General features: G+C 38.8%; 5 protein-coding genes and 1 long non-coding RNA gene across 9 annotated transcripts in view; 3 read left to right on the forward strand and 3 right to left on the reverse strand.

The window, feature by feature from the left end:
• Positions 1–5150: 5150 nt before the first annotated feature.
• Positions 5151–51825, reverse strand: DDX58 (DExD/H-box helicase 58). Of its 4 annotated transcripts, XM_042913443.1 has the most exons (19): positions 51038–51825; positions 44715–44956; positions 36296–36430; positions 31950–32131; positions 30404–30551; positions 29201–29323; positions 28002–28103; positions 27426–27579; positions 26632–26890; positions 24483–24645; positions 22640–22759; positions 18924–19081; positions 17805–17940; positions 16704–16852; positions 14441–14531; positions 11683–11853; positions 10326–10477; positions 7112–7255; positions 5151–5492 (listed from the first exon to the last, which is right to left on the reverse strand). In XM_042913443.1, exons 2-19 carry the CDS (start codon positions 44818–44820, stop codon positions 5196–5198), a joined length of 2790 nt encoding a protein of 929 aa, XP_042769377.1. In that variant the 5' UTR covers positions 44821–44956; positions 51038–51825; the 3' UTR covers positions 5151–5195. The 4 variants fall into 4 exon arrangements, with proteins under 4 accessions (XP_042769377.1, XP_042769380.1, XP_042769379.1 ...); XM_042913446.1 differs by lacking the exon at positions 29201–29323; XM_042913445.1 differs by lacking the exon at positions 44715–44956 and having other exon boundaries at positions 51038–51822.
• Positions 51826–54783: 2958 nt separating this feature from the next.
• On the reverse strand, positions 54784–65547 carry TOPORS (TOP1 binding arginine/serine rich protein, E3 ubiquitin ligase). The gene is made up of 3 exons (XM_042912091.1): positions 65514–65547; positions 64472–64938; positions 54784–58333 (listed from the first exon to the last, which is right to left on the reverse strand). Exons 1-3 carry the CDS (start codon positions 65545–65547, stop codon positions 55403–55405), a joined length of 3432 nt encoding a protein of 1143 aa, XP_042768025.1. The 3' UTR covers positions 54784–55402.
• On the forward strand, positions 64813–66803 carry SMIM27 (small integral membrane protein 27). The gene is made up of 3 exons (XM_042913449.1): positions 64813–65555; positions 65997–66245; positions 66587–66803. Exons 2-3 carry the CDS (start codon positions 66201–66203, stop codon positions 66707–66709), a joined length of 168 nt encoding a protein of 55 aa, XP_042769383.1. The 5' UTR covers positions 64813–65555; positions 65997–66200; the 3' UTR covers positions 66710–66803.
• A 444-nt stretch (positions 66804–67247) lies between these two features.
• NDUFB6 (NADH:ubiquinone oxidoreductase subunit B6) lies at positions 67248–79493 on the reverse strand. The gene is made up of 4 exons (XM_042913448.1): positions 79184–79493; positions 76993–77085; positions 70817–70861; positions 67248–67425 (listed from the first exon to the last, which is right to left on the reverse strand). Exons 1-4 carry the CDS (start codon positions 79361–79363, stop codon positions 67357–67359), a joined length of 387 nt encoding a protein of 128 aa, XP_042769382.1. The 5' UTR covers positions 79364–79493; the 3' UTR covers positions 67248–67356.
• A 28183-nt stretch (positions 79494–107676) lies between these two features.
• On the forward strand, positions 107677–140342 carry LOC122205613. Its single transcript, XR_006196168.1, has 4 exons — positions 107677–107750; positions 117270–117409; positions 118325–118397; positions 140091–140342. It is a non-coding gene; the product is annotated as an uncharacterized LOC122205613 (long non-coding RNA).
• Positions 140343–143587: 3245 nt separating this feature from the next.
• LOC122204567 (60S ribosomal protein L26-like) overlaps positions 143588–144179 on the forward strand; it is a 1385-nt gene continuing 793 nt past the window's right edge. The window contains exon 1 of the mRNA XM_042912092.1: positions 143588–143640. Coding sequence (XP_042768026.1) covers positions 143588–143640 — 53 coding nt within the window. The remainder of the gene's footprint in view (positions 143641–144179) is intronic.

Consider the following 144179-nt stretch of genomic DNA (forward strand, 5'->3'; position numbering starts at 1 on the left):
GTCCTTATTGTCATTGACGTCATTTTGGGGCACATGTCTCAGCTGCCGTAACAAAATATCATAGACTGGGTGGCTCAGACATCAACAATGTATTTTCTCCTTCCTGGAGGCTACAAGTTAAGATCAAGTTTCCAGCCACTTCATTTCCTGGTCAGAGCTTTCTGTCTTAATGCATGTGTGAGCAGACAGAGAAAGAGCTGGCTCTCTGTTGTCTTTTAAAGATACTGATTTTATCAGATCAGGGTCCCAACCCCTGGACCTCATTTAACCTTAATCACTTCCTCAGAGGTCCCTTTTCCAAAAAGACACACTGGGAGTTAGGGCTTCAACATAGGAATTTTGGGGTGGGGGACAAAAGACATTCAGTCCATAACAGGGCACCTTATAGCTCACAAGTTAGTCTCCTTCTAATGAATTTTAAATCTCAAGTCCAGCATGCAGGGAATGTGGCCAGGCCATCGGAACACCCGGGATCAAGTCCCGTCTCTACCTCTTCCAAGATAAGGGACAAGACAGGTTATTGAGCATCCCTGCCTCTGAGGTCCTGGGACCTAGTTTGTGCTAAGAAAAAATTACAGACATAACCTTGTTGTATAAAAAAAAAGCCTGGGACCTTCAAATAAGGATCAGTCCTAACATAAAAACACAAAGAAAGGCTGAGAAAACAGACCTCACTGCCTCAGCTCTCCATGACTGAGCTCCTGGGGAGCTGTGTGGCTCCCCGAATCCAGTGGCTATGCAGAGACAGATTCTTGTGGCTATGACTTCCAGAACGGGGTCCCTTCACTTCCAGACTCCTCTGCCTCCAAACACACCCTCTAGCCTGTTCATTAATAAAACGTCTTGCCCCGTGTCCCAATCTTGGCCACAACCGGATGGAACAAGTAAACTTCTCTGGCCTAGTTTCTCAAGAAGGCATCAGTCTCCCTGCCAACTGCACGTATGCTGCCCTTGCTGGTCCCAGGCCTCCCGCCTCTCCACAGGAGTCTCATCTCCTTTGTTCTCACAGCTTTCCAAATCCATCACGCCTGCTGCCTGCTAGGAAACCGTGAGTTCTTTGGTGTGCACCCTGAGGTAACAGACTGATCCAATGCAGCAAGTAAGCACGTGTGTCTTTGGCTCTGAGGCAGCCTTTAGTACGTGGAGGGAAAGCTAGGGGAAGGGTGCATTAGTCACAGCTCTTACTGGCTAAGAAGCACAACTCAAACTGGCTAAGCAAAAATATTAGTCAATGGTAATAATAATTGGCTCATAGAACCTGAAGAACAGAGGTGGCCACGGCCCTAGGCTTGATTGGATCTGGTGGCTCAAACCCAGGTTCCCTCCTTATCCTCTCCCTCACTTCTTACCTTCCGTCTTCACTGGCCGCCTTCTTCAGGGCTGCTCCATGTGCAGGGGATGTGGTCGCTAGCAGCTCTGGGCTGGCAGTTACTAGTTTATGAACTTAGAGATTTATCTGCCAGTATTTTTTAGGCTGAAATTGGGAGTTTTCCAAGTCGCCAAAATGGAGAACAGTATTTGTGGCCCCGTTTCCCGTTCAAGGTTATGTGAGGACAGTGTGGTACCCGGCAGGGTTATGCAGGAGCAACGGAGAATCACTTCTGGAAAAGAGAAACTGAGGTTCCATGGCTGCATTCTGAGGAAGCTGTAAAGTGTCATGACCACAAACAGAATTTAGCACCCGAGTAGTTTTTGTTCACCTGGACAGCCTAATTATCATGAACAAAGATTATATAATTATAGCTGATAGTTTTAATAGTTTTAATAATTTGTATCCCAAGAACTGAGGCCTATGCATTAAGTACAGATTTGCTGCGTGAAACCATATAGTTTTATTACATAGGGTAATAAAAGAGTTACTGGCTATGATCCTGAAATTAACATTCCAACTTGGCTCTGGTTGTTTAGTCCACGTCCGGGCTGGATACCTGCTGTTGTGCTTCTGCAGGACGTTAACGGTGTCCCATGAACAACAGGCTTCCAGGGTCAGTGTATTTGGGAACCGCTGGGTTAAGTGGGTCTTGTTAGCACAGAACCGACACAATGACACAATGACCATGTAGGCTGTAAATCACTCACTGGAGGGGCAGGCTGGCAGCAGACCGTACAGGAGCCCATCTGCTCACAGGCTATTTTCTTCAGAGCGTCTCACAGCGTGTGTGTTCCACAGGACGTGCTGGAGGAAATGCTGACCTGATGGTTTGTCTCTTTAAATTCAAGTAACAATATCAGTTTTAAGGACAGGAACTGGAGTTTACAGCCCTTGATACACAATCAGGCATTTGAAGAAAAACCCATCACAGTGTCAGCACCGGCAGGGGCCAACGAGAAACCAGGTCCTGTGGGTGCATAGCGGATTGTGTCTGAACCACCTGATGAACTTCAGGAAGTGCATGTGGCTGGACGCCCTGCTGGAACGCCCTAATGGAAGTGGGGCATATATACCCCTGAAAAAGACTCCCCGATGGGTTCTGGCAGCCAGCCTTTGACCTAGAAATCCAATGACCTGCATTTAGCCATCAGTCAAGAGTTTGCAATTCTTAAAACCCTAAACTGCCAGGTTTTTTCCATTCAGTAAATAGTAACTGAGGACCTAACTCTGTTTCAGGCTCTATGCCTGGCCCTGGCTTGACTTGGTGCAAAAGTCCTGTAAGGAAATCCTAGGTTTTTTGTTTTGCCTTCAGTCTGCCTTCTGTTGGCTGAAGAGAGGATAACTCACCTTTATCCAAACTGAACCATGTAGATACTTGAAAGAACTTTTCTCAAATAAATCTCCAATAGGTGTTTTCAACATCCTATTAAAGTTCTTAAACAACAGCATCCAAAAAAGGCAATCACATATCAAAAGAGGTACTTGTGAGATTGTGATTTATATAAGAAATGTGTATTTGGCTTTCCTCCCCATTTCTGGCACTGAGCTCCTAAAAGCTTTGGCATTCCCTAAGTGACAAGCAACATCCCTAAGTGACATCTTGTGATGTTAATGACGTGACTTTTGGACCACACCTAAGGATGGGGGCTGGTTGCCAGGACAACCAACTCTCTTGAGATTAGAGAGCTAGAACTCTCAGTCTCACCTCCTGACCACTGGGTAGGGGAGCTGGAGGTTGAATCAATCACCATTGGCCAATAATTTGATCAGTCATGCTCATACAATAAAGCCTCCCTAAAAAAACCAAATAATTTTGTTTGGAGAGCTTCTAGTTGGTGAACAGGTAGAGAGTTGGAGAGGGCATGGGAAGTCCCTGCCCTTTCCCATACCCTGCACTATGCATGTCTTCCATCTGGCGGTTCCTGAGTTATATCCGTTTCTGATAAACTGGTAATTTAGAAAGTACAATGTTTGTCAGTTTTGTGAGTCACTGTAACAGATTAATCAAATTCAAGGAGGAGGTCATTGGGACCCCTGATCTATAGCCTGTCAGTCAGAGACACAGGTGATTACCTGGACTGGCAATGATGCCAGAAGTGGGAAGGGGCGGGGCAGGCTTCTAGGACTGAGAACCCTTGACCTGTGGGATCTGAAGCTATCTTCCAGCTTGACAGTGTCAGAACTGGGTTGATTTGCAGGGTACTCGGCCAGTGTCAGACAATTACTTGTTGGCATGGGAAAATAAAACTCAAGCAGGTTGGCTTAAGTAATCCATTTTTATTGTGTCTAAGAATATTACTGAGAGTAACCATTACCATACAACTCCTATATATATATCATGTACTTTTCATACATTATTTGTTAAAAACTCCACTAACCCTTCCAGGTAGGTGTATTATCCTTGTTTTACAGATGAAAGAAATTAAGCCAAAGAGGAGTTATGTAACTGGCAAGTTTGCTGACTCTTGGCCAGCACAACTGCTTACCAGATCAAATGGAGAATGAGGTGGCTGAAGCATGTTATCCCATTGAACTTCAGGGTTGATTTGGGTGGTCTCTTGGACACCAAATAGCCTTCAGATATAAACAGGTGCTACATGAAAAGGGTTATATAATCACAGATGTTGAACATATTATTAGCATTTTGTGATGTTTGAAGGTTTGTTTAAGCCATTTATGGTCCTGGTGAATTACAAACAACTAATCTGAATCTGTTTTAGAGAATACTTAAGTTATTACAGAGCCTACCCTGCCTTGAACACAAAATACCGTGGCCTACATGGAAACAGCAAAACTCAGGCAGTTGTGCCCATGTCTGGAAAACCGCAAACAACTCTCAGGGCATCAGCCAACCTTGTTTAATGACACAAGAATGCCACTTGAATACATAGTCTGATTTTTTAAGTGGATAGGACAGCCAAATTTATCTCCTCAGTTTCATCCAAGGAACCTGAGAACAGAGTCCAAAGTGTGGACCATCAACTATTATTACAAAATGGCTTGAGATGACTATTCAAAGGGAACAACAGCACGGGTTAAGGAAACAAATTAATAGGGCAAGATGTACAATAAACTATAAAAACAGAAATCAATTTCTCAAGAAGTACTGTATCCTCTACATAATCCCATTACTAAAAGTTGTCCTACAGAATTTTAAGATTACATGCCACACACTGGTACATAGAAAATATGAGTAACTACTATATCTATGTATATGAATATTTATCGAACCCTTAGAATTATCAGCATTTAAGAGATCAGCATAGAGGAATCAACAGCATAGACTGGGACAGAGCTAACAGAAATAGGAGCCAAGAGGGGGTTCCAGGAAAGGAGTACTCAACAGGGCCAAAAGCAGCAAAGAGATCAAAGAGAGAGAAGCCCTAAGAAGTGCCCGATGGATTGGGCACTGGTATTAACAAGAACAATGTCAGTAGATTAAGGGCAAGAGTCAGTTTACAGTAGTAGGTTAAGGAAAGAAAGGGAAGTATGGAAAAAACTTTGAACATTTCTTTCTTTCCTTCCTTCCTTTCATTCATTCATTCATTCATTCATTCTAATGTGTACCCAGTGGCTACTGGATATTCATTGGGGGTCAGTTGCAAGAGGAAGGATAGGAAAAGAAGTTAAGGCTTTTTAATTTTTCCCAAGTACTTAAGAGCTTTATTGGCCTACAGAAAGCCATAAACATTTAGTTCAATACAAGCCTTGGGCAAATACCTTCACAATGGTACAAGCAATCCATGATTGTACCCACTGGGGCTAATTTCTTCAGTCAGGGTCGGTCATCCATCCCCTGTAGCTAAAGAATGAGGCACCCAGGTCATTTGGACATTTCCTTAGCATCAAATGGTATCTTCTCAAAATGAAAGTCCTTCCACTTTGCATATAGTTTCTGAGCTCCAGTTGCAATATCCTCCACCACAAAACTTTCTATTTTTATAACTGGAATCTCAAATATCTTATACTTCACATGGATTCCCCAGTCATGGCTGCAGTTTGGTCTGGCACAGAAGATCTTTGCTCTCTTCTCAAAATATCCAAAGCTCTTTGGTTTGGGGTGTAGTTTACTCACAAAGCACTTCCTGAAAGCATCTCCAACCACAGTGTAATGGCATTCCTATGGATGAAGGGATTGAATAACAACATTAAAACCAGTACAAAACCGTGATTTAAAAAAGCTCCACCCTAATCTGAGATGAAGAGCATGTAGGATCCCACTCATTTTACAGATGGGGTAAGAAGGAAATACGCATTCACTGAAGGCCAGACCAGAATCCACGCGGCCTGACTCCCAGTTACACGGGTGGAGATGAGGGTGGGGGTCAGGGTACAAGTGAAGTGATAGGGGCCATCTCATGAAGAGGAGGACTAAGAAGTTTCCAGGGAACTGAGCTTCTGAAAATAGATACCCTTTATTGATTCAGAAACAAAAGGGAGTATTTATTGAAGATCTCCAAAGACTGAATTCACCTGGCAGGCAAAATCCAAAGGATACAGAGAAGAGCAAAGGGTCAATGTGGATCTGAAGGGGGCTGGGGACTAAAGGGTTCAGAGGCTCTGCCTGTAGTCAACTTTAGAGTAAACCTCAGAAAGGCCACACTGTACAGAACAAATGCAGACCCCAACACACCAGCCCCTCGGGAAAAGTCATAAAGCACCATTTCAACAGAAAAATCACTCAAATTGGAGCTGAAAGGACCTTTTATAGCTAAAGAAGCAGACTCCTAAAGGCATGGGAACTTGCTACTATCACCCCTAATATGCTTCTTGCTCAGAGGGACTGATTAGAGACTTCAGCTTTCTGAAGCCCAAAGAGAACCCTGAAAACTCATCATCTGAACAAGCCTCCCCTTTATCAGCAGCAATGGAGTTCTATCCAACTTTTGTCTTTAGACATTTTTGTATCCAAAGTTTTATCCAAAAGTATTAGGGAAAAAAAATTCAGAAGACTAACCTGTTTTTTAAAATGAGATATTTTGTTTTCGTTATAAAAGTGATTTTATCCCAAAAAGAAAGTTTAGAAAACATAAAATAGTAGAAAATATCACAGAATTTCACTGCAAAATAGTAATGCCTTTTAGATATTTCCCCTAGTCTTTTTTTCTATACAAAGTTAAATTTATTTTTTTGTTGTTGGTAGTGATGGTGGTATTATTGCTATTATGTCACACTGCTATAGTCCTAGCATATTTCCAATTTTGTATCCTTGTTATTTTTCCCACTTCATTAGTTTGTAAGAAGTTTTTCATTATACATAAGCTTCATGATCATTTTGTTTAATAAACTTTACTTCGGAATTATTTTAGATTTACAGAAAAATTTCCAAGATTATCCAGAAGATTCCTGTAGACCCTTCACCCAGCTTCCCTGAATTCTCACACCCCATAGTACATTTGTCAAAACTAAGAAATTAGGATTGGAACATTACTATTAACTACAGATTTTACTACTTTTTATAATAATACTCTTTATCTGCTCTAGGATCGAATCCAAGATACCCCATTCATTTAGCATAACCATTTTTAATGGCTATGTAATATTTAGTTAAGTGGCTTCTTTTTCTTCTTTATTGTTAAGGATTTCCTATTAAAACGTGTTTAGCTTTTTAAAAATACATTGACCATGGTCATGAAAACAATAAAAATAATAATGTCTGACTATAAATATCTCACCAAGAGTAAGCTTTAATTAGTGCTAAAAAATGACCCAGTGCTCTTTGTTAAAAAGGCTGCTTACCTCCACCACTCTGATATCAACAGTGTAACATGCAAAGGCTTTGCACTTTCTGCAGAGCAGTTTTTTATTTTCCTTATCAGGTACAGGTTCTACTTTTCCTTGCCTATCCCTGATGACTTTTTCTTGAATCTGTATCTGGAGAACCTACATGCAAAAAAACACACGCAAAAAACAAACAAACAAAAACCCCACATCATCAGTGTAATTTGTGTACAACTAGGAGGTATATATATACACATATACGTGTATGTAATCATTCATTTATATACAACTTCCATGAACATACAGTACCTGACTTTATTAAAAAAAAAAATCCCATAGATTATTTTAATGGTTCTCCTAATTCTTTGTTAGTCAGTGTTTAACTGTGACCTCCAATTAGTCTTTTAATTTTTTCATCAAAGATGCTCATAAAATACTAAGGATGTCCATAAAATAGTCATCTGAACCATGCTTTCTACTTTAGTGGTTGGCAAAATTTTTTAAATCCCTCACAAATAAACATATGATATATACTGTTTCAGGCATGACTACACCCACTTCTAGGGCAGAGACCCATTAAATGGAACAGCAGGCAGAAGAGTCCCCATCATCTAAAAAAATTTTTTTCTCTCCTCTTCCAACCATAGGAGAGTATTGTTGAATTACAGTAAAGTTAAATGTATATATAGTATGTCTGCATTCTATTTCAAACCTCAGGACATGGCTAAGTATAACTAAGAACCTGGACATGATGGAGAAAATAAACCTAAGAAGATTCCAAAGGTTGAAGAGAGGATGGCAGGCAGCTAGGAAACACATGGTAGAACAACATGGTGGTGACTCCCTGGGTTTTCTTTTCACCTCATATATCCAGACTTGGGGCTGAAGAAACAAGCAAGCAGAAATGCCTACGGGCACAAGTAAAAAATATCTCAACAGAAGCCTACTCTTTCTAGCCAAAGGACCTGGAAAGGCACAGCCTAGCAAGCCAAAAAACTTTCAGACATTAACTGTTCTACTCCAAACATCACAGAATAACTAACTACGGCCTAGGGGCGCACCTGGGTGGCACAGTCGGTTAAGTGTCCGACTCTTGATCTTGGCTCAGGTCATGATCTCACAGTTCGTGAGTTTGGGCCCTGCATTGGGCTTTGCGTGCTGTGCTGATGGCGCGAGGCCTGCTTGGGATTCCCTCTTTCCTCTCCGCCCTTCCCCAACTTGTGCACGCACACTCTCTCTCTCTCAAAAATAAATAAAAAAAATTTTTTTAAGTTTATTTATTTTTGACACAGAGAGAGTGTGAGTAGGGGAGGGGCAGAGAGAGAGGAGATGACACAGAATCCCAACTAGGCTCCAGGCTCAGAGTTGTCAGCACACAGCCTGACACGGGGCTCAAACTCATGAACCATGAGATCATGACCTGAGCCAGAATCAGACACTGACTGAGCCACCCAAGTGCCCCTAAATATATATATATATGAAAATAACTAACCTATTTTTAGGGTGGCCTCACCCCTACCCATGCCAGCAAAGACTGAGTGGGGCACCAAAATTTCCACTTGCAGAGCTGTAATGAAGAACCTTGACACTCTCACCCCATGGTGTCAGAGAAGGCCAAGAGGGGAGCCATGACTTTCAGCCCTGCCAAATGGTAGACCCCCTTGCCTGTGATGTCAGGGAGACCCTGTGGGGAGCCAGAACTCCCACAGACACCCCCAAAAAAATTACCAGCTACCAACAGGTCCCGGCCACACTTGTCCCAAACTCCCTCTCATCCTTTACCATTTCTGCCTGTTCTCTATGGCTGTGAGGGGAATCCCAAATGTGATTCAACAGTCTAACTCAACATGTTGATACTTAACCTGTTTTGTTCTCATCCCACTCCTGTCCTGGCATACTGACTACAAAAGAATGTCTGTGTCTGGCCCAGCCTCCATCTCCCCTGGAAGATTTTTACTCTATTTCTTCTGCCACAAAGGAATCTAAGCAGCTTGTCACCCAATGGAAGAGACAAAAATTAGGACATGGGGATGAAAGCTATTATGGTTTTAAAACTTTTATTGCCAACATTCCCATATGCTACAAAATGGGAAGGTGGCGCAGTGAAAAGCCCTTATCTTCAGTAAAATTCAGAAGAAAAATTAAGAGGAACTAAAAAATTTCCCTGCCATTCTCAATGAAACTGTGGAAGAAGTATTTTTAAATATTTTAGTCTCTAAGCTTTAGGAAGACATTTTTTAAAAAATGAGGAAACATTAACAAAGTTAAGATTTTATGTCCTAAAATAAGTGTTAGACCACTACTTAAAACTTTCTTGATAAAAGAGATTATAACTTTTTAAAAATATGGACATTATGGAGTCAGTCTACTGAAATGTAAGGTTCATCTTTGTGAAGGTCAAGTCTACCTCCCATATGCCTCTGTCCATAACAACTCTCGTTTTTTGAGCACTTACTTTGTACCAGGCACTGTGCTGAGTGATGCACATACCCCATTTTATCCCCCAAACTGCCCTGTGAATTAAATACCATTACTTTCCTAACTTTATGAATGTGGAGACCGATGACTTAAGAGACAGAGTTAATGCCTGAGGTCACATATCGCCTAAGTGGCAGCGATTCTGGGATCAAAGTCTCCACAAGGGGTCTAGAGAAAGTGTGGGGGTGCACGTACATGCATGCATGTGTGTGTGCATGTGCATATGTTTCCTGATTTTCCCCAATCTGGTTCCATGCTTCTGGGTTATAAAGGAAATTACAATCAAATGAAGGTTACTACCAAGAGGCTGAACTGAACAGATAATGCCACTCCAAAGTGCACATTACTATCCACAGCCACAACAGGCATTTTACCACGTGCATAGTGCACTGGGAGCTCTTCTCAGAAGACTCCAGATATCAGAGAGAGGGGCCTGAGGAAAAGACAGGGGAGGGCAGGGTCCTGCCTGTTATGATGTAGTCCTCAAGATGAGCTCCCAACTTAAGGGTCGTTCTAACTCAGTTTGTCCTTTCTAACTAAAAACCAAACTTCAAGTATCAACACTAATAATTTGTATTTTAATCTCACTGAGACTTAAATCAGAATGACTCCGATGTTCACTGCAGGACAAAATTTTAAGCATAAACTTATTGTTCTAATGCAACACTCAGAGCAATATGATAAAAGGTACCAACTATGCTCATATTTTATTACAGTCAGATTCTGAAAGAGTAACACAGATTAAAAGACTTACCTTTTCTTTAAATACTGCTTCATTCCATGTCTGAAGCATTGAAATGGAGTCATTCATCATTTTTTCTTTGTATATATTTATTTTTTCTTTTTCAATTACAGCAGCATTACTAGTCAGAAGGAAGCACTTGCTACCTCTCGCTCTTCCTCTGCCTATCAGAAAACAAATATTTGGTGCCTTGGACTTAAAACCCTGGTAAATCTGAGAATAAGTCAACAAAAGGGTATTCTTAAAATTCAAATTTGGTTCACTGAACTCCACTTTCACAGGAAAGGTGAGCTGTTAGAGCATGGGCTCCAATGCAGGTATATACCTGAATATTAAACTACATGTTAAACTAAGAGCCCACACTAGACTGGCTTCCTTGGGGTCCCCATGGTGCAGGGTGATTAGAAGCCATGTTATCAGAGACACTGCCTTGAAGACAATCCAGTATGAACCCACAGGATGACATTGTGAGCGAGCACTCTAAGACAAATAACACATCCTCCCTCAAAGCCTTCAGGGAAATGGGAAAATAGATATGTTCACAGTCATCAGAATATGGATGGCAATAATAAGTGCTATAAGGAAGATCACTGTAAAGGACTATGTGCATTCCAAAAACTATTGCCAGCTGGGGGAATTAGAGACAGGTGATACGGAATCAGGGGAAGAGGTTAAGAGGTAAAATGAAGATTATCAGTAGCAGTACATGAGCACTTTCTTCAACAACGAGACAATGATGAAGTCAGGCTGGCAGAAGTGGATAATGAATAAAGGCGAAGAACGGGAAATAGGTCGGAAAGATAAATTGGTCCTGGATTTTGACCTTTTTAACATCATGTAAATTGGGACCTATTAGAGTTCCTATGCAGGGGAGTAATATGCCCAAAGCTGTTTTTCAGGAAGTAAAGTGGCTGTTGTTATGGAAATTGAAAAAAGAAAGAGGCTACTTAGGAGATCACCTAGTTGAGGTAAGACAGAAAAATCCCATGGAGTTTTTCTTCTAGAATACAGGGATCCATCAGTACCACAAGCACCACCATGAGAGGTCCACATGTTGGCTATACATGTACAGTCCAAGTGGGAATTCTGTTTCCATAAATGTCAGTCAATGTAGGTCAATTAAACAGTACTCATTGTGCACAAGAATCAAAATGGGATATATATTAGTGGGCAAAATTGTACTCCCCAATCCTGATCAAGTAAGTCACTGTTAGGGCCAATGATATCAAAGTCCACTGTGCCAAACAAGGGTCAGTAAAAGAGGCCAGAAGCACAATGACTGGTCGAACGTAAGTTTGTAAATGACAGACACACTCACAAATCAGACAAGCTGGCAGTCACTTAGTAATGGCATCAAAGCTCTTCTTACCTCTAGTTTGGATCATTTTGATGACATTGCCCACATACTCATACAGGATGACCAAATTGCACTCAGCAATGTCAATGCCTTCATCAGCAACTGAAGTCGCGATCAGAATCTTTTTATCTCCATTAGTTCTGAATGCATCCAATGCACACTTCTGTGCTGGGAGTGTCATCCCTGCATCAGAGTCAAAGGGCATTTTAGAAGTCACCAAAAGAGGGAACTTTACCCTTGAAAAATAGCCATTAATGATGGAATGCTCACTACATGGTCAAATACTAAAGTAAGTGCTTTATATCCATGATGTCAAAACAACCCTAGGCACTAGGGCCTATTCTTATCCTTGTTTTAGAGGACATAATGGTGGTGTTTAACAATTTGGACTCTGCCACAAGACTGCCTGAGTTCAAATCCTAGCTGGGGGACTAACTAGCTGTGTGAGATAACAGTCATGTTATCTCAAAACAAATACTGATTTTTTTTTTGGGGGGGGGGGGTGGGGAATTATCAACAACTAATCATAATGCCTTTGAATGTGTCCAGGACTTTACAGCTGAAAAAACAGTTTCACAACTACTTATTCACTGGAACTTCACAAAGCCCTTTTTGGTTGATGTGGAAAGTGTTCTAACTCCCCTTTACAGATGAAGACCTTAAGACTTTGGAAGTCTGATAAACTGACAGCCTAGTTAGTGGCAGAACCAGGCCTGAATTTAAGTCTGAGACCCTAAGAGTGTGCAGTTCTCAGTCATGGATATACTATGAAGAAAAAGAATTTCAATGGTCTCCACCTCTGAGTTAATAGAATTCATAAAAGTTGGCAGCCAAAATCTGCAGATATATTTTAAGGCCAAAACGTTCACCCATTTCTTCCTCAAACATTTACTCAGCAATTATAGTTTGTCAGCTAAAAATATAATGGTTAAAAGGTCCATTTTTACCTATAAGGATCTCATAGAAGAAGAATATAAATAGGAAGCTATAATTCAATGTGATGAGCAGTGAAATGGAGGCAGAGTGGATCTAAGGGATGGGAAGGAGAGACACCTCAACTTGTCTTAGGAGGTTGGGGAAGGCCACTTGGATAAGCACAATGACTGGTACAGAGTACCATTTCCAAACAAATGTGGATGGACGGATGATGGATAAATAGATGATGGATGGATAAATGAATAAACAAGAAAATATTTTGAGTGCCTATTTGTGAAGAAATAACAAAGTTTGAAAATCAACTCATGTAGGAGTCAAATTGCAGAGAACTTTAAATTCCAAGTGCCATAATTTGGCATTGGACTTCATTTGGTAAGCTAAATTTTCAAAATCTGCATTTACTTTTCAGATTCATGAAGTTTAAACTTTGTATAAGTGCAAGAGTGATGAGTGAGGACTGACAGGATGGGGACTGCTTATTATAAACAAAACTAAACAGGAGGAAGGAAGTGAAGACCAGTCCCTGCTGGTCACTGAGGGGTGGGGAGCACAGCTGCAAGAATGTCACGTGGGGGCTGGTCACACTAGATCTTCTTGGATAATAACAGAGGCATCCTTTCATGCTTTAACCACCCCAGCTAGATATCAGGATTGTCTGCTTGAGCTTTTTCTTTTTCTTTTTTTTTAAGTTTATTTAATTATTTTGAGAGAGAGCAAAGAAGTGAGCAGGGGAGGGTCAGAGAGAGGAAGAGAGAATCCCAAGCAGTATCCACGCTGTCAGCACAGAGCTCGACTCGGGGCTCAAACTCACGCAATGTGAGATCATGACCTGAGCCGAAATCAAGAGTCAGACGCTCAACTGGCTGAGCTACCCAGGTGCCCCTGACCTTTTTTTTTTTTATTGTAAAATATATAATACACATAAAAGCATCAATAGTTTAAAAAACAATAAAATAAAAACAGAACATTTCTATTTCCAGCTGATCTTAATCTACTGGTTGAGAATTGGAGAAAAAGAGTGACATGCTCAAACAATATTATAAAAAACAACTGGTTTTTCCCACCGGATATATGGGAAGAAGCAATGTTTACAAGTTTTTGGCATTTGAGCATTGTGATGGCTTTCTGATGTGTCAACTTGGCTAGGCTGAACTATAGTACCTAGTAACAGATCTAGGTGTTTTTGTAAGGGGAATTAGCAGATGTAATTAAAGTCCCTAATCAGGGGTGCCTGGGTGGCTCAGTCAGTTAAGTGTCTGACTTCGGCTCAGGTCATGATCTCGCAGTCTGTGAGTTCGAGCCCCACGTCGGGCTCTGTGCTGACAGCTCAGAGCCTGGACCCTGCTTCGGATTCTGTGTCTCCTTCTCTCTCTGCTCCTCCCCTGCTCTTGCTCTGTCTCTCTCTCTCTCAAAAAATAAATAAACATTAAAAAAAAAAAGTTCCTAATCACTTGACATTTAAGTTGTGAAAGACGTTTCATCCTTGGTTGGCCTGACCCACAATCAGCCCTTTGAAAGAGGACTTCGGCATCAGTCCCTGAGCTCAGAGACTCGAAATAGTTCATGCCTGTGGAGGTCAGGCCTGCTCCTGACCACCTGCTCTATGGATTTCAGACTTCCTTTGCCAGTCCAACTATGTATGCTAACTCCCAAATGCCTATGAACATATGTGTTTCACACATAAACAACACATATATGTATATATGTATGTGTGTACAACCTCCTACTGGTTTTACTTCTCCAGACTGATATAAGTATTAGAAAAGAATTTGAATATATTATAAATATTCTTATATATATAGTATACTAACTCTAATTCATTATATATAAGTACCTGTGTTCTGATTTGTTTTGCCCCGTCCAGTCAATATGCCAGGTTTTAGAAAGCTGAGTTCAGAATTTTCTTCAATCCATTTCTTCAAAGCCTGAAAATCAAAAGCAATTATCAGTTGGACACTATTTGTATAAAATCTGTATTAATACTGAAATACTGCAAGAAGAAAAAAAAAACCTTTAAGTTAGTGAACAGTTTTCTGACAAACCTGAGAATAAATGCTTTTTGGCACTGAATTCTATGCAATAATTAACTGTAGTGGTTAAGACCTTTGTGATCTGACACAAAATATACACAAAAAAATATCTCTAAGATATTTTTTAAATGAAGAAAAGCAATGCTCAGAATAGTGAATGTGTAGAACTAATAGTGAATTTAGCAAGATCTCAGGACATAAGATCAATATACAGAAGTCAGTTGTATTTCTGTTCACCAGCAACAAGCAACTAAGTATAATACAACAGCATTAAAAAACTGACACTTAGGTGTAAGTCTAACAAAACACGTGCAGAATCTATATGTGAAAACAATGAAACAGTGATAAAAGAAACCAAAGATGTGGTAGGTAGCCCGTCAGATGGTTCCCAATGATCTCTAGCCCTGGTCTTCAGATCCTTGTGTAATCCCCTCGAGTATGAACTGAACTCACTGACGTGCTTCTAATGAATAAAAACATGGCAGACATGATCACTTCCAAGTTGATCTTATAAAATGATTACGACTTCCACATTAGGCTCACTCTCTCAGTCTCTCTCCGATCACTCACTCTAGAGGAGGCCTGCTGTCATTCTCGGAGGCAACCCTGTGAAAAGGCCCACATGAGTGAGCTCAGAAGCACAGATTCTGAGGCCCGCTGGTAGCCATGTAGGCTAAGGTTGGAAGTTGAGCCTCTCAAGTAAAGCCTTAAGATGACTACAGCCTTGGGAGAGCCTGAGCCGGAAACATCCAGTTGAGTGGTTTCTAGACTCCTGATCCATAGGTATTATAAGATAATAGATGTTTGTTACTACCAGTCACTAAGTTTTGAGGTAATTTTTTATCAGCAATAATACAGATACTAATACAGAAGCCCTATATAAACGAAGAAAGAGAGATAATATGGTCATGGATTCGAAGACTCCATATTTTTAAGATGTTACTTCTCCCCAATTTTATCTGTTGATTCAATGCAATCCCATTCAAAATTCCAGCAGATTTTTTCATACATGTGAATGAGCTTATTCTAAAATATAAATGGAAAAGCAAAGGAAGATAGCTAAAACAATTCCAAAAAAAGGAAAAAAGTTGGAGGACTCACACTATATAAAGCTAATCAAGACAGTATGGGATGGGTTAAAGGATAGATGGATATAGATGAATGGAACAGAATCAAGAATCCAGAATAGACCTATATAAATACAGTCAACTGATTTTTTTTTAAGTTACAAAGGCAATTCAATGGAAAAAGGACGATCTTTCAACATATAGAGCTGCAATAATTAGCTATCCACATAAAAAAAGAAAAAAAGCATCTCAACCCATAACTCAAAATAGATTGTAGACCTAAATGTAAAATGCAGAACTATAAACCTTCGAGAAGATAACAAAGAAAATCTTTGTGATCTTGGGTAAACAAAGAGTTCTTATGTACAATACCAAAAGCACAAGCCACAAAAAGAAAAAATTGATAAACTAGGCTTTGTAAAAAGTTAAAAGTTTCAATCTATGAAAGATACTGTTAAGAGAATTAAAAGACCAAAAGAAAATATATACAAATCACATTTCTCACAGAGGACTTTTTTGTCAGAATATACTTTAAAAACTTTCACTCAACAATAATATGTTAACAACCCAATCAGATCCTATTTTAAAATGGGCAAAAGATGTGCAGAGACACTTCACCAAAGAAGATATATGGATGTCTAATCAGTTTATGGAGAAACGTTCAACTGCATTAGTTGAGATGCAAATATAGTAAAATGAACATTTACTCTAGGAAGATACCACTACATGCCCAGAGCATGGTTATGGTTTTTTAAATTGACCAAAAATTTTTAAAAAATATGAAGTCCTTGCTCTACAGGTACCAAGACTTACTAGAAACTATTGGTCAAAACAGTGAGGTATTAATATAAGGATAAACAAAGAGATAATCAGAACAGAATAGCCCAGAAACAGCCCACACATATACAGGTGCCTGATTACAGAGCAGTGAGGAAAGGACAATCTTTTCAATAAAATGGTGCTAGGTCGATGTGTAATCCACAAGAAGAAAGAAGCTTACATCCACAAGTGCTCTGGTTTTCACAAAGAGGATGGTTCTACTCTCTGGGTTTAAGTGGTACTCCTCTTGCAAGATGAAGCAGAGATCTTTGAGTTTTGGGTTCTCATTGCTGGGATCCATAGAAACGCTTTCCAGTTTCTGCAGCTTTTCTGCAAAAGGGGAACATTCTATAAATGGCTTACAAATTCTAGAATTTAGAACACACTGTGACCATTAGCTAGAGTTCAAGTAGTTAATCTCTCAATCCTTGACCAGAATTTTAAGAGCAATAACCACTGCTTTAATGTAACATTAAATGTAGCAATAAATGCATATTTATTTTTGCCCCAGAGAGCTGGTTGCCCAATGTTTAGCAGCACACAACTGAGCTACACATATGTATACTAAATACTTTCCTATAAGCCAAAATAAGAGAGAGGGAGAAGGACTTACTTTTCATTTAAAATTTTCCTATATTTTTCTAAATATGAGAGCAGTAGGATTATGGGCGATTTTGGTTTTCTTCTGTATAGAAGTACATACAAATTATAGTATGCTGATTACCACTGAACACTTTTTTTAATTTTTAAACCTTTGTAAAATTACTAAAAGTTAAACCAAAAAAAAATGCTACTACCTATTATAATTTCTATGGGATGTATACTTCGCAAATCCTATTTTACTTCTTTTTTTTTTAAACTTTTTTTTAATGTTTATTTATTTTTGAGACAGAGAGAGACAGAGCATGAATGGGGGAGGGTCAGAGAGAGGGAGACACAGAATCTGAAGCAGGCTCCAGGCTCTGAGCTGTCAGCACAGAGCCCGACACGGGGCTCGAACTCACGGACCGTGAGATCATGACCTGAGCCGAAGTCAGACGCTTGACCGACTGAGCCACCCAGGCGCCCCCTATTTTACTTCTTAACAAGAAGAACTAATGTTAAGCAACGGATTTTTTTCCTTAAGTACCACATTTCACTGATGATTCATAGTCCTATCTACATAAGATCTTCTTGATCAACTCCCTGAGCATCACTGCACACTAAATATAATGCAACGTAAGTATGCTGCCACTGGAGTCACCAGGTTCCAACGGCTTCCTCCTCTAGAAACACCACCCACCTTCGAATCTCCGAGTGAGATCTTGCTCAATCTCATCAAATCCTGCCGCTCGGACGTTGGTGAAGAAGTCTTTCAAGTAATCCAGAGCATCTTTCATTCGCGCATGCTCATTGATAATGAGGGCATCATTATATTTCTGTTGAAAATGAAAACTGGGTTTCAGTGTGTCTCCAATGCCTAATGCATTCACTGTACTAAAATTCAATTAGCTGTACTTAGCGTGAGTAGGGGAGGGGCAAAATAAACTTTTCTCAAATCTATTCCAACTTAGTTTTTTAAGATGAATGGCTCCAATGGAACTGCAATAAAACCTTTGAACCAAATATTGTTTTAAAATCTGAATTAGCTAGAATCATACATTAATTAGGATCATTTTGAATTTAGAATTCCACCTTGGAAGAGAGAGAGGAAATTACAAGAAAAATCCATGTCAAAGATTAAAGAACAAGAGCAAATCAATTTCCACATCAACTTGCCTCATGATTCAGACATTCGACTTAATCTCTTCATACATCCAAAGCCATCACTGAATTGCAACTGCACCTGTTCAGAATGATGGTGCTGACCACCTACACCAAATATTCAACTAAATTCTTTAAATTCCAAAAATGCATACAGACTGAGTGCATTTTTAAATACTTTCAATGGCATGATGAGCAGAGGTGATGGTTGTTTCTCAACTTCTTGGTTAACCAGTAAGCAACCAAAGACTCTGGATTTCTGAGCCTGTGGCTTTGCCAAAGGTAAGAAAACATATGCTCAAGATAAGGTAGCAGGAGTCACCTAATGAACTTTCAAGATGACTGTCACCAATCACATATCTACAATAATGGTCATCATCCCCCAATTTCTTTCAATCATGTCAATCATAGCAATGCTAGAGGCATGGCATAGAATCCCAGCCTTTGTTTCCATCCTGTTTCTACTAGTGTTAAGTTTCAGTAGGCAGAGAAGATGCTAAATGGGGTAACTTTAAAGTTTGCTTCATAGGAACCTTTTGGAAAGTTCCTAAGTGAGCTCTTGAAACAGGGTGAAAAGTTGATGTTCTCTCAGCTACCAGAGCAAAGCTCCCAGTTAGGTGCTAAAACTAAAATACACTTTTGCAAAGAAGCCACATACCCGCAAATGGGAAGTGTACAAAAACAGTGCTTTACAAATCCTGCTCTCTTCATCTTTGTCAGGCAACTGAAACACCGTGCATGCTTTCTGAACAGTAACGATCCATTGTTCATATTTCTGCGTTCCAAATTCCCTATTTTGAATTTGAGATATACCTTCTGGAAGAAGAAAAAGGTTTTCATTATGCCATATGATCAGCCATTTAAAGTTCTAAGCATGCCTCACCCTCTAATTTTCTTTTTTTTATTAAAAATGTATTTTAAGTTTTTTAAAATGTTTATTTATTTTTGAGAGAGAGAGAGCATGAGTAGGGGAGGGGCAGAGAGCGAGGGACACACAGAATCTGAAGCAGGCTCCAGGCTATGAGCTGTCAGCACAGAGCCCTACACAGGGCTTGAACTCACGAACCACGAGATTATGACCTGAGCCAAAGTTGGACACTTAACCAACTGAGCCACCCAGGTGCCCCCCCACCTAATTTTTTTCTTACTCTCTGTAAACAGAATATTCCTCCTGAAATAGTTTTCAGCAGCAGTATATCTGTGTTTGCATATGATTGCTTACTGAATACTCTCTGCACCAAGAAATCAAAGTACTCCTTATTTCATTTTCACAAATCTGTAAGGTAGAGGTTACATTTTACAGGTGAGGAAACCAAAGCTCAGAAAAGCAAAGTAGTTTATCCAAAGTGACATAGCTAGTACATGGGGGAGTGCAGGAATGCAAATCCTGGTGTGTCTGATACCCAAATCTTACCAGCTTTGTGAGCTAACAACCAAAGCAGCCCAGAAGTAAAACAATGGACATGAAGATATCTAACTTTGCTTTTAAAAATGAAGTAGTGAATAAAAATAAAAATGAGCTTCATCAGGAGGATATTTAAAAGCAGGAGAGAAAGAACTCAACACAGTCTATTCTGCCTTGCTGTAAACTGAAGCCATCTGATCTCCACAGCATCACTCACAGGGCTGAGCAAAGAGCTTGTCATGGATGCTTCTGTATGTGTGCATCTCCTAAGCTATGCCTCATCTCAGTTGCTTGGTCTAAGCATTGAGCATATGCTGTGGTCCAGGCTTGGTGCAGGGTCCTGGGGGTAAAAGCATGTAGAAGACCGAAGCCTGATCTCAAGTGGCTCAGTCTGTGAGTTATTCTGGGATTGAATCTCCAGGTCTCCCTGTTAAGAGCACAGTATAATAAAACTCACAGGCAAGAGCTATATTTCTGGGTTAAATTGCTCCTCTCACCGTTTCATGTTTAACAGGAGGAACAAAGGAGGCTACTCAGACAAGTAGCACTGACATGCTTCTTTCCCAGCCCCAACTATAAACAAGGTGGCCAGATGAATTAACAAGTATTTCTTGAACACGGGTGGATGTGAAAATGAGTTAAGCAATGGGGAAATGAACTGCTGATAGGATATGGACTGGGGAAAAGGTGGAGGTAGAGAATTAGAGGTGGGAGGAATAAGAAGGTAGAAATCCATGTCTCTCTGCCCTTCTGCTACTTCCCCAGTTTAATCACATCATAGTGTTCCTGGATAATGTGACAGCCTCTTAACTCGTCTCCCTACTTCTTGCTTTGTTCCCTCCAATCCACTGCCCACTCAGCAGCTAGAGTGGGTTCGCAAAACTGCAGATGAGACACTATGCTACCCCAATGCTTAAAAGGCTTTAGGGGATTTCTCTGGCCAGATCCTACCCGGCTCCCAGGATCCTCTGTGATCTAGTCTCTGACTACTTCTAATTCTTTTTTTTTTTTTTTTTTAATTTTTAAAAATATTTATTTATTTTTGAGATAGACAGAGTGTGAGCAGGGGAGGGGCAGAGACAGAGGGAGACAGAATCTGAAGCAGGCCCCAGGCTCTGAGCTGTCAGCACAGAACCTGACACGGGACTCGAACTCACAAACTGTGAGACCATGAGCTGAGCTGAGGTCAGACACTTAACCGACTGAGCCACCCAGGCACCCCTGCCTGTTTCTGATTCTTATCTCCAGCAGTTGACAAGACTAATGGAAATCCACATACTTAGTCCACTTTCCTGGCTGTTGCACACACTGTTTCCTCTGCCTGAAACACACCTTACCACCACCACCCACCTACCCCTATCCTGTTGTTTTATTATTACTTATCTAATTTTGGCCTTACACATTACACTGGAAATACCACAAGGGTAGGAGCTGTATCTCAGGGTCCATGCTATATTCCCATCACCTGGCATATGGCCTAGGACCAGGTGAATGATGAGTGAATGAGCATGTTCGAGGAACTGCTAAATCAAAGGATTCAAGTATGGAAGGAGTGTCAGATAAAACTGGAAAGATAAGTAGAACCAGAGTGTGCAGGCAGGGATCAAACTGGCAGGTCAGAGGCTTAGAGGGCTTTGCTTGTAAGGCAGAGAGATTCAAGCAGGATACTGACACGATCAAACTGGTATTTCAGAAAGACCAACCAGGTAATGGCGGGTTGAATGGAGAAATGAGTAGGGGTGGGTAAGCCAGCCAGCCAGCTGTGAGATTAAGTCCTAAAGCAAGCTGTGAAAGAAAAAGAGAAGAGAAAAAAAAGTAAAGTAAGTGTGAAAAAGGTGAACTCACAAATTCAGCATCTCCAGAGCTGCTCCTAGTGGTGGAAGCAGCACTACCCACCGGTGTACCTACAAGTGCACAAGCCAGAAGCCCAGTGGAAGTCACCCCCACTCCCATCCGAAGCCAGCTGGCCATGAAATCTGAATACTTCCTGTTTGCAGGGCTCTGCACAAGCCTCCTCCCTCTACCAACCTGTCTTGACTGCCTCTGTTTGGCCCTCTTTGTTCACTGGTATCCTTATCACCTCATCCATCAGTTTAAAATCTTCAGGTGCTTTGCACTGCTTTTTGGAGAAAGTCAAACTCAGTCCTACCAAGTCTTTCCCTGTCTGGCCCCTGCCTCTTTCTACTCACTCCTTTCTACTACTCATGTATTACGAGCACCATGAGATGCTTGCAGTTCCTGAAACATTCTCTTCCTTCAATGCCTGACACCTTTTCAATCTCACTTGTCTCTTTCTTAACTTGGCCTCAAGCTTCAAGATTGTCTCAGGCATCATCCCATCCCAGAAAGCTTTCCCTGCAGCCCACTCTAGGCCAAAGTTCCCAACGTGCTCCCACGGCACCCAGTGTGTACCTCTGCCCTGCTGTGTGGAAGCCCCCTGCATCTGATTCTCATTATTTGACTGTGAATTCCCCAAGGTTGGGACTATGTCTTTAACCTTGTTATTCCCATTAGCTAGCACAATGAATATCTGGTGAATGAATGAAAGAACAAAAGAGAAGAAGAGAACTTGGGTGACTTTGTGAGAAAGTCTCAGAAGAACAAAGAATCAAAGGTCACCTCCTGTTTCAATCTGATCCATCAGGGAAATGGTGGTTTCATATAAATAGGGAATTTATATTTTCATATAAGTAGGAAGAACAGAAAGCTAATTGCAGAGATTAAGAAAGTCATGAATTGATTGAAATATGGTATTTTTCAGGTATGTAAGTCAACACAGATTTACTTTGGATTAAAAAAAAATGAGACTAAAGAAGGAATTTTAAGGTTCCTCAATAACCTATAATCAAGAAGGCTAACCTCTTGATATAGTCTTGACACTGTCTGAACTGAAGAGATGCAAAAAGACACTAGGGAATAATACATGGCTATTCCTAAGTGGAGAGAACGCAAAATGAGATTTATCTCACCTAGAGTTATGGTACCGATTTCGTCAAAGATACTCTTTGCCAGACTCTCTGTTTCCCTCATCAGCTGAGAGATGATGCATTTAAATCTGTCAGTGGTCCGTGATTCCACTTTCCTGAAAACTAGAGCCATCAGAGTAAAGTGAGTATTTTTCAGGAAGAACACATCATACTTCAAAGTAGGCATCTGCACACCTTTCTCTGCCTCTGTTATTTCTTCTGTAAGACCTAAGGCCCCAAGCTCACAGGCAGGTAGTCTAAATCATATATCAAATCTTCAGAAACCTTGCAATAGCTCCCTAATGCTTAATGCACAGATTCTAACATCTTCATTTTTCATGGTCTGGGTCTAATCTGACTTCTCACTCTGGTTTTCTTATTACTCAACTCTACTTTGACAAGGCTGGTATCAATCTTATCTCTGCAAATACAACACTTTTTCAGTCTCTCTTCTTTGATCTTCTCCTTTCCCACCCAACCCTCAGAAGTGTTCACATTGTTCCTAAAATTCATTATTGCATTGTTTCAGCAGAAACTTATTCCCTGCCTACCATATGCCATGTTCTGGTGATAAACAGTTGAAAGGAACACACTCTGTGGTCCAGAGAGGTCTGTGTTCTTAGGGGAGAAATATGTGTAGCCAAATAACCACAGTAAAGTGCTATAACAATAACTATGTGCAAGGTATCATGGAGCACAAGAAAAAGAATCTCTAACCCTTCCAAAGGAGGAAATGTTGTCGGGTAAATAGGGGAAGAGGAAAGGAGAAAGCACACGATGCACTTGAGGAGCCCAGAGGAATGTGACAAGGTTGGGCTTATGGGAGGGGGAGGAGATGAAGCACAGAGGGCAGAGGGACTGGATTTTAAAGAAATTTGTACCTGATACTAAAAAGTTTAGATTAGGTGCCTTCCCTAAAATCCTTACAGGCAGCTCCCAGAAGGGAACTTAACTGCCCCTCTCTGGCTATCTCATGTCTGTTTGTTCTGCCTTATACAGTCATACACTATCCCCAAAGCAAAGAGAAAGGTATATATGTCTCCACTTCCTCTCTTCCTTGTTGGGTCAGTATAGCATTGTAATTTAATAAACATTTGCTACTCAAATCTTTTTTAAAAAATCAAATACTGATCTGCTGAGGAAAAATACAATGAATTCAGATTAATTTCCTTTCAACCCAAATCATCACATCCATACTCAAATAATAAATGACCACACAGTCTCCTCCTCAGGCATGCAACACAGGGAAGGGCTGAGCCCAGCTCTTAGCCATTTACATGCTGTGATTTTAATTTTTAAAACAAAATTTTTTTAACGTTTATTCATTTTTTGATAGAGAGAGACAGAGCGTGAATGGGACAGGGGCAGAGAGGGAGGGAGACACAGAATTAAAAGCAAGCTCCAGGCTCTGAGCTGTCAGCACAGAGCCTGATGCGGGGCTCGAACTCACAGACTGTGAGATCATGACCTAAGCTGAAGTTGGATGCTTAACCAACTGAGCCACCCAGGCGCCCCTACATGCTGTGATTTTTCTCATCACGCCTCATTGTTAGTATCTTTATAAGAACTTTATCAAAAACACAAAACCAAAAAAAAAAAGAATTTTATCAAACTGAAGAATAAGAATGTTTGTTTTAGGACAGTCCCCTCCTGAGGTTTGTCCACTGCCTGGGGATACAGCTCAGCTAAGGAGACAGCTGTGAAATGTAATTATTTCCCAAGTTTGGGGTGAAATATTTTCCACTAAACGGAAAAGGTAAAAACTCAGTATTCATCCAAATAGCTCTGAACTAAGAAACGCGGAGGTAACAAAGTCCTAAAGGGCACGCTATGGGATTCCACTTACACTTTTGGGGCTTATAAACAATTTCTTCCAGTTCCTCCAAGTTGTCTTTGACTGTTGCTATCACTGATGTGTCAAGAGAAGCACACAGTCTGCAGATATATTCCACGGCTTCTGCTGTGCTTTTGGCATCCCCAATGCCAACCGAGGCAGTCAGCCCAATGACCTGTGAGGAGCATTGCAAATCATCAGATGCCTGGGAAACTGCATGCCATTTCCACAATCCTGCATACAACTCTTTCCTGTTAAAGTCAGGTTTTATTTTTTGTTTTGTTTTGTTTTTACTAATTTCCCATAAAGAGCAAGAACAGTATTTATTTTTTCTGATATTTTCCATGACATTGCAAATGGAAAGGTCCCCATTAGGCAAAGCACTGAATAAATGCAAAAGTCGGAACTCATCCGATGAACATGAATCAGCAAAGAAACCAAGAGTGGAAACCCTTTCAAGGAAGGACTTCTCTTCTCTACTCTTGTGTCCCCCATAATGTGTAGAACAACATACTGAAAGGAAAGGGACTAAAATCAGACACAATTCCATTCTAAACTCAACCATGTCACACTGGCTGCATGTCCCTGAACAATGCAGGGACACATGTCAGCTGTCTCTAAAAGTTGGGAAACAACAGCTATTTAAAATGGTAGTTGTGTGAATTCAGTAACAAGATTTATAAAAAAATTAGCTTAATGGTCACCTAACAATTTAAGTTCTATTTGAATAGCCACTCAGTAAATACTGAATAACTGACTCATTAGCAAGAAATCTAGTTAACCACCAATTTTTTTCTAGAAGAAGCTTTAAGAAATGTGATTGCTGGGGGCACCTAGATGGCTCAGTCGGTTGGGTATCTGACTGGGGTTCAGGTCATGATCTCACTGCTGTTGAGTTCAAGCCCCGCATCGGGCTCTGTGCTGACAGCTCAGAGCCTGGAGCCTGCTTCAGATTCTATGTCTGTCTGTCTGTCTGTCTGTCTCTCACTCTCTGTCTCTCTCTCCCCCTCTCTCTCGACCCCTCCCCTGGTCTCTCTCTCAAAAGTGAATAAACATTAAACAATAAATTTTAAAAAATGTGATTGCTACTGAATTTTGTCTATGGGTACATGCTGAATTTCTCTTAACCTGTGCTTCCTAAAGAGGTAGTTATTAGGGCTAGAGAACTTTATATGATGTGACACTAGTATACCATGCTATAAATTCATGGTTTCCAACCTTATCTGGATCCTCAGTGTAACCAAGCAATTCCCATTTCAAATCCTTTCCATGCACCCCGAGCTCCCTCCTCCATTCCCATCTTGATTATTCCCAGCAAATAATCTCTCTGCCTCTCCTACATTTAAGAGAAAAGAGAGATTAAATGCCAGGGATTCCCCACCTTTCCTGTCCCCATCTATGAACTACTCTCTGTCTTGACTCCTTTCACACCCTCACCTCTGATGACACCAAAAATGGTGTCCCATCTACCCTCCTGGACTAATGCATATATCTGCCTACTTACCCCATACCCTCTGGTCTCCCCTGACATCCTGTTCTATAAATCATTCCCTCTATCCCCATTCTGCCTCACCTACTGCTATTTACTACTTCACATTCTATACTCAAACAATATTGAAGAGTTTCACAATTCTTGACTCTCGGGCACACCATGCTCTCTCATACCTCTGTGCCTTTGGACACATAGCAGACTTTCCTGAAGACCATCAAGCTATCTAATTTGTACCTTCTTGTTAGCTTTTGCCTAACTTCTTTTGGGTGTTGCCTTACTTTCACAGCACATGAGTTTTCACTCCTGTTCTGACTACAGCTTGTACCCATCTCCATAGTGTGCCATCGCCATACATTATGACATAATTTTTACATGTTTGGCTCCCCATGAAATTAAACTGTTTGAGAGCAAGGACTATGTCTTTTTATATTTGTATCCCCAGTGCCTAGCACAATGGATAACACAGGGCCGGGGGGGGGGGGGGGGGGGGCTGAGGCATGTTTGTTAAGTGAATAAATGAACCAATCAAACAATCAAAATTAATCAATGGGCTATACAATCTGGACTTAGCACCTGAAAAGAACATCCTTAATTTGGTCATAAGAGTAAGTAAATAGGATTTAGCAAGGTTATAGCTCTTCTGAGGAATCCACCTGAATCTGGAGATACCTGAGGCAGTGGGTCTGAAGATCCTCCAAGTTTCTGATCTAGATAATTAAACATGATCATATTATAAGGATGGTGTTTACCAGTATTGTGACATTCATCAAATATCATCAAAGTAAAGACAGAGAGTGATGGAATAGTCCCATTTTTAAGACTATTCACAAGAATCTGTGGAGTTAAAATGATGATGTCATTGTTCTCAACAATCTGTTTCACTGAGACATTCTCAGACGTTGCTCCAGAAACACCTGCAACTTTGTACCTGGGAAATGACAGAAATTCCCTATTACCAACCACAATGTGAATGAGGAACCACAAAGATATAAAACACTAGAGCAGAGCATCAACTGATTAAGCTCTCCTAATTCCAAAAGGAATCTGGAGACAAGTGCTTAGCACAGAGCCTTACACATAGTAAATGATCAACAAATGCAAGCTAGTTATAATTGTTGCTAGCATGTATTAATTCTTTCAAGTCATTAAGAAAGAAAATACTACTTAAAGAGTAATGTTAAATAAGCTATGAAATCATTAAAAAATTAAATGTGCCATTTAAATGTAAAATTTATCTCAGGTCATTTACTCACTCTGTAAGAGCTAGCCAAAGGAGTTTAGGATTTCAAGTGTACCTAACAAAATGGACTTGAATCCATGAAAAATGAATTGTATATAGATTATATAAAGGCTCAATCTACTATCAATTTTTGAATCATGGCTTTCCAAAAACTAAACAAAGCTAAAAACACACCAGTTACATGAAACTAGAGGAGAAAAACAAGACCAACTGTTATACCTACCCAAGTCTTTCAAAATAGTTTGAGAACACAGATTTCTGCTGTTCATACACTGGGAGTTGAACAGCAAAAAAGACAACCTTCCCCTTTTGTCCTTGCGGAAATTTTTTCAGATGATGCTCACATATAAGAAGTGAAACAAAGGTTTTTCCACAACCTTTTAACATAAAAAGAAAAAGAAAACGTGTAACTAATAGTATACTAAAATATTTCTGTAGAAAGGTAATTACTGTTGGCTCCCCTCAAACCACTGCACTGATTGGTAAACTGAGAATGTGGATGGGTTAACTGCAGCAGAATTTACACCAGGACATGAAAATATCAAGTTACTTCCTAGGTAACATGCAAATAAATAGTCAAGGCATAAAGCAAGCTAAAAAGGGGGGCATTTTTTTTTCTTCTTCAAGTTCCTTAAAATACCTGGAGACTCCATTACTGGGACAGTCTTCTCAAAAGACATATGGAGCAAGGAAAATATTGACACTTGCCCATTTTGTCCCAGTATTCAATAAATGAAAAAAAAAAAAAAAAGGAAGCAAACACAGAAACAAACCACGTAAGCAGTGGCAATCAACTTACCAGTAGGAGCACATATTATTGTGTTTTTTCCTTCCTTAGCAGGCAAAGCAAGCTCTAGTTGGTAATTTCTTGGCTTCACTGGGGTGTAAATATGAGAGACTTCTGTAACACAAAAGGAACAAAATTTCCAAATAGTTACTGCTCTAAGGAATCAAAGAAATAGCTATCTATCATCAAATAGACAGGAATTATGACTTTGCAAGAAGGGCCTCATTTGAGAAAATTTAGAATCCTTGCCTCTTGCTAACCATTCTAGCTTCTCCATTGACGTGAAGTACAGAATCCTCTATCAATGACAAAGTGCCAATGGCGAGAGTTTTGTTTTGTTTTTTTCTTTAAAGCCACAAAGCTTTCTTTCTTAAACAATCTCAAAATCTAGTAAGGAGAAAACTAAAGCAAGAATGGCCTAATTCAGAGCAAGCAGATGGCCACTGGTTAAAGGAAATGCTATATGGAACAAAACAACAAATCCCTCCAAGGTCTCTGAAAAGCAACAAACTGTAAACATTGAATTCCCAAAGCAATTTCATACTGATGAGCAATCATGCTTTATTATTCTGCAGGCTTTCACATAGTATCTTCTCTCAACAGAACAAGAAGTTCCAAGGAATAACCAGAGGCTTTTTCTCACTAACAGATAAGCATATAGAATGTTACTGCCAGAAAAGATCTTAGAAATTATCTATTGACTCCAACCTATTTTAAAGAAAATGAAGATTTCTAAAAGGCTAAGGACCTTTACATACCAGAAAAATTTAAAGCAACTTACATTTGTTGATTTTATTCAGAAATGACAAAAAAAAACTGGTATCACTTGGTTGCAAAAGTAATCTGTAAATTTTCTTCTTACAGTAGCGTTAGCCCCAAATCACACTTTTCTTCTAACACTAGTCAATATTAATCAGAATTTCTTCCCTGGGGTGCCTGGGTGGTTCAGTCGGTTAAGCGTCCAACTTCACTTCAGGTCATGATCTCCCAGTTTGTGAGTTCGAGCCCCACATCAGGCTCACTGCTGTCAGTGGAGAGCCGGCTTCGGATCCTCTGTCCCCCTCTCTCTGCCCCTCCCCATCTTGCACTCTCCCAAAAATGAAAATTAAAAAAAAAAAAAAAAAAAAGACTATGGCTTTTGGCACTGGAAGACATGTCCCTACACCAAATACCTAAAGAACACCATTATGGAAAAGAACAATGCTGGGTACCTGAAGATGGACATGAATTCTGACTAAGATTCTGGCATTCAGATTCTTCCTTGTAGAAAATCTGTATGTCAGAAGTTTCCATTTCATCATCCTCAAGAACTTTCACGTCAATATTCTTTGCACCTGTATGAGACCAAAAAACACCTCAGAATCTTCATCTGATCTGATTATTGTCTTGACAGCACAAGTCCTACAAAGAGGTCATAATAGTAAAATTTTCAACTTCTGTTAAGATTTTGCACAACCACTTGCTTCACCTTCTAAAACAATTAAAAGAATCTTTTAGAGTTTGATGTCTCAATTTGGAGTCTGAACTCCAAAGTCATTTAGGACTTTATTATTCAAAGTGTAGAACATGGGCCAGCAACTTCCAGAGCTTGTTGGGAATGCAGGCTCTCGAGTCCCTACTAAATCAGAATGTGCACTTTAACAAAATCCCCAGAAGATTCTCATGCACACTAGAGAAGCAACATTTAGCAAGTATTTATGTCTTCCATTCTTGACCTAACCCAAGAAATCAGATGTGTATTTATATAGACATTTTCCAGAACAACTTGTGATTTAAAGAAACCTAGGAAAAGCGAAGACCAGACACTCAGATGGTTTAGAAAACTCAGACTTTGAAACAATGCTCTGAGAAGATGTTAGCTTCAGGAAACCAAATGATGGTTTCATCACAACACAGATATTTCATCACAACACACTCTTTTCTTCAGTCCTGTTCTGGCTTAGTTCCTGATGGCTCCCAGGCAAGACAACCAGGCTATGTGTATTATGATTCTTACTCTGAAAAGGGGGCAAGTCTTGGTGTTCAAACCTTTCATTCTTATAATTTTAAAGCTATTTCTCTGATAATTTAAACCCAGAGAGTGAGTTCAGACTCTGCCTTCCCCAAATCCTTTGGACCAGATGGGCTAATTCTGGATGAGAGCAGTTTGCCCTGGTCCATTTTAGGGGTTAGACACAACCAAATTACTTCTGCAGGGAAGTAGCCACTTACCTCCCAGAACTCAACTCACTGCTGCTCTCTCTCTCTCTCTCTCTCTCTCTTGAGATGTAGCCATGGGTCTCTGAAGGGCAAAATGCCTCTGACAGTGAGTGAGAAATGTAGGAATGAAAGAGGCCCTAAGTAGAACCACGAGAAAGATGGAGCATGTTTTCAGATCCTCCTACCCTTCAGAGCTCTTCCCTGGAATATCCTACCTTTGTCCACAGTCCACAGTTCACTGAACTTGCTCTCTTCTTTGTCCAAAGCAAGTTTCAAAGTTTTGGGCCAGTTTTCCTTGTCCGATCTGAGAAAGCATTCAACCATTTTCTCTGCACCTGCCATCAGCCCCTTGTTGGAACAAACCTAAGCAAGACAACTGAAGTTAATCAATCATTTCAAAAGTTTTCCTTTTATGGAAAGGAAATCTGAAGAAACATCAATTCAAGCACTAATTTAAAAACCATTGTATAATATGGTTCAGTAGGTCTGATTCATGACCATTTTTGCCCCATCCAACATAGTGCCTTTTAAGACACCCTTTCCTTTGTCCTTGTCTTTACACGTGGCATCACTAGGTCAAGCCAGGTGTTCTCACCTCCTTGGAGACCTTGTATCTATCAGCAGCAGCAATGTTAGGAAACAATCCATTTGACAACCATTCAAAATAAGGGTACACTAGCATAAAGAGATATTTGGAAGAATATAACAGAATATTAACAAATGGTTTTTTCAGGGTAATGGGACCTATATGATTTTTATTATTAATTGTTACTAAAATGTATTGAGCATCTATGATTATGTGCTAGGCATATATAAGCATATATATATATATAATATGTATATATATAATATATATAATATAAATATATATAAATATATATAATTATAATATAAATGTATATACAATATAGATATATATAAATATATAATATATAATATAAATATATATACAATATATAATATATATATAATAAAAAATATTTTACAAAATATAAAATATATATATATAATCTCATTTAATCCTTATAAAAGTATCATGCTAATAAGATACTATCATTATTTCCATTTTATACATAAAAAAAGAGGTTTAGAGAAAATAAGCAACTTGCCTAAGATCACACCACAAGTAGATGGTTGAACTAGGATTCTAACAAAATTTGTGTCCAAAGCCTGAACACTTAACCACTAGACTCTATAGGTTTTCTTTTTATTTGCTAAACTGTTCAAATTTAAAGTTGCATAAAATATTATTCGCAAAAATAATAATTTTAACTGAATAGGACAAACCTGAAAAACCTGTGACATTAAAAATTATTCAGTTCACGGGGCGCCTGGGTGGCTCAGTCGGTTGGGCGTCCGACTTCGGCTCAGGTCACGATCTCACGGTCCGTGAGTTCGAGCCCCGCGTCGGGCTCTGGGCTGATGGCTCAGAGCCTGGAGCCTGCTTCCCATTCTGTGTCTCCCTCTCTCTCTGCCCCTCCCCCGTTCATGCTGTGTCTCTCTCTGTCTCAAAAATAAATAAAACGTTAAAAAAAAATTAAAAAAAAAAAAAATTATTCAGTTCACCACTAAAAATACTATTTTAGGTAATTATGCCTTAGAATTGAGGACTTTTGTGGATTTCAGTGATCTTTCTTGGGTCTAAATCAGTGGAGAAAACAGAATACATTTCCCATGTTCAAATTACTTCCCCAAAATTCAGTATTTAATACTAAATTAATTCGAATTAATTAATTATATTAAATATAGTAATTAAATTACCTGCATAATTTCTTCACATTCCTGACTAATTAAACATTTAGATACTTCAGGAAGGATATCTTTTGGATTAACTGTAGTTTTAAATTCTGGTTGTAAACGCTTTAACAGTGACCTATACTCCTCCAACCTTTCAATGGTTTGGAAATCCCAACTTTCAATGGCTTCATAAAGTCCAGAATAACCTGAAAAGAAGAAAATAGGGGCTTTTATGAAACCAACTAAAAGATATTTGAAGATTAACATCATACAATCATGTTTGAATGTACAATGAGAGAACCCAAAAGGTATCTGTGAACCACCTGAATAATTAATGATCTTTCAAAAAGAAAACTCAATATTCATTTTAGGCACCCAACATTTTAGGTCCTCCAACATTTATTATCTCTTAGGAGAAAGTGCTAAGGATAATGTGAAGTCTCACATTTGGTCTTAGTATAAAATCTCCCTTCCACAGTGTGCCGCGGATCTCACCTACAATCTCTGTATCTTCTAAGGAGTCAAAACATCATACAATCATTATCTTCCCAGTGCACAGTAGCAAAGTGGGCAAAAAGAAACTTAAGTCTTAATTCCTGCCCCTAAGGAACTTAAGCTTCTACATTACTCCAAGAAAAGAAAATATTAAGTATAAAGGGAAATTTGAGGGAGGAAAAACATCTCCAACTGTAGTAACCTAGGAATGCTTCAATCTAAGGTTCTCAAACAGAATCACCAGGCCTCACACTCTAAAGCCCACATTCTCTTTATTTGGAAGAACCTTGCAACAAAATGAACACTTGGGAACCCACTATCCAATTTAACAACTAGAGTTTCCTAAGACTTTTGTGGGGGTGTACTTCTTTTTACCCCTCCCTTCCCCTCCCTGCAAAGAGACTACCATCCTGTATTTGATGTAACACTCCCTTCATTTTTTTTGAATAGTTGCCTAGCATACGTTTAACTCCTTAATGTATGTTTAGTTTGGCTTGTTTGGAACTTCATAATTATATCCTACTAAATGTAATTTTCACTGCTTTTTAAAAAGTTTAATATTACATTTCTAAGCTTCACCTGTGTTGTCATGTGTAGCTGTGTTCATACATTTTCACTGAGGTATAATGGGCCAAGTGTCAATATTGTAGAATTTATTTATCTATTTTCTTCCTGAAAGACATTGGGGTTGCTTCCAGTTTTGGTTGGTTGGTTGGTTGGTTGGTTTTGTTATTACAAGTGTTCTACCACCATTCTTATATGTGTATTCTGGAATCTATGTGTGAGTTTTTCTAGGGCACATACTTAAGAGTGAAACTCTTGAATAGAGGGATACAAGAGAGTTGACCCATACAAGATGATGCCAAATTGTTTTTCAAAATATTTGTATTAATTTATACTCTGTATAGGGACATTTAAGATTTCCCATGATTAAATATCCTCTCCAAGTCTTAACTTTGTTGGACTTCCTAAATTTTGCTATCTAGTAGTTAATAAAATGCTATCCTAATTCACAATTCCCTAATTGCTATTGGGCTGAGAATCTTTTTTTTTTTTTAATTTTTTTTTTAACGTTTATTTATTTTTGAGACAGAGAGAGACACAGCATGAACGGGGGAGGGGCAGAGAGAGAGGGAAACACAGAATCGGAAGTAGGCTCCAGGCTCTGAGCCATCAGCCCAGAGCCCGACGCGGGGCTCGAACTCGCGGAGCGCGAGATTGTGACCTGAACCGAAGTCGGACGCTCAACCGACTGAGCCACCCAGGCGCCCTGAGAATCTTTTATGTTTATTAACCTTTTCTACTTCCTATTCTTTGTAATGTTGGTTCACACTTTTGCCCTGTGGATGTTTTCTTTCTTTTTACAATTTTAAAGCCTTTTTAACACATTCTAGATATTAATCTAGAATCTATTAATCTCATCTATTAATCCTCTCCAGTTTGTGATTTGTTTTTTCACTTTCTTTAGTGTTGTGATAAAGAGATGTTTTTAATTTAATGTAATCAGATTTGTCAATTTGTCTTTTATGGATAATGCTTTAATGTATCGTTTCATAAATCCTGCTATACCCCAAGGTCATAAATTATTATTCTATATTCTTTTCTACAATTGTTAAATTTTTGCCTTTTGGAATTAAGTCTTTAATTCTGGTGAATTCATTTTGTGTGTATGTGCGAATGGAATGAGCTAAGGAATACAAATTTGTTTTACATGGGTATGTAAGTTAGGGTTTATTTGGTTTTTAACATCATTCTGTCTATAATGGCACACTGCAATTTATTAAAAGTCCCTCCATTCCTAATGGTCCTCCCTTTCAAGTGGTCTCAAATATATCAGGTTTTCATAAATATAGGAATTTAATTGAAGGCTCTCTATTCTATTTCATTGGTCAGTTGGTCAATGCCAGGATCAACGTTAAGCTGTCTCAATGCCTATGGCTCTAAAATAAATCTTGTTATCTAGAAGAGGAAACCCCAGCCTATTTAAGTCTTCTTCAGGAATGTCCTATTCTTAGATCATAATTCTTCCATTTACATTTTAGAATCATTTAGAAATTTGTCAAGTGCATGAAAAAGCATGTAATATTTTTACTAAAGTTGTATTGAATATAACACTTGATTTTAGTCAAAAGGCTGAGAAGGAATAACAATTGTACTGAATATAAATATCAATGTTGAGAGAGCTGATATTTTTATGGTATCAAGTCTTCCTCTCAATGTGCATGGGTATATATCTCCACTTTAATAGGACTTCTTTAATATCTTTCAATAACACTTTATCATTTTCTCCATTCAGACCTTACACAACTTTTGCTAGGTTTTTTTCCTAAATACATTACAACTTTTGTGACTATTGTAAGTGGTATCCATTTTGGACTACATTTTCTATTTGCTTCTGGTGCGTAGAAATGCAACCAATTTTTATGCTTTATTTTTATTTCAGTAAAATTATCATAATGTTAAATTAGTTTCAGGTGCACAACATAGTGATTCAACAATTCTATACATTACTCACTCAGTGCTTATCACAGTAAGTGTACTCTCGATCCCCTTTATCTGTTTCACCCACCTCCCCATAACCACTTCCCCTCTAGCAACAACCAGTTTGTTCTCTATATCTAGGAGTCTATTTTTTATCTTTTTCTTTGTTTTCTTTCTTAAATTCCCCCTATGAGTGAAATCATATGCTATTTGTCTTTCTCTGCCTGACTTACTCCACTTAGCATTACACCCTATAGATCCATACATGTTGCAAATGGCAAGATTTCATTCTTTTTTATGGCTGAGTAATATTCCATAGTATATATACTACATCTTTACCCATTCATCTATGAATGGACACTTGCTTCCATATCTTGGCTATTGTAAATAATGCTGCAATTAACATAGTGGTGCATATATCCCTTTGAATTAGTGTTTTTGTTTTCTTTGGGTAAATACTTAGTAGTGGAATCATAGGATCATACAGTAATTCTATTTTTAATGTTTGGGATACCTCCATACTGTTTTCCACAGTGGCTGAACCAGTTTGCATTCCCACTAACAGTGCACAAGGGTCCTTTTTTCTCCATATCTTCACCAATAATTATTATTTCTTGTGTTTTTTATTTTGGCCAATCTGACAGATGTGAGGGACTATCTCATTGTGGTCTGATTTGCATTTCTCTGATAATGAGTGATGTTAAGCATCTTTCCATGTGTCTGTTGGCCATCTGGCTATCTTTGGAAAAATGTCTACTCACATCTGCTGCCCACTTTTTAACTGAATTGTTTGGGGGTTTTGGTGTTGAGTTATAGAAGTTCTTCATATATTTTGGATATTAACCTCTTATTGGATATGTCATTTGCAAGTAACTTCTCCCATTCAGTAGGTTGTTTTCTTGTTTTGTTGATGGTTTCCTTTGCTGTGTAAAAAAAAGCTTTTTATTTGTAGTAGTCCTAATAGTTTAATTTTGCTTTTATTTCCCTTGCCAAAGGAGACAAATCTAGAAAAATGTTTCTGTGGCTGATGTCAAAGAAATTACTTCCTATGTTTTCTTCTAGGAATTTTCTGCTTTTGGGTCTTGCATTTAAGTTTTTAATCCAATTTGGGTTTATTTTTGTGTATGGTGCAAAAATGCAACTAATTTTTGTATTTTCATCTTATACCTAATATACTTGCCCAATAATAAACTCTCCCAATAATCACTCTGTAGCTCCCTGTGGATATTTCAGGTAGGCAATTATATTATCTGGCTGAAAATAATCCCTTACATTGCCTCAGATTAAGAAACAGGAAGTACATGGGGATAGCTCAAAATTAATAGTATTTCACTTTTACAGCATTTTGAAACAGTCAAGTAACATACTCTGATTTGTAAGAATAATGAACTAACCTGCATGAGCAAGGGCATCCAAAAAGCCACGGAACCAGCCTTCTTCCTGGAGCTCCAATAGGAACTTAAGAAAAAGTGAGGCAGCCTCCATCGTGCCCTTATTGTTTTTCTCAGCCCGAATATACTGCACCTCATCTATAAACAGAAGCGAGAGTGACTCATCAAACTGCAGAATCACTAATCACTGGAAGAAAAACCTGCAAAGGGTTGTCAGACCTAATCAAATGGGGATGGTGATTTTAACAAATCACAGCAATGGAAGGCAAGAAGGCAGCAAACCCTCTGTTCAGGCAGAGTATGGCCATTCTTCACCAACTAAGCCCACCTACCCATCCTCTCCAGAAACTTCTTCTAGTTTGGTATGGAAGTCTGGGAACATGCTCTAAAGCAATCCCTTAAAAAGGGAGTTTCCTAACAATCTCTGAGAAAGCATCCCCACAATAAAGAAGTCATTATAGCACTGGATTAGATGGAAGAACAAAGTCTTCTTCCAACATTTTGATAATCTCTTGTTCAAAAGTCTGAATTAACTGTAGGACTAAAAGCGTGTGAGGATAGGACCACTCCATGGCATCTTTAATTACACTGGACTCAGAAAGAGTTAGAAATGGAGTGATGTTTTCATGGTCCTCTTTCTAGGCTTTTGCTTGAATGGCATGAAATATGGCACACAAGAGAAGCTAAACAGAAACACAATGAGACCAGGTAGAAAACTATCCACCCAACTGCTGGTGGTCTTGCTAACTTGACACACTAACTCCATGTCTGGGGTGGTGACCAAATGGTTGCCTTCAAATGACCTGACACTTGATAGTGTCCCTTTTTTTCCCCCTATTGTCAGTGGAATGTAAATTCCAAGAAGTAAACCAGTTGCCTGACTGGTTAACCACTGTATCCTCAGAGATTAAAAGAGGACCCAGCACATAATAGACACTGAATGAATGAAGAAAGGAAGGGATAGCCTCCTTCTCTGCCAAGGTCTCTGTCTTGGAACAGTAAAGTTAACACTTTCAATGTGCAAAATTCAATGGTTTTTAGAGTTGTGGAGCCATCTCTATCTAATTTTAGTACACTCTGACTAGTAAAAAGAAATCTTGTACCAGCCACTCCCATCTCCCTTCCCCTTAACCCCTTGGTAACCACTAATCTACTTGGGTCTCTACAGATTTGCCTACTTTGGAGATTTCATATGAATGAAATCATACAATATGTGGTCTTTGTAAGTGGGTTCTTCCACTTAAGCATAACGTTTTCAAGATTCATTCATGCTGTAGCTTGTATCATTCATTCCTTTTTATTGCCGAATAATATACTATTGTATGGATACACCACCTGTTGTCCATCCATTCATCAGTTAATGAGCATTTAGGTTGTTTCCACGTTTTGGCTATTCTGAATAACAATGCAATGAACAGTCATGTACAAGTGTTTACATACACATATGTATTCATTTCTCTTGAGTTTATACCTATGTGTGAGATTGCTGGGTCATATGGTAACTCCATTTAACAGTGTAAGGAATTATCAAACTGCTCTCCAAAGGAGCTATACGTTTTACATTCCCACCAGAAATTTATGAGGATTCCAATTTTTTAACACATCCTTGCCAACACTTCTGTTTTTTAGTTTATCTATCCATACTAGTTTTCTGTGGCTGCAATAACAAATTAGCATTAACTGGTGGCCTTCAAACAATAGAAACTTATTCTCTTACAGTTCTAGAGACCAAAAGTCTGAAATCAAGATGCTGGCAGGAGCACACTTCCTCTGAAGGCTCTAAGGGACAATACATCCCACTTCCCTTCCAGCTCCTAGCATTCCGTGGTTTGTGGCCACATCAAATCTTTGCCTCTTTCTTCATGTTATTCTCCCCTCTGTTTGTCTGTCTTGTGGCCACATCACTCCAATCTCTGCCTCTATCTTCACATGACATTCTCTTTGTCTCTCAGTATTTTCACATGGCTATCTTCTTATGAAGACACCAACCACATTGATTAGGATCCCACCCTACACCAGCACGTCCTCAACCTTAACTGATTACCTCTATAAAGATCCTATTTCCAAGTAAGTTCACATTCTGAGGTAGTGGAGGTTAAGACTTCAACGTATCTTTTTTAGGGACAACACAATCTTGTTGCCTACCCCAACTTCCCTGGGCACACAACTGTACCCTATCCTTTGGGATAGTTAATCTTGTTCTTAGACTCTATCCTTAGAGGTGGGTTCTTACTCCCAGGCCTCCTTGCCCTTCATTCTTTCCTTAGACATTCCACCAGCCACAACTGGCCTCTCCCGCATGAAGGTCCAGATAAGTCCCAGTCACAGCTGAAACCTTCCCAGGGAAACTGTCTTGCTGCATCCTGGGCAGGTTAGCTTCACTCTGCACAAGGTCAGGTCCATCCTGCTGCTACCTAGTCCTGATATCTCCTGCTTCCTCAAAAGCACTGGGAGTTCAATGCAGGGAAAATTCTATTTTTGGTACTTTCCTACTACCTTTGCCATCCTGGCCACTCTGTGATGCCATAGCCAGCTTCTCAAGGTAGAATTTCTTGATCTCTTTTCTGTGCTTTCTTGGTCTCTTTACATGCCTCTGACTAGAGCACTGGCACTGCATAGTACACAGTAACTGTCTGAGTGTCTATCTTTTCCCATTGACAGTGATCATGGACATGTTGTATCCATTTTTGTCTTCATCTTTGTATTCTAATCATCAACAAAGCGTCTGGCTCATGTATGGTCCAGAAAATGTTACTGAAGGAATGGGTAAATACTCAGAATACTGCTCACGGAGGGCCCCTCCAAGATAAGGGTTAGCCTTCTACTCCAAAGGGATATTGCAAAAAAACTTGTAGCCCACAACCTAGTCTGCCTTGAAACATCCTGGACAACCAGTAAATAAGTAAAGCCCCGCAGCACCCTAGTGACCATGTAAGCTCTCCAGAAGAAACATGGCTTCAATTCTCCTTTCCCAAGATTCAACTAGTGTACAATATCCAACATGTGGAGACAAAGATTATGGTAAAAGAGATATTGGATATTGCTGGTGTAATTTAAACATATTGGTGTATTTATGTGTGCATGGGGAATGAATTTTTGGGCGTAAGGAGAGTGTGGATAAGCTCCCACTTCTAGGTGGGAAAAATGAGGCAGAAAGTTTATATTCAGCTACAACACTCATGTCTCAGCTCCCTAACTGAATCCTGATCGAGTATACTTGTCACAATTAAGGTTAACCAATAGAATTCAGAGATTCCAAAGCATCCAAGAAAAAAAAATAGGGGATAGAGAAACTTTATCAATCTAACGGAAAACTGAAAAAGATGAGAAGAAAGAAAAAAAGTTTATGGATACATGTGCACATTATAAAGTATAAAGAAATGAACAGGAAAAATATAAACCAACCAAATGGTATCAGTTGCCCTTGGTAAGAAGCTGGAAACGAAACTTCTATTGTTTCTTTAACATTCAAAAATAAGACAATACTATAGCATTCTGCAGCTAGCTTTTTCTATTTCCCGTTTCGTACTTTGTGATTACACTATAACTATAAATTAAAACCACTATATATATTAAAAACTATGCTGTCTATGTGCTCCCAAAGCACACTATGGTTTTCCATCAGAGTACTTACCACATTTCATCATTTATGGTGTACTTAGTTAGCAACCTGCCTTCGCATACACACTCTTATTTCTGTTAGGTCAGGATCATTTCTATCACACTCACCACTGATTTTTCAGTTCCTAGCATGATGCTTCCTATTAGATAATACGTGTAGTAAGTGTGTAAATTCTCTCCAATGCTAGCATATTGCCTAACATATGAGTTGTTCATTGAATGGACACATGAGTGCAAGAAAGAATGGGATTCACAATAGTTTGTTAGTGTTCCATTCATTCCAAGATTTCTAGAAGAGATTCTTGCAGGGGCTTATATTCTTCAGAGGCCCAAGCAACTCTGTGGCTCATTAGAATGTTACTTTGTTACTTCTCCCTGAGCACAACTAGAAAGCAGAAGCCCACTTTTGTTAATGGTATTCTTTCACTCCTCACTCCACAACCCTTGGTTTTACAGAGAAATTAGCCTTCAAATTACCTGTCTGCTTTCAGGTAATCTCCCAAAACTGCCTCACATCAGGAAAGATATTTCAGCAGTTGGAGCCTGAAAAGGAGTTGCCAGATCCCTTCTCTCATCTCAACTCCTTCTAGGCACCACCTCCCTTTTCCTCTTTTCTTAAAGCCTCTGCTCATCTCCAGCACAGGGCACTTGGGATTCAAATTTACAATATGGCATTCATCCGTCATCATGTGTCTCAAAAGCTAGACAGAAACACCTGAATTGAAGCCTGCAGCCATTCAGTCCAGAGAGTCTTGCTCCTCTCAAGCTTCCAGTCATTGCAAATAAGACACAGCAAGAGTAAGGGTCAATTACCTTGGAGCTCTCATAGCATTTTGTAATCATTAGTGTACATCTGTCCTCACCAGTCTCCCACCCCCAAAATCTTGAGCTGTATAGTATTTTAAAGAAGGGCCTAAATCTTATTCTTTAATCTCGATGTTGGTACAAAGCTGAAGACACATTAGACATAGCCATTAAAGGAAATACATGAAGTGGACAATGATTGGTTTATCCAGCTTTGAACCTGACTAGACATGCACCCCTACACAAGTCATAGCACTTCTCTGGGACTCAGTTCCCCACCTGAACTTCCAAAGGCTCCTCCTAGCAATTTCTAGTCTAAAATGTGATGGCAATTTAAGAAGCAAAACAGATGAACCTAGGACAAGGGAAGGAAAAATAAGATAAAAACAGAGAAGAAGGCAAACCGTAAGAGACTCTTAAATACAGAGACCAAACTGAGGGTTGCTGGAGGGGTGTTGGGTGGGAGGCTGGGCTAAATCAGTGATGGGCATTAATGAGGGCACTTGTTGGGATGAGCACTGGGTGTTATATGTAAGTGAATCATCAAATTCTACTCCTGAAAATACATTGCAATCCAGGCCTATCTCAAGAAACAAGAAAAATCCCAAATACAAAATCTAACAGCACACCTAAAGGAAATAGAAGCAGAACAGCAAAGGCAGCCTAAACCCAGCAGAAGAAGAGAAATAATAAAGATCAGAGCAGAAATAAACAATATAGAATCTAAAAAAACTGTAGAGCAGATCAACGAAACCAAGAGTTGGTTTTTTGAAAAAATTAACAAAATTGACAAACCTCTAGCCAGGCTTCTCAAAAAGAAAAGGGAGATGACCCAAATAGATAAAATCATGAATGAAAATGGAATTATTACAACCAATCCCTCAGAGATACAAACAATTATCAGGGAATACTATGAAAAATTATATGCCAACAAATTGGACAACCTGGAAGAAATGGACAAATTCCTAAACACCCACACTCTTCCAAAACTCAATCAGGAGGAAATAGAAAGCTTGAACAGACCCATAACCAGCGAAGAAATTGAATCGGTTATCAAAAATCTCCCAACAAATAAGAGTCCAGGACCAGATGGCTTCCCAGGGGAGTTCTACCAGACGTTTAAAGCAGAGATAATACCTATCCTTCTCAAGCTATTCCAAGAAATAGAAAGGGAAGGAAAACTTCCAGACTCATTCTATGAAGCCAGTATTACTTTGATTCCTAAACCAGACAGAGACCCAGTAAAAAAAGAGAACTACAGGCCAATATCCCTGATGAATATGGATGCAAAAAATCTCAATAAGATACTAGCAAATCGAATTCAACAGCATATAAAAAGAATTATTCACCATGATCAAGTGGGATTCATTCCTGGGATGCAGGGCTGGTTCAACATTCGCAAATCAATCAACATGATACATCACATTAACAAAAAAAAAAGAGAAGAACCATATGATCCTGTCAATCGATGCAGAAAAGGCCTTTGACAAAATCCAGCACCCTTTCTTAATAAAAACCCTTGAGAAAGTCGGGATAGAAGGAACATACTTAAAGATCATAAAAGCCATTTATGAAAAGCCCACAGCTAACATCATCCTCAACGGGGAAAAACTGAGAGCTTTTTCCCTGAGATCAGGAACACGACAGGGATGCCCACTCTCACCGCTGTTGTTTAACATAGTGCTGGAAGTTCTAGCTTCAGCAATCAGACAACAAAAGGAAATCAAAGGCATCAAAATTGGCAAAGATGAGGTCAAGCTTTCACTTTTTGCAGATGACATGATATTATACATGGAAAATCCGATAGACTCCACCAAAAGTCTGCTAGAACTGATACATGAATTCAGCAAAGTTGCAGGATACAAAATCAATGTGCAGAAATCAGTTGCATTCTTATACACTAACAATGAAGCAACAGAGACAAATAAAGAAACTGATCCCATTCACAATTGCACCAAGAAGCATAAAATACCTAGGAATAAATCTAACCAAAGATGTAAAAGATCTGTACGCTGAAAACTATAGAAAGCTTATGAAGGTAATTGAAGAAGATATAAAGAAATGGAAAGACATTCCCTGCTCATGGATTGGAAGAATAAATATTGTCAAAATGTCAATACTACCCAAAGCTATCTACACATTCAATGCAATCCCAATCAAAACTGCACCAGCATTCTTCTCGAAACTAGAACAAGCAATCCTAAAATTCATATGGAACCACAAAAGGCCCCGAATAGCCAAAGTAATTTTGAAGAAGAAGACCAAAGCAGGAGGCATCACAATCCCAGACTTTAGCCTCTACTACAAAGCTGTCATCATCAAGACAGCATGGTATTGGCACAAAAACAGACACATAGACCAATGGAATAGAATAGAAACCCCAGAACTAGACCCACAAACGTATGGCCAACTCATCTTTGACAAAGCAGGAAAGAACATCCAATGGAAAAAAGACAGTCTCTTTAACAAATGGTGCTGGGAGAACTGGACAGCAACATGCAGAAGGTTGAAACTAGACCACTTTCTCACACCATTCACAAAAATAAACTCAAAATGGATAAAGGACCTGAATGTGAGACAGGAAACCATCAAAACCTTAGAGGAGAAAGCAGGAAAAGACCTCTCTGACCTCAGCCGTAGCAATCTCTTACTCGACACATCCCCAAAGGCAAGGGAATTAAAAGCAAAAGTGAATTACTGGGACCTTATGAAGATAAAAAGCTTCTGCACAGCAAAGGAAACAACCAACAAAACGAAAAGGCAACCAACGGAATGGGAAAAGATATTTGCAAATGACATATCGGACAAAGGGCTAATATCCAAAATCTATAAAGAGCTCACCAAACTCCACCCCCGAAAAACAAATAACCCAGTGGAGAAATGGGCAGAAAACATGAATAGACACTTCTCTAAAGAAGACATCCGGATGGCCAACAGGGACATGAAAAGATGTTCAACGTCGCTCCTTATCAGGGAAATACAAATCAAAACCACACTCCGATATCACCTCACGCCAGTCAGAGTGGCCAAAATGAACAAATCAGGAGACTATAGATGCTGGAGAGGATGTGGAGAAACGGGAACCCTCTTGCACTGTTGGTGGGAATGCAAATTGGTGCAGCCGCTCTGGAAAGCAGTGTGGAGGTTCCTCAGAAAATTAAAAATAGACCTACCCTATGACCCAGCAATAGCACTGCTAGGAATTTATCCAAGGGATACAGGAGTACTGATGCATAGGGACACTTGTACCCCAATGTTTATAGCAGCACTCTCAACAATAGCCAAATTATGGAAGGAGCCTAAATGTCCATCAACTGATGAATGGATAAAGAAATTGTGGTTTATATACACAATGGAATACTACGTGGCAATGAGAAAAAAGGAAATATGGCCTTTTGTAGCAACGTGGATGGAACTGGAGAGTGTGATGCTAAGTGAAATAAGCCATACAGAGAAAGACAGATCCCATATGGTTTCACTCTTATGTGGATCCTGAGAAACGTAACAGAAACCCATGGGGGAGGGGAAGGAAAAAAAAAAAAAAAAAAGAGGTTAGAGTGGGAGAGAGCCAAAGCATAAGAGACTGTTAAAAACTGAGAACAAACTGAGGGTTGATGGGGGGTGGGAGGGAGGGTAGGGTGGGTGATGGGTATTGAGGAGGGCACCTTTTGGGATGAGCACTGGGTGTTGTATGGAAACCAATTTGCCAGTAAATTTCATATATTAAAAAAATAAATAAACATTAAAAAAAAATAAAAAATAAAAAAATATAAAAAAAAATTCTACTCCTGAAATCATTAGTGCACTATGTTAACTTAGATTTTAATAAAATTTAAAAAATAAAATAATTTTTAAAAATGCTTTAGGGATCTTGCCTCAACACCCGAGTTCCTAGCAGGCTACTTGTATTGATTAAAAGAAAGGAAAAAGCACGGGAAAAACAAGTCCTAAACTGTTTCCTTGCTTCAAGGGACTCGGGCCGCTGGGGACCACTCACCGTCCTTAAACCAGGGCGACATGTAGCTCAGGATATAGGTAGGGTCCAGAATCTTGATGACATAGTCCTGGAAGGCGCGCAGATTCCTCCTCTCCTCCGCCGTCATCCCGGTGGCTCAGCTCCCCGCGAGGTCCTACCTCACCGGTGCCCCACTCCCTTTAAAGCCCAGCGGCCGGCCAGGAGGGATTTTCTGAGAGGGTGTACTGGCCCAGCGGAGAGGCGGAGACGCCGGGGAACCTAAACTGCAGAAGGGAAATGGAAACCGAAACCACAACTAGCGGCGAACGGGTCAGGGCTTGGCGGCTCGCGGAAGCTGGGCTGCCCCAGGTCCCCGCCTCCCTGACCGCATTTTCCTGACGTTAGCCAACCTGCAAGCGCTCGCTCGCCCAGAGGGACGGAGGAGGATCCCTGGGAACTTTTTTTTTTTTTTTTCATTTTGCTTTTATAGCAGTAAAGTTTAGATTCAATAAATGCACAGATTTTAAATGTATGATTCACTGAGTTTTGGAAAATGTGTATGAGTGTTAACTGCTTCCCCCAGGTTGTGTAGGTCCTACCTGCGTGTTTAACCTAACAGGTATCTCCCACCTGTTTCCCAAACTGTATGTACTATTTTGCATTCCCACCAGTAGAGTCAGAGAGCTCCAGTGGCTACACATGGGTCAATTTGCCATCTTGGTCAATGTGAAATAGTGTATTATTGTAGTTTTAACTCCTCAAATAGTTAATGATGTGAGCACATTTGCATGTACCTGTTGGCCATTTACATATCTTCCTTTGTGAGGCATTTGTTTCCATCCTTTGCCTGATTGGGTTTTCTTTGTATTATGAACTTATAAGTTATTTATTCTAGATATAAGCCCATTGTCAAATATATGTACTTCAAATATTTTCTCCTAGTCTGTGACTTACCATTTCATTTTCTTAAAGGTGTCTTTCAAGCAAATGTGAAATATTAAGAAAGCAAATAGAGTCATGAGATAGAAAATAAAGGAGATCGAAAAAAACTGTTTTAATGCAGTGGTAGGTCTTTCTAGGTAGGTCACACTTCAGCTGAGTCCTTAAGAATGAGAAGGAATGAATTATTCAAAAAAATAGGAAGGGGGGGAATTCCATACAAAGGGACAGAAAGCACAAATGAGTCAAAGAGAAAAAGTGATTTGTATCAGGAATTTCTTGAACAAGGGATAAATGGCATGGAGTGTTACTGAATTGGTGAAAGGGCCTTGTAAGGCAAAGAATAAAGTACAATGGGAACACATTGCAGGATTTTAAGCAAGGAGTAACATAATTTGATGACATTTTTTTAAAAGACTTTCTCTCTGGCTCCTATGTGGAATGGGTAGATCGATGGGAGCTGACTCAAGAGAGGATGAGAGCAAAAATGAGGACAGTGGCAATGCAGAGTATAAGAAATGAAAAGTTCCAGATATACTTTAGACATAGGATTGAGTGAAGGAAGTGGGAAAGGAAGAGGGGAAAAAAAATCAAGGCTACATTCCAGGCATTGGCTTGAGCAACTAGGAGAATGGTAGCACCAAGACTAAAATGAAGAAGACAGGTTTAAAACGTATCGTATTCTACCGTGAAAGAAAGATGTTAGGTAACAACAAGTTCAGGAAGGAGAAATAAAGCAAGATAAGGGAATAAACAGTAATGAGGGCTGCTTATATTAGATGAGTGACTCAAGGAAGACCTAAGTGAAGTGAGATAGCATGCCATTTGGGTGAAGAGCATTCTAAAACAAAGTGCAAAGAGAAAAAACAAACAACAACAAAAAAAAAAACCACATAGTACAAACAAACAGGGGTGAACCAGGTCTGCAAAAGAAAAGAAGGGGAGAAGAGTCACTAGAATAAAGTGGGCTGGGGAAAGAGAGGAGAGAGGTGGCCAAGACAGTTCACATACAGCCTGACAGACCACAATGACTTTGGTTTTGATTTTTTTAAGTTTATTTATTTGGGGAGAGAGAGCACAAGCAGGGGAAGGGCTGAGAGAGGAGGAGAAAGAGAATCCCAAGCAAGCTCCAAGCTGTCAGCGAGGCTTGATCCCACAAACTGCGAGATCACAACCTAAGCTGAAACCAAGAGTTGGATGCTCAGCCAACTGAATCACCCAGACACCCCAGTTTGGGTTTTGATTTTAAATATGATGCAGAACCATTGCAGGATTTGTTAAAAACAAGACCTGTTTTTAAAGGCTCACTGTGGTTGACTGGAAGAAAACAAGCTGCAGGGAGACAGGTGGAAGCCTACTGACCAGGTAAGAAGCTGGCACCAGCACTAGTCCAAGTGAGAGATCATGGCATCCTGGATTAGGAGCAAAGCTGTGGAAGTGGTAAAGTGTGGCCATGAACTGAATGTGGGATATGTGAGAAACAAGTCAAGGAAAATTCCTCTTTAGCCTGAGCAGCTGCGTGAATGGGGGTGCCATCTATTAGAATGGGACGTTGGAAGACAGCAAGGCTTGTAGGAGGAAATCAAGAACATACTCGCTTGCTGATGAGAATGATCCACAGGCAGTGCTTCTCAAACACGAATGCACAAGAATCACTCACAGGTCTTATTAAAGTACTGATTCTGACCTAGTAAGTCTGAGATTCTGCATTTCTAAGAAGCTGACACTGGTGATGCTGATATTGCTGGTCCACAGACCTCGTTCTGAGTAGCAAAGTAACTAAGTAACATGTAGCTAAGGAACTAAAAAGCAGGAGATACAGGAAAAAAGAGGATAATTTAAAAAATCAAAATTCCTGTTAAAGTGAGGTAAGTGAAATCCACAGCACGTGCAGAGGGTGTATGTCCCAGAACAGTGGTTCTCCAACTGTGGTCTGCCAGCCAGTAACATCAGAACCACCTGGAAACCTGTTAGAAAAGCAAATTCTTGGCATCCCAGACATTTTGAAGGTGTGGGCCCCAGCAATATGTTTTAACAAACCTTCCACATGCTACAGATGCACACATAAGTGTGAGGACTAAAAGCCTAGACGAAGAGGGCTTTCTCCATTGAGTGGAGCAAACCTGGATGCTATGGTAGGTTGGATGCAAAAGTTACAATTCTTCACTTTTCCCAATACTTATACCTCTTACAATGTAACTTTGTAGCTCCTCCCATCAATACTGGTCTCTTTTCCTTCCCCTACAATCAGTTTGGTCTTAGGACTTACTATAGGGAGAAAAAAAAAAAAAAAAAAGAGGAAATGATGATGTCAATTCTGAGCCCAGGTCTTGAGACTCCACACTTCTCTCTCTCTCAGACCCCTGTGACCACCAGGTAAACAAGCTCAGGCTAATGTGCTGGAAGATGACTACACAGAGTCCAATAATCCCAGATGAGGCCATCCTGGATCAGCAGGCCACCCAGTTGGCTGAGGACAGACGAACAAACCAGTCAAGACCAAATGGGTGGGCAATGTCTCTACTAACATGCTAGAGGGGTATTGTTTTGGTGAGCAGATAGGGTTTGTGTTTGCCTAAACCTGGCACTGGTCAGAACTGCCCAGCCACTATGGAAAGCCTGCGGTAGAGACAAGTGGAAGGTTTGAGAAAGTAAAAGGTGTGAACTATACCCATTATACCAATGAGCAAGAACACTAAAGAAACTTGTCCACTTGGGATTGTGTTCTTATGGTGACACCAACCTGAAGTTCCTAATTTCCTTCAAAAACACTCAGGAGGATGCATGTAGGCACAACCGAAGAGCTGGGTTCATCCAGATGGAGGTCTTGCTAGGTAACAGGTTAGCAAACTATTGCAGGACAGATTTGGCATGTGACTTGTTTTTAAAGAGGCCACAAGCTGAAAATTGTTTTAACATCTTCAAAGAGTTACAAAAAAAAAAAAAAAAAAAAAGACTATACAACATAGAGTACATCTGGCCCTTCACAGGAAAAAGTTGCTCACCCCTAAACTAAGTGAACGAAGACAGAAGGGCTAGAAAGAGGTTATTGTAAGGGAATGATTTAAACATAATCCAGAAAATCATAGCTGAGCATGAAGGGAAGTATAGAGAAGGAGGGCGATGGGTAGAGTAAGGTCAAAAGATTATACTTCCTAGTCCTGTATTCTAAAAATGGTATTAGATATCTTTGGAGGTGGCCTAATCTGCCCCACCCAGAACAGAATTCCCTGATTCAATGACCACATGAAGGTAACTCCCAAGACCTTAAAAATAAAATTAACCTCTTGGAAATTCTGTTTATACCCTACTGCATGCAGGGCACTGCCTCTGATACAAGATATACAACATAAAATTGAAGAGACAAGTATATGGGACTACGGGTACATATACTTCTTGGTCTCTTTTGAAAACCTTTTCTTCTTTTGCCAGCCTCCTTAATGTTGTATTCTCTAGAATTTTCACTTATGCCTGCTTTGTTTTTCTACTCTCTGAGAGAACTCATCCACTTCTACAACCTCTCTAGTACACCCACCCTAGTTTCCCAGTAACTCCTAAATCACCTCCCTAGTCCCCATCTCTCCTCCAAGATTCACACTCCTATTTCCAGGTACCCACTGGAAATCTTCATCTGTCCAGATGTCCCCCAGGGTGTCCCAAAAGAATTTTCTGTGATGATGGAAATGTTCTCTACCTATATTGGCCAATATGGCAGCCATGAGCCTCACTAAACACCACTTAAAATTCAGTTCCTCAGTTTTACTAGCCACATTTCAAGTGATCAATACCCACATGTGCCTAGTAGCTACTATATTGGACAGTGCAGCTCTAGGCTGCTCAGTCTCAAACTGAACTCATTGTCTTCCCCAACTATCCCTATTCCTCTATCTCCTAATTCTCACACGGGGTGGTGGGGAGGGGGGCGGAAATCTCATCATACCAGACTTTTCCCTCTCCTTACAGCCCATCCTCATGTACATGGTACCCAAATTTTGTCTAATCTACCTCAGAAATTGATTGAATCCAGCCTCTCCACTGAATCCCTGTTGTTTTTCTAAAGGCCCTTCTGACTTCTGGTTTGAGCTATTGAAAAGAGCTCCTTAAGCAGTCTTTCATCGAGGTTTTCCCACTCCAAACGTTCTTCTACATTACTGCTAGTTGTTTGAAAACAAATCTAATCGTTCCATTCCCACCTTCTTTAACATTTCTGTTGGTTCCACCCTATTCATTGTTACACCTCTAGCATTTAGCATAGACTCAGACCATATGTACTCAGCATTTGGTGAATAAATGAATTTTACAGACATAAGTCCAAAGAGGTATCCTTGTGCTTGAGAATGGTTTACCTATTTAAAGTGCAGATGGTCATGCAGAGAAACAAATACTAGAGATCTAATTCTGCCCCCTTGTGTCTGTACAAAAGCATATCATCTAATGCTTTACAGGGATGAATTTATGGACTCAGACCTTGGCCTAACTCAACTTCCATTTTCCTTGCCTCTTGCTTTTCTCAGGCACAGATCCAATGGATTTACCATTCCCCCACGTGCAGGTAAAGTGAGAATTTCCTAATTTTCACATTTTAACAACCAATCTTACTGTACTTTTTTAAATGGCCCTTTCGCACTTAATGTTTTCTAATACCTAAGTGATTCAGGTATTGACTAAAAACTCAGAATGAGGAAATAACTATTTACCAAGTTTTCATTATCTTCTTTGTACACATGCCAGCTGCTCTAGTGGAACTCAAGCATAGTTTAAAGTACAAGATATAATATCCATGACACAACTACCATTTCCTTCTCCATCCTTGATCTTCTGCCATCACCCACAGTATCTTCCATGTAAAGGATACTTCCAGCCACATTGATCACCACCCTCAGTTCCAATCACCTTCACCTCTACCTCCACCCATTCTAGTTACTTCCAAACATCCCTAGCATTAGGCACTGTCTAAAATACTTTTTGTCTTATTCCTTCCTCCACTTATCTACTTGAACCTCACTGGAAAACAAATTCTTTGTTATCTCCCTGTTCTTTACATATAATGGTGACCTAGCTTCACCTTTCCTACACAGCCCAGAAGCCAGAATGCATCAATTCAACTATACTCACCAATATCTCAACTCCCTTGCCTCCCTTTTACTAGTCACATTCAGAACTTCAACCATGAACCATCTATTTATTCACTCACCAAACACATACTATACAACAGCATTTTCTCATTCCTCTTCTCAAGTCCAATCTTACTCACGACCCATATTTCTCAGAAGTTGGCATTACTTCCTACTTCATGGAGAGAGGCTTTACAAGTGTTAACCTCATCTCAGTGCATCTTGCTCATGAGTATTTCTTTGTGCATTACCTCCTTCTGTCATTTCACAGTAAGACTTGCCTCTGCTTCTACCCATTACCAATTCACTTACCTGTGCTGTGCTCTGCCATTCAGGAACTCTGCTCCATCAGTTACCTCTCCTTTACTTTTTTTTCCTATTCCAGGGTCTCCTTTTCAGAAAGCTTGTCTTCCCTCTATCCTAAATTACAAAACAAACAAACAAACAAAAACCTCTCTTGGGGCCCCTGGGTGGCTTGGTCAGTTAAGCGTCCAACTCTTGGGTTTTGGCTCAGGTGGTCTCATTGTTTCATCAGTTTGACCCCTGCAACGGGATTCTCTCTCCCCCCTCTGCCCCTCCCCTGCTCATGCTCTCTCAAAATAAATAATAAACTTAAAAAACACCTCACCTTTGTTTTTATACCCCTCACACACTTGCTTCTGAGCATGGGATCAAGAGCAGTTAACCATGTATCTCAGACTAAGATCCTTATCTCAACAGGCCCAGGATTATAAATGGGAACACAATACTTCTAGTGACTGGTTCTTTCTCACAAAGTGGCTTTAATAGTTACTGCATGTTCGCCTGTGACTTTTTTTCCTTTTGCCAAGTATATGTGGCTGAAAACTCTAACACACTCATACAGGTAACCTAGCAGGCCTACAGAGGCAATTTTATTAACGTTTTGAAATTATTTTAAACCTACAGAAATACAAAAATAGTTTAAAGACTTCCTTTTTACTCTCATTTTTTAACACTTTGCCACAATTTATCATTTTCTCTGTCTACATATGTAGCATTCTTTCTGAACCTTTTGAGAGTTAGGCTACATACACAATGATTATGATTTCGCTTCCCATGTGGGTTTTCCTAAAGGCACCAGTGGACATATCCATATAGTAGTGCCCCCCCCCCCCCCACTCACCTGCAATTTTGCTTTTCATGTTGGTTATCCACAGTCAACTAGGATTTGGAAGCAGATGATCTGCCTTTTAAAGTATCCTGAGGTCAACAGTAGCCTAAGGCTACATAACAATGCCTTTGTCATTCACCTCATTTATCTCATCATGTAGGCATTTTACCACCTCACATCATCACAAGGATGAGTACAAGTTATTTTGAGAGACATTCACATAACTTTTATTGCAGTATATTAATTGCCCAATTCTATTATTGCTGTCGTTAATTTCTTACTTCACCTAATTTATAAATTAAACTTTATCACAGATATGTATGTATAGAAAAAACCAGTACATACAGGGTTCAGTACTATTCAGTTTCAGGCATCCAGAGGCATCTTGGAACTTATTCCTTGCAGTTAAAGGGTTCATACCATATAAACTCTGGTCTCAGTAATAGCTACATTAATTTAGTCAGTTAACATTTCAATTGTACGTAGCTTAACGAGCTTAATGTTAGAAATGCACCCATGCTCAGAATTCTGAAAAAATCTGGTTTGTGAAGAGAAACCTCTCCCTCTACTTCCCATCCTTTGCCCCCATTGGTGGGGACAGTGGGGTGGCCACAACTCAAACCAGCTCATACATGGTTTCTGGTATCCTGAAGAACCTTCTGAAAAATTTTTAATACAGGGTGTACTGACCGACTAAAGGCATCCATACCCACTGACAGGGAACTGTAATTATTCCCCATGATAGAACAATTCCCAGTAAGAATGGGCTGTCAGTTTACCTTGAGTAAACTGTTGTTGCCCTTTGTATGCACAGACCATTATTACAGATTAGATGGGTTGGTGAGGGCCTTGGATTGGCTCCCACAGAGCTTACTGAAACTGGGAATAAAGTTTTCCTGTTGTCAATCTGAAGACTGATGAACAACCAAGTGCAAATGTTAGGCTGCATTCCCGTTAAAGTCCCAGAAGTCACAAAAACACTAAAAACCTGAGGTAAAATAAAATGTCTCATGGACAATGAATTCAGATGAACAGGTTAAAGAACACAGGATTAGGCTAAAAGCTGACAGATAGCAGAGCCCCCTGAAAGGAGAAAGGAGGTCTTAGCCAATTTTAAACATCTCTAGCACCTAGTTATCCATCAAGTGCTGTTAAGTATTTCTTATATGAAACGAAAGAGAAGGGATTTACCAGTACACATACATACAGTCGCCAAAAAACTTGCAGATTGGTAAAACACTCTGTAATCAATTACTACAGAGTCCAGGGTTATTATGAGAGCAAGTTTGAGGGGAAATAATGGAAAAGGGTACACGTTAGCAGAAGCCTCCTTTAACACAGATGAAATTCAGTTCCTAGCAGAAGAAAAATCCACATATGAAGGCTCTGCATTAGTAAGCAGCAGCCCCTCCATAGACCTGAAACAGGCTAAGGTGGCCAGAGCAAATGAGGGGAGAGGAAAGCTGAAGGTGGACCAGAATCTGATGAAGCAGAGGCATATTATGCTGGATTTTTGCTTGCTTTTTTTAAGTATCCTAAGAATAACAGAAATTTCCTGAAGGATTTTAAATATGGGAATGAAACAAAAAAAAAAAAAATTTTTTTTTAAACTTTTTTTGAATGTTAACATCAGGAATGGATGGAGGCGGGGGGGGGGGGGGGTAGGTGTAGAGCAACAATGGATACAGGCAGACTCATTATAATAGCACAAGTGAGAGATTATGGCTGCCTAGGTTGGATAATGGTATAGACACATTAGAAATACTTACTGGCCAGGATTTGGGGATTGAATGAGAGAAGGAGGAGAAACAAAGACTGGGAAATTTTTGGCCTGAACACCTAAGAGGATGATGTGATGGTGCCATGTGTTAAGATGAGCTTTAGGTGTTTAAAAACATTGATAGGTTTTCACTAAATGTATACAAATATCACATAAAATTAAAAAATGAAATAAAATAGCATTGTCTTTAATACTTGAGAAAACTACAAAATCATGTCATAATTTCAAAGTATATTCCTCGATCAACTATGGTCTTCCCAAAATTTCTCAGTCTCAGTGTCTGAGCTTACTAAAAATTGCCAACATCAATTTTAGATTGTCATTTTAAAAGAATTTCCTATCGCCCTTATAACAAATACAAAAATGACCTACAAAGCTTGGTCCCACCTTGTCCTTTGGCTAATTTTGCCTACTTTTAGTTCTTGCAGTATGCTTCTGCCTTTGGATCTTTGGACATTTTTTCCTTTGCGAAGAACAACTCTACTCCTAGCTAACAGCTACTTGTTTTCTCAATTTCAATTCAGCTATCACTTCCACATGAAATTAGGCCCCCACTGTGTGCTCTTATAGGAAATTATGTTTTCTCTTCTGAGAATTTATGGTTTTTAATGTTTACATATATGTCCCCCAAGGACAGAGATCATATCTACTTTGTTCTATCACTGAAACCCTAAAAACATAAAACATAGAACCTGCCACCCAGCAGGCATTCCAACTTCTGTTGAACAATGGATGAATACGGTAACAAGGCAAGCTGAAGGCTACTAAATTAGATTTAATCCAAATTCTGTTCTTCCCTGGCAATCTTACATCAGGCTAGACAGAGAGCAATTTATTTTATCATCTCTAAAACAGGATAAAACATAAACATAACCACTTTGCATACAAGAACTACCAATGTAGAAGTTTGGCAAGGGTATTTTGTTTTTAATAGGCTAAATGCTACATAACTGCATTTTACTGAAGACAAAAAACAAGTATGATATTCCTTATAATCAAAGAACTAATTAAAACTGTGAAATTAAATGCAGATCATCTAAAATTTACTATTTATAACAAGTATATCCTTAACTATTTTCAAGATTTTAGCGCTACTAAAATTAAAAAAAAAAAAAAAAAAAAGGCAATACTACATAGAAAAATTTCTGGATTCTCGTAAAGTGTTACTGTTTTATTTTTTATTTTGTCGAATACACATCTGTTTTACTGGCAGTCCAGATAAACAAGTATATAAAGGAAATATTTAAATTTTCTTTTGGCAGATGTCTAAACTGTGCAGATTAAAATGCCTTAATTTAACCTGAAGAAATGGTTTTGAATCATACAAAGTTTTAAGAAGAAAAATAAAGACTGTCCAAAGGGATTCTCCTAGCTTATAACACATTTCCAGAATAACTCTCAAAAAAAAAAATTCAAAAATACTCATTGACTACTTTAAAAATATGTTGATACCATATGGCTTTATGAAATAACTTCTAAAATTTATATTTTTTTTTATTTAAAAAGGACCCCAAGTTTTAAATAAACTGCTAGCAATATCATTTTCCTCACTTAAAAGTGCATATCTCTGAGGGTGGGACATACATACTTTTTGAACAAATAATGATTTTTACAAACTTTTAACACAAAAAAAATCACTTAAAATATTTTTAAGGGGGAAAAGAGTTTTCACCAAAAGTCATCTTTAAATAGACTGCAGCAGATGAAACTGTTAACTGTTGTTTTTGTTTTCCATCAGAATTCTCAATGAGATGCTTTGGCAGTTTTAAGACATATCACGGTCTCTCCCAAGAGACACTGACATTAATGATGTCCGTGGAGATGGCAATTGCCTTGATGGCTCAGTTTGAATAGAGACATTACTGGGCTGGTTCTCCAAATCAGAGGCAAAGGTACTCTCTTCTCTTACATCAAGAGTTTGTTCAACTGAAGCTGCCTGGGATGGAATATTATCCACAGTTTTGTTGGCATTATTCAAGTTGTTATTAAGCATGGTAGTATTACACTCCGTGTCTAGGATGCCAAATTCATCTTCTATTGTAACTACATCTTTAGCTTCAAATGGTTCGAAGGGAGGAGGCAAAAACTCACTTTGTAAAGAGTCTTGAGGACCACTATTATCGCATTCTGTATCCTCCTTTACTTCAGAATCCTTATCACTATCACTGTCAATGGTAATTACAACTGGTGAGCGTGAAGCATTGTCCCCATGATGCTTCTTATGCTTCTTCTTGTGCTTCTTCTTTTTCTTTTTATGGTGTCTAGTCGTATCAGTAGCTTTCCCTTCATAAACTATCTCCACACTCAAGCTCCGGGTCCTCCTTTTTTTCCTCTTGTGTTTTGTCTCTCTGTCTGATGACCGGCTGTCTGAAAAGCTATCACTCTCATTTTTGTGGTTTCCATCTAATTTTGACGAGGATTTTTGGTAATGGCTTTCCTTTACTTTAGAAGCAAATTCACGAGAAGGTTGGGCCACTTCGTTAGTACCCTCCAAATGGCGCGTTTTGTATTTTCGTTTCCCCCCAGGCTTTTCATTTCTTACCCAATCAGGCCCTGTAGATGCAGTCTTTGATCTATTACTAGATAGGCTCCTTGATCTGTGCCTTTCATAGTAGTAATACTTCCTTTCACTGTGATTATTTTTTTTCCTTGCATTTGTTCTTTCAGAAAAGGACTGAATTCTAAATTCTGGACTTGAAGATTGTCTGGAATAATGAGCTCTGGACAGAGTCCTCCTCCTGTATGATGATTCGTAGCCATCCCTGTCCTTGTTTCTACTATAGTAAGTGTACTCCCACTTATATCTGCTTCCATAATTATTTCTTAAGTAATAACGATCTCTATTTCTGCTCCGTGATCTTCTTTTACCATGATCACTGCTACGAGATCTTGATCTGCTTGTGCTTTCACTGCTTAGAGAGAGAGTCTGGCTTCTTCTTGACCAGCTGCTATCTCTAGTTCTTGATCTCTTTTTGTCTCTTCTACCTCTAGGTCTGCTACTCTCCCTGCTTCTGGATCTTTTGCTTTTCATCCTTTTCTTCCCATGATGCTTTCTACGATTCTTCTGATCATGCCCACTTCTACTCTGGGAACGTGAATCTGAACTTCTTGACCTTGCCCTCCTCCTGTGTCTACGGTTATATGGGGAATATACTCTGTCTCCTCTGATAGATGAGCTCAGGTCTCTAGGAGATGACAATGATGTTGAGTGTTTCTCTTCCTTCTTCGACTTGATTCTTTTACCAGAACCACAATGACCTTTATTTATTTGCTCATCCTTTCCAAGGACAGAGCGTGGAGATGAACATCTACTAACATCACTATCACCAGAACTGTAAGATTGTTCTTGCGTCTTCACTGTCTCCATTTTCTCATAAGAGCCTAACTCCTCAGAATCAGAGGACAGTTCAACAAGTTCTGGGGTCCTCTCAGCTAGTGGTTTAACAAACCCAACAATGACACAATTATCTGAAGAAGAATCACTGTCATTATTTAGGTCTTCATTACTTTGTACTCCTTGTATCTGAGATGTAGCTCTTCCTGCTACAAGTTCTTCATCTGAACTATCAGAAGTATTTAAAAGGGAAGACATGGCAGCATGTACCTGCTCTGAGCTTGAGTAAGATGGCCCTGGAGTTTCGTCATCCCATGGTGCTTGACTAACAGTGGTTACATTGATATCCAACTCTTGGGTTTCAGCTTCATCTGGAGATATTGTTATAACTGAAGAATCAGAATGGCTACCTTCTTCATATGAAGGAGCAGGACAATCATAGTTAGCATGCTGGTCAAAAGCTGCCATGTTAAAGGGAGATCGAGCAAAACTGATAAATTCATGTATAAAATGCTCAGTCCGATTAAGTAAAAACGGTCTTAAGTCAGATACAAACTCCCGACTCTCCAAGTCATAGCGAGTAACATTACTCATGATGATGTGCTGGACAATATTCACTAAAGATCCATGAGCTCCAAAAAGAACTGTAAGTTCACGTTTTAACCAGGGGACTAATCTGTGAAGGCAAGCCGGATTTCTACGGAAAAATTCAGCTGAAATATCCCTGCAGCGACCACCATCTTCAATATTTCTAACACGAGCACCAGCACGATAGAGAGTTCGTCTGAAATTAATAATATCTTGTTCTTGAATTTTTCGCAAAGATCTTTCATCTGCAGTAGTTGGCCTCCTTATTGCAATCTGCCTCATAAGTTGAGGAATTTCACCATTTCTAGGTCTTGCTGAAATGCCTAACCCTTCAAACAGTACTCCACTATCTGGTGGAGTTGTTGTTCTTCTATTCACGGTACTACTAGGTGAATACACAGAAGTACTTCGATTTGTCATAGTTGTACGATAGCGAAATCGTGGAGCATCAGGGGTGGCAAAAGAACCATTATACGAAGGCCTCAGGACATACTCCTTGAAGTCATCTTCTGCCCTCACAGAATGGAAAATAGAATCAAAGGGCTGTTTACACAGTGGACATTCAGCTTTGTTTTTTGACCACTCCTGTACACAGCGAAAACAGAACTTATGTAAACAGCGATCTAAGTAAGACACATTATCAAATCTATCCAAGCATATAGGACACTTAGAATCAGGAGATGCATCAGCTGGTACTGTCTGTTGCAATTTGCTAGTACCAGCTTTAGGTGAAAAGTTGTCCATTTTAAATTCCTTAGCAGCTGATGCCATTATCTGTAAAAGGGAAAAAAATACATCAGTCATCTGATAAAAAAGAAACTAAACCTGGAAAAAAAAAAAGCAAATAATGACTATGAGACATTCTTTGGTGAAAGTAGTTGAGTAGCTCATTATCTTTGTAATATGCAAGGGCAGCATAGCATGGTACTTAAAACACAAGCACTAAAGTCAGGTATTTGAATCCTGAATTGAATTCTGATTCCACACTAGCAAGCGTGACTAGATCGGTGATAATAGAACCTGCATCACAGTGTTTGTGAAGATATAAAAAGGCTTCAGAGGGGCGCCTGGGTGGCTCAGTTGGTTGAGCATCCAACTTCGGCTCAGGTCATGATCTCACAGCTCGTGAGCTCGAGCCCCACGTCCAGTTCTGTGCTGACAGCTTGAAGCCTGCTTCAGATTCTGTCTCCATCTCTCTCTGCCCCTCTCCAAGCTTGTGTTCACTCTCTCTCTCTCAAAATATAAACATTAACAAAATAAAGGGGAACCTGGGTGGCTCAGTCAGTTAAGCGTCTGACTTCGGCTCAGGCCATGATCTCACAGTTCATGGGTTTGAGCCCCACGTCAGGCTGGGTGCTGACAGCTCAGAGCCTGGACCCTGCTTTGGATTCTGTGTCTCCTTCTTGCTCTGCTCCTCCCCCACTCACACTCTGTCTCTCTCAAAAATAAACATTTAAAAAAACTTTAAAAAAAATAAAAACCCTTTAGAAAAGGTACATTATCATATATAGTAAGCTTTCAAGTACTATACAGCATTCTATCTTTAATTGTTTTAAAGTTTATTTATTTTGAGAGAGAGAGAGAGGGGGGGGGGGGGGGAGAGAAGCAAGCATGGGGCAGAGACAGAGGGAGAGAGAGAATCCCAAGCAAGCTCTGCATGGTTAACGCTGAGCCCAATGCAGGACTCCAACTCACAAACTGCAAGATCATGAACTGAGCCGAAGTTAGATGCTTAACTGACTGAGCCATCCAGGTGCCCCTAACTTTCTATTCTTTTTCAAGAGAATTTAACAGGGGGCACCTGGGTGGCTCAGTCAGTTAAGCATCCTACTCCGGATTCCAGCTCAGGTCATGATCTCATAGTTCGTGAGATGGAGCCCTGCATGGGGCTCTGCACTGACAGCGCAGAGCCTGCTTGGGATTCTCTCCTTCTCTCTCTTTGCCCCTACCCAGACTCACTCTCTCCCACACACAATCTCTCTCTCAAAATAAATAAACTTAAAAAAAAAAAAAATAGAGAACTAAAAAAAATTTGATATATACAAAAGAAAATCTGCCAAGAACTCATGTATCCACCACCCAGATTTAACAACTTCACATTTTTCATGGTTATTCCAAATTTTCTAAAATATCCCTTATCTTCTCCTATCCCTCTCTAGAAAACAAAAACCCAAATCACCACAGTCCTCAGTTGGTGTTATTTCCATGTATGGTTTTATATCATTGATACAAATGTCCTGAACAACACAGACTGACTTATTTTATTTGTGGAAAGTATTGGATATGCACCTTTAAAAATAACTGTAGTGACAGGCACCTGGGTAGCTCAGTAAGTTAAGCATCCGACTCTTGGTTTTGGCTCAGGTCATGATCTCATGGTCGTGGGATCAAGCCCCAGCGGGGTTCCATGCTGGGCATGAAGCCCACTTGGGATTCTCTCTCCCTCTGTCCCTCCCCCCGCTTGCTCATGCTCTCAAAAAAATAAAAAATAAAAATAACTGTCGTGAGATAATCTGCATACCACAAAGTTCACCAGTTTAAACCAATTCTGTAGTCTTTAGTGGAATATTCTTACACACACACACAAAAGTATCTTTTAGTGAAGACTAAATGAAATATGTAAAAGCACTCAAAGGTAGTTGCTGGCTCACAGCAATTACTGCATAAACGTCAGAAGCTGTTATTATTATTACTATTTGTTACACTATTATTTTCAGTTCCTCACTGACTCCTTACAGAATCCCCTAAAAGCCTTGCTTAGATTTTATTTAATCCAAAGTCACCCACAAAGTTTCTTGAAATAATGCTTCTAGTCTCATTTTTTCCCCACAAGGATCACTAAAATCTTACAGATTAGTTTTGTTTTCTTTAAATTTATCAGTTTATGTTGACCCATAACTTACAAAATGATTTTGCCAGAGCTGAAATTTGGTGTGCCTTATATTTTTGGCTTTATCATCTTATCTCTCTTTAGCTATATTCTATACTAATCACTAAATATATATTAAATACTAGGTTCTTCCTTTATGTTTCCTGGGCCTATTATTCATCTTTATTCACCTCCTCTATTACAGGGAGTTCTATCAGCAGTCAACTGCTTTCAAGTCAGCCAAACAATACAACTTTCTAAACACTGGCCATACCAAACTCTAACAAACCCGATGACAAAAATCCATGATTGTGAAATGTAACTATTTCATCACAGATTTCAAATTAAACTTGCTCATCTAGGGTATCTTAACTTTCTCCAAGACATAACTTAATAGGAAATCAATTAATGCTGAACAAATGTTTCTCCAGGGATCTAAATATTTCTAGTCCTCTATTTTCTAGACCAGAAATACAAAAATCAACACTCTACAGCATAGAATTGCAAATTGCTTAGAGCTATATAAATAATACAGTACTAATTGTTACTATATTTAAACTCTGAAACCTTAATATTGCATAAATCTCTCAGCATTTTCCCCTACTTCTAACATTTTTATTCTCCCCCAGGAAAAAAAAAAAGCCTAAAAATAAACATTTTTATGATCAGAGTCTGTGCACTAGGGGAAGGAATGAAGAATGGAGAACTGGAGAGGTTCACAGAGAACCTGGACTGAAAAGCAAATTTCCCCTAAAAATAACTCTAAACTAGAGATACCAATTAGCTCTAGATTTTAGTCTGTACACCTATGTAATAAAGGGATTACTAGACTTTTAAAAAAGACTGGTGAATTTAAAGCTAATACATTGTATCTTAGTTTATTTCTTGGAAATACAGACATTTAGTATTTACTGAACATTTGCAATTCACATAAAAATTACAACCCTGAATGCATTTATTAAAGGAAATTAGTAGGTAGTAAACTTGAAGTTCAAATAAAACAAAATATCAAGTAGGATTTGTTTTAAAAAATGGAATCTTAAGTCTTCCCTTCCCTTCCCTAGTTTTATAAGCCTGTTAACCACTTTGACAGCACAGCATAAAGCTAAAGAATGATCAGTAATGTCATTTACAATAGACAAAAAGAAAAGAGTCGTTTTGTATTTCTCAAGTATCTTTAGATATAAAGAATGGAAGTTACCAGAAACATCAAACAATGGCAACGAATGTACATCATCAAATAAGAGATTTACTCCTTCAAAAACATCACTAATGCTGAAATTAAAACATTTGCTAATGGAGCACCTGGCTTGCTCAGTCAGTAGAGCATGTGACTCTTGATCTCGAGGTAATGAGTTCAAGCTCCAATTGGGTGTAGAGATTATTTTTTTTTTTTAATTCACCAAAATATTTGCTGAGATACAAATGAGATAGAATTACCACATGACCCAGAATTCAACACCTACCCAAGAGAAATGAAAACCTATGTCCACACAAAAACCTGGATGTGAATAATCAGAGCAGCATTTGTCACAATAGCTCAAACGTGGAAACAATCCCAACAACTGATGAAAAGACAAAATGTGGTATATCCATACAATGGAATATAACTGGGCAATAAAAAGGATGAAGCACTGATAAATGCTACAATATAGATGAAAATTTTCATTAAGCTAAATGGGAAAAAAAAAACTAGTCGCTAAGACCACATGTTGCATGATGCCATTCATATGAAATGTCCAGAATAGGCAAATCTATGGATGAAAATTTATGGTGGTTGCTGGGGGAGGGAGAGAGATTACAAAGTTTATTTCTGAGATGATGAAAATGTTCAATTATAGTTGCACAACTCTGTAAGTATACCCAAAACCACTGGATTATACACTTTAAACAGGTGACCTTTATGGATGGAATATAAATTCTATTTCAACAAAGCTGTTTTAAAAATATGAATTAAGGCATAAAACAGGAATGGTTAGGAAACAAATCAAGTTTTATAGGTTTATAAATTCTGGGTTTAGGTAGCAAAGGTGGACCTGATGGTGGATTTAGTGCTTCAGATTCTAGAACCTTGTGATAAAGGTTTCTCTGTCCTCGCACTCTAGGAATCGGGACTTGAAGTTAATTTCCCCACAGGGCTAAAGATGAAATCAATTCTTCTGATCCTTTTTCCAGAACTGCCTCCCAAATTCTAAATAAACTTTGCCACCTTTAGGATACACTGATTAAACCAAGCCTTCCCCAAATCTTCAAATCTACTGGCCTTAACAGAGGTAAGAATCCTTCCTATCACATTTTGGGGTAATTGCAGATATTTAACAAGTATGTATTACTTAGGGAAAATGAGTGAGAGGGGGTAAAGAATGGAGAGACTGGAGTCTATAAATTATGTCAGGACATTTAAAAATGGTGCTAATTAGGGGCATCTGGGTGCCTCAGTCAGTTAAGGCTCTGACTCTTCATTTCGGTTCAGGTCATGATCTTGAGGTTCATGAATTCGAGCCCCAAGTCAGAGAATTCCTGCTTAAATTCTCTCGCTCTCTCTCCCTCTCTGCCCCTACCCAGTTTGTGCGTGCATGCAATCTCTTTCTCTCTCTGAAAATAAATTAAGTTTATTTTAAAAAATGGTGATTACATATAGGGGAGTGATGTTATTAATTCTAATGTTGAGCCAGGGTTGAAAATCAAAGCCACTTATTAGCGGTGTGATCTGGAGGAAATTATTTCTCAAAACCTTCAAATTTTCCCAATTCTAAAATGGGTTAAATAACAGTACCCACCTGAAAAGTAGATGAACTAGAATAAGCCCCAAATATTAAAAATAATCTGGAGGGGTGCCTGGGTAGCTCAGTAGTTAAGAGTCCCACTTTGGCTCAGGTCATGATCTCATGGTTCCTGAGTTCAAGCCCCACACCAGGCTCTGTGCTGACAGCTGGGAGCCTGGAACCTGCTTCAGATTCTGGGTCTCCCTCTCTCTCTCTGCCCCCCAGCTCATGCTCTCTCTCAAAAATAAACAAACATTAAAAAATAATAATAAAAATAAAAGTAATCTGGGTCTTACCTCTTATGACCTTAAAAACCACTGTACCTCTCTGATCTGCAATTCAGTTCCCAAGGATCACATGGATCTTACAGGATCTACTGACCAGAAGCTATGAATTTTAATTCCAATTCCAGCCATAAAAAGAACCTGCTTGGGAACCATTTCCTTCTAAAGCCACTCACTCCAGGTAAGCATTACTGCTTTGGCTGCCTAAAGCTTTTAATTTCATTGACTAAAAAAATAAAAAAGACCCCAACCTTCACCATTAACTTAAATCTCGGATAACTATTAATTTATTCTAAATAATCTTGAAAATTACCTACCAAAAATTCTATTCTCTTTTGCCTTTAAAACATTGTTTGCTTCATCTCAGTACGGCTCCCTTCCAGTCTACAAATCAGCAGCCCACGAGGAAAGCTGCACTGACTGGATGGTTGGAAAAACCACAGGCAGGCGAGCCCAACCCACAATGTGTAACACAGCACAGACAACTCCAATAGTCACGGTGATAGTGGCTTCCTCGGGGTGAGAACTGCCACTCGCCAGGATCGCTGATAAGCACCACGTGCATTACATAATCACAACGAACTAAAACACATTTACTCCTATTTTACAGACAGGCGGAGAGATTAGGGAACCTAACCTCTGGCAAAACCTCTGATAGTGGCGATGCCACTAGTGAGACGCGAACGTTTTGTTTTGTGTGGGGTCCCCCACCCCCCGCCCCCAAGAGCAAGCTTTTTTCCAGTACACCGGTAGGCTCGCGCCCCTCGGGAGAGGTTCCAGGAAAGGCAACCCTTCCCCGCCCACCCGCACAAATCCACAGGTGCGCCACCAGAGCCGCCAGCCCGCCCAACGGGAGCCCCGCCCCGCCGAGGCCCGGACGGCCCCTCAGGCCCCGATCGCAGCTCCCTGGTCCCTGGGCCTCGTTCCAGGCCAGGAGCGCCGGCTAGCCCAGCCCTTCCGACCTCCGCGCCCCATTGTTTCGGATCTTTCTCACCTCGGAGGATGCCGGCGCAGGCCCGGCTGGGGCGCCCGTGCCAAGCTCCCGGCGGCCCAAAAAGCTAGGTCGATGACGGCAGGATCCGCGAAGGCGTACTCGACGACTTCTCCGCCGGCCCTCAGGAACGGGAGCAGGCGGGGGCGCTTCACCCTCCTCGCGAGACAGCGGAGACCCCGGCGGCTGCTGCGACCCCTGTGACGTAAAGCGCTCATCACCAATGGCAGCTTGGGGGGCGGCGGCAGAAAGCGAGACCCACTCCGCAGCCCCCCGCGCGTCAAAACACAACACCCGCGTGCGTAACGCATGCGCAGTAGAAGGGCGCCGGCACCGAGGGCGGGGCCTAAAAACTCTCGGCCGAGCCCCGGCCCTTCCCCCATCGTCGCCTCCACTCCCCGAAGGGGAGCTCTGAGATCCTTCCAGGCACAAATCATTACTATCACCGTCATTCTTGTGATCACCAGTTTCTGGGGGTTACAGGCCCACTACTTAATTTTCGTATTTAACTTACCCGAAAAACACGATAACCAGCTTGGTTTCATTTAAACCTCACCAAACTCTGCGAAAAGTTACTAAAATTACCTCTAGTTGTAAACATAAAGGAACTGAGTTATATGGAGGTGAAGTGACCGCCTCCGGTAGCACAGCTAGGAAATAACACTGGAATTCGAATGGAATCCAAAGCCAGAGCCCAACCAGTGTCCTACGCAGTCTTCATAAATCTACTCCAGTCTAAGGATAAACAGGGATTACCTAAAAAAACAGGACCTTGAAATCTTCCCAAAACTGGTAACGTTTTTTTCTCAAAAGAACACTTTTCCCCTTCCCCGTATCTGGATTAAAACGCTCTTTAGGTGATACCTGAGATGTATAGACACAACGTCTGAGCCTAAAGCGGCCCATTGCTCCACTCTACCCACAGGCCTCAGATGGGAGCGTCCCAAACATTCTCAAGCTAAACTTGGTACAACGGCCCAGATACAAAATGCTGTCTTTGGCTTAATATCTGATAATGTGCTACCGTTCTAAACACATAACATACGCTCAAAAAGACACTTGTTGATCGGCACGTACATTATGCCAGGTAATGCGCGCTACGTTATTTCTTCTTAGAAGTATCATTTACATTCACAAGCCACTAAGTTCTCAAAGACTGTTTTCTGGCAGAAGGGCTCAATTAACAGGGACTCCCATAACGATTTGTCCCTGTGTTATATAAAAATGGGTAACACTCTTATTTAAGCCAATGATGAATACACGAACGTCTATCTGTATCATGTGGAAACAAATGCGGGAGGAAACGTTAATCCCTCCAGCGTCAGAAACCAATGTAGTATTTAAAATAAGGATTATTTTTTCAAATAAATTTTTAAATGCACAAGACGGTTCATTATCTTGCATGAATACAGCACTGCAACTGAAAGACCGGTTGTTAAGGCACGCCCATCTCTCTAACTAAAAAAAAAAAAAAAAAAGCCATTTTCAACATTTTCTCCTTTATCTCATCCCCTCCCCGCACCCCAAGCTGGCCCGCAGATCACGTGAGCCTGTCCCCAGCTCCGGGCGGAAGAGGCCGGCCCAGCTGAAGGGAAACGCTCCTGGAGGCGAGGGGCGGGCGCTGATGCCCGGCTGCAAGATGGCCGCCACCGCTCGGCAGCCGCCGCCCCGGAGGTTACTCTAAGGCCCGCAGTTTCCCTCCGTTCCCGCTGAACGCCGCAGCCTCCTTACCATGAAGCCAGTGAGTCGCCGCACCCTGGACTGGATTTATTCAGTGGTAGGTCCCTAGTCTGGCGGGGCTCCACGGTGTCGACTCCCTAGGCCCGCAGGCGGAAGGCCCCCTATTTCTTCAGCGCCCACAAACTCTAAAATCCATTCCTGTATTAAGGATTTTACTCTCACCTCGACTCCGCCTCTTCCTGGAAGACACGCTCTTCCGCTTCTTACGTAAGGGCGGCTGGGTGTACTCGCCTCCGGAACCCTTTATTCCAGTTGTTCACTGTAATTCCCACCTTAGCAACGTACACGGCAACCTGTTGGGGCGAGGGGAGGGAGAAAAGTACCACTTACAGTAACTTTTTTTTTTTTGCTCTTATTCCCCATCTTGCATTTTTGTAGTTGCTTCTCGCGATCGTATTGCTCTCCTGGGGATATGTCATCTATGCATCAACAGTAGTCGCACGACGACAGCTAAGCAAGAAATACCCAGACAAAATCTTGGGGATGAATGAGAATTTGTAATTCTTCTGGATTTAATTCTGTGCATATAGTTCTTTACCTCGTGCTTATATGACACGTGTGTATATTTAAAGTAAAATCCATTATGCAGAGTTTACAATTTTTGTTTCGTATAAGTGCTTTATAATAACCACTAATCTAATTTTCACAGAGGTTTGTCTTTTACATTCTTATATAAAACCTAGATCTGACAGCATGGGAGAACTGGATCCTAAGTAGAATGACCTGTTTTTCCACCTAGAGTTTCTAAAGTACCTCTTTTAAAATGCCTCAGAAAGTCTTCTTTAAAACAAATTGTGTGGAATTGTCGTTCTTGTATTTGTTTATTGCAACATTTCATTCTGTTGCACACCTTCACATAAGATTAGGTTAAGTACTGAGCAAGAAAAAAATATTATGTGACTACTTTTCTACATCCTGTTTTTCAAGAAGAAAAAGGTGATCGCTCATATTTTTTTTTAGCTTGTCAAGTTTTTATTTATTGTTAAATAATTCAGAGTTGCAAACTGTACAATATTTGGGAAGAAAATGACAACACATATCTCAGAGTAAACTTTATTAAAGTTACTTTTCCAGAAAATATATTCAGTAAATACAGTAATGCAGCAACAAACTTGGGCTCATATGCCTTTGAAATTTTAAAGTAATCTTCAGTGATGCTGATCAGGAAATTCTTTCATTGGTGGAATTACTTCTCCAGTCTCCAGAATTGTATCACCCTAAAAAAACAAAGATGAATTAGTAGAAAAATCTTGCCTGCAGAGGTGATAGTTCCACTTGGTCAGACCTCACATGGAAAATGTAGTTCGGTTCTGACATTCACACTTTGAAAAGGACTTAGACAAAGTAGAAGCTGTCAAAGATGAGCAATATTCAAAATCTTAAGGTATAAGTGAAGGGGAAGCATAAGTGAAAGAAGTATACGGGAAAGTTTCACTCAAACAAAATGTCCAGAAAGGGCATGAAAGTGGTCTTCACAAAGTGACAGAGATGTTTATTTTGCATGGCCCCAAGAAAAAGGAAAAGCCCTAAAAAGAAGTTATGTATTCCCAGCAACTGAATGTATTAGGCAATCACCAGTTTACCATTAGGCTCAGATATGAGGGACAGAATGCGAACTTTGCCAGGGTAGCTGGTTCAGGCATCTTTTCAAACCTAAATACAATCTATGTGGGAGAAAGAGCATGGGCTTTGGAGCCAGAACCAGGTGGTAAGAATCCTGGAACCTTCACTAAGAAGCTGTGTAATTTTAGGCAAATTACTTAGCTTTAGTTCCAGCTTTGTGTTTTAAAATAGATTCTGTCAGTCTCACAGTCCATGAATAACTGGGTAGACTAGAATTACCCCAACCCCACCCTTGCCATTCCTTGACCTGCTAATGTTCAGGACTGTTATCTGATGAAGAAATACACTTTTACTGTTGAAGTCATTATACATTTGGGGGGTAGTTTGTTACACAGTTAGCATTATCCTAACACAGAAATTAGTACCCTGAAGTGGTACTAATGCCACTGTAATAAAAATCGAACCAATCTGCACTGGCTGAACAGTGGAGGCAAGGAAATGGCATGGGAGGCTAAAAGATGGAAACAAAGGCAGTAGTAACTTGGAAGCAGAGCCTCTAGTGAATTGAGGTCTTAGGAGAAGTAGCTGAAAAAAGTTACAGTATGTCTTTGATTACTACCAGCTGCCTTGGGAACGTACTTTAAGAAACTGGAGCTTAAGCAAAAAGTGGCTGATTTAAGAGGAGGAATAAAAATGGAAAGAATAAAAAAATTCAGGACCTTGCAGTATTGGAAAATCATACTGCTTCTGAATCTCTAAACACTGAGAGCTAACACTGAAGAGATCCTGAGATCAGAGACCCAGTAAAACTCAATAAACAGAGGAACTCTCCTATGGCAAAGTTAAGATCTTGAATCAGTGTCTCAGATGTCCTCCACACAGTTGCCATGTAGTTGAAGATGCAGTTGCATGAACATCAAAGAAATGAGAGAACTTCGTAACTACACAAAGCACAGATGCATAGAGGACTGACTAGAAGCAAATGGGCTCCCATCACGTATTTTTCTTTCCATACCTACCAACTGTTTTGGGAACTGGATGGTCAAAGAAGCCAAACATATAGGCAACAAAAGCCTCTGGCACTCAACCTTAAGCAGAAGGCAGATTTTAAAGGCTGTTTAAACCCTAAGAGCATACTTCCCAGTATGCATTTGAGACATGGTCTAGGTTGATAATGGAAAAGAAAACAAAACAAACCCTAAACAAAGCCAGGGGCCAGGAAGAACAACGAACAAAGGTATTCCTTCCAGAAACAAAATTAGTGCCCATTCAGGTAACTTACTGCACACGGGGGGTTAGGAGTCTTCATGTTTGATCACTGGCATTTCAGAATTGCCAAGAACTAGTGACTGCTCTACTGTCCGAATTCCACCACTGAACAATGGGTGGCAGGGGTTAAAGAAGGGATACAGTTAAGTAACCTTCTTAGTTCACTAATCCTCAGATCTCCAAGAGAAGTCACATCTAAACCTACCAGATACTACTGTGCAACATCTGGAGATCATGCATTTGGGGCTGGTTGCAGTGATGGTATGGGACTGCGGGATTTCTTTCCAGAAAGGAACTGTGTTTTATGTGTAGGGAGAAGGAAGCAAAGAGCTATTCAGTAATGAGAAGGGTGGACTGGCACTGACTCCAAGCATGGTAGGCTGGGAAATATAAAAAAGCACAGAGATCTGTGGAACAATAACTGAGTTCTGGACAACAGCATCTGAAGAGAAGTGATGTAAGCTACTTCCAAGGTTAGACCTTAAGATCCTCCTGAGATATCCACCCCTCTCTTTCCCTGACATGATCTTTAGAAGCTCATATTCCAGATGGCATACCCATAAGGTTGTGGAGGACTGCCTGATGGACATCAGTCTGTGCTGTCAGTAAGAAACAGACCGTTGATTTGTTAAGCCACTGACATCTGAGGGTTAGTGCCTATCCTATTCTAATATATGTACAAATGATCATTCTTTAAGTCCTCACAGAGGAAGCTTCTTAAAGGGATCAATGGCACAGGAACAAAGAACCACAGTGGCAAAAAAACAAAACAGAACTAGGCATGCTAAATGCTCCGTAGCATTTAGGAGACCATCACTTTGGTCTTCTAAAAAGAGCCTCACCCTTCTTTTCTTTTGAACAGTACTAGCAAAATAAATAATAAACAGATATGTCAATGGAAGATTAAATAAATTACCCAACTGATGAAACTAGTAAGATAATTTCCTGTTTTGAGACTACATAGGCCCTGACACACATTAATTATACACAATGAAATATAGAAGAAATTCCCTATTTCCAACTGAAGGGTTAGCCAATTTTGGTGGTTCACCCTAAAATTCCCTTCTTGCAGATGATAATGGATTATTGTGACTGTGTCATTTGGTTGAATCAAGAACCAACACAGTTCTTTTTTTAAAGTATAGAACTTAGAGATTGATGGTAGTTCATTATCTATGACTAGAAATAGGACAAGAACATAATCTGTATTTTGCCATGCTAAACAATAACCTCACAGACAACCAGTAAAAATACCAACTGTTGGTTAAGTAATCTTTTAATGCTGAAAACACTCATTTTAAATTAGGATAATAGCTTACATATTTACATCCCAAAACTTAAAGTACACATTCATTAACACATTTTAAATTCACAGATGGAGAGGTTAAGGTCAACTGCCCGAAGAAATGATAGTTTGGAATTACTGAAGGAGGATTTCAGTTGCTGTTACTATGCCCAAGTGTCTGCTCAGGCTAGTGCCCTAAGTCCTCAACTCTACATGAAACAGGGTACCAGTGAAAAACTGTTGGTACCTTCAGTTCACTTTAGGACTACAAAGGTCATACAACAAGTTTTATAGCCAGCTTCAAAAGAAATGTTTCCACCTCCCATTTTCAACTGTACCTTCTGCCTTATAATATTTCCTATTTTTTCTTTACAAGAATATACAAAACAGGCACTTACAATGACAGAAGAAAGGAACATTTTAATGATCACTTAGGGAGAGAAAGAAGAGAGAAAACTAATAAAAGAAAAATCAGAGACATTAAGACTTACTGGGAATATTCTGGGCTTCCTTTCAACAATGGCATATGGTTTTGCCTGCAATAAAAGTAATGCTCTGTTAATTATGGTTTTAGAGTTTCTTCTAAAATAAATCATATTCCAGATTTTTAACTTAAATCCCAAACTTTCACCCAACTCCACACTCATACGTTCAATTGTTTACTCAAGATCTTTACTTGGCTATCTCTACTCGTCATCTCAAACTTAACCAGGTCCAACTTGTAACATCTCTCCCAAATGGGGGACCCAAATGGTCCCCTATTGCAGTAAATGGCACTTTCGTTTTCCCAGTTACAAAGACCAAAAACCTCAATTCCTCAGCAGATCCTGTTGAGTTTATAATGTTGAGATTATATCTTGAATCCAACTGTTTCTCACCACCTCTAGTACTACTACTCTTGTTCAAGCCTCTATCACTTTTTTCACCTGCTAGTGTCCCAGCATTGGTGCATGCCTCTGTGGCATGAGTGATTCTTTTAAGATGTACCAATCTTCTGCTTAAAGTTTGGCAATTTCTACAGCAAAGGCCAAAGTCCTTGCTGTGATCTCTAAGACCCTACAACACAATCTGGCCCTTGGTTACCTCTCTGATGTGTCTCTGCTTTCTCTGTATTGTAGCCACAGTGGTTCCTTTGCTATTCGTCCAATCAGCTGGGCCTGCTTGTGCCACAGGGCCCTTATACATTAATGATTCCTCTACCTGAAATGCTCTTCTAGATACCTGCTTGGTTCATATCCTCATTAATTTATGTTTCTCTTCAAACAGCACTTCCCCACAGAGGCCTCATCTTACCCTGCTTAGTTTTCCTTCTATAGATTTATAACCTCCTATAACATTACATGCCTCTTTGTTTATCTATTTATTGCCAGTCTCCAAGACTAAACAGTTCATGAGGGTAGAGAATCTGCTTTGTTCACTGCTATATCCCTGTGTTTAGAACAGTGCCTTGCATACAAGAGATGCTAAATAAATGTTTGTTAAATAAATGTATTTATTAAGTATATACATTTGCACAAGATACCACACCAACAAAATTTTACTAAAAGATCATTGACATAATGTAAGACTAAAGGAAACTAGAGCCAAATGCAGGAGATAAACTCAAAATACAATGTAAATGCATTAAAATGTCTTTAAGTACTGTGGCCAGAGGCAAGAAAACATTGAAATGTGCCTCAAAAGAATGTAAAATTCAGTTAGTCACTAAAGGTGTTAGCTGAAGCAAACTGGCTGCAACATTAATGAGGATGCAGACCTGCCCAAATCCAGAGGAAGAATCAGGTAAGGGAGAGGCCTTGGGACCTCTAGTAACAAAACCTTTAACTAATCATGTCCATTTGTGGCTCAGGAAAAATCACCTGGAAGTAGGACTACCTCAGATAAGCAACCATACTAATGTCATGAATTGTCAACCCATAACTGCAGCTTGTTAAATTTACTTCTCTTAGGAGATAAATGTCTTTTCAATCCTAGAAAAATTTAGTTAAATATAGACATAACAAAGATTAAACCTAGAGTATAAACAAGTAAATGTCAAATTTAGTAGGTTCTTAAAGCATGGGCATAATCCATATACAGCAGTCTGTTATTTAGAACATGTGTAATGTTTAAGGTAATCAGTCTGGCTATTAGAGGTTCTAAAAAATCAGTTTTAGGATCCTGGTTAAAATGGATAATTGATTTAAGCTTGTGATTGTGAGTTTCAAAAGATTTTGCTTCTTAGGGTCATTAATTTGCCCTATATATGCTTAAAAATATAATTCAACATATAAATACAAATGCATAAATGCAGCTTAAAACATATAATATAGTATATTTGTAAGTGGAATTGTTTTAGTTGAGTTCAACTTGAATTAATCCAAACATAGTAAGAAGAAAGGAGACTTCACATTTTACTAGATGTACAAATAGTTTAATAAAATTTTAAAACCGAGTTTAAAGAATTGTTTTTAAATTTGAAACTAACAAAATGAATTTTAATTTATATTCCAGGTAACTGTGAACAGTTCTTTCTGCGCATAAAAACCACTCTTGGATGTTAAAAAAAACTTGCACTGACAAGAAAGTAGTAACATTTTTTTCTTCTGTAGAGTCTTGCATGTTGAGACAGTGAAAAAAATAACAGACATATAATGATATGAAATGGGCTATGGACTTGAAGATGAACATAAATATAAAATTTTAAGCCCAGCAACAAGAGAAACATAAGCTATACTCTTACCCTTAGACATATACATTTGTTAGCCGCCACCCCCCTCCCTCGCCCCTTAACAGTTGCAGAAAGATTTTCTGTTGGTTTACAAAGTGAAAACACTAAACTCCAACTCTAATTCCCACTAGCCTCCACTAATTTCATGTTTCTAACACAGAAGACAGGCCATGTCTACTTGGATATCCCTAAAACTGATGTGGCAGCACATGCTCCCACACAAATTTACTCCTTTCTAAAACACTACTTAGAACTTCCAAGGCTAGAAATTCTAGTCACAAGTGTCTCTGAACTTTGGTCTCATCCCCAACTTAACTTGAGCTATGTCTTCTTTAAAAAATGTCTTCTGGGGCGCCTGGGTGGCTCAGTCAGTTAAGCGGCCGACTTCGGCTCAGGTCATGATCTCGCGGTCCATGAGTTCGAGCCCCGCGTCGGGCTCTGTGCTGACAGCTCAGAGCCTGGAGCCTGTTTCAGATTCTGTGTCTCCCTCTCTCTGACCCTCCCCCGTTCATGCTCTGTCTCTCTCTGTCTCAAAAATAAACGTTAAAAAAAAATTTTTTTTTTAAATGTCTTCTGCCTCTACTTTTCTTTTTCATTCCTGCTGTCTATCTTCACCCTAACCAGATTCTCATCAACTAACACCTACAAAACTGCAACAGAGCCTTTAGCTGATTTGCCTGATTTTGGTACTTTCCTCCCTCCAATTACCCCATCATATCAATGTGGTTTTTTTTTAGGTTTTCCTAAATATAGCACTTTTACCAATCACTACTGAAAATGGAAAGCTTCTCACTGCCTAGCAGATAAGGTTTAACCTCCTCTGCCTAGCTTTCAAGAGTTTCCACTAAATGGTCCCAGCCCACTGAGCCAAGAGACCTGCTATTCCAGTTGCCTCCTCAGTCTTGGGTAGATATGATATGCACACTACCGACTCCTTATCTTTCTTTCTAGCTAGGATCTTTTCTCTTCCATACTCTTACCCAAATCATACCCATCTTTCAACCTTACTATAAACTCTTTAAGGTCAGAAAGTTTATCTTGTATATTCTTTCCAGAGCAATAAAGGAAGATGATATACTAGGCACTAAGTTTTTGTTGATTAATGAACATAATCTGCTTAGTGAAGAGAACAAAAATGATGTCAGCAATCAGAATTTAAAGAGACCATGCAATCAAGAGAGAACAAGTCATGTTAAAGGGAATTTTCTGAGAATACCAATTATTTATTTGACCCTCCTTTCAACATGCTAACAGAAAGCAAACCTCAACTGGATTATCTACAATTTGTTTAGGCAGTCCCTAACTTTTGTTTTATCTTGAAGTAATTCTGTACTTACAAAAAGCTGTAAGAATTATAAAAATAGGGGCGCCTCTCGGTGGCCCAGCCAGTTAAGCATCTGACTTTGGCTCATGTCAAGATCATGTCATGATCTTGCGGTTCATGCGCATCAGGCTGTGTGCTGACAGTGTGGAGCCTACTCAGGATTCTCTCCCTCTCTCTCTGCCCCTCCCCTACTCTCTGTCTGTCCCAAAACAAATAAATAAAACTTAAAAAAAAAAAAAAAAAAGAATTATAAAAATAATTTTTTCCTGAATCACTTCAGTAAGCTGCAAATATTACTTTAGTATTGCCTACAAATAAGAATGATATTCTTAAAATAATCACAATACAGACATCAAGATCAAGAAATTAATCTGTTTCATTATTGATACATTACTACCTTCTATCTAGTCTAAAGAACCCATTCAAATGTTACCAACTGTCTCAATAATTGTTTGGAATTCTCAGAAAATCCTCTCTTACAGAACTTGTTCTCCATTGTGGTAGGCTCTAAAATTCTGAATGCCAATGCCATCTTTGTTCTTTTAACTAAGCAGATTATGCCATCAATCAACAACTGCATTCAGCTGACATGCCTCTTTAAGTCTTCAATCCAGAACAAATCTTCAGTCATTCTTTAACTTTCACAATCTTGATACTTTGGCAGGTAACAAGCCAATTACTACACAGAGAGGTCCCTCATTTTTGTCTTATGATTAGATTCAGGTTATACATTTTTGGCAGGAATAGCACATGCTTGATGCTGTTTTCTCACTGCACCCTATCAAGCAGTACACATTTCCAGTCTGTCCCATTAGTTGCAACAAATAAGTATGGTGAAGATAACCATACTTTTGAGTTTAACGTTAGCAACTTTTTGATGTTCTCTGGCTGAAGAAAATGTTACTTTGATGATTCTCAAGTGGTGACTTTTCTAATTGTATCAGTCCTTGTCCATTTAATATTTAGCAATCTACTGTACAAAAAAATGGTCTCCTCTACCCATTTATTAATTTTTTGTATGTGTGTGCACTCATGGTTTTGCATTTTATTTATTCAGTTATAACTAACTATCATTAGTTATTTTTTTTAATGTTTATTCATTTTTGAGAGAGAGAGAAAGAGCAAGAGACAGCATGAGTGGGAGAGGGGAAGAGAGAGAGAGGGACAGAGGATCCAAAGTGGGCTCAGCACTGGCAGCAGCACGCCCGATGTGGGGCTTGAACTCACAAACCATGAGACCATGACCTGAGCTGAAGCTGGACACTCAATCAAGTGAGCCACCCAGGCACCCCTATCATTAGTTATTTTGATGCTCACATTGTCCTGCGGGAGTGCGGATGAGTACAATAAGTTCACTTTGTACTTTTCCTGCCCCAGCTCTGGAATTGGCCATTTCTCCAAAGAGCTCAGGATCCTTTCAGTGGAGAATTTAGAAAATAAGACCAGGCTGCTAGATATGTTAATTACCATGTGGTAGCACAGCAACCATGCCTGTCAGTGGACAGACCTAGGGAATACCCACATTTATATACAGAATTCTGTATCAATACACATTAAAAGCCTTGAGTTTACACCAAAAATTCCAATTCCGTTCCAGTACCGCAGGGTTTTCTATCTTTCCACGTGTGTAAGTCCCTTTTCTGACATGAGAATTCCGGGTCTCATTATCATCAATGTATGTACTTATTTGAATCATTCTCCTATAACCAATCTCCTGTCACTACCACCACACTCCAGTATAAATAACCTCACCTCATTCCAGTCCTGAGATCTTACTATAGATTGCCTCCTCCATCATTGCCCCAAACCACCTTTCTTCCAGATGTCCTCTTCCCCTTGCTCAGGTTCCAATATCCTACCCAAGGTTAATGACCACTGCTGCTCTCCAAACAAGTATATTCACCAACCTTCCCCCTCCCAACTTTCCCTCTTCCCAGGACCCAGTATCTTCAGTGGGTACAAGAATGCCCCATTCACTCTATTTGGGTTATGACATCCCATGCTGGGCAGCCACCACTCCTCTCCCCTCCATGCCACTCCCCCAAACGCAATCCTTCCTCACCCTGCCTTGGATCCAACACCCTATACCAGACTATCCCTCAGCTTTAAAATGTGGCAACTGGCTCAGTTCAATCACTACATGCAAGATCTTTTCATGACAAAGTTCAAGCTTTTGGGCATCATGGATTCTAAAGAAAGAAAATCGTGAAAAATCAGATAGAATGAAGAGAAATGGAATGATGACAAAGATAACCTTTGTCTGATTTGAATTGTATCTTATATCACATCTATGTTCAAACAAAGGAGCAGAAATTCTTTTCTTGCTTCCTACTTGGAACCCCAAGTTCACACCAGTATTATTAGGTCAACTACATTCTGATCATTTAAACACTATTTTTATGAGAAAACTCATTTCACATTGTAATCAACTAATATAAAGATTAATTTTTTGAAAAACCATACTTAAGTTTCATTAAACCTTTCACCTAAAAGGGTTCAAAGTAGTTCGAAACCAGTTATAAGTGCAGATTATTTCCACTAAGTAAAGCAGGGTAAGGCATGCCCACATGGGAAATAATTTTGTATAATATCAAAAATAAATTTTGAAAAATACATACTTAAAACATACTTACATTCACATGATATTTGATATAATAATGAATAATCCAGGCAGGTATAAGTACATGAGTAAAAGCAAAGATACTGTGTCCATATGCCTTATAAATCTGGAGGGAAAAGAAACATACATAAACAGATATCCCATTTTTTTTATGTCTGTGGCAGGAAAAAAGCATCAATGATATAATAATGTCATGATTATTTTTAAATGCCTACATACTACATATTTACTACAGTCTGTAATTAACCTCACCCAAATATTTTTATTAAACACAGGGCCTGCTAGGGGATATCTACAGAGTTTAGAGCAAACAAGGCTTAAGACAAGCAACATTTTGCAAAGCTACAGTAAGATATTTATAGATATATAGAGATTTTAAAGACTACAAAAAAAATCCTTAATATAAGCTTGTTAGATAAAACATGGCAAAAATAATGAAAGAATAATTTTAATTGATTTAACTAGAGTAATCAAACCTACAGAATTTTTCAGGTAAAGTCGATTTACTTATCAATTTCAGACATCCACAGTCAACACACATGCATCATTCTAGGTGTAAGACAGACAACCTTGAGCACACCAAAGCTCGAAAAAGAATGTTTTACATTTTGAGACAGGGTGTTCCAAGCTCACTTTGAGATGCCTTCAGGAACACTATCTTAAAAGAGAAAGGCAAAATAGAGGTAAAAATGGAATTTTTCCATGACAGCCAATTTGACTGCAACACACCTATCTTACCAGGGAAAGGACTAACTAGACTCTAGGTATTACAGTACATCTGATTATGGAAGAAAAATTAACTCAAAGGAAGGTAAATCAGACTTCAACAATCATTTACTTCCTTTCATCGCTGGCTGATGGGTGGAATGTCAACTTCCAACCAGGTAGCTGCCAAAATCAACAAGTAGTGTCAGGGATACAAAGGGTGAAAGGAGGGTTGAATCAGAATTTAATTTTACCACCATAAATAAGTATCTAATACGACTTTCTGAGAAAAATGTGCACAAGACTTGGTAGCACAGGAAGAAGTAGATACACGTGGATCTCAATGTGAACTCCTTCAATTCTTGGCTCTGTGACTATGGGTAAATCATTCAATTTCCGTAGGCCTCATTTTCCACACATTTAAAATAAGGATTAGAAGTAGTGTCTACCCGGGACGCCCAGGTGGCTCGGCTGGTTAGGCCTCCGACTTGGGCTTGGGTCATGATCTTACAGTTTATGAGTTTGAGCCCTGATGGCTCAGAGCCTGGAGCCTGCTCCAGATTCTGTCTGTCTCTCTCTCTCTCAGCCCCTGCTCACACTCTGTCTCTCTCAAAAATAAATAAACACCAAAAAAAAGAAAAAATTAAAAAGAAAAAAAAGAAGTAGTGTCTACCTTACCTTACAGAAGTAAAGAAAGTAACACATGAGAAATGCTCAGCAAAATCCAAGGCAGAAAGTAAGCACCCAAGTGTTACTTAATAGTATTATTACCATTATTATCAGCCAATGTTACAGCTTTTTGAAAGCAATTCTGAGATATAGTGTTCATCACTTAAACTAATGTAATTTAATGAATAACTTCAAGAAAGTATCCAGAGACCCTTAAAATAAAGACAGCTCTTAAATGAGTGATTTTCTCCAGTGTGAAGTCCAGAAATGGCATTTGCAAATTAAACAATATGTCAGAAGTACATAGTGGTTGTTCAGAAGGGTGGCTCTTGAATATTACTCAATAAGCATACAAGTAGGACTCTTATCTTTTATGGTGATCACATGGGGGCTGTACTACCAGTTAGGGAGTCATTGTGCCTTCTGGTCAGTTGGGTGTAATGTTAGTATCTATAACCTCAACTTTTAAAAAGCAGGCAGGTGTCTTTAAATACTAAAATCACATAATTTTCACTCAAGGAATCCTCCTATCATTCTGTAAAACCTAAGCAAAGATTCGCCTCCTTCTCATCACACATGAGAGCGAAAGGACTCTCCCGAAGCCATGCACACTCCTGAACTCCAGAACTCCCAGCCCAGGACTCTTGGGACAAGATAGCGTCCCTATTAAACCTGAGTCTCGGTTGAACCTGGTTCTCCCTCAGGAACTACGGGGATTTGCGGGCCCAGAGTGATGTCAGTCCTTGGTGTGTCTATAATGAGCAGGCGTCGAGCGGCCAGGCTGGGGGTCGCGGCGGGGTGTATCAGTGCGAGGATGGTTTGTCACTCACCACCTTCTTCCAGGGGGCCTGGTCCTGCAAAAACTTATTCCAGAATCTCTCCATAGGCCACACCCTCTGCGGGGGCAGCACCGGCTCCCGGGGGCTCAGTTCTTGGTCCTTTAGCCATCGCCTTCTCAGCTCTCGGAGCTGCTGCAGCCGCAGTTTCTCATCGGGCGTGTACCCCGACATGTCGCCCCTGGTACCGAGGCAGGACACGGCGCTTCCCCGACCACGGTCTTCTCACTTAGGCGCGCGCCACCCCCCTTCTGAGGCGACCTTGCGCGGACGTTCGGGAGCGGCGCACTGTTATGACGTCACTCTGGTCCTGCCTCCGCAGCGGCTCCAACCTCGGCGCAGGGGCTGGGCTTGCACGAAATCTTTATCCGCCCAGGTTACTTGCGGGTGGGTGGTCGGCGCGCCTTAGTTGTGGGCGGAGGGGGGGGGAAAGTGACGAAAAGAAGCAAGAGAGGTAGGAGGGCTAGAGTGGTGTGCTGAGACTTGGAAGGATGAGAATATGTGATTCAGTGAATGGGACGTCCAAATGCAAATTCTTCACTTCCCTCTCCCACCTTGGTACTCCTCTTCCTATGACTATACTTGAGAGTCTGTGGAGAACGTTACTTCCGAGTTTAAGTGCCAGCTGTGTCAGTGACTGGTAAAGTGACCTTGAGCAGTCTCAATCTGTTTCTTTATCTATATGAAAAGAATGTGCACGAATATTCACAGCAGCACTATTTACAATAAAATACTGGAAATTCCTCAGTGGTGGGCTGGTTGAAGAAATTATGGTGCAATAATGCAATTCTCTGGTCTATACACAACTGTAGAGTGATCTCTAGAATCTACTGTTAAGTGAAAAAAAAAAAAAAAAACTAAGTGGAGGGAAGTGTATATAGTATGCTACCTTTTATCCAAAAAGAGAAATTTAATTTTCAATTAAATTTGAAAAATAATGTGAAGGAAACTATTGCTATTGGGGGAGAAAGGGAATAGGATAGAGGAGATAGGGATAGAAGCTAGGCATCTCTGTATATATCCTATGTAACAGATTTGACTCTAGAACCATGTAAACATTTTATACTTTTGTAAAACAAAATTAAATTTACAAAATCTTCTCTAACAATCAAAACTAAAAACACATGAATCTAACTGATCTGCCAGGTGGCATAATCCCCAAAACACACACCATTTTGAGTAAATTTAATCCATCAAATTACTGTACATCTATAGAGAGGTATGCCTCAAAGACAGAGGAATTTCAAAAAAAATCTTAAATTATTTTAGGTAATATATATTGGTAGTGGTGGTATTATTAATGTGACACTGAAAGTAAACATTTACACTGGAATTTTTGTAATGGGAGAAAGGAGTTACAAATGTAAATTGTATGACTTTAAGTAAAAACTCTGAAGGCCTGAATTTGAATAAAAAACTCCGTAACAATTCATGATGTATTTTATCTTTAAATATGTTTATTTGGGACACCAGGGTGGCTCAGTGAGTTGAGCATCCAACTCGATTTCGGCTCAGGTCATGATCACAGGGTCGTGGGATCAAACCTCACACTGGGTTCCATGCTGAGCATGAAGCCTGCTTAACATTCTCTCTCCATCTGCCCCCTCCCCTGCTCACGTGTGCGTGCACTTTCTCTCTGTCTCTGTCTCTCTCTATATCTATATCTATATCTATATCTATATCTATATCTATATCTATATCTATCTATATACATATAGATAGATAGATAGATAGATAGATATAGAGAGAGAGATATATATCATTGTATCTTAGCTCTGCCCATTGAAATGACTTAAAAAACAATGGCCAATCCAGTAACCATAAACATCTCTAGCACCTATAGTGTGATTTCTAAATACCATTTTCCATTAGAAGAAACCAGGACTCCTCAGAACAGCAGTTCTCAAACATTTTGCTTCTCAAATTTCCTTAAACTTTTGAAAGTTGTTGAGGATCCCAAAGAGGTTTTGTGTGTATGGGTTATACCTACTGATGTTAGAAATTAAAACATTTTATTTTATTTTATTTTTTATTTTTGAGAGACAGAGTGAGACAGAGCATGAGCAGGGGAGGGGCAGAGAGAGAGAGGGAGACACAGAATCCGAAGCAGGCTCCAGGCTCTGAGCTGCCAACATGGAGCCAGATGTGGGGTTCAAACTCACAGACCGCTAGATCATGACCTGAGCCAAAGTCAGAGGCTTAACCGACTGAGCCACCCAGGCGCCCCAAAACAGATTTTAAAATAACAAAATATCTATTAACAAAAATTATTTAGAGAGAAGAGTGCCATTGTTTTACATTTTTGTAAATCTCTTTAAAGTCTGGCCTAATAATGACAGCAGAATTTTTAAAACCACTTCTACATTCAATCATAATATCATACACCACATAGCCCTTGTAAAACTATACTTTTGTAAGAGAATGAGACTTAAAAAGGGCAAATAGCATGTTGGTATTAGTATGAAAATAATTTTGGCCTCATAGACACCATGAAAAGATCACAGGGATTCCCAGGGGTCCCCAGATCACTCTTTGAGAACCACTGCCTTAGAGAAATACCTAATTCTAGGTCTGAGTTAAGAAATGTAAAAGAAGTCAGGAACATCTTGCTTGGCAGAAAGCAGGGAAATTTTTAAAGACTGTTTGGGTCATGTCAAAAGGATTCAGAAGCAGGGGCACCTGGGTGGCTCAGTCGGTTGAGCATCTAACTCTTGATTTTGGCTGAGGTCATGAACCTGCAGTTCATGGGATCAAGCCCTGGGTTGGGCTCCACACTGACAGCATAGAACCTCCTTGGGATTCTCTCCCTGCCCCTGCCCCTCCCTGGCTCATGCTCTCTCTCTCTCAAAATAAATATATAAACTTAAAAAAAAAAATGATTCAGGAGCCAAGAATAGACTTCCACCGGTCAAAGATAAAATAATTTGGGTATCAATAAGTATAATGACCTCAGTGGAATGAAAAATATCAAAGAGATTCACATACATGAGTTCATGATGAGTTAAAAAAAAAAACTCATTGGTCATTTTTGTATGGTGTTAGGAAACCAACTCATTATTTTGAAAGCTGTTAAGTGAAAGGGAAAAATCAAGCACTTTGTGTAAGTTGGCATCTCTGTATAAGTTGCATCTTGGAGTAACAAAATAGTTTATGAAGGAAAAATTTAATCAAAGAAGCGTAACCTGATAAAAGAAGAAGGGATGGCAAAAGTAGAATATCACTACTCTGCAACCATTAATGAGTAAATGCAATGATCATCAAAAGCTGCCTAAGTCTCAAAAAGAGAGTAAGTGCGCCTCCTGGTGGAAGAGTGCCTCACTGCCTGTGAAGTAACCTTGCCAAACAAAAAAAAATTGAACCTGAATCTGTTCAAGTTTCTAGATCTAAAGGAAGTTTCTAGATCATTTAAAGGAAATACATGGACAGACTCCTGTAATTCCTATACAACACCAAAATGATACATTCAGAAAAATCCATACCGTAGAAACTAGACAAGTAACTCCGTTTCTTAAACAAAAATATATTGAAGGGAAAAACAGAAAGAGAGAGGCGGGGTGGGGGGGTGGGGGATGATAACCCATAGATTAAAAGAGATGATAACTCTGGAACCACAAAAGACCCCGAATAACCAACACAATACTGAAAAAGAAAAACAAAACTGGAGGCATCATGATTCTAGATTTCAAGCTATATTACAGAGCTGTAACCATCAAGACAGTATGGTACTGACACAAAAACAGACACATAGATCAATGGAACAGAATAGAGAACCTAGAAATGGACCCACAACTATATGGTCAACTAATCTTCGACAAAGCAGGAGAGAATATCCAATGGAAAAAGGACAGTCTCTTTAACAAGTGGTGCTGGGAAAACTGGACAGCAACATGCAGAAGAATGAAACTAGACCACTTTCTTACACCATATACAAAAATAAATTCAAAACGGATGTGAGACCTAAATGTGAGACAGGCTACCATCAAAATCCTAGAGAAAAAAACAAGCAGCAATCTCTTTGACCTTGGCCACAGCAACTTTTTGCTAGACGCGTCGCTGGAGGCGAGGAAAACAAAAGCAAAAATGAACTATTGGGACTTCATCGGATAAAAACCTTCTGCATAGTGAAGGATACAATCAACAAAACCAAAAGTCAGCCTATGGAATGGGAGAAGATATTTACAAATAAGATGTCTGATAAAAGGTTAGTATCCAAAATCTATAAAGGACTTACCAAACTCAACACCCAAAAACCAAATAATCCAGTGAAGTAATGAGCAGAAGACATGAATAGACACTTTTCCAAAGACATCCAGATGTCTAACACATGAAAAGATGCTCAACATCACTCATCATAAGGGAAATACAAATCAAAACCATGAGATACCACCTTTCAGAATAGCTAAAATTAATACAAGAAACAACAGGTGTTGGCGAGGATGCAAAGAAAAGGGGACCCTCTTACACTGTTGGTGGTAATGCAAACTGGTGTAGCCACTCTGGAGAACTACATGGTTCCTCAAAAATTTAAAAATAGAACTACCCCATGACCCACCAATTGCACTATTAGGTATTTACCTAAAGGATACAAAAATACAGATTTGAAGGGTATATGCACCCTGATGTTTATAGCAGTGTTATCAACAATAGCCAAACTATGGAGAGAGCCCAAATGTCCATTGACTGATTAATGGATAAAGAAGAGGTAGTACACACACACACACACACACACACACACACACACAGGAATATTATTCAGCCATCAAAAAGAATAAAATCTTTCCATTTGCAACCATGTGGATAGAGCTAGAATGGATTATGCTAAGAGAAATAAGTCAGATAGAGAAATACAAATACCATATGATTTCACTCATATATGGAATTTGAGAAACAAAACAGATAAACATATGGGGGGGGGGAGAGGGAAACAAACCATAAGAGACTTTTAATAGAAAACAAACTCAGGGTTGATGGAGGGAGGGAGGTGGGGGATGAGTTAGATGTGTGATGGGTATAAGGAGGACACTTATGATGATGAACACTGGGTGTGGTATATGACAAATAACTGAATTCTACTCCTGAAACCCATATTGCACTGTATATTAACTAACTATAATTGAAATTAAAAAAAAATTTTAAATAGCCAAATTATGGAAAGAGCCCAAATGTCCATCAACTGATGAATGGATAAAGAAGTTGTGGTATATATATACAATGGAATATTATTCAGCTATAAAAAAGAATTAAATCTTGCCATTTGCAACAATGTAGTTGGAACTAGAAAGTATTATACTCAGTGAAATAAATCAGAAAGACAAAAACAATATTATTTCACTCAGATGTTGAGTTTAAGAAATATAACAGATGAACATAGGGGATAAAAGAGAGGGGCAAACCCATAAAACAGACTCTTAACTGTAGAGGACACACTGAGGGTTGCTGAGTGGAGGTGGGTGAGGGGATGGGTGAAGGGGGTGATGGGTCTTAAGGAGGGCACATGTTGTGACGAGCACTGGGTGTTATATGTAAGTGATGAATCACTAAATCCTACACCTGAAACTAATATTCCAATGTATGTTAACTAACTTGAATTTAAATAAAAATTTGGAAGGTAAAAAAAGAGATGATAACTCAACAATAAGAACATGAACAACTCGAGTAAAAAATAGACCAAAGATCTTAATAGACATCTCACTAAAGAAGATATACAGATGGCCAGTAAGCATATGAAAACATGCTCCACATCATATGTCATCAGGGAAATGCAAATTAGAACAATGAGATACCATTATACAACTGTTAGAAGGGCCAAAATCTGGGATTCTGACAGCACCAAATGCTGGTGAGAATGTGAAGCAACAGCATAGTCAGTGGGATGCAAAATATTACTTACCTTGGAAGACTGGTGGTTTCTTATAAAACTAAACATACTCTTACTATATGATCCAGCAATCACATGCCATGGTATTTAACAAAAGAAGTTGAAAACTTATGTCCATACAAAATCTGCATACAGATGTTTATAGCAGCTTTATTCATAACTGCCAAAATTTGGAAGCAAACAAGATTTCCTTCCATAAGTGATTGGATAAACTGCGGTACATTCAGACAATAGAATGTTATTCAGCACCAGGGCACCTGGGTGACTCAGTTGGTTAAGCACCAACCTCATGTCATGATCTCACAGTTCACAAGTTCCAGCCCCATATCAGGTTCAGAGCCTGGAGCCTGCTTCGGATTCTGTGTCTCCTTCTCTCTCTGCCCCTCCCCGACTCATTTTCTCTCTTTCTCTGTCTCAAAAATAAATAAAAACATTTAAAAAAGAATGTTATTCAGCACTAAAAAGAAAGGAGCTACTAACCAATGAAAAGACATGAACGAAACTTAAATGTGTATTACTAAGAAAGAACCAATCTGAGAACCCTACATACTGTATGACTCACACTATATGACATTCTAGAAAAGCTAAAATTATGGAGACAATAAAAAGATCAATGGTTACCAGGCCAGGGGGCAGGGGGTAATGTATGAATAGGCAGAACACAGAGGATTTTTCGGGCAAGGAAAATATTCTGTGTGACATTGTAATGATGGATATATGTTATTTGCCCAAACCCATAGAATGTACAACATCAAGAGTGAACCCTAAGGTAAACTATGGACTTCGAGTGATTATGGTGTATCAAGGTAAGTTCATCCTTGGTTAAAAAAAAAAAAAAAGTACTATTCTAGTGAGTGATGTTGATAATGGGGGAGGCTATGCATGTGTGAGAGAGCAGGGGGATATGGAAAATCTCTGTACCTTTTTCTCAATATTATTGTACACACAAAACTAAAACAATCAAGTCTTTTTAAAGTGTGAAACAATGAGGGAAATTTGAACACTACTTTGATCTTTTATAATATTAAGGAATAGTTGTTAATTTTTTATATGATGACATTGTGGTTATATTTCTAAAGAGGAGTTCTTATCTCTTACAGATGCATACTGAAATATTTATGGGTGAGAGAATACAATGCCTTCTAAATAACTGTACATAATTTCTAAATACTTTAAATAATTGGAGAGGGAGGAAAGAGGTTTAGAGGAAAGAAGATTAGTAATGAGTTGGTAATTGTTGATGCTGTCTAATAGGTAAATGGGGGGAGTAATTATACTCCTCTCACATACTATTTTGTATATATTTGAAGTTCTTCCAAATAATAAGTTTTTAAAAATCTGTGCCTTGAAGTAATAAGTAAACTATGCATTTAAGCTATTACTAATCCTCATTCTATCTTATAATAGCTACATTTTAGACTAAAATTCTGCATCCTCCTTAGGTTAGAGCTCTCAACCCTGTTAGGATGAGATGCAAACAACTGATAGTCAAGAGAGAGTGCTTGGGGCGCCTGGGTGGCGCAGTCGGTTGAGCGTCCGACTTCAGCCAGGTCACGATCTCGCGGTCCGTGAGTTCGAGCCCCGCGTCAGGCTCTGGGCTGATGGCTCGGAGCCTGGAGCCTGTTTCCGATTCTGTGTCTCCCTCTCTCTCTGCCCCTCCCCCGTTCATGCTCTGTCTCTCTCTGTCCCAAAAATAAATAAAAAACGTTGAAAAAAAAATTAAAAAAAAAAAAAAAAAAAAAGAGAGAGTGCTTAATCATCCCAGGAAGGATACAGATCCTCAATGAGGCATTCGATAACCCACATACATGTTTCTTTGGTGGGTAGAGTTAAAGACATCTAGTAATTTCTTGAATTTGGGAGCTCCATTCTGACTTACTCTGGAAAATTACTATACTTTCCTCACCTCCTGCCACCACAACACTCAAAAAGAAAAAAGAAAGAAAATCAATATTGTTTTGGAAAATATATTCTTACACCACTGCCTACTGCCTACTGTATTTCTACCCCTTCCCATTTACATATAGCTATGAAACCCAAGAAGAAGATGGGTTCTAAAAATAAAACACAGTGGGGGAGCAAGTTCACCTACCACACCTGGGAAATGTGGACTCACAAATTCAGATGGTAGTACCTGGATTAACTCCTGGATAATCCCACAAGAGGGCACTCTAGCTTGTGGGAAATTATAAATCCTGTACAGTCAAGTTGAGCTTTCTATAAGGTCTCATTTACCAGTCCACAAAACCAGGAAGGAGCTACAGAACAGTGGGCTGGGAAAAGAAGGAGCTGGGAGATAAGGTGAGAGGTTGTCTTCTGTCAATAAACTTGGGATCTGTCTAATAAGGGTCTAATACTGCCAAGTATGTTTTTAAAGGCCAACTTGATTTGAGCCCTGGAAGAGTACACCAGTTGGAGCAGAGATGAGATTGAGACCATTGATTTGAGGTGATGTGGGACAGAGAGCCGAACTGAGTGCAGGACCCTCTACCACCAGACTGAATTTGCAACCTGGAATTGAGATTCAGTTTCCACCATCAAAATTCCCTTTCAAACTGCCAGTCAGAAATTTAAAAGCTCTTGTGCTATCTTCATTTATTTAAGTGTATTTATTTTTTCTATAAATTCCTTTACCTTTTAGTAAGTTTCTTTCCTCTTGTTCTTTTGCTTTAAAAAAAATAATAATCTATCACTCTACCACACAAGGCATCATTATTTCCAAGGACGCAAAGAGGAAAAGGACTCATGTTGATTAGAAGATCTGCAAGAGGGAGCATTCTAGAAGTCCCTACTTGGAATTTTTTTTTAAGTCAGTGTCTTAGAGGTAAACAGAAACTAATATAATCCACAGCTTCATGACAAAGTTCATTACTTACACAGGCAGAAGGTCACAAACTGTGTGCCAGAGATGGAGTTCTGAGCTGAACCTTATATAGTTTCCATCTGTGAGGCACAGTTGGCAAGACTACAACTGTCTTAATACCCTACAATTAGTAGGGCAGAATAAGTTGTTTGACTTCTTAAGCATGTAAGTAGTCCAAGACAGTGTCCATCTCCTGAAGTTGTTACTTCTAGTTGGATCCCTGCACTTTCAGTGGCAAGTGATGGCAAACAGACACATTCTAGAAAAAACAATAGATTAAAATCATTACCTCTGCATCATAGAAGGCACCCTCGAGTTCTCTACCAGAGTTTCTAAATTTTGTGTTTCCTTTCAACAATAATTTAAAACTTTTCATGTAAGCACATCTAGATCATTTGGATAACCACCTTATAACCAAATACCCAAATTTGCATGTGTGTTTACAATTGCATGGAGCCAAGTGGACGCCACGTGATGTTATGGCACTGTAGGAATACAAGTTTCTCAGTCATTCAGAAGTAGGGAAGCGGTGAATGGAGCCACCTCACAGCACACAGCACCTCACAGCAAAGTTTCCATCTTTGTATGTATTGACCAGCAACAGTTGATTCAGTGAGGTAATAAACAAGTAAAATGAAAAAGTTTTCATTATGTCTTCTTTTTGTTAGAGTATTTTGTTTCTATTGCATTTTGTAGGGTGCTAGTAAGCAGATCAGCCAACAAAACAAGAATTGGTTTGAAATTAACGTCGTTTAAAAGGGAAAAAAAAAAACAATGCTCAATAACTCAAATAATGTTCCAGTAATACACAATGAAGCAGAGAACCCCAAAATGCATCTTTCCACTATTTAACACATCACTGTTATTGTTTTATTATTCAAATTTTTAGCCTTATATTTTTGTTCACACATAATTGGTAAATTAATATCCGTTGCATAGATGAAACAGAATATAGACAATGAGTTTATATGTAAGTTGTGTTTGTAAATATTTAAATAAAGGTATAATGGAAATTACTTTATTCTAGGAATATGCAAGAATTTGTTTTTCCTCCTTTAAAAGGTATTATTGCATTACTTAAATTTGTAAAGAATATACAGGTTTTTTTCTTTTTTATAAAATTATTAATGACCAACAGGGAATAAACTAAAGAAAAAACAGTGAGCATGTCTTCATAAGAACAGATGTACAGCCTTTTGGGGACTAGATTGACAACTAACTTTCTATAAATTCTAATATTCCTAAATGTAATAGTTCATCCCATAATTTCAGCCTAGTAAATAATACTTCATAAGTTATACATTTCACAAAACATTGGCACAAAGTGTTTAAGCCTAAAATTTTTTGAACTCTACCCAGAAGGACAATTTTTCTTTCCTTTGTTTTGTTTTCTTTTCCTTTTTCCCCCAATTAGTTTTATCTTTTCTTTTCCTGAATTAATTTTAGTTGATTTTCTTGGATAAAAGACATGGCTTTTGGAGGGAAGGAGGTGGAATCTCAACCATCCCAGCTAATTATAATGGAAATTTACATAATAATTGATAAAATTTACCTTATCTTTTTATTTAATAGATTTTCCATAACATCTTAAAGTCCTTATTAATAGTGAAAAGGAAAAGTATTATTAACAATTTTTTTAATTAACAATAAGACCCTTCATTATTATGCAAATGTAGCTGTCTTACATTTTTGATGTAACATTTTTTTTTTTTCTGTTCATAAGTTATCTTTGATCTCTACACACCTGCTTTGGTGTATTCATGGGTATCTGTAATGATATGAGTGATTGGAACATTTCATTTGAATGGCTTTTGTTCTCTTTTCTGTACTCATGCATTTCATTAGCATGATGATGCAGTGGTCATAATCCAGAAGAGTTATTATTCTTCTCCCCATTTCTTTGTTCATGTACACACACACACACACACACACACAAATAGATGCTGCCTCCTTCAGATAACACCACATCCACTATCATCAATTTATTTACCTGGTGACTTTAAGAAGCAGTATGTCTACACTGGGCCCAATAAAAGGTAGAATTGAGACACAAAACTGGATAAAATTCTTTCCTCACTATTTATTTTAGCCAGAATTATGCCAGTGCTTATTAACATAGTCAATTCATTTGTTGATACTTGAACTTTTTATCTGCATCTTTTAGGGAAATAACATTACACCCATTGATTGTATCAATATTTATTCAGTGAAAATAATGTGCATTTTGTGAGATCTTAGCTATAGTACCCATTATTGGCACATAATTTTTCAGTTTATAAAGTACTTTCTTGTATATGTCTTATTTAATTTCACAATAACCTTTTGAGTCTGTGTTTTTTGTTGACTGAGTTGTTTAGAGAAATTAGGGTCAGAGAAAATGGTCTATTTCATTTCTTCCCAAGTTACTTATAATCAATGAAGTACTTTTACTTCATTGAAGTTACTTATAATCAATGAAGTTACTTATAATCAATGAAGCTCTTCTTAAAAAGAGAGGAAAGCAGCCTGTGTATTTCTTTGGGTAGATCAAGAACGAAAATAAACCACCTATGCAGACATTTTCTACTGGTCTTGAATATGGTTGGATATTAGTGCAAGATTAGTGATTCCTCTTGGTTGGAAGGTGGAAGTCACAAGGTCACACTGAATTTCAAAGTACAAATCATCTGAATTAATGGGATGTACCCTCCTTCAACTGTGCCTGCCATGGCTGGGTTCAGCACACCTATTTCTATCAGATGGAGGTCAGTTCCTCACTGGTCCATATCCTTCAAGACTACTACATCAGAACTAGCTTACTTTTATTGGCCTGTTTATTCACAGGAACTACTCAGAGAAGCAAGAGACTAATTGCAATGGGATAAATTTGGTTTCTCTTATTCAGGGAGAAAAGGTTTCAGTATCAAACCCAAAGTATCCCTGTGGTAAGGTGCAAAGTTTTCTGTAATTTGGTTACTTCAGGCAACATATCATAACAATATCCCAAATATGCTCTACTTTCAAGTTTGTGTCTTACTTCAAGTTTGTGTTTTACCTTATGCAAATATATAAGCACTCTTCTGGCAACTATTTTTTTTTTAATATGAAAGTTATTGGTGAATTGGTTTCCATACAACACCCAGTGTTCATCCCAGCAGGTGCCCTCCTCAATGCCCATCACCCACTTTCCCCTCTCCCCCAGCCCCCATCAATTCTCAGTTTGTTCTCAGTATTTAAGAGTTTCTTATGGTTTGCCTCCTTCCCTCTCTGTAACTTTTTTTCCCCTTCCCCTTCCCCCATGGTCTTCTGTTAAGTTTCTCAGGATCCACATAAGAGTGAAAACATATGGTATCTGTCTTTCTCTGTATGACTTATTTCACTTAGCATAACATTCTCCAGTTCCATCCACGTAGCAACTATTTATTTATAATAATTCATATTTTCCATATATCAAATTCCTTCCAAAATATCATACCACCAAATCTTGGTAATTTGTGTTTATAGCAGGAGCCATCCATGCATCCATCCATTCAGTAAACATTTTACTTAGTGTTTTATATATGCCAGACACTGAACTGTGCTGAGAATAAATTTATGAATAAGACTCAAGGAGCCTCACACTCTAATAAGAAAGACAGATATGTAGGCAAATAAGTTTACATAATGACTATAGAAAATGTGTAATGAAGTCTCCAGCCTTGGGAAAAATAAACCTATCTACTTTTCATTTATCCATCCATCTGTGCATTTATCACATATCAATCTTGAGTACCTACCCAATGACAGGCCTTGACCTCAATGTCAGGGATACAAGTTAAGTGAGACACAGCCCCTGTCTTCAAGGAATCCCACAATTTGGTGTGAGATCCAGATAAGTAATAACTACCTATAGCAGGAGATAGTAGAGGCATATGTCTAGTACCATGGCTGCACAAAGGAAGGAGTCATCAACTACCGGTGAGGATTCAGAAGAGGCTTCAAAGTACAGAATTTGATAGAACTGGATCTAGAGGGATGAGACAGTGTCAGTGAGCAGACAAGGAGAGAGGGTAGTCAAGGAAGAGGAAAAACTAACACTTTTCATTATCTCTGAATGTTTAGATGGAGGAGCTGTGTGTTCACTCAGACCCTCTCTCAGTTTGAAATGCCCATGTGTGTGCCATGGGGTGAGTGATGACAGGTACCAGAACAAATGTTTGGATAAGTCCAGTCCTGTTTTCTAATTAATCATATTTAATTGGCCTGGTAGTTCTGGACTATAGCTTCAAATCCAAATTCCTGTGATGGCTTTCAAGGTTCTTAGTGATTTGCCTTCTTCTTGTCTATGCTGCTTAATTTCACCTTCTTCCTCTACCTCAGTCCTACATTATAGGACCAATCGCCTTTCTACCTGCCCCCCACCAACAATATCTCCTTATTCTCTAATCTCTCTTTGCCTTCTGACACCAGTCACACTTGCCTACTTCCTCTCTGCCAGTTGACAGTTTAGCTAAGTCCTACATCCTCTACAAAACTTTGACCTCTGTGGTCCAATGATTTCCTTTTTCTTTTTTATTTTTTTAGAAAGAGAGAGAATGAGCAGGCGAGAGAGGCAGAAGGGGAGAGAATCTTAAGCAGACTCCATGCTCAGTGCAAAGCCCAACCCAGGGCTCGATCCCACAGCCCTCAGATCATGACCTGAATGGAAATCAAGAGTAAGACGCTCAACCAACTGAGCTACTCAGGTGCCCTGGTCCAATTATTTCTATTTCTTTCGCCCACTTAAAAGTCTCCTTGTGTGTTAAACCTGTGCCATCTATTGCTTCCACAAATGGTTCAGATGAACAACTTTGCTAAAATCCCACTCTGGCTAGCCTGAATATACCTGGAATACCTATTATATGGAAATGGCACATATCATATCTTGCAGGACATCTTGGAATAAAGTTCATTGAAAAGTTTAATTAGCATAAAACAGTGTATGACGTTAGTAAATGTCTGCTGGCTAAAGCTGTGCAAGCCCTGTTCCCAAATACCCCATACTGTAATCACTTCACCCTGGGTTCACCATGTCTCAAGCAGTGGGAAGCATCTCCATTCAAACTTCATTATCTCCATCCACAGCCCACCTTCCTGACACCATAAGCTCAGACCCTGTCAGAAAGCACTCTGTGGTTCTACTTTCTGCTGTTCTGCTAGATGTTTTCAGAGTTTATCAACCACATGCTTACTCTGAAACCTGGAGAAGAGTCATAATGCTCACAAATGTCTCTGAAGGAAATTTGGACCTTATTGCCTTTCTTTCACATCATCTTCTTTTCTTTCTTCCAGTTGTTTCTTCTCTCCTGTGTTAATCAGGGTAATGAACAAAAAATCCCCAAATATCAATGGCTAAAAGTTTTGAAAATATATTTCATGTCCATTTCACAGTTTGTGGTAGGTTGTGGGGATTAGGAAGCAGGTGTAGGCTCCACAGAGGCATCGAAGGGCCCAGGCTGATAAAGAGTTACATGGTCTGCCTGGGCAATCACATCCACTGGCTAGAGGGTGAGGAAGGGAGGCAAAAGAAACATGAATGGTGATGCAGGACATTTTAGGAGCCAGAACTGGAAAGGATAATATATCTCTTCCATCCACATTCCATTTGCCAGAACTCAAGCACGGGACCCCACTTAACTGCACGGGGACAGTGAGAAATGTAATTTAGCTATATTTCCAGGAAGAGAACAAAATGAGTTTGGTGAACAAACTCTCCATCTTATTTGATTAGGGAGAAATTTATATATATCTTTCGTTAGAGGTCTTTAGTCTTCAACCAGTCCAAGGAAACACACTTTGACCTGTCACACAATTTCAACAATGTGTTTGATGTCATCATATACATTCCAGTTACATTTGTAACCAACATCTTATAATTCTCAGATTGTCTCCCACGTGCATGTTCGTTCTTCAATAAGATTTCATGGTGAAAAGGGTGGTAGTGGGAAGGAAGCAGACTAGAAAGGGCTGTTTTTCATAGAAGGCGGGGGGGTAGTTAACAACTTAGAACTTTGAGAAACCTAATTGAATGTCTATTGACAGCTTATGATATTACTAAATTAATCAGTTCAAGAACTTGAGAGGAAATGTATTTCTGAGCAGACTATTTATTTATATAGGAACAGGTAATTTGGATTCAGAAGCATTAAAACATATTTTAAAAACGGGAATGTAAGGTCTTAGAGGATGCACTCACGGTTTCACAGTTAGGGGATGACCCACATTTCCACTAGATGGCCCTATTTCAAAATATTACAAAGCTGAAGATGAACAGCTTTCTGATGACTTGCAACTCTCATACCTTTTCAAGTATTTAAGGCACTTCATTACCAATTGTAGCTGGTTTTTCTAAAATACTATTGATGTGGCAAATTTCATCTTTTAGTATGACATGGAACCTGTTTTGGTAAAAGAATTTAGCCCAAAGTTTTTTTAATAGAGACTATTTTTTTCAGAACAGATCATTTAAAATGAACAACCTGGCAGTACTTAAATGACAGCCTGTCCCCCAAAGTGCAGACTCAGCAGTGATGTCGGGAGAGTCCACAAAGCAACCCACGCTGTAAATTTCCCTTGCTCCAAGTGGATTTTAATACCAACACAGATTCTATTCCTCTTTTTTTTTTTTCCGGCTCTATTTCGAGACACACATTTCAAAATCCCTAAGGTTATTCTACTATGTTGTATGAATTCTGACAACTCCAAATAAGTCAAAACCATCCAATTAAAATATTCTCTGAAACTAAAATGGGATGACTATAATAAAAAGCTGCAAACCTAGTATTTAGCAACTAGAGCCTGATGGTTGCCATTAAAAAACATCTTGAGAATTGCTGACAAGAAAGAATAGAAGACACTAATGTCTCTTTTTCCTATCCATGCATCCGTTAATCCTGGCATCTTCCGCTATCAGGTGCTAGGTCTCAATGTAAGAAGGAAGTTCATCTAATTAAAAATAAAGCAACTCAAGGAAATGGATAGAGGCTCATTCCCTTCCCTCCCTTCTCCAACACTCAGTCCTGCTGAAAGGAGATCAAGGTTGAGGTTTCCTACCACTTCTGCTATCATCATCCTTCTAAGCAAATCTGATAGTAGCAACATAGGTTTGTTCCCAGAATCAAAGGAAGTCAACACCAGAGCCTTCTTTCTCCACTCCTATCATTCTTCTGGGCTCTTCCTACATTTAGATAGAGCCCTCACACTACACTCAACATTACTAAGTCATTCTAATACACATCAACAATTGTAGACGAGAAATCAGAATACTACATTCAGGCTGAAATAATCTCCCATCAGTGTTGTGGTCAGCTGGGTTATCTTCAATATTAAATTGAAAACATTTCCCATCCTGTTTCTCCCAAATTATGGCAGTCATGTATTTCCTTATCCATTAAATTTCAGACCACAAAAATTGCACATCTGTGTGTCCAGAGACTTGAGGGATTAAATACAGCCAAGCTAATGTGTGTGTAATTCCACCTCTGACCATGAAGTAACAGGCACTAGATTTACCTTTCTGCCTTAAACAATTAGAAAGTCAGAAAAAAATGGATGAAGTAATGTTTTTCAGACATTGAACAACAGGCCACAAAGGACTGAGAGAAGGGAAATAAATGAGATAAGCCTTATAATTGCCCCAGTTTTCTGCCTGGAAGAAATTGCTAGTACAGGAAGCGATAACCCAAACAGAACACAGCAGTATCACTGAGATGGGAAGATAAAGACTGAAGTTTGAAGGGGACAAGACAGCTAGACTTTCCCTCTGAAAAGAGAGAATAATAGAGCTCTGAAGTCCTCAACTGGGCAATGATCTCTGCATCTGAAGGAAAACTACCAGAGTAGAAGAAAGAGAAAAGAAAGAAGCCCAGGAAAGCTGTACACCAAACAGTGCCTGCAGCTCACACAGGGATGGAAACAGTTCATTTTCCTACCAGCCAGAGTGAAAAGAACTCAAACTACAAAAGACATCAGGCAGTGACCTGAGAAAAGTATTGCCCTCTTGGCAGTAGTGTTAACTCTGGATACATCCTTAGAAAGCTTGAAAACAAACCTTGAAACAATCCAGTAAATTCCAAGTAAATTAGCTATACATTAGAATAAAAGTCCAATACTATGTAAGGCATAAAAAAAAAATGCATCATCTAAAAAAGTAAATAACTCGATGTCCAGGATTCAATAATAATAATACAAATTACCAGGAGTGCAAAGGATCAAGAAAACAAAATCCATTAACGAGAAAAAAAAAATCAATCAATAGAAATAGAGCCCAAAGTGATGGAGATAATGAAATTAGCAGACAAGGATGTTTTTAAAAGCTATCACAAACATGTTCCATATGTTAAAGGAGGTAGAGAAAACATGAGAATGATCAGGAGAAAAAGGAAAGACATGAAAACAATCCATGGAACTTCTAGGCAATATGAATACAATATCTGAAATGAAAAATACAATGAATGAGAATAGCAACAGCTTAAACAGTATAAAATAAAATATTAGTAAATTTAAAACCCAGTAATAGGAGCTGTCCTGAATGAACACCACAGAAAGAAAAATACTGAAATAGATAAAGCATCAGTGACCTGAGGGACACTAAATCAATATGTAACATCGGAGTTCAGATACACTATAACATATTATAAATATAAAGACACAGAAGGATTGAAAGTAAAAGAATGAAAAAGGTATACAAGGCAAAAAACAGTATTTTCAGACAAAGTAAATTTCAGAACAAGGAATATTACCTGGAACAAAGAGACATATTTGATAATGATAAATGTGTATGTATCTAATAACAGAGCCTCAGATACATCATGAAAAATTCATATAAATGAAAGGAAAAATAAATAAATAGATAATTACAGCTGGAGACTTCAGCACTTCTTAATCAGTAGGTGATAGAAACAAGTAGCAGGGGCACCTGGGTGGATCAGTCGGTTGAAAATCTGACTCTTGATTTTGGCTCAGGTCAGGACCCCAGGATCATGGGATCAAGTCCCATGTCGGGCTCCACGCTGAGCATGGAGCCTACTTGAGTCTCTCTCTCTCTCTCTCTCTCTCTCTCTCTCTCTCTCTTTCTTAAAAAAACAAAAACAAACCTTCCCCAAAGAAAACTTCAGCCCTATATAGCCTCACTGGTGAATTCTATCAAACATTTAACAAAGAAATAATGTCAATTATATATAAACCCTTTGAGAAAATAGAAGAGGGAAGAACACTTCCCAAATCATTCTATGAGGTACGCTGATACCAAAACCAAAGACATTATAAGAAAACATAATTACACACCACCACCATCCCTTGTAATACAGACATAAAAACTCTGAACAAAATTTAGCAGATCACAGCATGTATTATATAAAATGATAAAAACATCATGACTACATAGGATTTGTCCCAAGAATTCAGTTTTGGTTTATTCCTCAAAAATTGATCAATGTGTTAACAGACTAAAGGACAAAATCCATATGATCACTTTACTACATGAAGAAGAAGAATTTAACAGGATTTAACACCTATTCATGATTTAAAAAAAAACGATAGAACTCCATCAAACTAGGAAAATAAGAGAACTTTCTAAACCTGATAAAAAACGTCTATGAAAAATCTGCAACTAATGTCATACTTAATGGAAAAAGACTAAATGCTTCACCTTAAGATCGGGACCATGACAAGGACGACTGCTCATTCCACTTCTATTCAATATAGTACTGAAGGCCCCAGCCAATTAAATAAGGTTGAGAAAAAAAAAAAATATATATATATATACATATATATATATATATATATACATATATATACATATATATATATACAAATCAGAAAGGAAGAAGTAAAACTGTCCATATTTGCAGACCAACAAACTACTAGAAATAGAAATAATTAATTTAGCAAGATGACAGGATGAAAGTCCATATATAAAAATCACTAGTTTTTCTATATACTGGAATATAGTTGAAATAAAAAGCATGATTTCCAATAATATCAAAACTATTAAATACTTGGGCATACACTTAAAAAATATATGCAAAAGCTATACACTGAGAAACTATAAAACTTTGCTGAGAGAAATTAAGGACTTATATAAATTCAAAGATAAAGCATGTTTATGGAACATAAAATTAAATATTGCTGAGATGACAATTCTCTGCAAATTGATCTATAGACTCAACACAATTCCAGCCAAAATACTAGCAGGTTTTTAATGACATGTCAACTTTTACAACTTTGTGTCAATAGTAACAAAAAAATCTGATTTTAAAAAAATGGGTGAAAGTTTTGAATACACACTTTATCAGAGAAACATTACAAATGTTCAAAATCATTAGTCATTAGAGAAATGCAAAAAAATACATAATGCAATTGTAAAAAGAACAATAATGCCAGATGTTACAAGAAAGTAATCACAACACTCATACATGCTGGTGAGAAGGCAAAATGGTGTGGCCACTTTGGAAAACAGCTTGGCAGTTTCTTAAAAAGCTAAACATACATTTACCATAGCAATTCTACTTTTAGATTTACCCAAAAGAAATTAAAACATTTGTCTGCACAAAAGCTTGTACTCAAATATTTATAGCAGCTTTATTCATAATAGTCAATCATTGCAAACAACCCTAATGAATCAGCTGGTAAACGTGTAAACAAAGGATGCTATGTCCAGGTAATGGAGTACGACTCAGCAATGGACAATCTACTGATATACAAGCAGCGACATGGATGAATCTCAGAAGCATTATGCAGAGTGAAAGAAGCCAGACACAAAGATTACATCTTATATAACTCCATTTATACAAAATTCTCTAAAAGGGAAAATTATAGGGATAGAAAGCAAATCAGTGATTGCCAGGGACTAGAGGAAGGAGGTAAGAAATGACTGCAAAGGTCACAGGGAATTGTTTGGAGTGATGAAATGTTCTGTGGCATGATCATGGTAGTGATAACATGATTAGAGGTATTTGTTAGTATTCAATAAATTGTACACTTTAAATTGCTGGGTTTTATTGTGTATAAGTTATACCTCAATAAAACAGGAGTTTGTTGATTTGACTTTGTTTCTTACTATATAGAGAGGTCAAAAATCTGCAAGGCCCATTCCATAAGGATAGTGACAAAATATACATATATAATTTGGAATTCCAATGATGAGTCTCCTAGACAATTGGAAAGTTTCATCTGACAGGCATAGGTAGCTATACTGTTTTAGGGACAAGGTAGAGAGGACTGAATAATGGAGGTACAAAAGATATTCCAACATGTGACCTGCTTCAGATGCCTGGGATGGGGGTGAGTTGGGGAGATGTGAATTTCTCCAATGATGCTAAAATAGGCATCTCCCAGCCAACTCTATAAAGCAAGTTAACTTGTGGTTAAATCCACATACCCACCTGGAGAACCTATTAAGAGGCAGGGACTGAGCAGAGTGTCAGTCCCTAGGAAAAATCCAAAGATGACAGAAAAGGCATGTGTCCTTAAAGGCAAAACCAGGATTACAATACAAAAAATCAGTGCAGAGTGCTACTGAAATTTTGAGAGGAATCTATTCATCTAAAAAACATTTATTAAATACTAATTATATTCCAGGCACTGGAAGAGCATCTTCAAATACAATAATATGCGAGATAGCCACAGAACTCCCTCTCCTGGCGATGAAACGGCCATTCATAAATGTACTATTCAGCAGGATTCTTGGTTATAAAAATGAAACTGGCTCTGGTCAAGTAAGGAGAAAAATAACCTCCTGCAAGAGTATCAATCACCTCACAGAATTGATAGAAATACTAGAGAACCAGACTAAGGTAGGAACTGAAGGAAGCCAGACGTAGTCAAGACTCTACTAAAGAGGCTAATTATGGGGTTACTTTCCATCATAACACTGCCCAGCCAACTCTGCCCAACCAAGAATAATCCATTAGCCCTGTGGTTTTACAGCATTTCCTCAAGATGTATTTCTTGTCCAGGCTAAGATCATGCACCTTCCTGGATGTGGGGAGAAGAAATGGCCTTCTCCCCCTTTGTGTGTTTGTAGCAGGAACATGAGTCTTAGTTAATTGGGTGAAAAGGAGAGGAAAGTGTGCTGTAAGCAGAGGAAATGGAATGTTCTGAGGTCCTATGGTAGGGGGAAGCGTGATGCATGTCAGGCACTCAACGCAGGATGGACCATGCAGCATCACTAGGGCCACATTAGAGGACTTCAACTTTTCCAGGAGCAATGAGAAGCCATTATGAGACGTTAATATAGGAGTGACCATTGAATTTGTGTGTCAAATAGATTACTTCGCACTCTGGACAACAAGTTGGAAGGAACAAAAAAAACGGAAGCAGAGAGATCAGTTACTTGGCTACTTCAATGATCCAGGCCAGAGGATGATGCAAGTGGTGGCAGTGGAAGTGGAAACAGGAAGACAATCAAGAGCTATTTAGAAAGTATACAGGACAGGCTGTGATGACAGCAGATGTGGAAAGTGAGACAGAGGTGGATCTAGGATGACGCCTCCATTTCTGACTGGCCCAACTGTACCAATGGTGGTGCCAATCACTAAGATAGGGAACACTAGGAAAGATTCAGTTTGGCAGGGAAAATCATGAGTGTTAGTGTTCAACCTGTTTAATTTGAAATGGCTTGAGACATCCAAAAGGCAATATCAGGTAAGTGAGAGGCCTCCAACTCAAATGAGTTAAAAAAGAAAAAAGGGGAGGGTTAATGATGCACATGATTGCAAAAGAAAGATCATGCAGATAGGTCATCAGACACAGCTGGAGACAGAAGCTGAAATAATTTTAACGTGGCTCATTTTCTCTCCTCATTTCCCAGAAAAGGCAATACTAATTCATTCAAATGAAAAATTAAAAAATTTCTTAAAAAAAAAAAAAACACAACAACTATGAACTGAAACATGTACCAGAATCAAGTAGGAAAGAAAGATGGATGGGTTGAATGATCTTCAAAATCTCACCCAACCCTAGGATTTTATTATATAATATAAGTTTTTGAATTGTTTAGAATGTAGATTTATTTCTATTCAAATAAATTGGTTCCATTTCTTTCTTAACAGTAATACCTTTATTTATTATTAGTATTATTATTATTTCAAACAAGCTATCTCAGTTTCCCTGACGTAAATATTTAAGAGGCAGTAATGATATGTTGGATAAAAGCATAAAATTTAAGGGCACAGAGTCCTAGGTTCAAATTCAATCAAACATAAATTAGTTGTGCAAATTTACACGATGTATTTCATGAGCCTCAGTTTTCTAGTTTTCAAAATAAGAGTAATAATAGTGCTTACATAATATTTTTTATGAAGATTAAAGGGGCTCTTGAATATTTAAAAAAAGGCAATGTGTAGGTGATTAGGTGTGAGCCTGGAACTCAGAGGAAAACTCTGCGTGGGAGATATAAACATGTGAATTGTATGTATGTCAATAATTGAAGCTATGTTATAGATGATATTACCTAGGCAAGGAGTATAGAGAGAAGAAGGGCAAAGCCTAGGACTGGCCTTGAGAAACTCCTGAATTAGATTTCCTGGGCATGTCAGAGTAGCAAACTTCTTGATGGGTTTTGAAACTGAGTAATTGGGTGGAGAAGGAAGGAAAGGGTATTTTGACAAAATGTGAACAATAGGAGAGAGGCCTCCTGGGAAAGGGGAGATGCTCACTGAGGCTGGAAGGTGCATGAGAGGGTGCTGGATTTTGAGGCTGACACAGTAGACACCGAATGATTGTGTATATCAAGAAATTTGGGCTTTCCTGTAAACAGTCCATCAGATTTTATAATCAGAGTAACAAAGTTTGTTTGTAAAGAGAAAATTTTTCCAAAAGGGAGAAAAAGGAGGTTAGCTAAGAGAAAGAAGAGCTTGGAAGCAAAAAGAACCAGTCAGGAGCTGTAAGGAGTTAAGAGCTCCTCTAAACCAGTGGCAGGGACATATGTGTGACATATGTGTGAGATATTTCAAAAGTAGCATCAGCAAGACTTGCTAATGAACTGAGTGTGAAGGAGAGAGAGAGATTGAAGGGGAATTCAGGCCCCTAGAGAATCAGGGAAGCATACATCAACAATTAATATCATTTGTGGACAGTCTGTCAGAGGAATCATAACAGAATCATCAAGTCTAATTAATGAGGTCATCCCATGAAGTTGGGCTAGAGGTAGGTCACAGTCTGTGGTACCATAAGATCCATTTTGCCTCTGAATTTCTTGGATGCTAAATCACAGATGGTGAACGCAGCACTGATGGACTGTAGCCTGCATGACCAGGTAGACGGCAGAACTATTAACTAAAACAAGGAATACCACCCTACACTGTAAACACCTATAAAACATATACACTTCCTAGCATCTCAAAGAGCTGCTGGCAGCTGCATGAGAACATTAGTGCTAAGGGAAATATGGGAAGTAATTAAGATTCTAAGAGTAACCAGAAAAGGAAATGCTCCTGGAAGACTCTAATTTGTACACATGGATGTTTAGGAAAACAGAAGAGTGCCTGTTTGGGGAGAAATGAACCAGAATACTGGAAGGCAGGGGGATTTAAAGAGCAAACTCCAGTGCTTTTGGTTGGAGACCTTGAACCAATGAGCAAAACAGATCTAGCAATGTCTGAAGGTTGATGGGGCATGGGAGAAGGATGGCAGAGCAGAGTAACATTAATCTACATGTCTTTATATTTAAAGTAGATTTCTTGGGGCGCCTGGGTGGCTCAGTCGGTTAAGCGTCCGACTTCAGCTCAGGTCACGATCTCACGGTCCGTGAGTTCGAGCCCCGTGTCGGGCTCTGGGCTGATGGCTCAGAGCCTGGAGCCTGCTTCCGATTCTGTGTCTCCCTCTCTCTCTGCCCTTCCCCCGTTCATGCTCTGTCTCAAAAATAAATAAACATTAAAAAAAATCTAAAGTAGATTTCTTGTTGACCACATATAGTTTTGTTTTTTGATCCACTCTGATAATCTCTGTCTTTTAATTGATGTATTTAGACCATTGACATTTAGCAATTATTGATCCAGTTGGATGAATATCTACTATGTTTGTTACCACCTTCTATTTTGTTGGTCTTGTTCTTTGTTCCTATTTTTGTCTTCCATTTTTTCCCTGCACTTTCTGGTTTTAGTGGAGCATTTTATACGATTCCATTTTCTCTCCTTTCTAATCAATTATAATGAATACTACTTTTACTTTTTTTAGTTGTTGTCCTGAAGTTTGCAGTATACATTTACAACTTAATCCAAGTCCACTTTCAAATAACACCAATACACTTCACAAGTAATGTAAATACCTGTAATAATAAAATATTCCTTATTTTTCCCACTCATCACATGTATCATTACTATCATTTACCTCACTTATACATAAATGATAATCATAAAATTCATTATTTTTTACCTCAATCTGCTGTTAGGTAAATTAAGAATAAGAAAAATGAAAGTTTTTATTTTATCTTTACTCATTCCTTCTCTAATGCTCTTCTTTACAGTAGAGCTGAGTTTCTGATCTCTATCATTTTGCTTCTCTCTTAAGAACTTCTTTTAATATTTCTTGCAAGTGAGGTTTACTGCAAATTCTCTCAATTTTTATTCAGTTAAGAAAGTATTTCTCCTTCATTTAAAAAAATTATTTACTTTTTTTTTTAGGTAGGTTCCATGCCCAGGGTGGAGTCCAACACGGGGCTTGAATTCATGCCCCTGAGATCAAGACCTGAGCTGAGATCAAGAGTCAGACCTTAACCAACTGAGCCACCCAGGTGCCCTTCTCCTTCATTTCTGAAAGATAATTTTACAAGATACAGATTTCTAGGTTACTGTTCAGGGGTTTTTTTCCCCTTTCAACACTTTAAATATTTCATTCTTCTCTCTTCTTGCTTCACTGGTTTCTGAGGAGAATCTGGATATAATTCTTACCTTCGCTCGATTCTTTCAAGATACTTTTCTTTAACTTTGCTGCAATTTGAATGTGATATGCTTAGGTGTAGTTTGGTGGGGGGCAGGAGGGACATTTATCCTATTTGATGTTTTCTGAGTTTCCTAGATCTGTGGCTTTCTGTGTGACATTAAAATCTGGGGAAATTCTCAGTCATTATTACTTCAAATATTGCTTCTGTTCCTTTCTTTCTTTCTTTATTCCTCAGATATTCCCATTACATGTATAAAAGAGGCAACCCAGGATTGAAGCCAAATTCTAATGCCAAAGCCCATGATTTTTCCCATGCTAATTTAAGAATAGTTTGCTAGCAAACATTTAACTTTAAGACATAAATTACTCAACTTGAAAAAGTACAGAAGCAAAAGAATATAAAGTGAGGCTGAGTGAACAAAACCAAACAAAACAACAGTGTATAGGGCTATGAGCAAGGGATGGAAATGGAGGAAAGACTACAATTACCAAACACTCAGCATATGTCAGGTTCTGAGGTCCAGTCTCAGTGTTGTTTTTTTTTTTCTCTTTTACTTCTCCCAACAGCCCTGTGAAGCAAGGATTGTTATCTTTGTTTTATCAATGAGGCTATGGGTGATAGGGAGGGTTAATCTGATGCAAAATTGTCAACTTTATAAAGTTTGACTTTTATGCTTTTGTTCCCATTTCTCACTCCCCTATTCCCAATATTCCAATCCTCCTCCTTCCTGATGCTCTCAACTAGGTGAGGTTTCCTTTGAAATTTGAAAACTGAATTCTTGACAATCTCAGAAAAAAAAGTTGATAGAACAATTCACCTCTTGATTGACTTGATTTTATAGTCAAAAAAGTGTATGGGTGTGTGTGTGTGTGTGTGTGTGTGTGTGTGTGTGTGTGTTTAAAATGAGTAATTCCTTCCTTCCTTTCTTCCTTCCCACCTTCCTTCCTTCCTCCCTTCCTTCTCACCTCCCTTTCTTTTCTTTCTTTCTTTCTTTCTTTCTGTGCATTTTAAAATGTTTGTCTTTTGTGTTGCAACTTGAATGACAACTTGACTTAGTACAGTAACATCGGATCCCACTTTCTTTCCAGCAGAAACTTGTAGATACTGAGATACTGCTTACCTGTCTTCTGTAGAAAAGTAAGAGGTCAGCCTGATCTTTCCCCCTGTTTCTGCTTGGATACCTTAGGAAAACTTTCTTTATCCCTGAAGGTAAATATCTTAATCAATGTCAATTGTTTTATATTAAATAGTTTCTGAGTCTATGGTGTACCCTTAAAATAGCAGATTTCATTCTTTGCCTCCAGAGAAATTTCCTTCATTATATTTCAGAATAATTCTTATCTTTTATTTTTGAGTATGCTGTTTCAGGGACAATAATTATCTATATTTTATGTCATCTACATATGAACACCTTACTTGGTCTCATTATTTTAATTTCTTTATAATTTTCTGCTGTGTTCATAGTGATTAGTTTAAGTCTTCAATTCTAGTCACTTCTTAGTTGTGTTTAGACTGTTCTTTAATTTCTAATTTATTTGTTAGATCTGTAATGTATTATTTTGGTTCCAATAGGTTTCCTTAGCTCTGCAATTTCTCTTTTATCTCTTTCTGTTGTTTCAGCATTTTGTCTTTGAGTTCTTATTTTAATGATAGCATGTTTTTATTAAGTTGTTTGGGTTTTTTTTTTAGCACTAAGGCAATCTGGGGAAATTTTCTTCTATTTTTTTGGTTTTTGTTTTCTTCCAGACTATTTCCTTTGTGTCTGTACTTTCTCTCTCTCCCTCCCTCTCTCTCTCTCTCTCTCTCTCCCTCTCCCTGTCCACCCCCGTCCCCTCTTGGTGATACATTTACAAAGTTGACATGTGGTTTATTTTGATTTGCTCTCAGTTTCTCTGATCTACAGTACTTTAAAAAATTTTTTTTTGATGTTTATTTTTGAGAGAGAGAGAAAAACATAGAGCATCAGCAGAGGAGGCGCAGAGAGAGGGAGACACAGAATCTGAAGCAGGCTCCAGGCTCTGAGCTATCAGCACAGAGCAGGAAGGGGGGTTCTGACCCTTGAACCATGAAATCATGACCTGAGCTGAAGTCGGACGCTTAACTGATGGAGACACCCAGGCACCCTGACAGTAGTTCTTCTTGACCTTCTTAGCTTCCCTGGAAACTACTTATTACCCCTCTGGACAACAACTTGGAGGCTAGATGTCATTTTCTATTTTCTTTTGTATATCTCAGATTTGAGAGTGGGAAGGAGAAGAGCCCCTCTGGACCTGCCTGCAGTCCTTGCTGGGATCCTGCACTGCCTTCCCCCTTCTGAGTCCCCATGAATATCCTTTACTGGGGCCAGTCTTCCCAGCAAGGGCCAGGCATTTCCTAATCCAAGGGTTCTGGATGGTTCCCCCAACTCAGCAGCGACCTTGGAGAATGGCTGACCCTGTCAGCACTTATGCCTCAGCCAGGATCTGTAGTGATGTTCGTAGTTTCTCACCTACTCATCCTTCTGGCCAATTCTCTTCAAGGTCAATTCAGGATACTGGAACTTTCCTCAAGTTCTTTTTCTGGGAAGCAGGTGTGATGAGCAAGATTGAGAGTCACTTTTCAATTTTGATTACTGCTGATGAATTTTTGGCCTTTTAAAAAGTGGTATTTTTGTTCATTTCATTAAGTCCTGGGGTGAGCTGGGATGTTATCTGATCCAACTGCCTTTGCCCCAGACTTTCAGAACAACTTTTAAGCAAGCACTGCTGGTGATTCCAAGCAGTGTGGTTCACACACCACGCTTAGATAAAAACCAAAGCACAATGCACAAAGACAAGGTAAAAATAAAATTAAGGATGGAGTGGAAAGCAGAGAGCCTTACTTCATACTGGTTTTAAATATTAAGATTGTTCCTAATTTTATATTTACTTAATATACTTATGCATCCAAGAGCTAAAAAGCGAAGGGGAGGAACACTTAAGTTTTTACCTTTTCCAATGTTAAAAAGCCCTGAAGGTAAACAGTTGCAGGTTTAAAACCTCATATATTAAATATATTTTAAAAAAGAAACCCAAAGCATGTTCATAATCACATAAGAGGGGCATTAAAATGTTTTCCAATTACACAATATCCTGTCCCCCAAGATATCTCCTTCTAAAAGCAGCTCAGCTGAACATCTCTGCCTTTACCATCCTTCACATTTATCTTACAGAGTGAAACTAATTCTTTCATTACTTTTAGAGATTAATTCTGTGTGCTGACTTCAACAAGACTTGATGTTTTCCATTTGTGCTCAGCCACATTTTAAGCAACACCCTGGGAGATAGAGTCAGTGCTGTGTACAGGGATTTCACCACACAGTTCACATCGAGATCAGCAAAAGGGTGGAAAAATCCCTAGATGCAGTTTTAATTTTGTTGCCAGGGAAAACAACAACAACAACAACAACCAGTGTTCAGAGTCCATCAGGCTTAGCTTCTCTGATGCGCCTCTTCAAAATGCAATAGGCAGGAAACAGCACATCTTGGAGCCTGCCCCCACCTTGAATCACAGTTGCCAGCCAAGCCCAGGAGCCTGGTCCTTGGAGTTCAGCGATCACACTGCCCAGCGTTGCAGGTCATAGGTTCCTGCAGGCTGCTTATCTTCTTTTCAGCATTTGGCAGGTGTGTTTTTACCACTGACTTAATTCTCTGTGTTCCTTAGATGATTCACAGTTATTGCTCCACATGTCACTTTAACCTACTGAGCAAGTTTGCAAGAGTCGTTTATTCATTTTAAAGTGTAATAATGCCTCCTAGTCACAATGGCTGAAGAGGACACAGAGGCCAATGACCTTTACTATTGATTTCCTGAGATGTTTCACAATGACCAGTTAGGTGCAGGTATGGGGACAGAGTAGTATTTGTTAAGCACTCAGGAATCCAAATGCTGGCCCCACCAACTAACTGCATGACAGGGCAAGGTACCTACCTTCTTTGAACTGCAGGTTCCTTATCTGTAAAATGGGGATAATAATGGTACCAACTGGGAGGATATTTAAAAAGCTAATATATGGTGGGGGGGGGGCAGGGAATGCCTGAGTGGCTCAGTCGGTTAAGCATCCGACTCTTAATTTTGGCTCAGGTCTTGACTTCGTTGTTCATGACTTTGGGTTTCGAGTTGGGCTCTGCACTATGAGCAAGGGAGCCTGCTTGGGATTCTCTTTCTCTCTCTTTCTCTGCCCCTCCCCCATTCACCAGATGAACTCTCTCTCTTTCTCTCTCAAAATAAATAAAAAAATTTTTAAAAAGCTAATATATGGGGGAACTTTTAGCCCTGTGCAAATGATGCAGCTGCTGAAGATGATTATCATCTTACTATTTTATTAGAGAAGGGTGATATAAAAGGTTAAAGTTGATACATTTAAATATTTTCTTGAATTGTTTTACCAACGAAAATGAATATAGTGAAGTACTTCTGAAACCAGATGCTTTTTATTTTCAAATTAAAAAAAATTATTTTTGGGGGTGCCTGGTCCAACTTCAGTTCAGGTCATGATCTCATGGTTCATGAGTTCAAGCCCCACATTGGGCTCTGTGCTGACAGCTCAGAGCCTGGAACCTCCTTCGGATTCTGTGTCTCCCTCTCTCTCTGCCTCTCCCTCACTGGCACTCTATCTCTCTCTCTCTCTCAAAAATAAACAAACATTTTAAAAAATCTGAAATTCCTTTAAAAAATTTATTTTTAACTGTATAAAACCACCTTGCTTTATGGACAAGGCCACTTGCCTGAGGTCACAAAGCTGACAGTAGATAAAATTAACACTAAACCTCCAATAACCTTAATTTAAATCCAATGTTCTTTCTACTGCCTTACTCTGCCTTTCCGTGTGTCATCATATTCATCGGTGGAGATTCTCAGGTTGTAGCCATGTTTCTACAGAGGCTTTCTACATATTGGTAACTTCTCATTTTGGCTGTTATAACAGACAACCCCAAAATAACCCTGGTGAAATGAGATTATTTGTCTTTCATGTTAAAGTTCAGGTAAGCAATCCAGGGCTGGAGTGGCCCCGCAACCATCAGAGACCCAGGCTTCCTCTATTTTAATGGCCTTCCCACTTCAGCACATGGTGACCATCTTTGGTTCAAGAGGGCTACTCCAATCTTTACCATCATCTCCACTTTGCAGTAAAGATGTGGAGAGTGGTAAAAGGTGGACTTAATTTTTCTGTTCAAGAGTACACAACGTTTTTGTCCATAGCCCATTCACCTCAACTTAGTCTTATAGTACATGTAGCTGCAAGGGGGGCTAAGAAATGTACTTTTTGGTTAATTCTATTTCTGTGTAAGAAGGGAAGACTGGATATCGGGGTATAATTAATAGTGTTTGACCATACACACACACACACACACACACACACACACACACACACACACTAAGCTTTAAGTAGTGTGATATTTTTCACAAAAGTACTAGAACTTCTGGATTTTAATACAACAGCTGACATGTATATATAAGTTCTAAGCTTCTACAAGGGATAATTAATCTATTTCTTGAAATGTGGTTCAGGATAGCAGCTTTCACCTAATGATCTGGGAAGGTGGCATGGGGTACCACACAGTCTTTATAACACTTAGAGAGCCAACTGATAAAAAATAGACAATACCAAGTGTTGGTGAGAATGTAAAGAAACTAAGTCTTGCACTCTGCTGATGGGAATGCAATATGGTGCAACCAGTCTGTAAAACATTTAGCACTTTGTGAAAATGCTAAATATAGTCAGGGCGCCTGGGTGACTTAGTCTGTTAAGTGTGGACTTTAGCTCAGGTCATGATCTCGTGACTCATGAGTTCAAGCGCCTTGTGAGGCTCTGTGCTGACAGCTCAGAGCCTGGAGCCTGCTTCAGATTCTGTATCTCCCTCTAACTTTGCCCCTCTCCCACTCGTACTCAGTCTGTCTCTCTCTCTTTCTCAAAAAAATAAATAAGCATTTAAAAAAATGCTAAACATAAAATCACCTTGTGACCCAACAATTTCACTCCTAATTATCTACCCAAGAAAAATGAAAACTTATGTCCACACAAAGACTGTATACGAATGTTCATAGGAACATTAGCCATAATATCCAAAAAGTGGAAACAACTCAGATATTCATCAACTGGCAGATGGATAAATAAAATGTGGTATATTTATACTATATATATATATATATATATATATATATATATATATATATATATATCACATTTAAAACACCACATATTGTATGATTCCATTTATATGAAATACTCAGAATAGGCAAATCTACAGAGATAGGAAGTAGTTTAGTGGTTGCCTGTGACTTCAGGGTAGCAGAGTAGGGTGCTGATTGCAAATAAGCATGAGGGTTTTGTTTTGTTTTGTTTTGTTTTGTTTTGTTTTGTTTTGCTTTGCTTTTAGTATATGTGCTGCCGAAGCGAGTACAGTTGAGGGTGTGTGTGTGTGTGTGTGTGTGTGTGTGTGTTTGGTGATAGAAATGTTATAAAATTGTTATTGTAGTAATAGTTATACAACTCTGTAAATTTGCTGAGACTTATTGAATTGTATTATTTTTGAAGGAAAAATAATATAAAAACAGAGGGGGAGGCAAACCATAAGAGACTCTCAAAGAGAACAAACTGCGGGTTGCTGGAGGGAAGGTGGGTGGGGGGATGGGCTAAATGGGTGATGGACATTGAGGAGGGCACTTGTTGGGATGAGCACTGGGTGTTGCATGTAAGTGATGAATAACTGGGTTCTACTCTGGAAACCAATACTACACTGTATGTTAACTCATTTAACATTAAATAAATAAATTGAATTTAAATAAATAAATATTTAAATAAATAAATATTTAAATTGAATTTAAATACATAAATTAAAAAGACAAAAATTGAAGTATAATTAATATACAATGTTATATTGGCTTCAGGTATACAATACATAAATTGCATGCTTTTAAAAGGCCAGTGGAAGTAACATGCATACCCATATATCTTCAACTGGGTTAATTCAGCAGGACCAACCTAGGTCCAGGGACAATGTAGGTACTGGAGATACCAGAGATAAAAATACCTATTCTCCTGTTTGCCAAGGGCTCACATCTTACAGGTTGTCAAGGAAAATTTCACTGAAAGGATTTTTTGATTCCATATAGTGGATTGGATAAGTTAAGTAGAACATTTAAAATTTCATGATTTTCAAAGTGTAACACAGATTCTACTGATAGTTATTCTCCTATTTGACAAGTTCGTGACTTTTTTTTTTTGACAAGTTCATGACTTTTTACTTCTCATATATTCATGTTCATAGCATGACTGCTTCAGATCTGATAACTTTACCTCAAATGGTGTCTTTTGTTTTCTGATAACCATGTTCAGGCCTCCTCCTTTTTTTTTTTTCTTTTTTAGAGAGAGAGAGCACTGGGAGAGAGCAGAAGGAAAGAGAGACAGAGAGAGAGAATCCCCAGGCAGTCTCCACACTCAACATGGAGCCCAACATGGGGCTTAATTCCATTACCCTGGGATCATGACCCGAGCTGAAATCAAGAGTTTGATGCTCAACTGACTGAGCCTCCCAGGTGCTTCCACATTCAGGCCTCTTGAAATATACTCTTAAATGAATTTGTTCTCAGTCCCCAAAAGGAATGAGATGGGTGTCACCAGATGTCCCCTAATGTCTTCTAGATGTAGTCTTCCATGAGTCTAAATGTGTTTTTCATTTGCTGTGTAACCTGGGAAAATCTAGAATTTGAGGATATACCTGAATAGTTGCTGGGGAAATTAAGTGGTTAAACAAGCCATGGCCTGTGCAATACTCAGGGATAGAAAAAGGTGAGCCAGGAGAGTGGCAGCAAGCAATGGGAATAGAAAAACCAAGAGTCCATCACTTTGAACTTTTGCATGGAGAATAAACATGTATAATTTAAGAGGGTACAGAGGACAGTGAACCAAGCATGCTAACAACAGCAGTGTTCAGAGTATATTCCCAAAGTCTGTGAGGTCTGTGAGACCAAACCACACTGTGAGAAGAGATATTACTTATCATTCATTCATCCATTTATTCTTCACATGTTCACCAACAAATATGTTTTGATTCCTCCTATTGCTAGAAGTAAGAATGCTCCTAAGAGCACTGACTTGGCTTCTGGGTCATCTCAGTATCTCATAAACTTTATCCTTCATTTTTTTTTTTTAATTTTAAAGAGTCTATGTCTTCTTGAATTTTATGAAAAAAATTAAGATGAGGTTTAAAATTAGTTCTTTGTGCCTGCAACAAAACTTTACAGAAGGTACTACCTTCCCATGTTTCTTGAGCACTTTGTTTCCCTCACTACAGTATTTCAGAGTACTTTCCAAGTTCACATACATAGCCACAATGTACAACTTTAGGCTTAAATATGACAAACAAAACATTAAATGACCATAACTGATTCAGTTATCTAGTATGAATACCAATAACAAAATTCAAAAAATGATCAGAGAATTCCCTCCAAAAGAACCCCCTAGCCTCAGGTAGCTTTGTGGGTAAGACTTTCAAATGTTCAAAAAACACATGATTCTCATCCTTTGTTAATTGCTTCAAAGATTTTTGTAAAAACATGGAGACTTATCTAATTAATTATTAAAAACTAAAATTATATTGGTACCAACACTTAAAACAATCACAGCAACTATAAACCAAACTTACATATCAATATAGATGCAAAAATTGGGTAAAATAGCTACAAATTAAACTTTAAAATGTATTTAGGGAATTTCAAATAGGATTTCCCCAAGAAATGGGAAGATTTTTTTAATATTAAGAAATATACTAACATTGACATTTGCGACAAACTAAAAATAGCCACAAATTCCTTGACATTCTTCCTATTGAGAGGAAGGGTCTATTTGGCCTCATCTTGAATCTAGGATGACCCATGACTGCTTTGACCAGTTAGAATGATGGAAGTAACACTATGCCAGTTCTGAGTCTAGCCTTTGAGAGGACCAGCAGCTCTATTTTGGTTTCTTGGAGCCTGAGCCACTTGTAAGAAGTTGGACCACCTTGCTACAGAGTCCACATAGAGGCTCTGAGGCTACACAGAGAAGCCAACTGAGCCCAGCTGAGCACCCTAACAGCTATCCCCACCAAAATGCCAAGCAGATGAGTAAAGCCATACTGAACCCTCTCCATGTGCCAGCTCCATACCATCAAATGACTCCAGTCAACATCATATGGGAGAAGAGTCATCTGGCTGAGTCCTGCTTAAATTCTTAACCCACAAAAATCACAAGATATAATAAGATGGTTGTTGTTTTATTTTGGGTAATTTGCTAAACAATTGGATAAACAATAGATAACTAGAACAACAGCCTGACAACATGTGAACTAACAATTCACATAAAAAAGAAAATACCTAATTTATATACACAAATCTTTACTCTTATAAGCACAGCATAGGGAAACCAACATTGTTAAACTAATTTTGGGTGAAGTTTAAGTGAGCTTTCTGAAAGGTAATTTGGCAATCAATATGCATTCAAATATAAAATTTCCAAACTCTTGATCTACAAATTTCACTTCTAGGCATTCCTTCTAAGGAAATAACCCATTAAGGGCACAATGATCTATGTGTAAAGATATCTCTTATAGAGTTATATATAACAGAGAAAAATTGATAACAGTCTAAATACTCATCAGCATAGGGGACTAGTTAAATAAAATATGCACATCCCTCCAATGACATTGTATGAAGGAATTAAAAGGGATGCCTGGAAGATACAAACCAAATTGGCTATAATGTTTATCTCTGTGCCCTAGAATTATGGGACACTTTCACTTTCTGCTTTACACCCTGCCCCATTATATATTACTTTAAAAAATATATAAATTAAAAAAATAAAGGTACAGTATTTGAAAGGAGTCTTCTGTGTGGTTCAGCCTAACTGGAGTTCTTCTCTGGGGCTTGGGACCCATCCTCAGAGTCAAATAAAAACTCTCCAGTTGCCAGGCTTGTCCTCTGTGTATATATGCTATTTCTTCTTCGGATCATGCAGGGACTGGTATTTGGTAGAGACTAGGATTCAAGTGTTCAGCCTCTGATATCCTAGCCATCTGTCTCTCAATTTATAAATATCTATTGGCACCCAGAGATATAACTATGTATGTATACATGCCATCTACAGTTTGAAATTGTAAGCAGAATAATTTCATACCTCTCAGGCAGCCCTGGAATTAACAACTTAATATGAAGATCTTTCTCTACTTAAATTCTGAATCTGTATCATATCATTAACCAATGTTTTCATTACCCTACTTCCAGCTCCTTGACTGGGTTTCTTTTAGGGTACCAGGTTCCCTGTCACTTACCTCTGTGTTGCATGTGTTTGTTTCTTTGTGCTATTCACAAAGTTGAACACAAGCAGGCTGAGGTATTGTCATACTCAGATCAGCAGTCTCTGGCCTTCCAATGCTTCCAAGCATTTCCAAGTTCTTCTCCAAATCTTGCTTAAACCTACTCCAGTTATCTGGAGAACTGGAGAATCCTTTCTTTTTGGGATTGACTTTTTGGGATTAACATGTAGCCATGGTAACAACTGAGTGTTGGTGATAAAAAGAAGCCTTATTTGGAAGAAAACTCTTATTGTCAAAGCAGCTGTGTGTGTGCGTGTGCGTGTGCGTGTGTGTGTGTGTGTGTGTGTGCGCCTTATCTGTCTGAATCAATTATTCATTCCATTATTAAACGGACTTTCTTTTTTATTTTTAATTTAAATTCAAGTTAGTTAACATACAGTGTAGTTTTAAATTCAGGAGTAGAACTGAGTGACTCATCTCTTACATATGACACCCACTACTCATCCCAACAAGTGCCCTCCTTAAATGCCCATCACCCATTTAACCCACGCCACGCACCCACCTCCCCTCCAGCAATCTTCAGTTTGTTCTCTGTATTTAAAAGTCTATTATAGCTTGCCTCCCTCTCTGTTTTTATCTTATTTTTCCTTCCCTTTTCCTATGTTCATCTGTTGTGTTTCTCAGATTCCACATATGAGTGGAATCATATGATATCTGTCTTTCTCTGACTAACTTATTTTGATCATGACCTGATTATATTATTAGTATAATACCCTCTAGTTCCATCCATGTTGTTGCAAATGGCAAGATCTCATTCTTTTTTCATCACCAAGTAGTGTTCATTTTACATATATATATATATATATATATATATATATATATATATGTGTGTGTGTATACATATATATATGTGTGTGTGTGTATATACATATACATATATATTATGTATATACATATATATGTATATGTATATACACACACACACCCCACATCATCTTTATCCGTTCATTAGTTGATGGACATTTGGGCTCTTTGCATAATTTGGCTGTTGTTGATAGCGCTGCTATAAACATTGGGGTGCATGTGCCTCTTTGAATCAACATTTTGTATCCTTTGGATAAATACCTAGTAGTGCAATTGCTGGGTTGTAGGGTAATTCTACTTTTAATTTTCTGAGGAAACTCCATATTGTTTTCCAGAATGGCTACACCAGTTTGTATTCCCACCAATAGTGCAACCCACCAATAGTGCAAGAGGGGTTCCCTTTCTCTGCATCCTTGCCAACACCTATTGTTGCCTGAATTATTAATTTTAGCCATTCTGAAAGGTGTGAGATGGTATCTCATTGCAATTTTGATTTGTATTTCCTTGATGATGAATGATATTGAGCATCTTTTCATGTGTCTGTTAGCCATCTGGATGCTTCTTTGGAAAAGTGTCTATTCATGTCTTCTGTTCATTTCTTCACTGGATTATTTGTGTTTTGGGTGCTGAGTTTGATAAGTTCTTTATAGATTTTGGATACTAACTCTTTATCCAATGTATCATTTGCAAATATCTTCTCCCATTCTGTGATTGTCTTTTAGTTTTGTTGTTTCCTGCACTGTACAGAAGCTTTTTATCTTGATGAGGTTCCAATGGTTCATTTGTGCTTTTATATCCCTTGCCTCCAGCAATATGTCAAGTAAGAAATTGCTGTGGCCGAGGTCAAAGAGATTGCTGCCTGTTTTCTCCTGTAGGATTTTGATGGTTTCCAGTTTCACATTTAGGCCTTTCAGCCATTTTGAATTTATTTTTGTGTATGGTGTAAGAAAGTGATCCAGTTTCACTCTTCTGCATGTCACTGTTCAGTTTTCCAAGCACCATTTGCTGATGAGACTGTCTTTTTTCCATTGGATACTCTGTTCTGCTTTATCAAAGATTAGTTGACCATACATTTGTGAGTCCATTTCTGGGTTCTTTATTCTACTCCATTGATATATGTGTCTATTTTTGTGCCAGTACCATACTGTCTTGATGATTACAGCTTTGTAATATAGCTTAAAGTCCAGAATGTGATGTCTCCAGCTTTGGTTTTCTTTTCTTTTTTGTTTTTTAAATGGTTCATTTATTTTTCAGAGAAAGAGAGACAGAGTGTGAGTGGGGAAGGGGAAGAGAGAGAGGGAGACACAGAATCTGAAGCAGGATCCAGGCTCTGAGCTGTCAGCATAGACCCCAAGGTGGGGCTCAAACCCACAAACCAGGAGATCATGACCTGAGCTGAAGTCAGAGGCTTAACCGATTGGCCACCCAGGTGCCTCACCAGCTTTCGTTTTCTTTTTCAACATTACATTGGTTATTTGGGGTCTTTTCTGGTTCCATTCTGTGAAGAATGCTGGTGTTTTTTAAATTTTAGTTATTTATTTTTTATTTTTGAGAGAGATAGTGCATGAGCAGTGGAGGGACGGAGAGAGACACACACACACACACACACACAGGATCTGAAGCAGGCTCCAGGCTCGAAGCTGTCAGCACAGAGCCCAATGCGGGGGTCAAACCCATGTGCTGTGAGATCATGCCCTGAGCCGAAGTTGGACACAACCGACTGAGCCACTCAGGTGCCCCAAGAATGCTGGTGTTATTTTGATAGGGATTGCATTGCATGTGTAGATTCTTTGGGTAGTATTGACATTTTAACAATATTTGTTCTTCCAATAAGACAACAAAAAGAAGTAAAAGGCATCCAAATCAGCAAACTTTCACTCTTTGTAAATGACATGATACTCTGTATGGAAAACCCAAAAGACTCCATCAAAAAACTGCTAGAGCTGACACATGAATTCAGCAAAGTTGCAGGATACAAAATAATTGTACAGAAATCGGTTGCACTTCTATCTACCAATAATGAAGGCAGAAAGAGATATCCAAGGAATTGATCCCAATTATAATTATGCCAAAAACCATAAGATACCAAGGAATAAACCTAACCAAAGAGGTAAAAGATCTGTGCACTGAAAACTATAGAAAGCTTATGAAAGAAATTGAAGAAGACGCAAAGAAATTGAAAAACTTTCCATGCTCACGGATTGGAAGAACAAATTCTGTTAAAATGTCGATACTGCCCAAAGCAATTTAAACGGAGCTTCTTCTTACACTGTCTGTATTAGAAGCAGGCTGACGCATATTTAGAAGAGACCTCAAGTATTCAGAATGGAGAAAAAGCAATCCAGATGAAGCTGGAATCATTGAAGAGTAGACGGGAGACCGACAGGATAGTAATGGCACTCCTTCGAGGAGACAGTGAAAGGTAAGGAAGTCAGCCAGTGATTTGATTTTAAGGAGTTACCAGTCAAGAGCTATTTTCTTTTCTTCATAAAAATAGAAATATCTTAATTTTTCTTGAATACATGTTTGTGGCTAAAATTCATATAATACAAAGGAATTAATAGCCCCCTCATATCTCCTGTTTATAATCCCATACCCCTAGAGATAAATACTGTTACCAGTTTATTCTATACACTTACAGATACTTTATACATATATGGTTTACACACACACACACACACACACACACACACACATATATTTGTGCTATACAAGTGTGTGTGTGCATGTGTGAACATATTTAATCTTTAAACACAAATGGGATCTGTACCAGTTAGGATTAGATTTGGCTATATATAGCAGAGACTCTTTTTTTTTATATGAAATTTATTGTCAAATTGGTTTCCATACAACACCCAGTGCTCATCCCAACAGGTGCCCTCCTCAATGCCCATCACCCACTTTCCTCTCCTTCCCAGCCCCTTCAACCCTCAGTTTATTCTCAGTTTTTAAGAGTCTCTCATGGTTTGCCTCCTTCCCTCTCTAACATTTTTTTTCTCCTTCCCCTCCCCCATGGTTTTCTGTTAAGTTTCAGGATCCACATAGGAGTGAAAACATATGGTATCTGTCTTTCTCTGTATGACTTATTTCACTTAGCATAACACTCTCCAGTTCCATCCATGTTGCTACAAAAGGCCATATTTCCAGAGACTCTTAAAAATACAATTGAATGAAATAAATGTTCATTTCTCTCTCACAAGATAACAACAACAAAAACAAAAACACAAACACAAAAACAAAAACAAAACAGGAGGTAGGTATTCCAGAACTAATATGGTGGCTTCATAGTCATCAAGAACCTGACACCTTCCATTTTCTCATTCTATTGTCCCTACAGTGTGATTCTTATCTTCATGGTACAAAACGGTCCAAATTTCAGCCATTACATTCCAAGCAGCTGATTGGAAAAGGTGAGGAATAAGGATACAACTGTCCTTTTTAAGGAAGCTTCTGATTATACCTCATTGACCAGAATTTAGTCATATGGCCACATTCTTGCAAGGCAGGCAGGGAATACACCTTTTAGCTGAGTGACATTGTGCTTAGCTAAACAAAAGAGTCCCTTGATTCAAAGAAGTAGGCTATTTGGCAGGCAGCTAACATTCTCTCCTGATGTCATACTGTTTTTAAAGTTCTGAAACCTGGCTTTACTGCTTAATATATTGTGAACATTTTCTACTTTTAATAGCTGAATAATATTCTATTATGTGACTGTTACATGACTATTCTATGCCAGAACTGGTTTAACTAAGTCCCTATCAATCAATGAGTATCTCAGTTGTCTTCTTTTTTTTCTTTTTTTCTCCCCCCTCCCCCCAAAAGATATTTTCTACTCCTGTAGGCAAAAACCATAGAAGACAATTTCCATGATATCATTAACTTCTGGTCTGTCACTTCTCTCAACATTTCTAACTTTGTTCTCAATTCAATGTAATGTGTACTTACTAGCAGGTACCTTTCTTTCCCGTACTTTATACATAATGCTTCCTGAGGCTCTGACCACAGCTCCTTCTAGTCAACTCCTGTGGCTTCAAATCTCATCCTTCTGTTAGTGGGCTCTATTGAGTACATAATCTTTAGCCCATTTCTAGGAATTTGCCCTACAGATATACTTTCAAATGTCAGAAGATATATATCCAAGAATGCTCATAAACATTATTTGTAATAATAGCAAAAACGACCACAAAGGCAGGGGGAAAAAATCTTATTTTTCATTAGGTGAGTCAAATAAATTATGGCACACTTATGTAATGGGATACAATGCAACCATTAAAAACCATTGATCTATGTATACTACTATGGAAAGCTTTTCAAGACATGTTAGTGGGTGCAAAATAAGATGCAAAGCAATATATATATATTATATATGTTATATAATATATATGTAATATATATATTACATATTCTGTAAAACTTGACCTTAATATTATAAGTAAAGTCCAAAAAATTTCAGTGGTCCAAGATGTGAGTTTCCTTTACTGTGAGGTTAATGAAATGACCCCTACCTGGAGTTAAGGTCCAGTATGGGGACCCAAATCCTATCTAGTCCTAACTACAGTTTGCTGCTACCTGGTGGCAGTAACCCACTCCAGTTTAAACATTCCTGGGCTGCAGTTTCTGGAATAGCAGTAGTGCTTCCAGACATCTTCTGATTAACTGGCTCCATTTTACCCAGGGATATTGGGCCTAGAAAATAATGAGAATGTAGAAACCCATTTTTTGCCTTCCCATTTCCTGAGATAATAGGGCAGTCTGTTGACTTCCTTTCTTTCCCACTCACCATATCTCACCTCCCTGCCTGAAAGCCTGGCTGAGATAGAACATGAGCTAAATTCATTGTATCAGAATCTAAACTCCCCTGGGGCCACTCTGCCACTTACATTGCATATACTTATATTTAGTATGTTGCACAGTTTTCTTTACATTATTATGTCTTTCTAAAAGTAAAATTAGTACGAAAGTAAAATTAGCAAAATATGAAAAGATAAGCTACAGTTGAAATCACTTGATTAATAGTATTTAAAACACACACACACACACACACACACACACACACACACACACACAATGCCTATCAAACTGCTGATGCTGGAGGAGGGTTGCCCCAAGGGGGCAATGAAGAGATTGACAAAAAGTTTTCCGCAGTCCTAATCAGATCCTAATCAGATCCTAATCAGATCTCTTCTCTGATGACAAGTGACACAGAAAGGACATCAACTGGCCTTACCAAAAAGCTAAAGAGAACATTTATTGATTCAAAGACCCTCATCCAAAGATGACCCATGTCCCAAACTTGCCACTTATTATCTCCACTTCCCAATGGATACCAAGAACCAGGATGATATGGGGGGAATTAGGAGTCTTAAAATGATTCCTGTGTATCTAAAAGACACAGAAATCTGGAAATGAACTTGTGGAAGACATCCCAGTGGATCACAGTGAGGTCACCTTCATACCACCACTTCAGGGTGACACCAACAGGCTGACCACCCTGGTTTTCTGGTTACCAGGCCATAGTAACTGTGTGGTTGACAGAATGTATGAGTAGCAGACTATATTGCAATGACTCAATACAAAGACAATCACAGACACGAGATACGGCGTATTACTCAGATGTCTGTTGAAAATTGGAATCCACGGTTGAGTGGCTTTGTGTCTTAAGACACTTTTTTCTCACTTCTTGTACTTGAAGAAATAATATTCCCACTTTTTCTTGATTCCTTTTCTTCTTGTTCTGTTGTGCTTAACAATTACATTAAGAATTGCTTCTCTTTTTCTTTGTTTCCCTTAGGAAATTAATAATACGTGTTTAAATCAAAAGACATACAGATCACTTTTTAAAAATCATGTGGTAGTAATAGTTAATAATAGAAATACTCTTTAAGCAAAGCAGTTATTTAGGTTTTTTTAAAAAGGCGATTGGTGTGTGTGTGTGTGCGCACGCATGTGTGCTTTGCAAATGGGAATTCATAGCAAGAATTCATGAGAATTCTTCTGGGGATTCTTCTGTTATTCTCAGCAACCTTATTTCTCAAAATTTTTCTTTATTGAAAAATTCTATTTAAAATATAAATATTGTCCATTAGAGTGGAGTTATTAATCCATAAATAGAATTTAATCTCTCCAAATCATGGTTTATAAATATTCACGTGTAGGTTGAATATAGTTTTTAAGTCAGGTTTTATTTCTGTATATGGAAATAAATGATTTAAAATTATCCTATTCGACTCAGGGCAAAGACGTATGAAAAACTACATTGGCTTTATGATATGTAAATTGGAGCACTTTCAGATTATTTTTTGAATATTTTGGGATGGCTAACTGATGAATGTATAATACAAGCAATTTGTATTTTAAATTTACATGTGACAACTTTTTTATGCTTAGTCATACATAAGAAACATGTTTTAAGGTGTGTCTGGGTGTGTCAGTCATGCATCTGACTCTTGGTTTCAGCTCAGGTCATGGTTTCACAGTCTGTGGGTTCTAGCCCCATGTCGGGCTCTATGCTGATAGTGTGGACAGAGCCTGCTTGGGATTCTCTCTCTCTCTCTCTCTCTCTCTCTCTGCCCTTCCGCTGCCCTCACTCTCTCAAAATAAATACATTTTTAAAAAATTTTTAGAAAAAGAAACATGTTTTTAATAACAGCAATAGCAATAAAAACTCATGAATTTTAAACTGAAACTAAAACTGAAACTATTTTTTGGGGGTGCCTGGATGGCTCAGTCGGCTAAGCATCCAACTTCAGCTCAGATTATGATCTCACAGTTCATGACTTCGAGACCCACATCAAACTCTCTGCTCTCAGCACAAGCCTGCTTCACATCCTCTGTCTCCCTCTCTCTCTCCCTCTCTCTCTCTCACACAAATAAATGAACATTAAAAAACACTGAAACTATTTTTCAAGTGAAATACTTACTGAATACAAAACATCCCAAATGATTCAGTCACCCCTTAGCATCAAGTAAAACTGAACATGATTTGATTGTCCGTATGCAAGTCTCCAAACAAATGAAACAACGTTTCATTCCTGCTTATTCCCACCAATAATTTATAAAAATCAATGTCAATACTCAAGGCTAAACAAAACAAAATAAAATCAAAATCATCAAAACATAGGAAGAAAGAAGGGCTTGTATTCTGGGAGGGAGAGGGAGAGGGAGAGAGGGAGGATAGAAACAAACTACAGGTAGCAACAACAGACCAATAGAGAAAACTTAACTGTGTATCTTTAACATCCTGAATACAGTTACTGTTCAATGAAAACTTGAAGCAGCAAGAACATGAAAGTCAAACAATAGAATCTTTCTTGTTAAGAAAAAGGAAGTAAATGGGAAACATCTTTCCTCTGGACAAAACAGATACTAAAACAGCTGTTGGTCATAATGTGGCAAAAGGAGGGTGGATAGATGATTTGGAGCCGCACATGTGCCCCCAACTCTCCTGAATTCTGATACTTCACTCCCATCCCCAACAATCCTTCCTTTATGTAGTAAGCTCTCCCCAGGAGAGCTACTATTACTCATGGAAATGAACCAAATCCTCCAAGTATACTGGAACAGAAAACATAGTTGCTCATCACTCTTCTAGGGCATCTGTACATAAAAACATCTGCTTCCTTACAGGGGAAAACAATGAAAGCAAAAAATAAATTCTCTAGGAAGCAAAGTATGCAAAGACCAAGATCTTTGAAATTTGTAATTAACAATTAATTTTTGTTCTTGGATACACATCCCATTAATCTAAATAATTTGGCATAGAATCTAGAACATAGTAGGCATTCAATAAATATTTGTTGAATACATGAATGAATAAAAATATATCACATAGCTAATATTCAAAAACTGAGGACATCAAGGTTATTGTTTCTCTTCCAATGAATTAAGTATGGCTCCTGCCACAGCAATTCTAGTATAGCATTCAGTACACTTGCGGATACTAGGAACTAACGTTAGTATCTTAAAAAGAAACCAAATTTGTACACAAAGCAAATGTGTATTGCGCACCCACCATGTATAAGGTTCTGCACTTGGCAATGCTGGGTTGCTACAAGAACCGTAGAACAAGGTCCTACCCTCAAGCTACAAGTCTATTTCTCTTTCCTTCTGTGGGTAATGTGAAACACTGGCCAAATTAGTGAAGCAGCTAAGTCCGCAGCAAATGCCCTTCCTGTGAAAACATCCTTGGCTGTCTGGCTGTATCATGGGTGGCGGAGGGGGGGGGGGGGGCGGCCCCCACCCATGGGGGGGGGAGGGGGCCCTGAGCCCAACCACAGGTGACAGCAGGAACATCTGGAAAAAGCATGAAGTCAGATGAGGTACTGAGAGGGCCACAGGGAAGGGAGAAATGTAAGTGATAGGGCTGCCCGCTCTGCCCCGAGTTAAAAGTTTATCATCCTCTCCCTCTTAAGAGCTCCCGTGTTTCATCAGCCAACCACAGAGGTGACTGAAATGTCACACCAGTTCTGAAAGGGTCAAAAACATAGTTTTTAAACTATGTTTCAAAAAACATCATTTTTTTTAAAAAGTGATTCTCCTTGTAAATACTCCTGACTAGTAATCCATTGTGTGTTCATAGCAATTTGTTCATTCATTTGCCAATTGATAAATGTTTATGATTTTTTCCAATTATGAATAAAGCCACTTAAACATTTATGAACAGGTTTTTGTGTGGATATACATCTTATTTTCTCTTGAGTAAATAAATATCTAGAAGTGGAATTGCCAGGTCATCTGGTAAGTATATGTTTAACTTTTTAATAACTGCCAAACTGTTTTCTTAAAGTGGGTATACATTTTGTATCCCTACCAGTGATGCATGTGAGTTCCAATTGGTCTGTCTTCTCACTAGCACTCTGTGTGTTATAAGTTGCTTTTTTAATTTTTTATTTGATGGGTAGTGATATGTTGTATTGGTTTTAATGTGCATGTCCCTGACAACTGATGATGTTGAGTATCTTTTCATATGCTAAATGGAGAGGTGGTCTGGAATTATAGTATTTTCCATTTCTCTTAAATCTTCGTCTGCCTTATAATATTTGATTGTTGGCTGGACAAATGAAAATTATATTTAGTGATAGTGTGAGACCCAACAAACTATCCTTTTTTCTCTGCAAAATACCCAGTACTTTAGCAGTCTGGGACAAAGCTTTGAGGGTTTTTTTGCAGGCTGGAAAAACCCCATGCTTCCAGGTTGTGGCCTTTGAGTGTCTCAAGAGGAACAGATATTACAGTAGGGCCTCTCTGTCTTTGAGGCGGTAGAATACCAATCCTCAAACCTTCATGCAACTGAGTTCTCAAAACCTTTGTTCTATGTCTCAGCTGCTTCCAGTGGTTTGCCAAATGTCAGCCCTAGGGTTCCAAAATACAGTGTGGGTCATTTCTCAAGTTCTCAGTGTAGCTCTCCCTTTCAGTTTCCTTTTGACTACCAGTAAGTCCTCCTTTGGTTCACCTTTTTGAACTCTAATCATTTCCTTGTTCTAATTTCTTACTATCTCATTTGGTCTCCAATGCTTGCATGAAAGTGTGTGTGTGTGTGTTTCAGCTTTTTTAATTTCCTTCAATGGGAGGTACAGTTGGAATTATATAGTCTGCCAGTCCTTGAATCTCAAATAATTGGGAGACCAAAAATAAACAAATAAATAAGTGAACAGATACATGTCAGGTGGTGAAAAGTGTTATAGAGGAAAAATAAGGCAGAATAAAGGATATAGGAATGCCAGGGATGAGGGAAAGAGTTGTCGAATAAGATCTTTCTAAGATGATAATATTTGGGCAAATAACTCTGAAAAGTGAGAGGTAGTTGTTCTGGGAAATTGTGGGTAAGCTGGAACACAGTGTGTACAAGGGGAACAGGGAGCAAGAGATTAAAAACATGGAGTGAGAGAGGGAGCTGAGGGTAAAGTCATGGAGAGCCTTGTAGGTCATCTTGTCTTCAGATCTTACTCTGAATGAGGAGCCATTAAAGGCTCTGGTCTCTATGTGAAAACAGATGTGGTGGGGAAGGTGGGGAGGAAGAAAGAATCCAGTTGGGAAGTTGCTGAAATAATTCAGGTGAGGGGGCGAAGCATGATACACACTCGGACCAAGAAAATAGCAGTGAAGTTGGTGAAAAGTTCAGATTTTTTATATACAGTGTTTTATATACAGTGTATTGGTAAAACCAATAGGATGTACTGATGGATGTGGGGTATAGAGGAAGACTGGAAGTAATTTTTTTGCCTGGGCAACTGGACAGAGATAGCATTTTCTGAGATGTGCAAAGCTATACAAGGAGAGGTTTGTCAGTGGAGCAATCAAGGATGTTGTTGAGATCCCTAATAGATATTCAAATGAATTCAAGTTTGAGGAGATGGTTGGCTATGAGCTTGTAATTTAGGAAAGAGGTCCGGGCTAGAAATTTAAATTTCCGAATTATGGGTATGTAGATGCTTTCAAAGCTAAGAGACTGGGGATGGCATTACCTATGAAGTTAATAAAGACAATTAAAAAGGCTTTAGGCTAAACTCTGAAGGGTCTTAACACTTAGCAGTCAGTAGATAAAGAGGGCCTGACCAGCCAGAATAGAAGGAGAACCAAGAGAAACTGATGTCTCAAGCCAAATGAGGGAAGGGTTCCAAGAAGGAAGCATGAACAACAGTTCTGAGAGGTTCAAGTAAAGCCATAGATTAAGCAATGTCCAGGTCACTGATGGCTTTGACAGGGGCTGTTTCAGTAAATGAGATTGATAAAGGGAAAAAATGACTCTTCTTTTTATTTAAAAATAGCCTTTACCAAGTTTAATAAAGGAGATGATGCTTATTGTACCAACATGAGATTTACTAATTTTCCTCTGAGACAGTTAATGTGAATTACATTGATAAGCCAATTGCTCAAAGAGGCTTTACTTATTCTGAATAATCTCATCATTACTTAAATTAGGACTTTAATATTCTAGAAAGACATACCTTTACTTACGAAGGAAAGAGCAAGTTTTAGAAAAGTGAATCCAAACAATCAATGGCATTTGACAATATTGGCATTAGAATGACATTCGTTCTTTTGAGCAAAACCCAAGAAAAATAATTCTAATAGGACCCTCTGGGCAGCAGCAAATAACAGCCTTGCATGATGTCATCTCAATAGATAGAAGCCCTCCCCAACCTTGCCATGAAAAATGCTCAGTGGTTTGTCTCTTTATTTATCTGAAGTATTATTTTTTTGGCCTCAGAAATAGCTTTGTCTACTCCAATTTCTGGATTGTCTTTTATTTTTCATATTCTCAAATTTCTCTTATTTATCTAATACCCTCATATTTTGTGATATGGGAGCAGGTGGACATTACATAATTTTTGAGCTCTTATACAAAACAAAAGTAACATTTAGAATCTTAAAATAACACAAACAAGCTTTCATGTCTATAAATTCCCAAACATTAAATTTTCTTTCACTAAAATATTTCCTAATTGTCTTTTAATTAAAATTTTTTTCAATAAAATATTAGATATGCTTAAACTACTTAAGATATTTAAAATTGGAAATGGTGGGGGGTTTGGGTGGCTCACTCAGCTAAGCATCTGACCTTGATTTCGGCTAAGGTCATCATCTCACAGTTCATGAGTGCAAACCCTGAGTCGGGCTCCATGCTGACCAAGTGGAGCCTGTTTGGGATTCTCTCTCTCTCTGTCTCTCTCTCCTTCTCAAATAAATACATAAATAAATAAATAAATAAATACTTAAAAAAAAAAAAAGAATGATAGCATTGGAGTCCATCTCACTTAGGTTTAAATCCCAGGTCTTCTACTTAGTTTCATAACCTTGAGAAAGCCACTTAATCTTTCTTAACCTCATTCTTCACCTATAAATGGGGATAATAGTACCTGCCTCACAGAGTTATTATGATGATTTTATAAGATTATATATGAAAAGCACTTAACATAAGGCCAAGCCTTTGGCAGGTGCTGAATAAAAAATTACTGTTTCACCATCATCATCATCATTTGAATTGGACAATCTCCAAAGTCAAGTAGCTTAAAATAAAACAAAACAAAAAAACTAGAGTAAGTATGATCATTGCCAAAGGTTGGAATTCGAGTTCACAAGGGAGATATCTATTTATATTAAGGCTTTAACAATAAAACACACTAAAGAGGAGAGGTCAGGATGATTCATTGCATTCTTTGTGCTGGATGCCAGGTGTTTTTATATATACATCTCAAGTAAGCTTGACGACAACCCTGGAAGGGAGATAGTATATGCCCACTTTACAGATGAGAAAATTGAAACTTAGCGGGGTGACGTGATTTGGCCAAGATCATGCAACTGTTAACTTGCAGAATCATTGCTCAACTCCAATTTGTTTAACTCCAAAGCCCCATTTCAACTAAACTTCCAAAGTAGAGTCACTTTGGGGACTATTCCAACTGGACTGCTCACCCTTATGCAGACTACATCTGAACTGAAAACATGAGTTTGAGAGTGACCCAGGCTTTGTCACCCTCAACTTTTATTCTCTCTCTTCTCACACAATCTGATCATACCAAAGGAACTCCAGAATTAAGAGAGCTCATAACCACATCTGCTGCCTGCATACAGCCTGACTGCTGGCTCGACTCTACTGGTTCTTCTCTGCATGGAGTTGGAACATTTCACTACCCTGGACAGTGCTTTTCCCCATACTGAGCAAATCCGATGGAGCCGGATCAGGGCTGACTATACTTCCTGTGGTCCCAGGAACACAGTCACGATAATTACCAGTCAACTTTGGGTTGAAGAAGTTGCCTGACTCAGCAAGGCTGGCATTTCCTCCTACACAATTCTTTCCAGTTCATTGGCATTGGTATCCAGGAGTGGCTGGAGAATTTTGATAACAGCTTGCTGGTTGGATTCCAAGAGAATAGCTCAGATTCTGCTGAAGACTCATCAGAAAGTGGAGAAATACTGACAAAGGAAGTTAATGATGACCCCTTTGGAAACTTTGACTACCTCTACAGATGCCTTCACAACTATTTAAAGTATCACCTTGGAGCTAACTGAGACACCAGAAAAGGAAACAAACCCCATGAATGGAAATTAACAATCAGGCTGTGACCCACTTAAGTAGGTGTTATGCGGCTTGCCAAAGGCCTGCCAGAGAGCACACCCTGGGTTAATGGCTTGGTGCCTTCCTTTTCATCACTTTTATTATTTTTTTAAGTTTATTCATTTATTATTTCTGAGGGAGAGAGAGAGCACAAATAGAGGAGGGGCAGAGAGAGAGAGGGAGACACAGAATCCAAAGCAGGCTCCAGGCTCTGAGCTGTCAACACAGAACCTGATGTTGGGCTCAAACTCACAAACAGTGAGATCATGACCTGAGCCGAAGTCAGACGCTTAACCAACTGAGCCACTCAGGTGTCCCATTCTTTTCATCACTTTTAGATGAAAGTTACAATTGTCTCCTAATTCCCTTGCAGAACTGTGCCCTCTTCCTCCCTCACCTCCATTCTTGGTAGCTTTTTCTAACTACTAACTAACTACTTCATAAAACACAAGCAAAGAACTAGAAAAGGTGACTGGTTCAAACAATTGTGGATATTAACATGTTAAGTTATATTTACCATGTAATATAGAAGTCATGAATCGTGAGTTAAGACACTGTATTTCTGTAAGCTGTGGGCAATACTTGGCACACTTAGAGTGATTCATAAAAGTTCTTTAAAGACCTTCCAAGACTGGAACCCAATCAACACCTCTAGTTACACCTCCTTTGCTATTTAATCTATGCTCTTGTCTAACACTGTCTAATAGGAATAAAATGTGAGTGACTTATGTCATTTTAAAAAATATTTTAAAAACTAAAAGAAACAGGTGAAATTAATATTAAGAACATATTTAACCCAATGTATCCAAAATATTATTTTAACATTTAACCAATATAAAATAATTATTAATGACATAAATTCTTCTTCTTTTTTTTTTTTTTTGGTACCAAGGCTTCAGAATCTAGTGTATATTTTACACATACATCTCCTTTCAATGCTCACTAGCCACATTTCAAGTGCTCAGTAGCCTGATGTAGTTAATGGTGACCTCATGGGATAGTGCAGCTCTAGTCAAAGAAGTTGGAAGAATACACAAATAAGGAAGTAGTACAAGCTCTCCAGAGGAAAGTAAATATAGAAGGATTTAAGGCATTCTTGCTATTGCATAAACTTTGCTCCCCAGGAGGATGTGCTGAGACTCACTAGTAATTAGCCTACACCATTTTGGTCTGATTTTGAGGGAAGTAGAAACTGAATGAGGAAGCCGCCCAAGCTGTGAAATGTCTTAAAGGCACAGAACCTTATAAACTAAGAGTGCTCTGCCAAGAAAAAAGACCGTTTAAATGAGCGAGTGGGAACGAGAAGGATGAGGATGCGGAGAGAAGGCTCTATTACTTCTGAGATCCCTTCTAACCTGGGAGTTTTATGATTCCATATTCTATCAATTTTGTAAATGAGTACTTTTAAAGTGTTTTGCAAATGTTTGTTCTTTTTAAATAATTTAACTATTCAAGCTAAAATTTGGTCGATGCTACAAATTCAGGAAATGAAAAATTTAAGTGCCGATCCCATCCTAAGTGGATGAACAGGGGTTCAGGTTTCTGGGGTTCACATCAAAGAAGGTTCTAACTTATTTGCAGGTACTTTGCATAGTTGCCTAAAACAGTGGGTTTGGAATCTGAAAGATTCTAGGTTCTAGGTTGGCTCTCGTGGTTACAGGAATTGCAACTTTGGATGAGTCTCTTAAACTCTATATATCATCTATATGATGGAAATAATAATATCTATCACTCAAACTTCATGAAAGAATTTACTTAGATAATATGCAAATCTCCCACAAAATTCTCCACAAATGGTAGTGATTATGCCTTGTTACTTTACAGTTTTGATTATTCAAGGACAGCCATTCCCATGTAGTAAAACCTTTGGAATGGTTTCTTCACGTTGGTGGAAATTTTCCTTATAGCAACAGCTAAAAAAATGGCTACATAAAATAGTATTTCTTCCAACTCCAAAGGGCTCCCTTCCAAAACAGCCACTTAGGAACAAGAGCCACTGAAAAGTGATTGATGTCTTCTCATCAGCCCATGGCAGGAACTGGTTTGTGTAGCAGCATCAGGCTGAACTGAGAAGAACCAGGGACTAGACACATCCTTTGCCAGGGGGCTCCCAGTGGAGTTCTTGCACACTATTCTTCAGTGTGCTGTGACTCAAATTCAATTCTAAGCTGTAGTTGTGTGACTAAAAGCCTAAAGGAGAAAACAAACAAAGAAAACAAAACCCCCAAACAGCCTCAAAGTCCTGCCGCTCTGAAAGACCTCTGGCAACAAGAAACATCCCTTTAGTAGGGCGGAAGGGCCAAGAGAAGCATTTCCATTTTGCAACTCTCTTACTAACCAAAAACACAGGAGAGGTTTTCAAATACGTGTACATTGACAAAGGATTAAAAAATCACAGGGGAGGGCGTGGGTGGGAAGCAGCACAAAGTTTCCTGGACATCTCTGTCCAACACCACATATTTAGAGGTCATGTCAGAAAATGATACCTGCTCATAGGACTTGCTTCCTTTTAAGTCACAGCTTTACATCGTTGGCTTATTCTGGAAATAATAATTGCTCCTTCCTGGGGTGCCTGGGTGGCTCAGTCAGTTAAGCATCTGACTTACAGTTCGTGGGTTTGAGCCCTGCATTGGGCTCTGTGCTGACAGCTCAGAGCCTGGAGTCTGCTTTGGATTCTGTGTTTCTGTCTCTCTCCACCCCTTCCTCGGTCTCTCTCTCTCTCTCTCTCTCTCAAAAAAAAAAATAAATAAACACTAAAAAGTTATTAAAAAATAATAATTGTTAATTCCCAAGGATTGTTTTGCATTCCTAAAATATCACACTGCCAGGAATACTTTGAAAAGCTTCATTGTTCAGGGTCTTGGGTCCTTGACTGATAGGTCCCACCCAATGAACTGGTGCATAAAATAGATAACCTAGAAGCCAACAGCCTGGTTTTGAGCCAGACAGACCTACCATTAGAACTTTGGCCCTGCTCATTTAGTAGCTTGTGATCTTGACAAATCACTCTCTTAATTCTCAGTTCCTTCTATAAACTATGGATAAAAAGATATCTACCTCATAGGATTATTGGCCCAAATAAGAAAGCCTATAAAGTACTTAACATAGTGACTGGCATGTAGTAGTATGTCAATAAATGTTGGCTGTTTTCCTATACAAAATTTTTGGGACTGTGTCTTAGCAGTTTCCAAAAAGTGAAACTAGAGAATTGCCAAATAATAGCAATCTATGCAATCCCAACAATTTATGCAACAGAATAATATTGCAGCAAGACCATTTACCTAGCTCCACACAAAGCTCCTGAAGAAGAAAAACATCTGTGAATAAAGCACAGCCCATTAGAGCTGGAAGAGCCCTTAGATACCACTCAGTTTAAACTTTTCTTTTCTAAACAAATGAAATCTTTGAGAGGTAAAGTAACTTGTCCCATGTGAAAAGCTAGTTAGAGGCAGGGCCCAAGTTCAAATCCAAATATCTTGACACTTAATTCTGTGATCCAATGAGTTCAAGTGCTTTTGCAGTTAAAACAACTCCTGAAATGCCAAGACATGAGTCATCACAGGGAAAATCTCCTGTATCTCTCATTCATCCCATTAGCCATTCATTTGAAATTCCATGGTCATATCCTAAGATGCTCTCTCAACAGCAAACAGAGGGCAAATGATGACAAGAAACTGCCTTAGCAGGAAATGCCCTCCAAGTCACTGCAAACCTGAAAGCCATCACCATGATGTCCATTTTGCCTAAATTCATTTGAGAAAAAGGCACAGTGTGTGAAACACTTCATCAAATGCCTGTGACCATTTATGCCAAAGAATTGGGAAAAATAATCAAACTCTATCCTCTGACCTGTAACCCAAGAGACATATGAAGAAGGTTGTACCAGACAGTCTCCAGGATGATACCCAATAATCTCCACTTCTGATATTCACACGCTGGGGTAATCTCAAGCCCTAGAGTGTGGACTGAATTTATTGACTTGCTCCTAACACAAAGACTACAGCAGAAGTGATAGGATGTCAATACTGATACAAGGTTATAAAAAGACTGCGTCTTCCATCTTGGCCACTCCCTCCCTGGGGGAGCCATCTGCTATGTTGTAAGGTAGACTGGTGGAGAGGATCACATGAATAAGCGTAGAAGCAGATATACTAAGGTCTGATAATAATCATGTTAGTGAATTCGGAAGCAGGTTTTCAGCCCCAGTCAAGTCTTGAGGTGACTGCAGCTCCAGCTGACAGCTTGACTGCAACTTTATGAGAAACCCTGGGCTAACGTACCAGCTAAGCTGCTCCCAAATTCCTGACCAACAGAGATTGTGCAATAATAAATGCTTGCTGTCTTAATCTGCTAAATGTTGTGGTAAATTGTTAAACAACAATAAATAATGAATACAAGATGCAGACATGGTTGGGATAAACTACCCCTGAACAGAAGGCTTGATGAAATGTTCTCTCAAAGAGCAAATATCTTTATTTTCATCACAGACAGTCCAGAAAAACACTAACTAATTTTCCATGAGACTCCTCCAAGGCTCTATGAAAATCAGACAATTATATGTGTAGATGATATCAGTGTTATTCTCTGGGCTGTGAAAAGTGGGAAAGTTTAGTGTATTGCTATCCTCAGTGCCTGGCCCATGTTGGCTTTCTATAAATAATTATGAATGAATGAATGAATGAAAGATCTATCCTAATGGCATAACTGTGGGTCTTCACTAGTATCATGGAGATAATATTTTTAAAATATCTTCATTTATTTCCATAATTTTTTATTAACCCAGGAGTTATTTCTTTCCCATGCATGTCATCTGCCTTAAAGATAAGCCAAGAATCATGCTGTACTAGGGAAGGAGAAGATCAGCACCAACTCAAACAAATGTCTTTTTTTTAATCAGAAAAAGTTTTGCAAAGTAACATTTTATTTTTTTATTAAGTATAATTAATTATAAAGTGTTATATTATGTGGGGAAAGAGGTTCAAGAATTCCTTATACTTACATAAATGGGTTAGAAAAAAGCTTAGGGTGGAAAGCTGCCCCCCCCCCCCCCCCCCCCCCCCCCCCCGCCTTGGGGTAAAAGTGCCCAAGGCTAGCTAGCGAGATATTGTAATGGAACCATGAGTAACTTGTTATATCACCTGCAGGAAATTACTTTCCATCAGACACCAATATACTATTGTACTTTGATCACAATCTCCACTTGCCTCCCAGACCCTTTGCTTCTTACACACAAAAGTTAACGATTGCTATCTGATTGTTTTCTTCACATTCACCATATGTGTAAGATCTTGAGAGCACAGTAAATACAGAGACAAAAATCTCTGTTCAGGGTTCTTGTCTCCTCCTGGACATTAGCCCCTCTCATATTCAATCCTATGTCTGCTCTTTTCCCGGACAAGAGAGAACTCCAGACCCACAGTCTGCAACAATATTAGTTTCAGGTATATAATATAATGATTCAAACATTCTATACCATTCTCACTGCTCATCAAGGTAAGTGTTCTCTTTCATTTTTAGTGTTCATTTTTTTTTTTTTTGAGAGAGAGAGAGAGAGCGAGAGAGCGAGCGAGCACAAATGGGGGATGGGCAGAGAAAAAGAGACACAGAATCTGAAGTGGGCTCCAGGTTCTGAGCTGTCACGTAGAGGCTGACACGGCTCAAACCCACAACTTGAACTCACAAATGTGAGATCATGACTGAGCCAAAGTCAGATGTTTAATAGACTGAGCCACCCACGTGCCCCTAGATAAGTGTACTCTTAACTCCCTTTGTCTATTTCACCCACTTGCCCAACTCACCTCCCCTCTGGCAACCCCCAGTCTGTTCTCTGTATTTAAGGGTCTGGTTTTTATTTTATTTTATTTTAATTCAAGTTAGTTAACATACAATGTAGTATTGTTTCAGGAGTAGGACCTAGTGATTCATCACATACACATAACACCCCCCAGTGCTCATCCCAACAAGTGCCCTCCTTAATGCCCATCACCCATTTAGCCCATCCCCCCCCACCTCCCCTCCAGAAACTCTCAGTTTGTTCCCTGTATTTAAAAGACTCTTATGGTTTGTCTCCCTCTCTGTTTTTATCTTATTTTTCCTTACCTTCCCCTATGTTCATCTGCTGTGTTTCTTAAATTCCACATATGAATGAAATTATATGGTATTTGTCTTTCTTTGACTGACTTATTTCACTTAGCGTTACACCCTCTAGTTTCATCCACGTTGTTGCAAGTGGCAAGATTTCATTCTTTTTTATGGCTAAGTAATCTTCCATTATATGTAATTTCTTCTTTATCAATTCATCTGTGGATGGACACTTGGTTGCTTTCATATCTTGGCTATTGTAAATAATGCTGTCATAAACATAGGGGTGCATGTATCTTTTCAAATTAGGGCTTTTGTTTTCTTTGGGTAAAAAGCCAGTAGTGGAATTACTCAATCATATGGTAGTTCTATTTTTAATTTTTCGAGGAATTTCCATACCGTTTTCCATAGTGGCTGCACCGGTTTGCATTCCCACCAACAGTGTACAAGGATTCCTTTTTCTCCACATCCTTGCCAACACTTGTTATTCCTTGTGTTTGTGATCTTAGCCATTCTGTCAGGTGTGAGGTGATATCTCATTGTGGTTTTCATTTGCATTTCCCTGATGATTAGTGGTGTTGAGCATCTTTTCATGTGTTTGTTGGCCATCTGTATGTCTTCTTTGGGAAAATACCTACTCAAGTCTTCAGTCCAATTTTTTTTTAATTTTTTATCTGGTGGGGGAGAGAGAGACAGAGACAGAGACAGAGACAGAGACAGAGAGGGAATCTCACACAGGTTTTGATGCTCAACATGGAACCCAGTGCAGAGCCTGACACAGAACTTAAACCTATGACCCTGGGATCATGACCTGAGAGTAACTCAAGTGTTCAACTGACTGAGCCATCCAGGCATCCCCCCTGTCCATTTTTTAGTTGGATTTTTTTGTTTGGTGTTGAGTTGTAGAAGTTCTTTATATATTTTGGATAGTAACCTCTTATAGGATATATACTTTGCAAGTATCTTCTCCCATTCAGTACATTGTCTTCTGTTTTGTTGATGGTTTCCTTCACTGTGAAAAAGCTTTTTATTTGGTATAGTTCCAATAGTTTAATTTTGCTTTTGTTTCCTTTGCCTGAGAAGACATATCTAGAAAATATTGCTATGGCTGATGTCAAAGAAATTACTGCTAATGTTTTCTTCTAGGAGTTTTATGGTTTTAGGTCTCACATTTAGGTCTTTAATACATTTTGAGGGGTTTTTTGTTTATAGCATAAAAGGGTGATCCACTTTCTTTTTTTTTTTTTAAGGGTGACCCACTTTCATTCTTTTGCACGTAGCTGTCCAGATTTCCCAGCACCATTTGTTGAGGAGACTGTCTTTTCCCCATTGTATACTCTTGCCTCTTTTGTCATAGATTAATTGAACATATAAGTGTAGGTTTATTTCTGGGCTCTCTATTCTGTTCCATTTATCTATATATCTGTTTTTGTGCAGCATCATACTGCTTTGATTACTACAGCTTTGTACTATATCTTCAAATGTCTTTTTTTCTAATTCCATAGCAAGACAGTCTTGAAAACCAGACATTGCAGAGAGAAATATTTTTTATAAATTCTAAAATATCCTTTTTTACATATAAGAAGCAATGTTTCCATGTCTGAAAATAAAGCTTTCCTCTAAGCTATTGGCAGAGTGGATGCAGAGGTGACCCAAGGGAAGTTCCTGTAAGACAGGAATAGAAAATAAAAAGTATTTTACCAAAAGAAGAAAAGAAAGGCAAGAGGTGAAGTGCTCGGGGCCCTGGCTTTCCCTTCTGACCTTTGTTTCTGAGTGGCAACTTAAAGGCTATGCAAAAGAAAACTCCAGAAAGTTTGGGAAAAGGAAAACCAGAGAGATTTGTGCCCCACTCCCAATTTGGGATTTGGAAGGAGACTGCCTCTCAGGGTACACTGTGTGGACATGGGGTATGACAGGAGCATAGAGGAAGACAAAAGAGAAGTTATATAAAAAAAGTTATACTTGTTGCACTGCTTGCTATTCATTTTGTTAAATTTTAACTCCAGTTCACAAGTAGGTCAGCTTAGGTTTGCCTGGTTCCGGGGGTGCCCCTGAGGCCCAGGCTTAGGTCTTTCCAGTAGCCTGTGGGAACAAATGTGGAACAGTTGTTGTAGCTCTGATTGACTCCCACTTCCTTCTGTCCAGGAGTGACAAGATCCTGCCCAGAATCGACTGTCCACACAGCATTAGTCAGCAAGTTCTGTCTTTGCTGTTGGTGCCCTTAGAGTAAGCATACTCCTTTCTCTTTTGCAGCAGTGTGGTTATAACCACAGGCAGATAGACGTGGGTGCCCACAGTGGCCCTGCCAGTTGTTAGTTGTCTGACCTAGGGCAACTTTTGCTGGGCCTTGATTTTCATTATCAATAACAATAACATATTTATAATAAATAGGTATAATATTTCAGGGCTTACAGCATGGAAAGCACTTTACAAAGCATATAATATGCCTTATCTCATTTAATTCACACATTCACCATAGGTGTAGTAAAAACTGTTTTTATCTTCATTTTATAGAAGAGAAAACCTGCCCAAAGTTGCACAACTAATAAGTAGCAGTAGGAATTGAATCTGGGTCTGGCTGACTGCAAAACCTGTGAAGTTAATGGCCATATAGGAGGACTCCTTGGTTGGGCTGATGCTTTGAGCACCTCAGAACATAACGACCCCTTATATGTAATGTGCCTGCTAATCTGTGTCAATAGTTGGTCCTGAATAGTATCAGCATTGATCCCTGTGTGGTCAAGGTAACTCTTTTCTGTGTATATACAACTTTTAAACAAGTCCCACATTTATTCTGACAAAAATATTTGAATCTGTAACTATGACTTCTCAGTTTCCATTAAGCTCCCTTCTGGGGCTGGGGTCATGCCACTGCACGCTCCCCCTAGGTTTGGAGACCGATGCCTCCTGGTGACCGCCTGCGGCAGCGTTCCTTAAAGCCAGTGACAGCCTGGGCAGGTTCCCAGCTGCTGAAATTAGCCTGCAGGATCCTTGAAGGCAAAGGTATATTTTAGGACAGAAGTACCAAACAACATCACAGAATGGCAAGTGATCAGAACACAGCCCCTTCCACGTTTTCCCTGACGTCCAAATAGTTCATGCTCCTGTTTGACCCTGTTGTATAGGTGGCTTGTATACAATGAAAGAATCCATTTATTTGTTAAATCAACAAATATTCATGTACATACAATTCTGGAACTGAATTATAATAACTTTCTTTTAATACATTATAATTATAATAAACAAATTATCTTCTTCATAGGACTGCACCACATTTTAGTTAGCAAACTTATTTATTGCAAGTGATTTCATTATCTGCTAAATTCTTCCATGGGAATCATTTAGAGTTCCTGGTAATAATAATGACTGATGATAATGCTTCTTAATGAATTACCATGAGTAAAAAGTATGACTCAATAGCCCCAGTATGGAAAGAACTTTCTGATCTAGATCAGGAATATTCAAGACAGAAAAAAACTCAGATGTTTTATTCCACACTACCCCCTGCCCCATGGGCATAATTTACAAATCACGAAGTAAGCTCAGAGACTCTATGTCGTTTTCAAGGTCATTCAGTGAGTTCAAGACACAACTATGGGTCCTAATTTCTAGGGCAGTGAAGTCACGTCACCTCACCACACCATACTTCCCCATTCACGTTCTGCCATACAACTATGGCAGTAACTGTGAACAGGTAACTCACTACTCTCCACTTTGGGGATGGAACTGAGAGGTTATTACACAGGTCACATTCACAGGAAGAATGCAAAATATTTATCGAATAGAAAGTAGAGATGGGCTAGGAATCCAAATCCAGGAGGAATTTATTGAACCTTCAACATGCCAGACCACCAGCATCTCATCTCATTTGTACAACAATTCGTGCAAATGACATAACTACTCCATTTCACAGCTGAGAAAATGGGGTTTAGAGAGGGCATGAAGTGCCCTTAATTCACACAGTAAGTAATGGAGTGAGGATTTATTATTGGACGTTGTGATTCCAGTCCAGGTCCTTTCTACTTCCTCTTGGCAACACTTTATTGAAGTTTCTATTAGCACCCTCAAGGGGAAGAAATAAGGATCTCCTTGGCTATATACATGTCCAAATACTGCATCATGTGCTGTTTCCAATGTCCATTTAGGGTAAAGGCACAGCATTGAGCTCATGGCTTTTATGTTGAGGAATTATTCTTCCCTCCGATTGATGAACTGAAATTATTCGGAAAGATCTTAGGTAAAGCGTGACTGCTGGCACGAAGGACAATGGTAATGGAATAATAATAAATTACAACCTCAGGCATCTTCCCTCCTGTTCCAGCTTGGACAGCTTATTACCATACAGATAAACCTTCCCACTAGCTCAGGAAAAATGTAAACATCAGCTTCTGCATTTTGCCTATATTGATAGTTGGTCATGTGCCAAATGGGTTTGATGTGCAATTTAGTACGCAACAGTAAAACTTCTAAATCTACCACCTTTGGCTTGTATTTTATTTCCCCCACATGCTCAAAAGCTCCACCATTTCATTTCTATGCCAGCTGGGAATATGTAACTCTTTACTAATTTCCCCTGTCTCTTATAGATCAGGTCCTCTTCCTCCTCCTCCTCCTCCTCTACCCCCTTCTTCCCCCTGCCCCCTCCTCCTCCTTCTCCTTTTTTTTTTTTTTTTTTTTTTTTTTGTTGCATCACCTTGCTATGTATGCTAGAAACCTTTAAATATTTAAAGTTGTAATTTAGCAAACTACAGACAAGCCAGAAATAAAAGTCTGGATTAAAAATATTTTTTTCTAGGGGTGCCTGGGTGGCTCAGTCGGGTAAGCCTCCGACTTCAGCTCAGGTCATGATCTCACAGTTTGTGAGTTCGAGCCCTGCATCAGGCTCTGTGCTGATAGCTCAGAGCCTGGAGCCTGCTTCAGATTCTGTGTCTCCCTCTCTTTCTGCCCCTCCCCTGCTCATGCTCTGTCTCTCTCTGTCTCAAAAATAAATAAAAACATTAAAAAAATTTTTTCTATACAAAAGGGTTAGAGATGCACTAATCCAAAGAAGGAAAAGACTGAATCTCCAGCACAGGTTGTTTTGAGAAGTTGCTGGATATACTGCCTTTGTAAGGTGACACCCTGTTAACCATTGGTGTAGAGACAAAGGGCATATAGTACCTATTGCTGGATTTTTCCTTCTTCAAAGTTTCTCCTCCTGCCAGAGCCCTTTCCTTTTGCTTTCTCTTCCTAACTTCCCATTCCCTGCACACCTGCATGGCAGTACAGCTACAGCCTCATCCCCATCCATTGGTACAGCTCTTATCATGACCACCAACAACCTTCTAGTTGCTAAATCTATTGAGTCCTTTCATACTTGTCCTTTATGCCAAACTGTTTATTGCTCCTTCCTTTTCAAAACTCTCCTCTTTAGGTCAATAATAATAATTATTGTCATTATTATTATAAGTTTGCATTAATAGAGTGCTTACAATATATAAAGTGGTATGTTAAACACTTTACATGTGTTCTGTCCTTGAATACTCATAACCCCATGAGATAAATATTATTATTATACCTAGGTTACAGATGAAGAAATTGAGGCCCAAAAGGTTAGCTAACTTGTCCAAAGTGACACAGCTAGTAAGCAGCACTTTTCTGAACTCAGGTTTCCCTAATGCCAGAGCCCATGTTTGTAAGCCTTATCCTACATTGCCTCATAAATTTTTCAGGACAATGACTATATAGAAACAATAAAGCCACTAAAGTTAGATCTAGATCACTATTCGTTTTTCCAAATTTGAGCTAGAGCAATGTTGGAAAATAAAGATTTTTTTTAAAGGTGAGAGTAAAATAGATCATAAAAGTACCACCAAATAAATTTAGTCTTTTAGAAACAAATTAAGGTAAAATGAAAAAGCACTTAATCATCTCCAAGATTTTTCCCCATATCTTGCTTAACATGTGAGTATTTGGTTTTCAGCCTATGGAAGACAGACTCTGGAAGGCCCCCATGACCCCTACTTCCTGGTGTTCACACGCTTGAATAATCCTCTCTCAGTAAGTGTGAGCAGGACCTGTGACCAGCTTCTAAGCAACAGAATATGGCAAAGATGATGGGATGTCACTTCTGTGTACACTAGGTTACATTTTTAAAGACCACCTTGCTAGCACACTCATTCTAGAGACTCTGCCTGCTGCCCTGGTGAAATAAATGGCCATGTTGGGAAGTCAACGTGAGAAGGGAGTAAAGGTAGCTGCTAAGAACCATGCACACCCTCCAGGCAATAGCCAACAAGACGCTGGAGCCCTTCGTCCTACAACCACAAGGGAATGGATTCTGCCAAAAATCCAGTTGAGCTTGGAAGCAGATACTTTCCTAAATGAGCCTCCAGATGAGAAGGCAGCCCAAATGACACCTTCCTAGGGAGACCCTGAGCAGAGGACCCAGGTAAGTCAAGCTCTGATGCACAGGAGCCATGACATAATAAGTGTGTATAGTTTTAAGCTGCTAAATTTGTGGTCATTTTATACGAATACACAGCCTCACTCATGGCCTTTCCCAAATTTCAACAAAAATTCTTATGAAATCACACAAAAAGGACTGTAAAAAAATCATAACAAGACTGGATACTGTGTCTGAGAGTCAGTCTATTCTCAGAATCTTGAAGGGACTGTGCCACGAAAAGAACCTGTGTCAATTATTCTATGTACTAAACAAAGGGCAATTGGTATCTATTCCTGCATAATAAATTGCCCCAAAATTTTAGTAGTTTAAAACACCTGTTAGTATTTATTCTCAAAAAGTTAAAGGTAGCATTACCAAATGATCCAGCAATTCTACTCCTAGGCATATACCTGAGAGAATTGAAAATATGTGTTCACACAAAAACTTGCATACCAATGTCCATAGCCGCGTTATTCTTAGTAGCCACGAGGTGGGAACAACTCAAGTGATTAAATGGATCATCTGATGATGAATGCATAAACAAAATACAGTATGTCCATACAATGGAATATTATTCAGCCATAAAAAGGAATGAAGTGCTGATACATGCTACAATATGATAAAGCTTGAAAATATTATGCTAGATAAAAGAAGCCAGACACAAAATGTCACATATTATGTGATCTATTTGATATGAAATATCCAGAAAAGGCAAATTCAGGAAAACAGAAAATAAATCACTGGTTGTCAGAGGATGGGAAGAGAGAAGAATTAGGAAGTACAGGATTTATTTTGAGGGTGATGGAAGTATTCTGGAATTAAGCAGTGGTAATGGCTGTGCAACATCATGAATATACTAAAACCACTGAACTGTATACTTTAAAATGGCGCAAATGGAAAATTATATGAAATATGAATTTTATCTCAATTTAAAATTTTACATAAAAAATAAATAAGATAAACATTTATTATTTCTCAATTTCTGTGGATCAAGAATTTGGGAGTGAATTTCCTGGGAGAGTCTAATCTGGGGTCTTTCATAAATAGTTAAGATGTCAGCGGAAGCTACAGTCATCTTAAGAAGTCTAGACTAAACTGGACTAGAGCTGGAGAAATTGCTTCAAAAATAATTCATTCACATGGCTATCAAATTGGTGCAAGTTGCTGGTGGGAGGCCTTGGTTCCTCTCAATGTAGGTTTCTTCACAGGGCTGAATGAGTGTATTTACAATGAGGCAGCTGGCTTTCCCCAAAACAAGTGATCACAAGGATAGCAAGGCAGAAGATGACATATCTTTTATTTCCTAGCCTTAGAACCCATGAAAGTATTTTCACAGAAAGCAAGAGATTTTGTTTAGCTTCTAACCACTTTTCTTTCCCTATTAAGAAAGTTAAGGAGTTTACCAACTAGAATACTGAGAATACAAATCTTCCAGGAATGATAGATAGATAGATAGATAGATAGATAATTGATAGATAGATAGATATCAGAATGTTGTTCTATCCTATTTATTCTACTTTTTCTACATTATCAGCAGCTATAACTCCCACTAACCATGTCAGCATGAAGTGGGGAATAAAGGGAGGGGATTAGGACAGCAAAATGAGATAATGCCATCAGGTAAAGAACAGTAGGTGGAGCTGGAGAAAGATAAACCCTGGGGAAAAGGTATACAGGAAATTACAGATTTTCACAATACCATCTGTTTAGTTACTAGAGAGCCTGGCAGTGGGAGTAGCAGGCTATAGTATCTCAGTCCAGCCAAGCCAGACTAAATGAACGAGTGCTAGATTTTGCTATCTGAAAATAGAACACAACCAGATTCAAAAGGACAAAGAATGAGGTCAAAGACTATCCATTTACTGTATTTGTTGGTAGAAATATCTCTTACTCAATTGTAAGTTAGTAGGGGAAAAAGCATAAAGCTTATTTTTAAAATGCTGTAGAACAAGGAAGAAGGAATTGTATACTCAGTATAAGAAGAAACCTCAGAACATAATCTAATTAGATCCAGAAAAAGAAAACTCTAGAAATCTGTTTGCCATTTTTAGCAGGGTATAAAAAAATAAGACTGTTTATCATTAAAAAAATTATCATAAAAAACTCTCATAGAAAAAATATAGGAACAATCTAAGATGGAAGATAACAGGATGATATGAAAATGGAGATGAATGAGATGAGAAAAGTTACGAACTTCAGTATATAATCATATTTAAGTCTATATTTGGAGATAACATTTACACTATGAAAAGCATGAGGGGAAAGGAATGAAGAAAATACAATTTTTTAAAAAAGATATTTATGGAAGACAAAGAAAGAGACTTGGACAGAAGAATTATTCACGTTCCTTCCAAAGAAGAAAACTTGAGACAGAAGCAGTAATCAAAGACATATTTTAGGAATATTTTTCTGAGTTGAAAAACACTGGAGTATGAAAGTTAGGAAGGAAAGGGTTGACTCCTTCTCTACCCAGGGTAATAAATGACCTCAATCAGACGTCACTGTAAACATGTCAAGGGTACTTTTTCTTGAGTATTCTCTATCTACAGAATATTTTCATCAGGATATGCATAGTCTATCTAGTTGCTTATTTTGAATAGAGCTGGAATGTCCAGATTTAAGAAGCATAGCTGGAGAATAAGGGGGTAGTCACATGGGCATTTTCCTATCCACGTGTAGTTGATGGAATAATAAATCAAATGGTCCTTCAAAACCAGAATGGCTCCCTTTGTGAATAAGATTTCCATACACATTGTTCAAAATTAATTGGTTCTACACACATTGTTCAAATTCCATTTAGCTAATCCAAAACCAAAACTCAAGCCCAATGTGTAAAAATAAAAAGGACATTTTGGCAAACTTTTTCAAGCTTCTGATGATTTCAGGCTCCTTCAGGAAAGGAGTGCTTTATTTATACCTGGTGTTTGCCTCTATCCTTTGAATTATTAGGAGAATTTGAGGAGGAGTACGATCTATGATTGCCGTGTGTCTGCTTTGACTTCTGTGTTAGTACAAAGATTGGAAGGGTGAACATGCTCCAGGCAAGACTAATAACAGCAATAACTATCACTTACCATGGAGCTAGGTACTGTGCTATGCATTTTACATCCATTCTTTCATTGAATCTTAAAAACAAACCTAAGCAGTAAAGTACTATTGTTATTCCACTTTATGTTAAGGAAACTGAGGCTTAGAGAGTAATTTGAGGTCATTTAAGTGTGTATTTATTTATGAGAGAGAGGGGGTGGGGAGCAGAGGTAGGGCAGAGAGAGAGAGAGGGAAACAGAGGGTCTGAAGTGGGTCCTGTGCTGTCAGCACAAAGCCTGACTCGGGGCTTGAACTCATGAACCATGAGATCATGACCTGAACCAAAGTCAGACGCTTAACTGACTGAGCCACCCAGGTGTGCCTCTGAGGCCATTGAAGGTCTCAATTCAAGGGGTGCCTGAATGGTTCAATCGGTTAAGCGGCCAACGTTGACTCAGGTCATGACCTCATGGTTTGTGAGTTCAAGCCCCACATGAGGCTCTCGGAACGGAGCCCACTTCAGATCCTCTCTCTCTGCTCCTCCCCTGCTTGCTCTCTCTCTCAAAAATAAATAAAAACATTTAAAAAACATTTTTT

The sequence above is a fragment of the Panthera leo genome, chromosome D4 (genome assembly GCF_018350215.1).
Source record: "Panthera leo isolate Ple1 chromosome D4, P.leo_Ple1_pat1.1, whole genome shotgun sequence".
NCBI classification, from domain to species: domain Eukaryota; kingdom Metazoa; phylum Chordata; class Mammalia; order Carnivora; family Felidae; genus Panthera; species Panthera leo.

What these genes read in the sequence shown, in the direction of transcription:
- NDUFB6 (XM_042913448.1), bottom strand. Translation starts at nt 79,363, where the DNA reads ATGTCGGGGTACACGCCCGATGAGAAACTGCGGCTGCAGCAGCTCCGA. An exon ending in AGGCCCCCTGGAAGAAGGTG is followed by an intron (nt 77,086 to 79,183) that starts GTGAGTGACAAA and finishes TTTTCCCTCCAG; the next exon opens with ATTTATAAGGCATATGGACA. An exon ending in ATATCAAATATCATGTGAAT is followed by an intron (nt 70,862 to 76,992) that starts GTAAGTATGTTT and finishes CTTTTATTGCAG; the next exon opens with GCAAAACCATATGCCATTGT.
- DDX58 (XM_042913443.1), bottom strand. Translation starts at nt 44,820, where the DNA reads ATGACGGCGGAGGAGAGGAGGAATCTGCGCGCCTTCCAGGACTATGTC. An exon ending in TCTCACTCGGAGATTCGAAG is followed by an intron (nt 16,853 to 17,804) that starts GTGGGTGGTGTT and finishes CCCCTTTTGCAG; the next exon opens with AAAAGCTGCAGAAACTGGAA. An exon ending in AAACCAGAGCACTTGTGGAT is followed by an intron (nt 14,532 to 16,703) that starts GTAAGCTTCTTT and finishes TTTGATTTTCAG; the next exon opens with GCTTTGAAGAAATGGATTGA.
- TOPORS (XM_042912091.1), bottom strand. Translation starts at nt 65,547, where the DNA reads ATGTACGTGCCGATCAACAAGTGTCTTTTTGAGC. An exon ending in CAACAAGTGTCTTTTTGAGC is followed by an intron (nt 64,939 to 65,513) that starts GTATGTTATGTG and finishes TGTAACCCCCAG; the next exon opens with AAACTGGTGATCACAAGAAT. An exon ending in CTGCGCCGGCATCCTCCGAG is followed by an intron (nt 58,334 to 64,471) that starts GTGAGAAAGATC and finishes TCCCTTTTACAG; the next exon opens with ATAATGGCATCAGCTGCTAA.
- SMIM27 (XM_042913449.1), top strand. Translation starts at nt 66,201, where the DNA reads ATGAAGCCAGTGAGTCGCCGCACCCTGGACTGGATTTATTCAGTG. An exon ending in TGGACTGGATTTATTCAGTG is followed by an intron (nt 66,246 to 66,586) that starts GTAGGTCCCTAG and finishes GCATTTTTGTAG; the next exon opens with TTGCTTCTCGCGATCGTATT.